This window comes from Bubalus kerabau, chromosome 17 (assembly GCF_029407905.1).
Source record: "Bubalus kerabau isolate K-KA32 ecotype Philippines breed swamp buffalo chromosome 17, PCC_UOA_SB_1v2, whole genome shotgun sequence".
In the NCBI taxonomy this organism is placed as follows: domain Eukaryota; kingdom Metazoa; phylum Chordata; class Mammalia; order Artiodactyla; family Bovidae; genus Bubalus; species Bubalus kerabau.
Genome location: NC_073640.1, coordinates 48,980,327 through 49,112,764, shown reverse-complemented (window position 1 = coordinate 49,112,764; position 132,438 = coordinate 48,980,327). Strand labels below are relative to the sequence as shown.

The 132,438-nt window shown below is 49.7% G+C and overlaps 5 protein-coding genes and 2 long non-coding RNA genes across 24 annotated transcripts; 2 read left to right on the top strand and 5 right to left on the bottom strand.

Moving 5' to 3' along the window:
• The first annotated feature begins 17,556 nt into the window (after nucleotides 1-17,556).
• LOC129631233 (uncharacterized) lies at nucleotides 17,557-21,437 on the top strand. The gene is made up of 3 exons (XR_008703940.1): nucleotides 17,557-17,729; nucleotides 17,879-17,967; nucleotides 21,207-21,437. It is a non-coding gene; the product is annotated as an uncharacterized LOC129631233 (long non-coding RNA).
• A 2,708-nt stretch (nucleotides 21,438-24,145) lies between these two features.
• Nucleotides 24,146-27,436, bottom strand: LOC129631232 (uncharacterized). 2 transcript variants are annotated; one of them, XR_008703939.1, is made up of 4 exons: nucleotides 27,342-27,436; nucleotides 26,721-26,839; nucleotides 25,459-25,652; nucleotides 24,146-24,439 (listed from the first exon to the last, which is right to left on the bottom strand). It is a non-coding gene; the product is annotated as an uncharacterized LOC129631232 (long non-coding RNA). The 2 variants fall into 2 exon arrangements; XR_008703938.1 differs by lacking the exon at nucleotides 24,146-24,439 and having other exon boundaries at nucleotides 25,383-25,652.
• An 18,288-nt stretch (nucleotides 27,437-45,724) lies between these two features.
• Nucleotides 45,725-57,496, bottom strand: FXYD5 (FXYD domain containing ion transport regulator 5). Of its 6 annotated transcripts, XM_055552848.1 has the most exons (9): nucleotides 57,359-57,445; nucleotides 56,763-56,813; nucleotides 56,613-56,673; nucleotides 54,546-54,638; nucleotides 53,874-53,954; nucleotides 50,353-50,466; nucleotides 49,232-49,261; nucleotides 49,078-49,152; nucleotides 45,725-46,013 (listed from the first exon to the last, which is right to left on the bottom strand). In XM_055552848.1, the coding sequence occupies exons 3-9, from the start codon at nucleotides 56,671-56,673 to the stop codon at nucleotides 45,964-45,966; spliced, it is 504 nt and encodes a 167-aa protein (XP_055408823.1). In that variant the 5' UTR covers nucleotides 56,763-56,813; nucleotides 57,359-57,445; the 3' UTR covers nucleotides 45,725-45,963. The 6 variants fall into 6 exon arrangements, with proteins under 6 accessions (XP_055408823.1, XP_055408822.1, XP_055408824.1 ...); XM_055552847.1 differs by lacking the exon at nucleotides 56,763-56,813 and having other exon boundaries at nucleotides 57,359-57,496; XM_055552849.1 differs by lacking the exon at nucleotides 56,763-56,813 and having other exon boundaries at nucleotides 57,418-57,486.
• A 478-nt stretch (nucleotides 57,497-57,974) lies between these two features.
• Nucleotides 57,975-66,967, bottom strand: FXYD7 (FXYD domain containing ion transport regulator 7). 4 transcript variants are annotated; one of them, XM_055552047.1, is made up of 7 exons: nucleotides 66,807-66,967; nucleotides 62,260-62,289; nucleotides 60,252-60,326; nucleotides 60,068-60,110; nucleotides 59,865-59,905; nucleotides 59,533-59,623; nucleotides 57,975-58,351 (listed from the first exon to the last, which is right to left on the bottom strand). In XM_055552047.1, the coding sequence occupies exons 1-6, from the start codon at nucleotides 66,829-66,831 to the stop codon at nucleotides 59,538-59,540; spliced, it is 300 nt and encodes a 99-aa protein (XP_055408022.1). In that variant the 5' UTR covers nucleotides 66,832-66,967; the 3' UTR covers nucleotides 57,975-58,351; nucleotides 59,533-59,537. The 4 variants fall into 4 exon arrangements, with proteins under 4 accessions (XP_055408022.1, XP_055408023.1, XP_055408024.1 ...); XM_055552048.1 differs by having other exon boundaries at nucleotides 60,077-60,110; XM_055552049.1 differs by lacking the exon at nucleotides 59,533-59,623.
• A 145-nt stretch (nucleotides 66,968-67,112) lies between these two features.
• FXYD1 (FXYD domain containing ion transport regulator 1) lies at nucleotides 67,113-71,568 on the bottom strand. 4 transcript variants are annotated; one of them, XM_055552439.1, is made up of 7 exons: nucleotides 71,439-71,536; nucleotides 70,202-70,321; nucleotides 69,710-69,742; nucleotides 69,081-69,155; nucleotides 68,560-68,596; nucleotides 67,607-67,656; nucleotides 67,113-67,426 (listed from the first exon to the last, which is right to left on the bottom strand). In XM_055552439.1, the coding sequence occupies exons 2-7, from the start codon at nucleotides 70,260-70,262 to the stop codon at nucleotides 67,404-67,406; spliced, it is 279 nt and encodes a 92-aa protein (XP_055408414.1). In that variant the 5' UTR covers nucleotides 70,263-70,321; nucleotides 71,439-71,536; the 3' UTR covers nucleotides 67,113-67,403. The 4 variants fall into 4 exon arrangements, with proteins under 4 accessions (XP_055408414.1, XP_055408413.1, XP_055408412.1 ...); XM_055552438.1 differs by having other exon boundaries at nucleotides 70,202-70,266; nucleotides 71,354-71,495; XM_055552437.1 differs by having other exon boundaries at nucleotides 67,114-67,426; nucleotides 70,202-70,266; nucleotides 71,439-71,568.
• On the top strand, nucleotides 70,812-87,075 carry LGI4 (leucine rich repeat LGI family member 4). Of its 3 annotated transcripts, XM_055552429.1 has the most exons (11): nucleotides 70,885-70,985; nucleotides 73,832-73,861; nucleotides 75,909-75,968; nucleotides 76,255-76,447; nucleotides 76,703-76,774; nucleotides 78,142-78,213; nucleotides 78,320-78,391; nucleotides 78,615-78,784; nucleotides 80,846-81,010; nucleotides 81,094-81,599; nucleotides 83,281-87,074. In XM_055552429.1, coding segments are annotated over exons 2-11 (1,626 nt in total). In that variant the 5' UTR covers nucleotides 70,885-70,985; nucleotides 73,832-73,860; the 3' UTR covers nucleotides 83,596-87,074. The 3 variants fall into 3 exon arrangements, with proteins under 3 accessions (XP_055408403.1, XP_055408404.1, XP_055408405.1); XM_055552428.1 differs by lacking the exon at nucleotides 73,832-73,861 and having other exon boundaries at nucleotides 70,812-70,985; nucleotides 83,281-87,075; XM_055552430.1 differs by lacking the exons at nucleotides 70,885-70,985; nucleotides 73,832-73,861 and having other exon boundaries at nucleotides 75,796-75,968; nucleotides 76,376-76,447.
• FXYD3 (FXYD domain containing ion transport regulator 3) lies at nucleotides 85,265-88,446 on the bottom strand. Of its 4 annotated transcripts, XM_055552434.1 has the most exons (7): nucleotides 88,255-88,446; nucleotides 86,858-86,890; nucleotides 86,727-86,750; nucleotides 86,090-86,164; nucleotides 85,967-86,003; nucleotides 85,609-85,646; nucleotides 85,289-85,456 (listed from the first exon to the last, which is right to left on the bottom strand). In XM_055552434.1, the coding sequence occupies exons 1-7, from the start codon at nucleotides 88,292-88,294 to the stop codon at nucleotides 85,437-85,439; spliced, it is 267 nt and encodes an 88-aa protein (XP_055408409.1). In that variant the 5' UTR covers nucleotides 88,295-88,446; the 3' UTR covers nucleotides 85,289-85,436. The 4 variants fall into 4 exon arrangements, with proteins under 4 accessions (XP_055408407.1, XP_055408408.1, XP_055408409.1 ...); XM_055552432.1 differs by lacking the exon at nucleotides 85,967-86,003 and having other exon boundaries at nucleotides 85,265-85,456; XM_055552435.1 differs by lacking the exon at nucleotides 86,727-86,750.
• Nucleotides 88,447-132,438: the final 43,992 nt, after the last annotated feature.

The window sequence follows — 132,438 nt, the reverse complement described above, 5'->3', positions numbered from 1 at the left end:
GTCTCCGAGAGAGGGCAGTGCTCACCCCTCACACCCCAGACACTGTTGGTGAAACACCTAAGGCTTCACATGGTACCCAGGGAGGCAAAGATACCTCCAGAAAGGGAGAGTGTTTGTGGAGAGCTAAAGTGGGGGTCCACTGGGAAGCAGAGGCAGAGAACAACAAAAATAATTATTTTTGTTGTTATTTTGGGGGACCGCCTGGCACGGTCAGAACTCACATCCTTCACAAACGTTATGGTCCTCACAGCCAACTATGAGCCACACTGTGAACCTCTCTTTTGTAGCTGAGAACGCTAAAGCACAGATCTCTCAAGCAAGCTGCCTGAAGTCACACAGTGAACTTGGGAAGGGGCTGGCAATGGGAGAGAGAAAGAAGACTTCTGGATGCCCCCCAGATCTGCTCCTAGGAAACCCGCAGTGCCCTGTGTCCACAGCAGCTCACTGCATAGCGGCTGAAAGTGAAACAGCCAAAGCCAAGCGTGGGTCTGATGCCCAGGCCTATCTGCACAGCACTGAACTGAAGTTCATACAACCCACACAAGGCTGTTAGTGCCCTACTGTGGTGGGTAGACCTTAAGGTGACCCCAGGGAGTCCCAACTCCCAGTGTCCATGCCTTTGTGTGACTACCCACCCTTCATTGTGACTTGCTTCCAACCAATAGAATATTATGAAGGTGTTGGGTGTTGCTTCTTTGATTAGGTTATATCACAGAAGACTGTGTCAGCCATGTAGAGCAGGAGAGGCTTCTCTGGCTCGATGAAGCAGGCAGCTGTGTTGAGGAAGCCCACCTGGCAGGGAGCTGTGGGCAGCCTCTGGGAGCTCCAAGTGTCACCCTTTGAGGGTGAAGCCCTCTGAAAGCCAGAGTCTCTAGCACACAGCTGCAAGGGAATGATTTCTGCCAAAAACTTGAATGAGTTTGGAAGTAGATTCTTCTCCAGTTGAGCCACCAGATAAGAACACATCCTGACCAACACCTTGACTGGGTAGAGGACTCAGCCAAGCCATGTCTGGACTCCTGACCCACAGAAACTAGGGGATCATAAATGGTGCTGTTTAAGTTACAAAGTGTATTGCAATTTTTTAAGCAGCGATAGGCAACTGATAACACCCAGCCATGCAACCCACTCCAGTATTCTTACTTGGAGAATTCCATGGACAGAGGAGCCTGGCAGGCTACAGTCTACATGCCCACAAAAACGTTGGGCATGATTGAAGCAACTTAGCACAGCACACCCAGCCGTATCCCCCAGCCCACCATAAAGTCCTAGCATCAGCTGTCGCATGGATGGCTCCTGGATGCAGCAGTGGCTTCCTAACTTTGCTCAGAGGCCTGCTGGGCCAGGCATGGGGCAGGCTGGCAGCCTGGCTGTCAGTGCTCCCAGGAGCAATCCTTACTCATGAAGAGTGGGAATGGGAGGGTAGACATCCAGCTTCCCCAGTCCTATATGGTACAACTCAGAGGCACATTCCACACTTTCTCTCAGAGGGTCCCCAGTGACCCCAGGGGGCACAGCTGCAGCCAGCTTTTTTGTTGCTGTTCAGTTACTGAGTCATGTCTGACTCTTTGTGACCCCAAGGCCTGCAGTACGCCAGGCCTCCTTGTCCCTCATCATCTCCCAAAGTTTGCCCAAGTTCATGTCCACTGCGTGGGAGATGCCATCCAGCCACCTCATGCTCTGATGCCCTCTTCTCCTTCTGCCTTCAATCTTTCCCAGCATCAAGGACTTTTCTATTGAGTTGGCTGTTTGCATCAGACAATCAAAATCTGGAGTTTAAGCTTCAGCATCAGTCCTTCCAATGAGTATTCAGGGTTGATTACCCTTAAGATTGGTTTGATCTCCTTGTTGTCCAAGGAACTCTCAGGAGTCTTTTCCAGTACCACAGTTCAAAGGCATCAGTTCCACAGTTCGAAGGCATCAGCTCCTTAGGGCACCTTTTATCAGCTTACCCTGTACCCCACCTCATTTGTCCCTCCACTCTGCTTCCCAAGAAAATATCCTTCAGTTTTTCAGCTCCCCATTTTCTCTCCTGGGTCCGAAGACATGAATTTAGACCTATTGTTGTCTCACAGGTCCCTGAGACTTGGTTATTTTTCCTCCAGTATTCTCTACTGTTTAGGTTGAAGAATGTCTACTGATCTGTCTTCAAGTTCACTTTCTTCCTCTGTCGTCTCCATTCTGCTGTTTAGTCCATCAAGTGAGCCTTTTACTTTGGTTTTTGTATTTTTCAGTCCTAACATTTCCATCTGGTTGTTCTTTATAGTATCTTCTGTCTCCTTGTTGATGTACTCTATTGGATTAGGCAAAAAGTTTGTTCGGGTTTTTCTTTAAGAATGTATAGAAAAACAACATCAACAAAAAAACAAACCTCGAACAAACTTTTTGGCCAACCCAGTATTTTCATATTTGCTTTTAGGGAATCCTTAACAGAGACGCCAACATTGCCAAGTCAGTGACTCCCTGAGCCAAGCAGGGGAAAGGCCTTGAAGGCTGCTGTGATGTGGGAGTTCTAACACGGAGTGATGGGCCTGGTTCTTCTGAAAGTCCCATGTGATTCTGGAAATTGAGATGTTTGAGTGAAACTGTCCAGCTGATGAATGTTTGTCTCAAACGAGTTTTCAAACACAGTGTCAGTCAAATAAGACACATGTGCAGGCTGAATTTAGCCCATGGTGGCTAATTTGAGAGCTCTTGTTTCAACCTTGATTAGGGTCAAGTGAATCATTTTCAATGATTCATTCAAAAAATATTTACTAAGTTCAAGTAGCCAGGGACAGTTTCTCTGAAGAGATGACATTTCAGATTGAGCCTGAATAACAAAAAACTGAGCAAGTAGGGATTTGGAGGAAGGACATATTAGTTTCCTATAGCTGCCGTGACAAATTACCACAAGCTTAATGCCTTAAATCACTGCAGATGGTGATTGCAGCCATGAAATTAAAAGACGCTTGCTTCTTGGAAGGAAAGTTATGACCAACCTAGATAGCATATTAAAAAGCAGATACATTACTTTGCCAACAAAGGTTTGTCTAGTCAAGGCTATGGTTTTTCCTGTGGTCATGTATGGATGTGAGAGCTGGACTGTGAAGAAGGCTGAGCACCGAAGAATTGATGCTTTTGAACTGTGGTGTTGGAGAAGACTCTTGAGAGTCCCTTGGACTGCAGGGAGATCCAACCAGTCCATTCTGAAGGAGATCAGCCCTGGGATTTCTTTGGAAGGAATGATGCTGAAGCTGAAACTCCAATACTTTGGCCACCTCATGAGAAGAGTTGACTCATTGGAAAAGACTCTGATGCTGGGAGGGATTGGGGGCAAGAGGAGAAGGGGATGACAGAGGATGAGATGGCTGGATGGCATCACTGACTCGATGGACGTGAGTCTGAGTGAACTCCGGGAGTTAGTGATGGACAGGGAGGCCTAGCGTGCTGCGGTTCATGGGGCTGCAAAGAGTCGGACACAACTGAGCGACTGAACTGAACTGAATGCCTTAAAGCAATACACATTTTTAATCCTGTAGTTCTGAAGGTCAGAAGTCCAAAATGGGACTTACTTGGCTAAAATCAAGGTGTCAGCAACTGAGTTCTTCTGGAGTCTTGAGAGGGAGAATTCATTTCCTTGCATCCTCCATCTTGCCTATGCCTCCAACTTCAAAGCCAGCAACATTGTATTTTTTTTAATATTTATTTTTATTTATTTATTTGACTGCACCACCAGGTCTTACCTGAAGCATATAGGATCTAGTTTCCTGAGCAGAGATTGAGCCTGGGCTCCCTGCATTGGAAGGGCAGAGTCTTAGCCACTGGACCACAAGGGAAGACCCACCACATTATATTTTCACTGACTCTCTGACTGACTCTCTCTTGCTCTCTGATTCTCCTCCTTCCCTCTTTTTTTTTTTTTGGCTGGTCTTTGTTGCTGCTAGCAGGCTTTCTCTAGTTGCGGTGAGCACAGTCGACTCTCTAGCCGCAGTACACAGGCTTCTCATTGCAGTGGCTTCTTTTGTTGCAAAGCACAGGCTCCAGGGTGCGCAGGTTCAGTGGCTGCAGGGTGCAGACTGAGTTGCCCCGAGGCATGTGGAGTCTTCCCAGAGCAGGGATCAAAACTGTGTCCCCTGCATTGGAAGGTGGATTCTTAACCACTGGACCTCCAAGGAAGTCCTCCTGCTTCCCTCTTAGAAGAACTCCATGATTACATTAGGCCCACCCAATAATCCAAAATTATCTCCCCATCTCAATATCCTTAACTTGGTCACACCTGCAAAGTCCCTTCCAGTGTGTCAACAACGTATTCCTAGGTTCTGGGGGTTGGCAGCAACCCTCCTTGGGGCAACACTATTTAGCCTACTACCATAAGCAGTTCCAAGCAGAGGACTCGTTCATAAGGGCTCTGGGTGGATGTCCGTGGTGGATGGAGCTGATGAGAGCAGGATGGACACCAAGGAGGTAGCCAGGGGCCAGATCACGTAGGGCTTGTGGCCCAGGATTTAGACTTTATTTGTAGTGAGGTGTCCATAGGGTCACAAAGAGTCGGACATGACTGAGCAACTTTCACTCACTGTAGTGAGATGGGAGCCATGGGAGGCTGTTGAGTAGTTGTAGGGACATGATCTGATGTCCACTGAAGAAGATAATACTGGCAGGAGCTCCTTACAGGTAGGGGAGGGGCAACCCATAGGGTGGAGCACAGAGTAGCGGCCACTCTCCACGTAGCCCACTGGACGATGAGAAACTTTCATCACCTAGCAGGAAAAATACCACTCCTTCCCACACCTCCAAGTGCAGTGCAAGACTCAACATGCCCCATATTCCACTTTTAGCTATCCTCTTTCTACCTTTTCCTTTTCCTATTGCTATTTTTTAAAGACAAGGTTTAGAGCAGTTTTAGGTTCACAGCAAAGCAGCTGAAAGTACAGAGATGTCCCATAGATACCCCTGCCCCGCACATGCATGGCCTCCCCCATTTCCAGCATCTCCCACCATTGTGGTTCATCTGTTGCAACTGATGAACCTGTACTGACACATCATAATCATCCCAAGTCCATAGTTTATATAACGATGATTCAGTGTTCTCGACTTTGGCCGTTTTGATAGGCATGTAGTGGTTTCTATTTTTCACGGGAGGAAACTGAGGGCCAGAGAGGTGAATTCACTTGCCCATGGAAAGTTAGTGGATCAGTTACAGCGGCAAAACAAGATACTCCCAAATCAGAGATTTAAAATAGTAAGCATTCATTATTGCTTACAAGTCTGCAAACCAATTGTGTAGTTCTGGTCTCTGCTGGGATCGATTGTTCATGACTCAATGATCAGCAGTACCTAGGGTTGTTGGCTCTACTGATTTTGGCTGAGCTCTCTCATGTTTAGGAGTCGGCTGCCTGTAGGCTGGACCAGGTGCCATCAGCTGGAGCAGCTGGGCTGTCCTCCATGTGATCTCTCATTCTCTAGAAGACCAACCCAGGCTTGTCCACAAGGTGGAGGTAGGGGTCCAAGAAAGTGACTAGAAGCTGCAAGGCCTCTCGAGGTCCAGGCTCAGAACTAGCACGTGATCAGGACTGGGACAGGGTGGACTTGGTTTGCCATGCAACCTGAAGGTCAGATTTGCGGAAGACCCCTGGACAAGGTATCAGTTATCTACCGCCCAAGAGACTTCTCTGGTGGTCCAGTGGTTAAGAATCCTCCTTCCAATGCAGGGAACACAGGTTTAATCCCTAGTCAGGGAACTGCTATCCCACATGCTGGGGGCAAATAAGCTCAAACACTGCAATGAAAATCCCACACGCTGCAACTAGGATCCAATGCAGTCAAAAATAAATAAATGAAAAAACATTTTTTTAAAGGACAGAAACCACCCAAAACAAGTAGCTTAATACAACAATTGCTTCCTTCTCTCTCCAGTCTGTAGGTTGCCAGTGTAGGCTGGGCTCACATGGGTGCTTCTTCAGGTCTTAGCTGGACTCATTCATGCATCTGTGATCTGTGGTCAGCTCTTGGAGGCTAGATGGCTCTGCTTCTGGGGGACAAAAGATACTCGGCTGGGGAACCTCTAATCTCTTATCCACTCACAGGTGAGCCCAGATTGTTCACAAGGTCATGGCAAGAGTCCAGAGAGCAAATAGGAGCTGGAAGCCTACCCTTAGAACTAGTTCAGCATAACTCTAACCACGTTCTGTTGGCCAAAACAAGTTACAAGGTCAGCCCAGATTCAAGGGGTAGGGAAATAGACTGCATTTCCTGATGAGAAGACTAACAAAGTCACATACAGAATGTGTACATAAAGGAGTGACTATTACAATCATTATGTAATCACTCTACCAAGGGCAGTAAGTAACACAGCTGGGATTCTAATCCGGAATGCAGACTGCTTCCACATAGCCTTCTCTTCTCAAGATGTATCACTTCTGTCCTCTCTTCAGCTTCCGCACTTCCTCTAATATCTTCCCAATCTGTTATTTGAGCCCTCCAATAACTTTCTGTCTTAGAACAGATTTAGCTGTAATAAAAATCCAAGCAAAGTTATTTAAGCTAAGAAGGAATTTATTGGTTCTATGTGAAGTCAAGTAGGCCTTAGGAAGTATCACTACGAACAAAGCTAGTGGAGGTGATGGAATTCCAGTTGAGCTATTTCAGTCCTAAAAGATGATGCTTTGAAAGTGCTGCACTCAATATGTCAGCAAATTTGGAAAACTCAGCAGTGGCCACAGGACTGAAAAAGGTCAGTTTTCATTCCAATCCCCAAAAAAGGCAATGCCAAAGAATGCTCAAACTACGGCACAATTGCACTCATCTCACATGCTAGTAAAGTAATGCTCAAAATTCTCCAAGCTGGGCTTCAGCAGTAAGTGAACCGTGAACTTCCAGATGTGCAAGCTGGTTTTACAAAAGGCAGAGGAACCAGATATCAAATTGCCAACATCTGCTGGATCATGGAAAAAGCAAGAGAGTTCCAGAAAAACATCTATTTCTGCTTTATTGACTATGCCAAAGCCTTTGACTGTGTGGATCACAATAAACTGTGGAAAATTCTGAAAGAGATGGGAATACTAGACCACCTGAGTCGCCTCTTGAGAAACCTGTATGCATGTCAGGAAGCAACAGTTAGAACTGGACATGGAACAACAGACTGTTTCCAAATAGGAAAAGGAGTATGTCAGGGTTGTATATTGTCACCCTGCTTATTTAACTTGTATGCAGCGTACATCATGAGAAACTCTGGGCTGGAGGAAGCACAAGCTGGAATCGAGATTGCTGGGAGAAATATCAATAACCTCAGATATGCAGATGACACCACCCTTATGGCAGAAAGTGAAGAAGAACTAAAGAGCCTCTTGATGAAAGTGAAAGAGGAGAGGCAAAAAGTTGGTTTAAAGCTCAACATTCAGAAAACTAAGATCATGGCATCCGGTCCCATCATGGGAAATAGATGGGGAAACAGTGGAAACAGTGGCTGACTTTATTTTGGGGGGCTCCAAAATCACTGCAGATGGTGATTGCAGCCATGAAATTAAAAGATGCTTACTCCTTGGAAGGAAAGTTATGACCAACCTAGACAGCATATTAAAAAGCAGAGACATTACTTTGTCAACAAAGATCTGTCTAGTCAGGGCTATGGTTTTTCCAGCAGTCATGTATGGATGTGAGAGTTGGACTATAAAGAAAGCTGAGCGCCGAAGAATTGATGCTTTTGAACTGTGGTGTTGGAGAAGACTCTTGAGAGTCCCTTGGACTGCAAGGAGATCCAACCAGTCCCTCCTAAAAGAGATCAGTCCTGGGTGTTCATTTGGAAGGACTGATGTTGAAGCTGAAACTCCAATATTTTGGCCACCTGATGTGAAGAGCTGACTCATATGAAAAGCCCCTGATGCTGGGAAAGATTGAAGGCAAGAGGAGAAGGGGACGACAGAGGATGAGATGGTTGGATGGCATCACCAACTCAATGGACATGAGTTTGGGTAAACTCCGGGAGTTGGTGATGGACAGGGAGGCCTGGCATGCTGTGATTCATGGGGTCGCAAAGAGTCGGACATGAGTGAGTGACTGAACTCAACTGAACTGAACTGGAACCAAGAAGTCCAGGGGCAGGTCTTGCTTCAGGCACAGTTAGATCCAGGTGCTCCAAAATGTTCTCCAGTATCATCTTCCTTCATATCTCTACTCCACCCTTTTTCTGTGTTGCCTTAATCCTCAAGCAATGCTTCCTTAGAAGAGATGAGGGCTGCTGCAGGATCACATCACAGCAGCTTAGCAACCTTGATGGAAAGAGAGCAGACCTCCAGTAACAACAGCAACAGTGGAGCACTCACTGTGTGCCAGACATCGTTCTAAGAACCTGGCAAGTTTAATTTATCACTCCTCACCATACTCTACAAGGCATAATCATCATCCCCATTTTACAGAAGAGGGAACTGAGGCACAGAGAGGTTAAGATCCATATCTAAGGGTACATAGGGGAGCTTCCGTGGTGGCTCAGCGGTAAAGAATCTGCCCACCAATGCAGGAGACAGGGGTTCGATCCCTGATCTGGGAAGATTCCACATGTGGTGGAGCAGCTAAACTTGTGCACCACAACTATTGAGCCTGTGCTCTAGAACCCTGGAGCCACAACTACTGAGCCTGTGTAGGGCTCTGCAATAAAAGAAGCCACTGCAATGAGAAGCCCACATACTGCAACTAGAGTGGGCCCCATTTGCTACAAATAGAGAAAAGCCAAGCAGCAACAAAGACCCAGCACTGCCTGAAATAAATAAATAGTGCTAAAGGCAATAGGTAATACACAGGTAATAAATGCTGGGGCTGGGAGTTGAACCCAACCAGGTTGGCGCCAGAGGTTTTGCTCTTAATTACTTACCTAGTCTGGTGAAAAAAAAAAGGAGAAAGTGTTAGTCACTCAGTCGTGTCTGGCTCTTGGGACCCCATGGACTATAACCCACCAGGCTCTTCTTCCATGGGATTTTCCAGGCAAGAACAGTGGACTGGGTTGCCATTTCCTTCTCCAGGGGAATCTTCTCGACCCAGGAATTGAACCCAAGTCTCCTGCATTGCAGGCAGATTCTTTACCGATTGAGTTAGTCCGGTGGGAAAGTAGTAATAATAGCCAATCCTGTTCACAGCAGATACTCTGACACTAGGGCTTCCCAGGTGGCACTAGCGGTAAAGAACCTGCCTGCTAATGGAGGTAGACATAAGAGACGTGGGTTCGATCCCTGGTTGGGAAGATTCCCTGGAGGAGGGCACAGCAACCCACTCCAGTATTCTTGCCTGGAGAATGCCTTGGACCAGAGGAGCCTGATGGGCTACTGTCCATAGGGTTGCATAGAGTTGGACATGTCTGAAGTGACTTAGTACACATGCACTCTGACACTGTCTGAAACATCAGAATATGATAGTAATAATAATAATATCCATTTAATCCTTCCAGCAACCATATGGAGTAGGCACTGTTATTATCTCCATTTTACAGATGGGGAAACTGAGGCAATGAGAAGATAGGCAATGAGTGTTAGGTCACATGCGGGGCAAAATGAGACTTGAACCCAGAGACTGGGGTTCAGAATCTGTATCTGCTGCTTTTAGGGTCCCAGTCCAGAGCCAGGGGAGAGCTCAGCCTTTGAGAAGTCGATGCAGTGAAATGGAGGGAGGCCCCAGGACAGCCCAGCTCTCACCAGCCGCGTCCGCCCCTCCCTCCCCTCCCCTCCACCCGCCGCCTGGCACAGCCTTCCCAGAACCCACTTGTGAACAGACTGACCTAATGCAGGCTGGGGCTGGACGGATGAGGCCAGACAAACAGGCAGTGGCCTGGAGAGGCCGTGTGAGCTGGTGCCAAGGCGGGCATGGGGTGGGAGGGATAACACCTGGTGTGTCACAGGGCAGCTGGGGGTTGGACACCAGCTAGACCTCTGCAAAACAGCCCTTGCCCACCAACTGCCCCAAGAGGGAGGCTGGGCAGGATGCCAAGTCACATTTAATGCATTGATGAGAAACCGAGAGGTGGCTATTTATAACCTTTCCATTTGCCTGCCAACTGAGAACTGAGTAAGCATAGTAACATCCCACAAGCAGATTGCAGATGAGCCCACCCACCTGTTAACACAGACAGCTAGCATGCCTTGCCACATGGGCTCATCCGTTCTCATAACCGGGGAAACCAAGGCACTCTTATTCCCCATAGCTGGGACAAGGGTGGGAATAGAACCCAGGAGGACTCAGCCCACCCAACAAATCACCTGGGCTGCCCGGTCAGGACCCTGCCAACATTTCCTTCGAGGACAAAAGTCTTCTCAGTTTTTTTGTGGGAATCTTTGAAACATTTTACCACCTCCTACTGATGCTTTTGAACTGTGGCGTTGGAGAAGACTCTTGAGAGTCCCTTGGACTGCAAGGAGATCCAACCAGTCCATTCTAAAGGAGATCAGTCCTGGGTGTTCTTTGGAAGGAATGATGCTAAAGCCGAAACTCCAGTACTTTGGCCACCTCATGAGAAGAGTTGACTCATTGGAAAAGACTCTGATGCTGGGAGGGATTGGGGGCAGGAGGAGAAGGGGACGACAGAGGATGAGATGGCTGGATGGCATCACCGACTCAATGGACATGAGTCTGAGTGAACTCCGGGAGTTGGTGATGGACAGGGAGGCCTGGTGTGCTGCGATTCATGGGGTGGCATAGAGTCGGACACGACTGAGCGACTGAACTGAACTGAACTGAACTGTCATCTTTCCTCACCCACCCCTTCCTCCCCACACTCTTCCTTTCTCTTTGATATTAAAATATTTTCCTCTTTCTTGTTTATGTCTTTTTATTAAGGCAATCATCATAACACAATAGGGAACATAGAGAGGGATGGGGTGCCCTCAGCCCTCCACAGATGGAGACTCACCCAGCCTCAGCCAACTCTCTAATAAATGCTATTGGTAGACCCAAGGCTCATATCAGAGTAATCCATCCACATCGATTATAATGTCAAGGTGGCTCCCCCGGGCTGTGGCTCCCCCAGGCTATATCTCCTGATGCATTTAGAATTTGCCACCCTCCTCGGGCTTCCCAGGTGGTGCTAGTAGTAAAGAATCTGCCTGCGATGCAGGAGACACGAGAGCTGTGAGTTCAGTCTCCAAGTCAAGGAAGATCCCCTGGGGAAGGAAATGACAATCAACTCCAGTATTCTCTCCTGGGAAATCCCATGGATACAGGAGCCTGGCGGGCTACAGTCCATGGGGTCACAAAAAGTCAGACAAGACTGAGCAACTAACACAACACACAGACACCTTCCTGCCACTGGTGCTCTCAGCACCCTGCCCAGACGAGGATCTGGTCACCGTGGTTGTAAAGCAAGCGCTCCAGAAATGAATCAAGAAAGTGTCCACCTTTGGAGAAATCTGATGTTTGGTTTATTCTTACTCTGTAGTGATCTTTTGTGGCAAGAGGTTCACAGAGGCGTCCCCAGTGTGATGACTTTTTGAGGGACAGGTGTTGCTGCTCTGTGCCTCAGTTTCCTCCTTGTTGTTGGAAGGATCAAATGAAAGATACATGTGTAGTGCCTAGAACAGTGTCTGGCCCAACACACCTTTCAACAGTGTTTGTTGTGGTAGCTGCTGCTGCTGCTGCTGCTAAGTCGCTTCAGTCATGTCCGACTCTGTGCAACCCCATAGACGGCAGCCCACCAGGCTCCCCCGTCCCTGGGATTCTCCAGGCAAGAACACTGGAGTGAGTTGCCATTTCCTTCTCCAATGCATGAAAGTGAAAAGTGAAAGTGAAGTCGCTCAGTCGTGTCCGACTCTTTGCAACCCCATGGACTGCAGCCTACCAGGCTCCTCCGTCCATGGGATTTTCCAGGCAAGAGTACTGGAGTGGGGTGCCATTGCTGATGCTGGTGTCATTCAATTCTGGCTTTGGAGACCTTTAGGCAGGACACCAGTCAAAGCCCTATGGGCTTGCTCATGTGGACTGCCCTTAGCCTCACGCTTCCAGGCTGAGTCTTCTCTACTGGCAGACTGTCCAGCTTCCAGTGGGGGCCTCCAAAGCTCCATCATCAGCTCTCATGTTGTTGCCCCCTTTTACCAGATACCATCGGTGGGGTGTGGCCACTAACATGAATGAGAGGTACAATCACTTGGGATCACAGAAGTGGAGGCTGCCAGGTTCAGAGATTCACGACTTCCGGTCTCATTTCCTGCCGGCCCATAGTGATGTTGCCACGGTCCCCACCCCCACCCCCACCCCTGTCTCCTCCTCACACCTCTTCCTCCCTCCAGAGGCAGTAGTCCCAGATTCTGTGGTTCCTCCTCTGTCACAGTTTCCACATCTCTTAACAAGATGTCTCTGCCTCTGGTTTTTGACTCAGTGTTACCCACAAAGCCATTGTCTGTCGACTTCCTGCCCTGGAAGATGCGGATTCGATTTCCACCATCCTCTTCTGATATGAAGATACCACTCAGCCTCCCGGGGCCTCAGTTTCCGAATCCATAGCTGAGAATAATAACAGAACTTACCTCATGAGGGGCTTTCCTGGTGGCTCAGATGATAAAGAATCTGCCTGCCAATGCAGGAGACACAGGTTCAATCCTTGGGTTGGGAAGATCCCCTGGAGAAGGGCATGGCAGCCCACTCTAGTATTTTTAATTGGGAAATCCCCTGGGCAGAGGAGCCTTCTGGGTTACAGTCCATGGGGTCACAAAAGAGTCGGTCGGGAGTTATCGACTAAACAACAACAACAACAAATGTCATAAGGTTGTTTGAGGAGTAAATGAACTCACTCATGTGATGTCCTTAGAACAGGATCTTGGCTGCTGTTGTTGTTATAATCACCATCATCATTTTTGGTTTCTCTGTTAGTTCTTTTCATAACTCTCAACAAGAAAGATTTTCAGTTCTTACTTTTTCTCTTCCTCGGTCTGGAGACTGAGGGCCTGGCAGTCAAGGGGCATGGACAGTCATCAGCTGCTGAAAACAGTATCCTTGGGTGGCACTGCAGCAGGAGAAAAGGGCCAACTGGACTGCCACCGAGAAAGATCCAGAATTCTGCCTGGTCTGAGCCATGATTACTTTAGGTATCTGCCACAGTAGTGGAACCAGTTGCCTAGGCTTTTACTTTTCCCTCAATATTTAGTTATGAAAACTTTCATACCGACAGAAAAGTTAAGCGTGGTTTACCATAATATGCATGTATCCATCATCTAGATTTTGCAATTGTTGACATTTTTCCATGTTTGCCTCATCATATACCTGTCTTTGGGCTTCCCTGGTGGCTCAGACAGTAAAGAATCTGCCTGCAATGCAGAAGACTGGGATTCAACCCCTGGGTTGGGAAGATCTGCTGAGGAAGGTATTCTTGCCTGGAGAATTCCATGGACAAAGGAGCCTGGCAGGCTACAGTCCATGGGGTTGCAAAGAGTCAGACGAGTGACTGAGCACACACACATACCTGTCTTTCCCTTCATTCGTTCATTGATCCGTATGGTTTATCTGACGAATTTTGAAAATATGTGTTTATTTGGCTGTGCCAGGTCTTGGTTGTGGCACACAGGATCTTCCATCTTTGCTGCGGCGTGTGGGATCTTTAGTTGAAGCATGTGAACTCTTAGTTTCAGCATGTGGGATCTAGTTCCCTGACCAGAGATGGAACTGGAGCCCCTGGAGTTGGGAGCACAGAGTCTTAGCCACCGGACCACCAGGGAAGTCCCCTCTGATGGATAATAAGTTAAAATAAAGTATTTAAAAGCAGTACTCTTAAACCCTTAAACATTTTAGCATTCGAGTCACTAGAGTTCAATGTTCAGAGTTCAAAATGAGCTAAACTTTGCATAAGTGAAAAGCACACATTTTAAATACATGTGCAGAGTTCTGACTAGTGCATATACTATAGTGATATATAGTGGTAGTGGACTAGCGGTAGTGGTTTAGTCGCTAAGTCGTGTCCAACTCTTGTGACCCCATGGACTGTAGCCTGCCAGGCTCATCTGTCCATGGGACTATCCAGGCAAAAATACTGGGGTGGGTTTCCATTTCCTGCTCCAGAGGATCTTCCCGACCTAGGGGTTGGATCCAGGTCTTCTGCATTGCAGGCGCATGCTTTACCAACTGAGCTACCAGGGAAGCCCCGCAAACCCCTATTCAGATAAAGAACATTTCCATCATCCCATAAAGTTTATTTTTACCTCCCCCCCAACTCCAGCCCCTAAAGCAATCATGGTTCTGATATTTTTATACATTAACTGTTAAATTATTAAAGTTGATACATGTATGCTCTAGGAGTGACCTTAATTAAAAATTTTGTTGGTTGGTGGCTAGAAATTCACTGTTCCCGTCTACATAATATGGAGACCATAGTCAACACCATGATACCGGCAGTGCCTGGGACTGGAGATGCAGTGCTGACAGCCAGGCCCGTTCTGGTCAGGGCTGTGGTCTGAGCCCTGAATGAGCCATAGTGTTTAAGTTCCTGTGCCGTCTTGTATGTATCACTCCTCCTGGATGTATCACATAAGATGCTACTGGCCAAAATAAGGGAAGAACAAGTTCCAAACATCTTAAAAATAAAAGCCTTTATTATTTGACAAAACACTAGTTCCATAAGGTAGGGAGGCTCTACAGAGGTCAATGCATGAGTTGACTGGTATCCTCATGGACTAGGATTTCCTGGCACGTTGGCAATGTCATCCCTTGGGGTGGCAATATGGCTGCCATGATTCCAGCCATTATTTCTGATAGATGCAAAACATTATAATTTCGCACTTCATTTTGCTAAAATCCTACTCTGCCTGCTTTCTTCACATACTTGAAGTGTCTAGCCTCTCTGGTTTGGCTCTTTGCTTTGCTCAGTGGAATTCTTGACTTTGGTTTTGAGGATCTTAGCTCTTCTAAGTGGAAAAGGTACTTTCTTTGAAGTGAGAAAATCAGACCCTCCTCAGCATCATTAAACTCCTCATGAAAATATTCTTTGTAGGCCCTATGAACTTCAGAGACAATTAATAGATCTCATGAAAGAAAACTTGAACCTTCCAAAATCTGTAATTCTGATTTGTTGTCTTACTTAATAATTTATTTCCCTGAGAATAATACTTAACTTGGCATGTAGATTCTGAAAAGGATAAATATTTGTGAGTTTTTTCTTTGTTAAACCAGAAGAATGTTATTACCACCCCCCTCTTATCTCACATGGTTGGAGGGGAAAAGAAACACAGACTCTCTTATGATTTTGCTTTAGACTAAGTGTTTAGAAGAATCAAATCCCATGGCAATTAATGCCTCCTCACATTGCCCTATTTTCTGTGGGAGGCTGAAAAAGGAAGTTTCCCCTGTGTTATTTTTTTAAGAGCAGCACAGTTTATCCCAGAAATCTTCCACTAACCACTCCCCAACCGACTTCCCCTCATATTATCTTGGGCAGTAGGGGTCACACAGAGTTGGACACGACTGAAGTGACTTAGCAGCAGCAGCAGCTGTGTGTCATAGCCCCTTTTAGAACCAATCTCTAACAAAAAGACAAGCACCATGACAAGCTGAGACTGATTTTTCTGAATACATGGACAGAGCTAATAGACAAGCTAATAAAATCAGGGCTCTGCCTACAAAGAAGAAGAAAGGAAAATGGATTTGCATATTAATAATGCAGATTCCCAGTTCCTGCTGCTGGTTTCTCCTAGGGTTGTCCCACTTCTGGCCTGACACTTTGATTCTTCTCTTCTCTCTCTGGTTGAGTGAACGTCTAACACTCAGGCCTCAAAAAATAGGAGCCTCTAAAGAAGGAGTGGCTTAGGAGTAAAGGAAGTACCTGCCCACATCTCTCAAGGGGAAAGTACCTAAACTTGACTGTCTGCATATCTTTGAGGCTTTATTATCAATCAGACTTTCTGTTGCAAGTAACTAGATTAAGCACAAAGAGAACTTACTGATTCTTAGAATGGAGAAGTCCAAGGGCAATTGGATTTCAGGCATGGCTGAATCCAGGTGCCTGTAGATTCAGGACTGTGCCTCTCTCCTTCTCTCACCTCTGTTTCCCCCAATAGTGATTTCATTTTCAGGCAGGTCCTTTCCTCCCCCAGCAGTTGCAACCTTACAGCTTACCAGATAAGTCACCAAGTCAGAACAAAAACTCAGCTTTCTGAGCAGCTCTGACGAAAGTCCTACAGCTCTCTCTCAGTGGCTTTATTTGGATGATGTGCTCATTTCTGAAGCTGCGGGGTGAGGTTGGCCCCATCCAGATCACACAAAGAGAACAGAAGGATGATTCCCAAAAGGATATGAGATGTGGGAATTAATGCCCATGAGGCTAACTTATCTCTTATATATAGAGAGTCAGCCATTGGAGGCACCAAACAATCCTGTTTTATCATGAAGAGCAGTTTAGTTGCTAACCAGGTGATAAGGGGCTAAATTAGCTGGAGGTGGTCAGGGAAGGCATTGTGGAAAAGCCGATGTTGGAAGCAGAACCCTGAGGGATAAAAGAAAGTGTTTCAGAGGAAGGGACCTACAAGGGCAGACGACCAGAGGGAAATCAACATTTGATGGATGAGTGGATAAATACATGAATGAATGGATGTATGGATGGAAGCCTATAGGTGGGTGCCAGGAGCCGGCATATTGCATATTGAGTGCATATTGCATATTGAGTGCAGCACTTTCCACAGCATCATCTTTCAGGATCTGGAATAGCTCAACTGGAATTCTATCACTGCCGGGAGCCAGCCTGAGGAACTCCGCCCATGGCAAAGGTCATGAGGAAGGAGGCTCGGCATACGCAAAGGCGGGATCGAGCCTCAGGAGTCCCCCTGGAAATTCTCAAGCATCTACCCCCAAAACCAGAGTCTGCCTACTTTCTGCTTTGTGCTTTCACCTACACCTCTGACTTTACGGGGGGCTGTCCCCCACTACCTCTCTCTGAAAAAAGAGTTAGCTTACAGCTCCAGTTAATAATTCCTGGGTGTGACAGTGTTTCAACCTACAAACTCATTTGGAAGTCCTCTAGCCTGCCTGAATAGGTTTTTCCGGCCACATGTGATTGTTCAGAGCCTCCCAACTGTGAGAGGCAGGAGATGTTCTAAACTGTCTAAACACAGATTCTTTTGAGTAGTTAAAAGATTGATTAGAAATTGTATTGGTGAAGGGTTTTTCACTTATTGAGCCAATGTTTGCTGCTAAGTCTCCATACTCCTTACCTACTGTGTCCTTGGCAGTGTATTGATTGATATAATGGGTGTATAGAAATGTAAGTAGCAGCCTCAATGTTTGTAATCCTGGACCCTTGAGTTAATTCTTTTCTTGATTGAGCCCACCTCACCTTTGCCCTATAGGAATGCGGCTTTGCCCAATGCTTTTTTGGAGGCTGGTGCCTGACTTTAGAATAATCACCTTTAGGGAAAAATAAGTTTCTTAAAATGTTAACAGGCCTCCTGGCCAGAAGATGATGTAATTCACCTGAACTTTTGCATATGATAAGTTTGAAAGCCTGGCTTCGATTAGGACCAGGAACTGCTGTCCTTGCATGACTCCACCCCTTCCCCCATTATCCTCTATGCACAACTTAAGGTATAAAAACTACTTTGGAAAATAAAGTGCGGGCCTTGTTCACCGAAACTTGGTCTCCCCATGTCGCTCTCTCTCTCAAATTCTGGCTGAGTCTCCATCTGGAGCGCGGAACCCGCCATGCTTGCTAATTATGCCTGGGCTTCTAAGATCCGACCGGGGAGGCCTCAGTGTCTCCTCTCCTTCGGGAGAACGGAAGGACGCCTGCGGCCTACGTAAGTGGCGCAAACTTCTTGTTTTGAAGTTTTATTGGTCTCCCGCGTAAACCAAGCTACTCAGCCTCTTTTCTCCACTGAATTTTCCTACTGAGCTATCCTCATTCTATTACTCTTTATATCTTTGATAAATATTTATAAATAAATAGGTCACCGACGCCGTCCCCGCTTCGAATACCCTGGATCAGCCCTAACCCATCTCTCTGCTCAGAAGGAACCCATGAGCCCTCATAGTCAGGTAGGAGATACATGGGCTTCAGGTTGGAAATTTATAATCAGCCACCCTTCTGCTTGCATTTCTTGAGATAAGAGATAGGTAGGCTCCAGTTGAGGAATTTACAGCCAACAAAAACAGGGTAAATAGCCAGTCTTTGTCTCTTACCTCAAGGGAATAATCACGGCAAGGACAAAGAAAGGAAAAAACCCTGTATGATAATGGAGACACATGCGCAGAAAGGCTCCTAGGAGTCAAAAATCAGAGGATAATTCCAGGCTATAATGAGTCTTACTTCTCCCAGAAGCCTTCACTTTGAGTTCCATTTTGGCTAAAGTATGCATGTGCACCCCAGGGGAGGGTTCTGAGACAAATTAACCAGGAGGGGGACAAAGGGAGGTGATTGGCCTGAGGGAAGATGAAGACCCGGAAAACTGCCCCTTTATAAAAGATTCAAAGTTCCCAAAGGCATGACTCTGCGCCTTTTTGCATATATTTTTCTTTTCAATAAACTTTTTGCTTTACTCTTTGCCTTCTGCCTCCTCATCTAAATTTGTTCTTGACTAGGCAGGCAAGACTAGAGACTCTAGCCCTAACTGCTGGCTCCTGTGGTCCAGTGGTTAGGACTCCCAGTCAGGGAAACAAAGACCTTGCTTCCAGCTGCAGCTGGCTGCTGCTTGCTGCAAGCTGCAGCTTACTGCCCCACGCAGCCAAAATTAGTAGTGATGAGGGAGCTTGAGTTGGACTGTAGACCTTGAGGGGAGGTGGGGCATGCAGATGTTGCCTGCAATGAGGAGGCGAAGGGGTGTTTGGATTCCCCAAGAGCCAAGAGGAGGGGTAGAGAGTGGACCCCACCTTGGAGACCACGTCTCACTCTCCTCCCTCCACTCCTGAGGCTCCTGCAGCTGCCCCGAGCCTGTCTCCCTGTGCAAAGCTTCCCCTCGCCTCCCTCTCTCTCTCTCCCACAGCGTCCTCACTTCCTCTTTTCTGTTCCTCAAACAGACCAAGCTTGTTCTCACCTCTGGTCCTTTGTGCCTGCTATTACCACTGCCTGGAATACTCTTCCACAAGCACTTTGTGAGGCTAGCTCCTTCTTAGCTCTCAGGTCTCAGCCATGTGTGCCCATCTCAAAGCCGCCCACCTGGACCACCCCAAGTGAATTACAGCCCCTTCCCAATCCCACTGACCTACTTTATTTTCTTTCTTGGAAACTGTCCTGTTTGTGAGCCTGTCAAAGTCCTAGCTGTCACTCCAGTGCCCTGGACCACAGTAGGTGCTCCAAGCGCTCAGGATCCAGCAGCTCAGAGCACCCCCCACCCACCCTTGCCAGGGATTAACACCTCTGTGCTCCCTGTCTGTTTTCCTTAGTGTGCTAGTGCCCTCTCTGCACCTCAGCTTCCTCCTCTGTGAAATGGGCACAGCAATAGACATGACCTCTGACAACGTATGTAAAGCGCACAGAGCATGTGCAGCCTGGCTCACAGTAGGCCCCTCATAAGTGAGCCTCTGTATTGTTATTATTGGCAGTTCAGGTTTGTTATGATGTCTTTGGGAGGGAGTCGGGCAGATTCTAGCCACAGCTGGGGCTTCCTGACTTTGTGACCCTCTTGAAGTAACCACCTCACACCAGGATCGTTTTCTCATTGTAAACGTGAGGCTCACTGAAGCATCACCATGCTACTTCACTCCCCACCCTCCCCTATACACACACACACACACACACACACACACACGGCTCTTCAGGTTAATGAGTTCATGCAGACAAGTTAGTGCAGCGCTCTAGGCAGCAAAAGGAAAGTGATGGAGGATGTAATTTGTTCTACCAACTATAATCTTCCCTAGTGGCTCAGTAGTAAAGAATCCGCCTGCACTGCAGGAGATGCAGGAGACACGGTAAGATCCCCTGGAGGAGGACAAGGCAATCCACTGCCATATTCTTGCCTGGAGAATCCCATGGACAGAGGAGCCTGGCAGGCTACAGTCCGTGGGGTTGCAAAGCGCCAGACACGACTGAAGCGTTTCAGCATACACGCACACAGCTACAATCTGGAGAAGAGTTTCTTGATGTGACTTTAGCAATGACCTCCACCTCCGATCTTTCTCCTCCCCTTACTTCAGCTTTCAAGAATCAACTAGGGGCTGTCCCCTGAATGTAGGGAAGATAGGGGCATCAAGTATCTATCCCAGCTGTCTTGTTTGCCCAGGTTGTCACCGGGTGAGGGCAGCTGGATTGAAAAGGTACTCCCAAGGGGATTGGGAGTAGGGGTGGGGAGGGGGACTGGAAGTTCCCCAGCCTCCAAGACCTCTCTTTCTCTATCACTCAGAGCTAAGTGGGCTTAACCCTTAGGTCCCTGGGGGATTGGAGACAAGAACTTGGGAAGACCAGGTGTTTTTTGTTTTTTAAAGACATTGATGGGTTCCTCCCCGCCCACCACAAACTTTTAAAAATATGTAACAAAAATGTGAGGTCCGACAAGTCAGACATAGTGTTCTTACTTTTGAAAAAAAAAATTTGCAAGTAAGGACATGGAAAACAAAATTACTAAATGAAAAAACATTGCTTTCTGATTTTGAAATGGGCAAAAGACCTGAAAAGACACTTCGACAAAGAAAACATATAGATAAACATGTGAAAAGACGCTCCGCATCACATGTCATTAGGGAAATGCAAGTTTAAATGAAAGTGAGGCGCTCCTAATGGGCTTCCCTGATGACTCAGCAGTAAAGAATTTTCCTGCAATGCAAGAGACACAGGAGACTTGGGTTCGATCCCTGGGTCAGGAAGATCCCCTGGAGGAGGAAATGGCAAACCGCTGCAGTATTCTTGCCTGGAAAATCTCATAGAGGATCCTGGCGGGATACAATCCACAGGGTCTCAAAGAGTCGGACACGACTGAGCACACAGGAGCACTCATTCGTTGCTGGTGGGAATGCATTTTGGAAGACAGCTTGTCAATATCTTATAAAATTAAACATACCATTACCATATAATCCAGTAACTGTACCCCTTAGTATTTACCCAAAAAAGTTGAAAACTTATGTCCACACAAAATCCTATACATGGATGTTTGCATGCTGTGTGTGCTAAGTCACTTCATTCGTGTCCAACTCTTTGCGACTCTATGGACTGTAGCCCACCAAGCTACTCTGTCCATGGGATTCTCCAGGCAAGAATACTGGAGTGGGTTGCCATGCCCTCCTCCAGGAGATCTTCCCGACATGGGGGATTGAACTTATATCTACCTGCATCTTCTGCATTGCAGGCAGATTCTTTATCTACTGAGTCACCTGGGAAGCCACGTGGATGTTTATTGCAGCTTTATTCATAATTGCCAAAACTTGGAAGCAACCAAGATGTCCTTCGGTAGATGACTGGATTAGCAAGCTGTGGTACATGCCAACAATGAATATTATGTAGCAGTAAAAAGATATCAAACCATGAAAAGGCAAGGAAGGAACTTAAATGCATATTTCTAAGTGAAAGATGCCAATCTGAAAGGCTACATACTGTATGATTCTGACTATGACATTTGGAAAAGGCACACTATGGAGATAGTAAAAAGAGCAGTGATTGCCAGTGATGAGGGGTAAGGGAGGGATGAATATAGAGGATTTTTTGGGTAATGAGACTGGCCAAGATTAGGGTATTAGATTGGCCAAGAAAACCCAAATGAATTTTTTTGGCCAACCCAATATTCTGTATGATAGTACAACAATGGATACATGTCATTATGTGTGCGTGCTAAGTCACTTCTGTTATGTCTGACTCTTTGTGACCCTATGAACTGTAGCCCGTCAGGCTCCTCTGTCCATGGGATTCTCCAGGCAAGAATACAGGAGTGGGTGCCATGCCTCCCTCCAGGGGTCTTCCCAACCCAGGAATCAAACCCGCATCTCTTACGTCTCCTGCATTGGTAGATGGGTTCTTTACCACTAGCGCCAGCTGGGAAGCGCACATGTCATTATACATTTGCTCAACAGAACATGCAACACAAAGAGTGAACTATAATGTAAACCATGGACTTGGGTGATTATGATGTATCAGTGTACGTTCATCAGTTGTAACAAATGGACCTCTGTGGTGGGAGATGCTGATAATGAGGAAGTTGTGCCTGTGTGGGGAGATGGAGTAAATGAGAACTTGCTCTACTTTCTGTTCAGTTTTGCTGTGAACCTAAAATTGCTCTAAAAAGGTTATTAATTTTAAAAATTGCTATCAACCACAGTGATTTCCAAACTTCCTTGACTCTAAGAAAGTCACTTTACATCATAACTCAGAATGAACACAGGCTCACAGCAAAAGTCTCCCAAAATAACACTTCCTGACAAACACTGATACTTTGAAATTCCTCTTCCCTTTTACTCGGTTTCTTTTTTTTTTTTTTTTTAATGTTTCTTATGACCTTCTAAACGGATCTTGTGAGCCACTAATGAGTCACTATCCACAGTTTGCAAAGGTCTCATTACATGCAAGAAAGGATGGCTTAACACCGGCAAAAGTGGAGGAGTTGGACACAAACAATATTCTTTTATACCAAATACATCTTTTTGTATTTTATTTTTTTAATTGAAACATACTTGATTTACAATGTTGTGTTAGTTTCAGGTATACAGCAAAGTGACTCAGTTATACATACATAAATATCTAATTTTTTCAGATTTTGTTCCCTTATAAGGAAACATTGAGTATAGTTCCCCATGCTAGAGTAGGTCCTTGTGGGTTATCTATTTTATATATCAGTTCAGTTCAGTCGCTAGGTCGTGTCCATCTCTTTGTGACCCCATGAAATGCAGCATGCTTGGCTTCCCTGTCCATCACCAACTCCCAGAGTTTACTCAAACTCATGTCCATTGAGTCAGTGATGCCATCCAAACATCTCATCCTCTGACATCTCCTTCTTCTCCTGCCTTCAATCATTACCAGCATCAGGGTCTTTTCTAGAGTCAGTTCTTCGCATCAGGTGGCCAAAGTATTGGAGTTTCAGCTTCAGCATCAGTCCTTCCAATGAATATTCAGGACTGATTTCCTTGCAGTCCAAGGGACTCTCAAGAGTCTTCTCCAACACCCTGGTTCAAAAGCATCAATTCTTCAGCACTCAGCTTTTTTTATAGTCCAACTCTCACATCCATACATGACTACTGAAAAAACCGTAACTTTAACTAGAAGGATCTTTGTTGACAAAGTAATGTCTCTGCTTTTTAATATGCTGTCTAGGTTGGTCATAACTTTTCTTCCAAGGAGCAAGTGTCTTTTAATTTCATGGCTGCAGTCACCATCTGCAGTGAGTTTGGAGCCCCAGAAAATTAGTCTCTCACTGTTTCCATTGTTTCCCCATCTATTTGCCATGAAGTGATTCAACCGGACGTCATGATCTTAGTTTTCTGAATGTTGAGTTTTAAGCCAACTTCCTTACTCTTCTCTTTCACTTTCATCAAGAGGCTTTTTAGTTCTTCTTTGCTTTCTGCCATAAGGGTGGTGTCATCTGCATATCTGAAGCTATTGATATTTCTCCTGGCAATCTTGATCCCAGCTTGTGCTTCATCCAGCCCACCATTTCACATGATGTACTCTGCACATAAGTTAAATAAGTAGGGTGACAATATGCAGCCTTGATGTACTCCTTTCTCTATTTGGAACCAGTCTGTTGTTCCATGACCAGTTCTAACTGTTGCTTCCTGACCTGCATACAGATTTCTCAGGAGGCTGGTCAGGTGGTCTGGTATTTCCATCTCTTTAAGAATTTTCCACAGTTTGTTGTGATCCACACAGTCAAAGGCTTTGGCATAGTCAATAAAACAGAAATAGATGTTTTTCTGGAACTCTCTTACTTTTTTGATTATTCAGTGGATGTTGATAGTTGGATCTCTGGTTCCTTTATATATAGTAGTGTATATATATATGTTAATCCCAAACTCCTAATTTATCCCTCCCCACTTTCCCTCTTTGGTAGCCGTAAGTTTGTTTTCTATGTTTGTGGATCTGTTTCTATTCTGTATACAAGTTTATTTTATACTGAATACATTGTGCTTAATGAAAACATCCCAGTCTGCTTTTTTTTTTTAAACTGTTTTTATTTTTTATTTTATTTTTTTAATTTAATTTTATTTTATTTTTAAACTTTACATAATTGTATTAGTTTTGCCAAATATCAAAATGAATCCACCACAGGTATACATGTGTTCCCCATCCTGAACCCTCCTCCCTCCTCCCTCCCCATTCCATCCCTCTGGGTCTGCTTTTTTAAAAAAAAAAAAATCTGACAGATGGAGAGTGTGCCATGGATAGGCACAGAGAGGGAAAACTAATTCTGTGGGACTAATTTCATTAATTCTTTCACTCATTCAACAAATCTGTGCTGGGATCTGGGGTGTCGGCTACAGTGGTGTGCTGGAGCTCTCTCCTAGCAGCTGGCAAGAACTGATCGGTGAATTTTTCAGGAATTTTGGTTGAAATCACATTGGTGGCTTGAAATTGCCCATGGTGGGAGATTTGACACTGTGGAAATCAGCAAATGCTATCAGTCAGTACTCACACCCCTCAATTTTGCCCCAGATCCCATTGTTAAACATTCATGAGCACACTGGGGGTCAGCAGTGATCAAGACCTGGTCCCCACACAGACAGAGCTTATGTTCTAAAGAAGGTAGCGTGAGGAGTGTGGTTTACAGAAATAACGACAGAAACGTGATAAATGCTATGAAAGAAAAAGTTTAGGAGTTCATGAGAGCATATACAAGGGGACTCCAAAAAGTCTTCCCTGGAGACATGAAATTTGATCAGACTTGAAGGATGGTAGGATTTAACTAGACAAAGAACACAAGGAAAAGCATTTCAGGGAGCCAGTGGTGTGGTAGAGCACCTGGTGTGGTGGACGTGGAACCAGCTTGCCCGTGACCATAGCCGGCAGACTGAGGACTGTCAGATGGCAATATAAGGAAGCTGCTTTAGACCAGAATTAAGATGGTCTTCCTTTTTTTTTTTTTTTAAAAGACGGTCTTCCTTGACTAGCCAGAGGCAGGACTCCTTCCATTCTGCCTCATAAGACATTGCTCTTGGTTAACCTGTACCAGGGGAATCAGGGGACTTTTGCCACACGTGAGGAGTCCTCTCAGCCACTGTTGTCAAGATGTTATGGGCATTCCTTTCCAACTGATGCTTCTTACTTAGGGTATAAGCTTGAGGTTAGCCTAAGCTCTCCACACCACAGCTATTAATAAAACATGGGGGCCATCTCGGTACCCACCTCATAGGGTTGTTCTGAGGATTATAAGAGATAATACATGTAGTATATTAACTGGCACATAATAAGTGCTCAATAAAGTTAGCTAGCACCGTTAGTGGAATCTCCAACTTCCCTACTATCCCCTCAAATCAAACATCTTAGATATGAGGCAGGCTTAAACAAGTTCTTTTACCGAGAGATCAGTTTATTAGTTTTGACCCTGTTGCCAGTATCAGAACCCTACTTTCAAATAGACTTAAACAAAACAAAAACACAAAGGAGATGGAACTTACTGGTACACTAAAAGTCCAGATGTGTTTGACTTCAGATGTAGTTGGATCCAGGTGCTCGGAGGACCACACTAGAAGTGTGTCTCTCTTCCTTTTTCCTGCTCAATGTGACTCTGTGTTGACCTCCTTCTCAAGCTGATTCCTCCCAGCTGGGATAAACAGTGGCCCTTGGCAATTTCAGGATCAGCTCCTATCAGCTGAGGAACCCAGACAAAACAATAGCAATGGCCCCAGAATTGCCTCATTTGTCCAGCATAAACACACACCCATCTCAGAAACAACGACGATGGCCGGAGGTACAACTGGCTGGGCACAGTGCATATGCCCATTACTGGAGGTGGGAAAGAGGGTCATACACAAAACCGTAGGAGCTGAACATGTGGGTAAGGATTCCCTGAAGGAAAATATGGGTGCTGTTACCCAAAGAGGAGAGAATGGTTGTTGGGCAGGCAGGGGGAATGCAAAATTTATCCCCTACAGTTGAATAGATATCTGCTTGGAGGACTCAGGGCTTCCCAGGCGGCGCTAGTGTTAAAGAACCCTATTACGGATGCAGGGGCTTCCCTCATAGCTCAGTTGGTAAAGAATCTGCTTGCAATGAAGGAGACCGGGGATCGATTCCTAGGTTGGGAAGATCCCCTGGAGAAGGAAATGGCAACCCACTCCAGGATCCTTGCCTGGAGAATCCCATAGATTGTAGCCTGGGGTCACAAGAGTCAGGTACGACTTAGCGACTAAATCACCAATGCAGGATGCTTAAGATGTGCGGATTCAATCCCTGGGTCTGGAAGATCCCCTGGAGTAGGAAATGCAACCCACTGCAGTATTCTTGTCTGGAGAATCCCATGGACAGAGGGGCCTGGCAGGCTACAGTCCATGGGGTCACAAAGAGTCGGACACGACTGAAGCAACTTAGCATGCATGGAGGACTCAAGGGCATGAATTTATCCACCTTTCTTGCCTCCTTGAACCACATAAGGGAAGTGAGCCACCCAAGCTTTGCTCTTGGGAAGGAAGGTGTCAGGAGTGAAAGATTCTCTTTCTTGCTCATTCTTTTCTCAATCTTCCTCCTACAATCCCCTCTTTTTAGACTTTGAATCTGGTATTCCTCCTCTCTTTCCTGTGAAATTCTATCCTATTTATTTTTTGGATTGAGGCTTCAGTCAGATACTACTAGAAGCTCTCCTCTGACAGTTCTCCTACTTCCAGTGGGTGAGGTCCATGTTTCAGGTTCTGATTGTGAAATAATGAGAATTTGGACTCACCAGAGAAGCAGGTGATAGGTGAATATCTATGAAGGAACTTGTATCTGGATTTGATCTTATGTACTCTGGGGAGATGAAACAGTCTCCATCAGGATGTTGTCTTTGAATGACGCTCAAACCTGAGGTCCACAGGGCAGGTAGTCAGGAAGGAAAGATAGATGTCAAGTTGATGAGAGTGAGAATAAGCTGGAATACAGAGCCCAGGCTGGACTCCATGAGGATGGGCTGAACCCCTTGCCTGTTCTTGTAACCTCTGATGACCTTGGTGTTGTGGGTGTCCTGCTGGAGTCGGGGCCCTTTGTGCCCGTGTGCTCTGTCCTGTCCACCTCTTTGTGATCCCCATGGACTGTAGCCCCAGGGCCTTCACCATGGGGTTAAACACACATCTGGAGGGATTTCCCTGGTGGTTCTGTGATTAAGAATTCACCTTCCAATGCAAGAGACCCTGTTCAGGGAACTAAGATCCCACATGCCATGCGGTGACTAAGCTGCAACTATGGGCCCTCTCACTCTAGAGTCCTCGCCACAACTAGAGAGAAGCCATGCACCACAGCTAAGACCCGACGCAGCCAAATAAGTAAATAAATATTTTTAAAACAAAGAAAAACAAAAAAAACACACCTGGCCCAGGAGGAAGGAGGATTCAGAGGAAGGTGGAGCAGTGGCAGGACTAACGAAGTGAGCCAGCAGAAAAGAGATAGCATTAGGAGCTGCTAAATGGCGGCTACGTCCCCTCTCCCCACCCCATCCTTAAATCTCCCATAAGAATCTCTCCTGTGGCTGAAAAAGGAATTCTGGGAAGTGTAGTTCTAATCTAAGTGAGTTAAATCATTACAAAGCTGCCACAGTCTATGTCAATTTACGCTTATGCATCTTTTTAAACCATATTTAATCTCCAAATAGAGTAATAAGAAAGTCACGCTTTTAGCTAAAATTAACTACAGTTTACCATCCAAGCTTTCCCCTGGATGAGACTTCAATAGACTCCAGAGTTCCAAAATAGCTGTGTCAGACAGAGCCTGCCTGTACAATGTTGTCCAGATGGGAGACAGACAGATTGCCGCTGTTTTGTACTCCACTGTCTTCCAAGAATCCTCCCAAGGTTTCTTTTTTGGGGTGAAGAAAACGTCTAAAATTGATGGTGGTGGTGGTTGTACATATCTGTGAATATACTAAAAATTACTATTTTTGTTGTTTTTATTTTTTTGAAGTATATTTGATTTACCATGTGTTAGTTTCAGGTGTATAGCACAATGATTCAGATATATCTATATGTGTATATGTATATAGATACATATTTTCAGATTATTCTCCCTGATAGGTTATTGCAAAATACTGAGTATATTTCCCTGTGTTATCCAATAGGTCCTTGTTGATTATCTCTTGCCTGGAAAATCCCATGGACGGAGGAGCCTGGTGGGCTGCAGTCCATGGGGTTGCTAGAGTCGGACATGACTGAGCGACTTCCCTTTCACTTTTCACCTTCATGCATTGGAGAAGGAAATGGCAACCCACTCCAGTGTTCTTGCCTGGAGAATCCCGGGGACGGGGGAGCCTGGTGGGCTGCTGTCTATGGGGTTGCACAGAGTCAGACACGACTGAAGCGACATAGCAGCAGCAGCAGCAGTTTGATACTAAAAATTATTGATTTGTACACTTTAAAGATGTGAATTGTCTGACATGTGAATTGTATCACAATAAAGCTGTTACAAAAAAAGAACAAAATGTTGCTCTTTCCTTGAAGGAAGCAATTCAATGAAATCAACCACCTCCACCTGGTTTATCCTCTCGAGGAATAAAAGTAAAGTGAAAGTGTTAATTGCTCAGTGGTGTCTGACTTTTTGCAACCCTATGGACTGTAGCCTGCCAGGCTCCTCTGTCCATGGAATTCTCCAGGCAAGAATACTGGAGTGGGTTGCTGTGCCCTTCTCCAGGGGATCTTCCCAACTCAGGTATTGAACCTAGGTCTCCTGTACTGCAGGCAGATAGATTCCTTACCCTCTGAGCCACCAGGGAATGAATGGTACCATATAAGGGTTCATTGTTGGTCTCTGCTGCTGGCAGATGGAGCATTGTCAGTGGCAGCAGGCAGGCCAGCCTTGGTAAGAGGAAGTTCTTGTTGCTGAGCCTGTGTACAACCTCCATTGGTGCCATATTGGCCTCCCATGAACTGATGTAGATCCAAACTTCTGGACATCTCTCCTTCCAGTCAAATGGACCACCAGATGCAATGCTCAAATTTCTGTCCTCTGGGAAAATTTCCCTTTAACCCTGTTCTTCAGGGGTGTCCAGAATGGGGCTATATAGCTGCCCATTTTGGGGTGGTCCCTGCATGCCCAGCAGCACTGTATGTAAATCAAGTCTGAGTTTTTTCTTCCTCAGTCAGCTGATCACAGGGAACGCCCCATGAGCCATCAACGTCTTTTGAGAAACAGAAGACAATGAATCAGACATCTGAGCAACTTCCTCATGCAAATTACTTGTGCCTTCAGGACCTGCTAGAGCCCAGCCTTGTATAAACCACTTCCGCAAAGTGTTGCTCTGCACACCCAGCATTATGGCTTGTTGGATCAGACAACGCACAGATAATGACGAATAGCTCAGGTTACAGGGTATCTTGGCACCTGTGATCAAGCATGCAGTCTCTACTAAAGCCCAGTAGAAAGCGTAAAACTCTTTCTCAAAAGTAGAGTTGTTAGGACTTCCCTGGTGATACAGTGGCTAGCAATCCACCTGCCAATGCAGGGAAAGTGACAGTGTTAGTTGCTCAGTTGTGTCAGACTCTATGAGACCCCCTGGGCTGTAGCCCACATGGTTCCTCTGTCCATGGATTTCTCCAGGCAAGAATCATGGAGCAGGCAGCCATTTCCTTCTCCAGGGGACATGGGTTCCATTCCTTGTCCAGGAAGATCCCACATGCCTCGGAGCAGCTAAGCTCTCTTGGTGCAACCACTGAAACCCGTGTGCCTAGAGCCCCTGCTCCCACAACAAGAGAAACCACACTTGAAAAGCCTGTGTACCACAAGGAAGAGTACCCCTGCTTGACACAACTAGACAAAGCCTGTGTGCAGCAATGAAGACCCAGTGCAAGCAAAAATAAATAATTTTTTTAAGTAGAGTGATTATTTTCAGTGAATGACATGACTTCCTTCCAAATCTTCAAGGTCTACACTGTGATTCTGCAGGTGGAGGCTGCCAAATTCTCCATCAGCATCCCTATTTTCCACCAATACATCAAACACCATCATATCAGCCTGAATCTGTGGCTGAGCTTTCTCCTGTTCTGCATGCATGCATGCTCAGTTGCTCAGTCATGTCCAACTCTTTGCGACCTTATGGACTGTAGCCTGCAAGCCTCCTCTGTCCATGTGACTTTCCAGGTGAGAATACTGGAGTGGGTTGCCATTCCCTTCTATAGGGGAACTTCCTGACTCAGGGATCGAACCTGCATCTTCTGTGGTTCCTGCACTGGAGCAGATTATTTACCACTGAGCCACCAGGGATGCCCTCTCTTGTTCAGGATCCCACTAAAAACTGACAGCTTTTCAGGTCGCTCAGTAAATCACACAAGGGAGATATCTGTTGACTCCAAAATCCGAAGGGGCTCCCAGGGTCTTTACCTCTTTCTGAGTGTGAGGAAGGGCCAGGAGCAGCAACTCTTCCTTCTGCTCCAACATGCCTCAAATCACTGGATCCTAAGAACTTTCACTCAAGTGACAGACCCCTGAATTTTTGTGGATGGGATTGGTTTCCCACCTCTAGCATGTGGATGTCTTTCAAAAGTGTCTAAAGGGGTTGCTACTTCTTGTTAGTCAGATCCAATCATCATAATATCATTGATGTAATAGATCAGCATGAAGTCTTATGGAAAAGGAAGAGAAAATCAGTTCAGAGCATATTATGACACAGAACTGGAGCATCCTTGAGGGGGGACAGTGAAGGTGGATTGCTGCCTTTGCCAACTGAAAACAAGTTTCTTCTTCCTTTACTTCCTTTACTAACAGGTGTAAATTAAAAAGCATTTTCCATATTGATAACTGCATACTAGATCCCAGGAGATGTGCTGATGGTTCCAGCAACAAAACCCCCTTTAGAACAGCAGCTGCAACTGGTTGTTGTTGTTGTTCAGTCACCCAGTCATGTCCGACTCTTTGAGGCCCCATGGACTGTGGCATGCCAGGCCTCCCTCTCCCTCACCACCTCCCGGAGTTTGCCCAAGTTCATGTCCATTGCATCGGTGATACCGTCCAGGCGTCTCATCTTCTGATCCCCTCTTCTTCTGCCCTCAATCTTTCCCAGCATCAGAGACTTTTCCAATGAGTTGTCTATTCACATCAGATGACCAAAATACTGGAGCTTCAGCTTCAGCATCAGCCCTCCCAGAGAATATTCAGGGTTGATCTCCCTTAAGATTGACTGGTTTGATCTCCTTGCTGTCCAATGGGCTTTCAGGAGTCTTCTTCAGCACCATAGTTCAAAGGCATTAAATCTTTGGCATTCTGCCTTCTTTATGGTCCAGCTCTCACAACCATACACGACCACTGGGAAGACCATAGCCTTGACTATACGGACCTTTGCCAGCAGAGTAATGTCTCTGCTTTTCACCACACTGACTAGGTTTGTCATCACTTTCCTGCCAAGAAGCAGTCATCTTCTGATTTCATGGCTGCAGTCATGGTCCACAGTGATTTTGGAGTCCAAGAAGAGGAAATCCGTCACTACTTCCACCTTTTCCCCTTTTATTTGCCATGTAGTAATGGGGCTGGATGCCATGATCTTAGTTTTCTTAATATTTAGTCTTAAGCCAGCCCTTTCACTCTCCTTTACCCTCAACAAGAGGCTCTTTAGTTCCTGGATGGCTCTAGCAACAAAACTCCCTCTGCAACAGAAGCTGCAATTGGTTAAGTGTCTGATAATTCACTGCCATTCTTTAATGACCCATTTGCCTTCTTCACTGGCCAAATAGGCACGTTGAATGGGGATGTGATAGGAATCACTACCCTTGCATCCTTAAGGTCTTTAATGGTGGTGCCATTCTCTGCAATCCCTCCAACAATGTGGTATTGCCTTTGGTTTAGTGTTTTTATAGGTACAGAGAGTTCCAGTGGCTCCTACCTGGCTTTTCCTATGATAAAATCCCTCATCCATGGGTCAGGGAATCAGTATTGGGATTCTTCTAGTTGCTCGAGATGTCTATTTCAATGATGCATTTCAGCATTGAAGAAATATCTAGAAGGTGGATTCAGGGACCAATTAGGCCTTCTGTGAGAAGTCTGTGCCCCTAGACTGCACTAATCATCTGACCACAGCAATGCTTTGGTATCCTGGGAGTTAGAGTCAGTAATTATTGTGTCCAGTAATCCTTAGAAAGTTTGATTATTTCCTTTTGTACATGGCTCCACTGGTAGCTCAGATGGTAAAGAATCTGCCTGCAATGCAGGAGAATCTGGGTTCAATCCTTGGGTTGGGAAGACCCCTGGAGAAGGGAAAGGCTACCTAACTCCAATATTCTTGCCCGGAGAATCCCATGGACAGAGGAACCTGGTGGGCTACAGTCCATGGAGTCGTGAGGAGTTGGACATGATTGCACAAACTCCTGGTGAATAGACACAGGTCTCTCTGGAGAAGTCTGGAAGGAAGGTTAACAGCATACATTTTTGGCAGTGTAACAGGGCTCTTCTTCAAGGAGTGGCCTCTCCTTTGATCAAGGGCTCAAGTTGGGGGTGATTGAGGGTTTGTGACTCTCTGTTTTGACCATTCAGGTTAGGCTTCTCTTCACCAAACCCAGAACTCCTCCACTTAGTCAGATCAAGCAAGACTTTATTTAGTAGGTTCCCCACTTATTTCATTTCTACAGGTACTGCTGTGATAAACTAGTGAATGCTGAAGATCTCTTCCAGTCACACTGTGCTCTTTACTGTTTTGGCTTCACTATTCACTATGGTAACCATGCCCATCTTATCTTTGGCATATAATTGCCACCAGGATCCATGCTACCTCTGGGTTCTAGCATGTCTATTGCTTTGATAGATCCCACTTAATCATAGCCATTTCCACTAGAATTTCTTTCTGACCTATAAAGAAGCACCACCCCAGAGGTCCTCAAGGATGCTCAGACTCTCCATCATGAATTTATTTCTGACAGCTATGGTGAAAGTTGTATCCCCCTGACCCTCCAGGTGTGTGTGGGTATCAAGTCTTAAATGACAAAGCCACTTAACATTTCAATCTGCCTAAGCCTGTGTGGTTTTCCTCCCAGTTTTATTGAGGTGAGTGCCTGTGTGCTAAGTTACTTCAATCATGTCAGACTATTTCTGATTCTATGGACCTATGTAGACCACTAGGCTCCTCTGTCCATGGAATTTTCCAGGTAAGAATACTGGAGTGGTTGCCACTTCCTACTTCAAGGGATATTTGTGATCCAGGGATCACACTCACCTTATGTCTCTTGCATCTCTGGCATTGGCAGGCAGATTCTTTACCACTACTGCCACCTGGGAAGCCCTTTTATTGAGGTACGAAAGTGAAAGTGAAGCCGCTTAGTTGTGTCTGACTCTTTGTGACCCCAGGGACTGTAGCCTACCAGGCTCCTCTATCCATGGAGTTTTCCAGGCAAGAGTACTGAAATGGTTTGCCATTTCCTTCTCCAGGGAATCTTCCCGACCCAGGGATCAAACCCAGGTCTCCCGCATTGCAGGCAGATGCTTTACCATCTGAGCCACCAGGGAAGCCCTTATTGAGGTATAACTAACAAAAAGAGTCTACAATTAAAGTGTACAATATGATGTTCTAATAGATACATATACAAAATGTGAAATAATTGACAAAATCAAGCTAATTAGCATTTCCATCATCTTACAGCAGTCAATTCAGTTCAGTCATTCAGTCATGCCCGACTCTTTGTGACCCCATGGACTGCAGCACACTAGGCTTCCCTGTCTATCACCAACTCCCAGAGCTTGCTCAGATTCATGTCCTTTGAGTCAGTGATGCCATCCAACCATTTCATCCTCTGTTGTCTCCTTCTCCTCCTGCCTTCAATCTTGCCCAGCATCACCTCCCATAGTCACCCTTTCTTTTCTCTGTGGATGAGAACACTAAAGATATATTCTGCTAGCAAATTTCAGTATTACTCTAATAAACACAGTATCATTAACTATAATCACCACACTGTATACTAGATTTCCAGAATTTTTCCCTCTTTTATAACTAAAATTTTATGCCCTTTGACCAACATCTCCCTGTTTCTCTCACTCTTCAATTCCTGGCAACCATCACCCCACTCTCTGCTTGACATTTTTAGATTCCACTTAGAAGTCATATCATGCAGTATTTGTCTCTTTGTGTCTGGCTTCTTTTATTAACATAGTGTCCTCCAGGTCCTAAGCCTTGGGATATCATCCCCCACAGCAGGGGTCAGCAAACTGCCGTCCAGGGGCCAACTCTAGCCCACAGTCTTTGTGTGGCCCACAGGCTAAAAGGGGTTATTACATTTTTAATTGAAATTAAAATCAAATAATATTTTGTGCCATTTCAAAAAATGATATGAACCGCAAATTGCAGTGTTCATAAATCATATTGGAACACAGCCGTGCTTATCCATTTACAGGTCATCTTTGGCTGCTTTCCGGCTATGACAGGAGAATTTGAATAGTCACAACTGACACTGGCCTGGGAAACCTAAAACATGTACTATCTGGCCTTTGACAGAAGAAGTCTGCCAACTCATGCTCTGCGGGGTACCGAGGAACTTCTGACATTTCCACCCAGGACAGGCCATCTTTGGGAACATACACTAGTCAAACAACCAAGCCAACTGTCCGAGCACTTCCCAGCCCCTCAACCTCAACCTCTGAATGCAGAGTCTCTGCTTAGTGGACCAATGTCAATACATTTGGCCTGAGCCACTTTGTAATCCTTCCACCTGACGCACCTCTCTTAAGACCCGTTTCCATACGTATGTTCCAGTTTTCTCTTGATATAGATTGGCAAACGGAAATTGGAGATTGTTTTGGTATTTTATCACACCTCCTCATGGGTCATATTTTGATCTCATCCTTTGGGTTCTGTGGAGAAGGCAATGGCACCCCACTCCAGTACTCTTGCCTGGAAAATCCCATGGATGGAGGAGCCTGGTAGGCTGCAGTCCATGGGGTCGCTAGGAGTCGGACACGACTGAGCGACTTCACTTTCACTTTTCACTTTCATACATTGGAGAAGGAAATGGCAACCCACTCCAGTGTTCTTGCCTGGAGAATCCCAGGGACGGGGGAGCCTGGTGGGCTGCTGTCTCTGGGGTCACACAGAGTCGGACATGACTGAAGTGACTTAGCAGCAGTAGCAGTTTGGGTTCTGTTGAGACTCATCTAGTTATCGGTGTTAGGAGCAAGAAAAGGGAGTAGGTTCTAAGTAGGATTATCAGGGTCTTACCGTGAAATTGCCTTGGGGAGACCAGTACAGTAGGGTGTAAGCTGCTGCTTTGGGCAAAGAAGATGGCAGCATTAAGGGGTTGGAGGTACCCAGCCTTATTAGAATCTTCTCATACATCCTAATCCCAATTTTCAGGATCCTAGCGCTTCCCAGGTGGCTCGGTGGTAAAGAATCTGCCTGCAGTGTGGGAGACCCAGGTTTGATCCCTAGGTCAGGAAGATCCCCTGGAGAAGGGAATGGCAACTCACTCCAGTATTCTTGCCTGGAGAATTCCATGGACAGAGGAGCCTGCAGGCTACAGTCCAAAGAGTCTCGAAGAATCAGACACAACTGAGTGATGAGCACTTTCACTTTTCAGTCTTTCCCAAGCAGTGTCCTAACTTTAGCAAAAAAGACCCCATGAGGTTGGAAGTTCAATTTGTGTTATAATTTGGTCATCCACAGTATCAGACTTGAAACTTGGTCTTCAGAACTCTTGGTCCTGTGACAACGAGAAATAATTTTCTTTTGGTGCAAACTGTGGAAGCTTCCAAGTCCCTTATACAGGTCTTGACTAGGAATTTAAAGCTCTGAGCTCATCATTTCTTTTCCCCCATGTTTTCCAGCACAGTTAGAAGCAATTAACCAATCCAGCACGCTCCCTCATTTTACTGAAATGTTCTATGGAAGCAAATGTGGAGTCACCCAGGACCTTATCTCCTATAGAAACTGATACAGGAAACTACAAGTATTGATCTGAGTAATTGCTCTGCCACTTCATGCCACGGACTTCAGTGGCCCATTTACCGCTGGAATCAGGGTCATTAACAACTTCAAATCTGATTAGATCAGAGATCCAATTTTGGAAAAACCCAAAACTCATCCTTAAGGGTCTGTTCTTCTGGAACCACTTGTAGATCCACTTCTATATCAGCCAAGCAAAACCACTGATACATACACATGTGCATGCACTCGCGCGCGCGCACACACACACACACACACACACACACACGATTTGTTATAGGGATTTCACCTTTCCCCCTTACGGGAACTGAGTAAGCTGTCTCTGCAAGGCTGCTGTGTCTGGTGCTGGAACTTGAAATTCTTGGTATAGGATGGGCAGATAGATATAAAGTCAGGGAGTGCGAGAACAATCTGAAATCCACAAGGGTGGACTGAACCCCATCATTCTTGATTTTTTAAATTTATTTTATCAAAGTATAGTTGATTTACAAAGTTGTGTTAATTTCTGCTATACAACAAAGTGACTCAGTAAAAAATATATATATTTACACACACATATATATTCTTTTTCATATTCTTTTCCATTATAGTTTATCACAGGTTATTGAATATAGTTTCCTGTGCTACACAGTAGGACTTTATTGTTTATCCAGTCTATATATAATAGCTTGTACCTGTGGATCCCAAACTCTCAGTCTCCTTATCCTACCTCCCTCCCCTTGGCAACCATGAGTCTGTTCTCCACGTCTGTGAGTCTATTTCTGTTTTGTAGATAAATTCATTTGTGTCCTATTTTAGATTTCACATAGAAGTGATATCTTATGGTGTCTTTGTCTTTCTGACTCACTTCAGTCAGTGTGATAATCTCTAGTCCATCCATGTTGCTGCAAATGACACTATTTCATTCTTTGTTTATGGCTGAGTAGCATTCCATTTATATATATGTACAAACACATACACACACACACACACACACACATCCTCTTTATCCATTCTTTTGCTGATGGGCATGTAGGTTGCTTCCATGTCCTGGCTATAGGAAATAGTGCTGCTATGAACATAGGAGTTCGTGTATCTTCTTGAATAACAGTTTTATCCAGATATACACCCAGGAGTGGGATTGCTAGATCATATGGCAGCTCTATTTTTAGTTTTTTGAGAAACCTCGATACTGTTCTCCATAGTGGTTGCACCAATTTACATTCCCACCAACAGGGTAGGAGGTTAATCACATCATTCTTGTCACCTCTGACCTGGGTGGTGCACATGCGCAGCAGAGCCAGGGCCCCTGATCACAGGGCTAAACACACACCAGGCCCAGGAGTTGGATATGGGAGGAACAGGAGCACTCACAGGCTCTTTTGCTGCCTGACATCAAATAAATGAATGGGCAGGTCAGTGACAGCCAGTTTGAGCTACAAAACAGCTGTTGCCTTCATCTCCACCCAGCAGCCCTCCCAGGACGTCTCTCGTGGCCCACCCTCACCAGAAGCACACAGGGAAGGGGAGGACTCTGGAATATGTAGGTTAACCTTGCCAAGTGGACACGTCACAAAGCCACTCAGAGAGTTTTTGAAATCCTGCTTAATGTCCCACCAGCAGGAGCCAGAGTTCACTCACTCACCAGCCTCTTCAGAGGCAGCACCCCTGCCTGAAGCAAGCATTTGGAGGATGCTCCCGGTGCCCAAGAAAAGCACAGTTTAGTCTCACATGAGCAAAGTAGATCTCTTCCAGTTACTGTGACTTGGCCTTAATTCTCCCAGAACCCGAAGCTCATCAGTATTGTACTCAGGAGCCTGGCTGTGTGACAAGAAAGACTGCATTAGCTCTTGGCAAGAAACCTCGCCCCTGATGTCAGAGTAGAGGGTGAGGCTTCAGCTCAGATACTACACAGTGGAAAGAGGCGTCAGGCCAGAAGGGGTGCAGGCAGCAGATAACAGCCTTTGGGGGAGCCCTGGGGCACTAGTGGAGAGGTTTCTGGGTGTCTTTTCCGTGTCTGAGACCCAATGCTGCTGTGTCCCAGAGGTTTCAGCAGACGCCAGTCTTAAGAATTACCCTCTCTCTTTTTGCTTTGCTTTGTTTGATGTGGACCATCTTTAAAGTCTTTATTGAACTTGTTACAATGTTGCTTTTGTTGTTTATGTTCTGGTTTTTGTTTGTGGGTTGGTTTTGTGGGGCTGTGAGGCATGCAGGATCCTAGCTCCCTGACAGGGAATCAAACTTGCACCTCCCAAACTGGAAGCTGAAGTCTTAATCACTGGATGGCCAGCAAAGTCCCCCTCTCTTTTTGTATTTGAATTAAAATTGCTTGAGCTCCCTTCCCTCAACTTGTTGAGAATGAGAAGCTCAACCTCCTTCTCACCATCTCCACAGATTCCTCCGGGCTATCATTTTCCTTGATGGTAGTCAGGGTGTTGTAGGCTCAGCTGAAAGACCACATTTCCCAGTTTCTTTCTGCAGATAGAAGTGTCCAATCAGAAGTAAGTATTAATGGAAGTCTCTGGGTGGGGATCCTGAAAAGACTCTTTTAAAGGAGCTGATTCATCTAGTGGTGAGTGGGCAGATCAGTGACAACCAGTGTGAGCCACGAAACAGCTTTTGCTCTAATCTCCACCCCACAATTCTCCCACTAGAATATCTCTCATGGCCCACCCTAAGCAGAAGCACATGGGGAAGGGGAGGATTCTGGGAAATATGGGTTAACCTGTCCAAGTGGTTAACCCCAATTATTTCTTTTCCTCTTGCTTTTTTTTCCTGGAATGTGGTGTGATGGCTGAGGCTCCTGCAGTCATTTTGTGATCTTGAGGATTAGAGCCACATTCTAAGGATGACAGAGCAGTAAGTCAATAGGAGCCTGGTTCCTCAAGACATCAAGGAACCCCTTCCCCAGTCTTGGACTACATGCTTCAGAGTTCTGTTATGTAAGACAGAAATAAATTACCTTGTTTACATCACTGATGTTTCTGGCTTATGTCTCTTGCAACTGAACACAGTTTCTGTTTTCAGAATTCTTGCCATGTGAGATAAGAAACTTCCTGTGCAGCAAGCTATATTACTGTTCAACACCCAGTTCCCTCCCTATAAGAAGGTTGTAGTTTCCTGCTCTCTCGACCACATCTATAGTCTTATGATTTGTTTTGGCCAATGAAATCTGAGCAAAAACGATGAGTATCTCTTCCTGGCAGAAGCTACAAGAGCCAGTATGTATTTCATCTTGTCCTCTTTTCTTTCTGCAATGATAAGTAGGAATATTTCTATAATAGCTTTTCCATCAGTTTAGGTCACATTATAGCTATTGGCTGACCCATGATGGACATGCAATGTAAGTGAGAAAAAAAAAATCTTCATTGTTGAAAGTCACTGAGATTTTGAGATTGTTTATTACTGTCAAATTTAAGGGAAAAATAAGCTGGCTTGATACAAGGGATTAGGAGCTGACAAGTTCTTTGGAAAGGCTAGTGGGAAAAGAAAAGAAAAGGCTAGTGGAGTGGGTTCTAGGCTGCTGCTGCTACTGCTGCTAAGTCGCTTCAGTCGTGTCCAACTCTGTGGGACCCCATAGGCGGCAGCCCACCAGACTTCCCTGCCCCTGGGATTCTCCACTGGAGAATGTATGACTGGTGTATGTTCCCCCACTGGAGTGGGTTGCCATTTCCTTCTCCAATGCATGAAAGTGAAAAGTGAAAGTGAAGTCGCTCAGTTGTGTCTGACTCTTAGCGACTCCATGGACTGCAGCCTACCAGGCTCCTCTGTCCATGGATTTTCCAGGCAAGAGTACTGGAGTGGGGTGCCTTTAGGCTAAGACTTTGCAAATGATTCTCAGAACATAACTGTAATGAGAAACTCATTCCTCCTTCTTGCATTTTCCTTTATCCTCACGCTACTGCCACACTTCTGATACCAAATATGGGGTTTTTTCCCCCCTCCCCAAGCAATTGTGTCATCAGCTAGATGTCCTACAATTCAATTCAACTCTGACATTAACCAGAATTAATGCTGACACCACAGGTTAAGGGCTCAGTCCTATGAGACTGAGCCCCACTTCAGATGCCAGTCCCTAGCAGGTCCCCAGGTTACCCACAACTTGTGTCCAACTTGGTTACTAACTGGAGGCTCCCATGACTCCCCCAGATCTTGGATTCAATTGTTTCCAGAATAGTTTATAGAACTCAGGGAAACATTTACATTGACCGGTTTATTATATAATAAAGGATGCAATAAAGGGTACAGATGAAGAAGTTCATAAGGGAAGATCTGGAAGGGTCCTGAGCACACAGAAGCCTCTGTCCCCTTGGAATTTGGGTGCATCACCCTCCTGCTATGTTTTAATGAATTGAAAGTTCTCTAAACCCTGTACTTTGGGGATATTTATAGAGGCTTCTTCATCATGTAGGCATAATCAACCATTAACTCAATTTCTAAGCCTCTCTCTCCTGCCCACAAGATAGGGAGTGGGACTGAAAGTTCTAAGCTTCTAACCATGGCTTGATCTTTCTGGTGACCAGCCCCCCACCCAAGAGCGCACCAGGCACAGCTTCATTAGAACAAAAGACACCACTATCACTTAGGAAATTCCAAAGGCTTGAGGAGCTCCATGTCAGGAACTGAGATCAAAGACCAAATGTTAGAATAAAGGATACTCTTAATGTAATTTCCTATCACTTAGGAAATTAGAAGGCTTTTAGGAGCTGTGCCAGGAACTGGGAGCAAAATCAAATGTGTGTGTGTATATATACACACACACACACACACACAGCTCCTAAAATATATATATATATATATATATATTCTTTGAACTGATCCACCTGGAGAGCTTCTCCCTCCACCCCAGGAGAGAGGATCCATTGTATATGCCATCTTCAGAATCTTACAGCTCCATCTCTGATCTCTGATCTAGGACCCAGAAGTCATCACAGCCCAGGATATAGCCCTTTTGTTTCCAAGTTTGTTGTGTTTTGTATTCAGTAAAGTGTGATAGTAACTCAGTTGTGTATGACTCTTCAAGACCTTATGGATGGTAGCCCACCGGGCTCCTCCATTCATGGAATTCTCCAGGCAAGAATACTAGAGTGGGTTGCCATTCCCTTCTCCAGGGGATCTTCTCAACCCAGGGATTGAAACCATATCTCCTATACTGCAGGCAGATTCCTTTTGTCTGAGCCACCTTACACTATCTGAAGTATACAGTTCAGCCAATTCTGATCAATAGGTACATTCAGTTTATCTGTATCGCTGTCAGGGTATAGAACACTTTAATCCTTCAAGAAAGTCCCCCCATATCCCTTCTCCATTAGCCTCCTGCTTTCATAGTAAAGGCAACGTGGCAGTAGTGGAGGCCACTATTATTCTGACTTCTGTTACCATCAGTTCAGTTTGCTTACACTAGAACTTCACATAAATGGAATTATACAGTGTGGGTTCCTCTCTATCTGGCGTCGTTCACTCGTGACAATGCTTTTGAGATTCCTTCACGTTGTCATGCGTACCAGGAATTCTTTTCATTGCTGAATAGTGTTCCATCACTAAGTTTGCCACAGTTTGTATCCACTCACCTATGCTGATGGACATTTAGACCATTTCCAGTTCTTCGTCATTATAAATACTGCTGCTATAAACACTTGTATAGTACAACTCATTTCTGGACACCTGGTTTCTTTTCTCTTGGACAGATGTTTAAGAATTGAATTGTTAGATCATATGTTCAACATACATTCACTTTTTTAAAGAACTGATAGGGACTTCCCTGGTACTTCAGGGATCCAGACTAACAAAGCAGAGGCTCCAGATTCTATCACTGGTCAGAGAGCTAGACCCCACATGCTGCAACTAAGAACTGGCACAGCGCAAATAAATAAGTATTAAAGAACTGATAGTTTTCTGAAGTGACTGTACTGATTTACACTCCAATTTACAGCAATGTATGAAAATTCTACTTGCTCCACATCTTCTGCAGCACTTGATATTGTTAGTCTTTCTAATTTTAGCCATTCTTCATGTGGTACTGTCTCATTCTTATCTTCAGTTACTTTTTTGCTCATGACTAGTGATATTGAACATCTTTTCATGTGTTTATTGGCCATTTAGAAATCCCCTGTGTGTGTGCACATGCATGTATAACTGCCTCTTAATGTCCACAAAGCTAGTGACTAGATACTGGAATGATGTGGTCCCAAACTCATCACCTTGGCAACCTCCTTACCAGCAGAAAGTAGCCAATTGAGCAAAAAGATGATCTCTTTGGCCTTCCAAATTTCATACGCATGCATGAGTGCTAAGTCATTTCTGTCATGTCTGACTCTTGGTGACCCCTTGGAGCCCACAAGGCTATTCTGTCCATTGGATTTTCCAGGCAAGAATACTGGAGTGGGTTACCATGTCCTCCTGCAGGGGATCTTCCTGACCCAGGGATCCAACATGTGTCTTCTGCATCGGCAGGCTGATTCTTTACCACTGAGCCACCTGGGAAACCTCCAAATTTCATATAAGAGCCTCTAATTGGCAGAGCTGAATCTGGATCCAAAACTCCATATCATGGGCATCTTCAAAACACAGTATCAGTGTTTTCATCTCTACCCCATGGGAATATGGCATGAGGCGGGGAATGGACACCTAACACCTAACATAATTCCCCTAGTTATGAATGAAGTAGGTCAGCTCTGCCCTACTTCTTCCTGAGAGGCAATCAGCTGTGCCCCTGAGCTGGTGATTCCTCAAGTCCAGGCTATGCACCAGTGTTGGCACAGGAAATGGTTTTAGGCCCCCAACAATATTAACTCACATTGAATTGCATCACAAGAATAAATTGCCTCTTGAATGTCTTTTAAAAATAGTTTAATTTACTATTTATTTTTGGCTGTGCTGGGTCTTTGTTGCTGCACAGGCGTTCCTCTAGTTGTGGTAAGCAGGGGCTACTCTCCAGTTGTGGTGTGCGGGCTTCTCACTGCGGTGGCTTCTCATTGCAGCAGCTTCTCTTGGTTTCAGAGCACAGGCCGCAGGGCCCTCAGAGCACATGGGCTCAGTAGTTGCTGCTCCTGGACTCTAGAGCACAGGCTCAATAGCTGTGGCCCATGGATCAGGGATTTTCCCAAATCAGTGATTGAACCCGAATCTCCTGCATTAGCAGGTGGATTCTTAACCACTGAGCCACCAGGGAAGCCCTTGAATATCTTTTAATGATATAAGAGAAAACTCTGTTTAGTAGAGACAGCTAGCTTTTGTGCTCAGCTCCTGGAAGGTAATCTCTAAACCCCTGGAATGTCCTGCCTACAAAGAGTGTCTTTCTTTACCTGGGGGCCTTGGGCCAGCTTAGTTCCTAACAATGGGATTGATGGCAGCAGCTTTGAGTCACAGGTATCAGCCAGAGGGACCGGAAAGTAAGGTGACCACACACGTGGTCAGTCATGTCTTTGTGACTGAGCTCCAATAAAAACTTTGACACCAAATCTTGTGGGAGCTTCCCCGACTGGCAGCATTGTCACACACTGCTGCCAGAACTTAGCACTGTCCACTGCTCCACTGGGAGAGAACACCCGGGAGTTTCACGGCTGGAGCTCTTCTGGGGTGTGTGTGTGTGTGTTAGTCACTTTGTTATGTCCAACTCTGCGACCGCAGAGACTGTAGCCCACCAGGCTCCTCTGTCTATGGAATTCTCCAGGCAAGACTACTGGAGTGGGTAGCCATTCCCTTCTCCAGGGGATCCTCCCAACCCTGGGATCGAAACCAGGTCTACTTTACTGCAGGCAGATTCTTTACTGCCTGTGCTGCCAGGGAAGCCCAATAAACCATAACTGTGAGTATAATGGCTTTCAGTGAGTTCTGTGAGTCCTTCTAGTGAATTATTGAATCTGAAGGTGGTCTTGGGCACACCCAGCCGTGTAGTTGGCATCAGAAGTGAGGGTGGTCTTGGGCCTCCCAAGTTCTGCAGTATCTTTGGGCAGTAAGGTAACGACCACATCCCTGACACCTGATGGTGTCCTCCAATGGATCAGACTCTGGCCTCCAACTCAGAGCCCTCAGTCAGCAACTCAGTATCCAGCTCAAACACAATATATCTTTTTTCTTGTTTGTCTTCATTGGATTTATCTTTATGGCTATTTTCTATTCATATCAAGCAGTACTAGGTCTCCACTCCAATACTTTGGCCACATGATGCGAAGAACTGACTCATTGGAAAAGATCCTGATACTGGGAAAGATTGAGGGGACGAAAAGAAGTGGGTGACAGAGGATGAGATAGTCGGATGGCATCATCGACTCAATGGACATAAGTTTAAGCGAACTCTGAGAGATAGTCAAGGACAGAGAAGCCTGGCGTGCTGCAGTCCTTGGAGCTGCAAAAAGTTGGACACAACTAAGTGACCGACAGTACTACTACCATATATCATGTACATATTATGTACATATCACACATATAATATGCATATGTTATACATATGTATACACATATGTCACATATAGACATATATACAAAATATAGCATATGCAATATATGCATTTTAATTGAATGTATCTTTAGGGCTACCTGTTATTTATATGAAACAATACAGATTTTCCATATATTAGTGTGCTTTTAAAAATATTTTTAAGTTAAAATGAGAGTTCCTCTATAAATAAATGAATAATAATACAGGTGTGACGAAAATGTGGCAAAAATTGAGAAGAGAATATATATACATAGTCATATTGTTTTCTTTTTTTTTAATTTAATTTATTTATTTTTGGCTGTGCTGGGTCTTTGTTGCTGTGCGGGGGGTTTTCTCTAGCTGTGGCGAGCGGAGGCTACTATTTGTTGCAGTACAAAGGCTCCTCATGGCAGTGGCTTCTCTTGTTGCAAAGCACAGGCTCTAGGGTACACAGGCTTCAGTAGCTGCCCAGTGGGGCTCAATAGTTGTGGCACTTAGTCGCTCCACAGCATGTGGGATCTTCCTGGATCAGGGATCAAACTCTTGTCTCCTACATTGGTAGGCAGATTCTTTACCACTGAACCACCAGGGAAGCCCCAAATCATATTCTTTTCTTTTCTGATACTTTTGTTTCTATTTTATTACTCATTTTCCTTCTTTTTTTTTTTTTTTAAATGCTATTCACAGCCCACTAAACTGATTTTGTAACCTGTGAACAGGCTGTGACTAGAAGTTTGTGAAACATTGTTATGCAACCACTTTGAACTGGACCCTGTCTATTTGCTTTGGCACAATGACCCTTGACCCTGGGCAGAGGTCTCCACCCCCAGCCCTGTGATTCCAAGGGTCTATTTTTGACTAACCTGGTTGAGTTCCTCCCCACAGGCAACAGAACCCAAGGGTCTTCAGGAAGTGCCCACTGGGGCCTATACCCCTTCTCGACCATGCTATGGGACCCCAGGACCCTGGAATTCCCCACCCAAACTACTCTGAGCCCACTCTAGTGGCCTTCTTGTGGACACACCCTAAACCAAGAGGGAACCAGGAGTATGGCTGGAGCTTGGATGTGCAGGGTGGGGTATCCACACTCACGTGCTGGAGGTACCCAGAGTGGGGAAAAAGCCAGTTGCCGTGGGCCTGGTGCCTCCATTTGTAATTGCCCAGTTACCAGCACCACCTCCCAACATCAGGGGCCAAGCTGGCTTTGGCTCTGCACACACACCTGCAGAGGGTCTCCATCTGCCATGGTCAGAATCCAGCGCTGACTCTCTATTGGTCAAATCTTCCAGAGGCCCACCCCTCATCCCTCCCACCTCACCCCTGCTGGCTTGGTTTACCGTATCCCTCACCTAGGCTCTGGAGTCTGTGACCCTCCCATCTTTCTCCTGGGGGCCCTGCCCCAGCCCCCGCCACTTTGTTCCACTCCCTGGTCAAGAATGATCAGAGACCAAGGGACAGAGAACACAGGGCTTTACTTCCTGTCTGAACACAATGGATAAACAGGGGCAGGCAGTCCTCAGGCAGGCAGGGCTGGGAGAGCAGGGGGCTCAGGCCATCAGTCCTGGATCTGGCTCCATCCACCTCTTCTCTCTCAGGCTGGGCTCTGTTGTAGGTCCTGCAAGGTCACAGCGAGCCAGTGGGGGCTCAGTCTCGGGGTGCCCATTAGATCGTCAGCCCCTGCTTCCTACGGACTCATCTGTCACGATTCCAGCACAATCGGGGCAACTGTCTGCACTTGCCACCTGGGGTGAAAGAAACAGTTCAGTCATGAGTCAGAACAATACTGATTATTACGTGTGATCTGGATGCTGGAGGATGAGGCCCATCCGCCCTGTCCCTCAGAAGGCTCCAAGGCAACTCTGAGCAAGTGACAAGAAGCTGATGGGGAAGAGCTGGCTCAAGGGTCCCCAGGGGTCATTCTCGTGTTCAGCAAATATTTACTGTGCACCTACTCTGGGCCAGGCAGTGACCTAGGCACTGGGGACACGGCGACACGGCCAGGAGCACGAATGGAGGAAATCCCTGCTCTGGGAGCACTGACTTACCAGTGGGGGAGATGGACAATGAGAAAAGACCTAAGTCAAGTGTACGGACGGTGATGAGTCAGTGATGAGTGCTATGAGGAAAAATAAAACAAGGAAGGAGGCAGGAAGGCCCAGGAGTTGGGGGAATCCTCATGGTGATGACTAGACGTGCCTCACTGGGAAGGTGATATTTGAGCAGAGACCTGAAAGGGATGAGAGGGAAGCCACGTGGACATCTGGAGGAAGGGTGTTCCAGACATAGGGAACAGTCAGTTCTAAGGTCCTGAGTGAGGGAGGAGTAGACAGGAGGGATTAAAGGAGAGCCGGAAGGCCAGGGGGTTGGGCCAAAGCAAATGAGGGGGATCTTAGAAAACAAAGGAGGGGGACTTCCATGGAGGTGCAGCAGTTAAGACTCTGCTCCCAGAGCAGGGGGCCCAGGTTCAATCCCCGGTCAGGGAACTAGATCCTACGTGCCTCAACTAAGAACCTGCATGTTGTAGCCAACTAAGACACAAAATGTGTGAAAGTGTGTGTTAGTCGCTCAGCCGTGTCTGACTCTTTATGACCCCATGGACTGTAGCCCACCAGGCTCCTCTGTTCATGGGATTCTCCAGGCAAGAATACTGGAGTGGGTTGCCATTCCCTTCTCCAGGGAATCTTCCTGACCCAGGGATCTGCATTGCAGACAGATTCTTTACCATCTGAGCCACCAAAGCAGCCAACTAAATAATTTTTTTTTAAAGAAAGAAAACAAAGGGAACTTCAGAAAACAGCCCTTTTCTATCTCCCAGCTGCCACCCTTACCTACCCCTCCCTCCCTCTGGACTCATCTCCTACTCCTCTTCTCTCACACCTTCCCAGCCACTCCGCCTCTTCCCTTGGTTATTTTAACAAGCTCAGCTCATTCCTGCCTCCAGGGCTTTCCACTTGCTGCTCCCTCTGCCTGGTTTTTAAAATCATCTTTCTCATCATCAGAATCCATTCTGCTTTGACCTCTTAAGAGGAAGTGCCTCTTCTCATCCTTCTCAATCTCATCTTTATTTTCCTCTTGGCAAGTCTCTTTTTCTGTATTCACACTGCTCATGAAAGCATTGACCTATTTATTGTGATCTCCTACCAGCTGTGAGTTCCCTAATGGTGGGGATCAAGGTCCCCAGCATCACAGCACAGGAGGGCACAGGGAGTGTGTGTGTGTGTGCTCAGTCATGTCTGACTCTTTGCCACCCCATGAGCTGTAACCTGCCAAGCTCCTCTGTCCATGGGATTTTTCCAGGCAAAAATACTGGAGTGGGTTGCCATTTCCTACTCAGGGGGATCTTCCAGACCCAGGGATTGAACCTGCATCTCTTGTGTCTCCTGCATTGGCAGGTGAATTCTTTACAACTAGTGCCACCTGGGAAGCCCGGGCACAGAGTAGGTGCTCACAAATGTCACTGAACAATTTAGAGTCCTAGAGGTAACATTCAGGCTCTGCCCTCACACAGACATAGGTCCAGCCCTTCCCTGATTTTTATGTGCTCTGTGACCTTGAGCAAACTTTGCAACTCTCTGAGCCTCACTTTTCCCACAGGGGAGAGCACAGTGCCTGGCACAAAGTCAGGATCTATAAACACAAGTTGAAAAACTGAGGCAACAGTGCTTGACTCCCTTATTCAACACCAATCAGGCACGTGTCAGTGATCTCTTTTTAATTCTATCCATGTTCTGCCTCCCACCTTAAGGCAAAAAGATATGGCTGTGCCCCCTTTCCTGATGAGGAAGCTGGACAAGAAAGGTCATAAAACTTGGCGTAGGTTATACAGTTTATCTGAGAGCTTGCTAACTGGTGGCCCTTGTATTTTATTTAATCTGTAGCATTATTTAAAAAATTAGTTTCTCTGCTTGAAATCCTCCCTTTGTCCCCCTTTCCTGCCTGACACTGGGCCCTGGGAGGCTGAGCACAGCCTGGTGGGACAGACGAGGGCACAAAAGAGAACAAGGCTGAGGTGTCTGATCCTCTTGACCCCTGCCCTGCTCCTTCCTGGGGAGCCAGGAAGCAGTGGCTGGAAACCTCTCTCTGGAGCCACAGCTCCTGTTTGGGGCCCCCTCCTCCAGCTCCATCTCTCACCAGGCCCTGGTGCAGCTGCTCCTTCCCCTCACTGCCTCAGGCTGTGCATCACAGCTCCCAGGTGTTGTTACTCCTGGAGAGTTGCACCATTGCATTCCCCTGCCATGTGAACAAGCCCAGGCTGGTCTGCTAGAGAAGACCACCAGGCGAAGACATGAGGTTCCCATTCAAACAGATCCCTGCTGACCCGCAAATGCCCTCAGAGGCATGAATAAATCCAGCGGCAACCAGAAGAAACACCCAGCTGAGCCCAGACTATGTTTCCAAAGTGCAAAAATGAGAGCTCAGTAAATGGTTATCATCTTAAACCACTGAATTCTGGGGTGGTTTACATGGATGTGCTCAGTCACTCAGTCATGTCTGACTCTTTGCAACCCCACAGACTGTAGCCCACCAGGCTCTTCTGTCTGGATTGGATTTCCCAGGCAAGAATACTGGAGTGGGTTGCCATTTCCTTCTCCAGGGGCTCTTTCCAATCCAGGGATTGAACCTGCGGCTCCTGCATTGGTAGGTGGATTCTTTGCCACTGAACCACCTGTGAAGCCAGGTTTATATGGATATGTCTCCTTTAAAATGACCTTGTTAGGGGCCTTCAAATCCCATCTGGTCAGACTGTAAGCCAAGGTCTCCTCCCTCCCAGTCCTGATGCCTCTCCCACCCAGCCCCCATTCTCACTGGTGAGGATGACGATGCCTGTGATGAACAGCACTGCTGCTACCATCAGCCCCCGTTTCCGGAGAGTGTCCTCGTCTGCAGAGAGAGAAATGGAGGAGTGTGATGAGAGGGGCCTTCAGCCTCCTTCCCCCACAGCCTCCCAAGAGTAACTTACCATAGAAGAAGGGGTCATCCTCCTTTGAACCTGGAGGGAAAGAAGGGAGCAAAGGTTTATGGACCGAATTGGAGAGTGAGAGAGTCAGAGAGGAGACACCTGGATCTCAGCCTTGGTGCACTTAGGGCAAAACCTGAAGTCCTCACAAGGACCCAATCGGGTTCCCATCACCTCTAAACTCTTCTCCTCGCTTATCCCCTTACTCACTGTGCTTTACTCCCACCCCCATTCCCCATGGGTGAACTGTGCGAAACCCTACTCACCCCAGGGCCTTTGCACTGGCTGCTTCTACTGCCAGAGGCTCCCTTCCTCGGGCATCCACATGGTTCCCCTTAGCTTCTTCTCAGTGAGGTCTCCCTGGCCTTTTACAGAAAATGCTCTCTGACCACTCTCTCACCCTAACTCTGTTGCATCGTTTTTTTTTCCCCTTCATTTTTCTTGAGAGCAACTTAATATATGGCTATTATTAACTTGTTATATACAGTTATTATGATCCTTATTTACTGTCTCTCTCTCACGAGAACATCTGCTCCAAGGGAGAAATTTTCATCTGTCTCATTCACTTCTGTACTCCTGGCACCTAGAGGAGAGCCTGGCCCACAATAAGTGCTCAGTGAATATTGTTTGAATGAATGAGTGAATGAACTCTCTATGTGATCCATGGCTGTTTCATTTCCATCTGTTCACTGAGGCTGGCTGCACAGGAAGTGGAAGATAAGGCCAGGAGGGGAAGAATCAAGGTGCCCCTATACACAGAGCTCTCTGCTGACTCCAAACTGATCTCCAATGCACAGGTAAATCCATCTGAGACCAGAGAAGCACCCAGCCAAGCTCAGACTAGACTTCCAAATTGCAGACCTGAGTGCTAAATAAATGATTGTCATTTTAAGCCACTGGGTTTTGGAGTCATCTCTATGCAACACTCACACATTCATTCATCTATTCAGACATTTACTGTGTGCCCACCCTTTACTCACTCACAAGAATACCAGCCCTGAAGTCAGGTGTTCACCCGACACCTGGTTACTGAGCATTCTTCTGTGCTGCGCAGTATTGAGGTACTAAGAACACACAGTGAACAAGAAATAGCCTGTGTCCAGTCTGAGAAGGGAGTTACTGACCAGGCTGTCTGAGGATGGAGTTCTTCCTCTCGTGCCTGCTGGGGGATCGTGTCTTGGAGGGCGTGGAGCCTTGAGTGGAATCGGCAGGGGATTTCGTCTTGGAGGGCGTGGAGCCTTGAGTGGGATCGGCAGAGAGAGCAGCCAGAGGATGGTGGAGGGCAGGAGTGACCCGGGGGAGGAACGAGAGACACCACTGCTCTTTGGGAGTAGCCCCTCTCCCACACCTACATTCAGTGAGGTGGCACAGGTCCCCCCGCCAACCCACGGAGGCAGCCAGGAGTGGCAGGTGCTCACCCTGACTAAGACCACCAGCCCAGGCTAGCTTGCTAACCCCCGAGGAGCCCCTGGCCCCTCTCTGACCTTCTGGATGGCCCCATGATCAGGAATAAACGGTAACATCTGTCAGACCCAGACAAGGGCCTCCAGGATCTTGACCCAATCCCAGAACTTGAAGATACTGGTTCGAAAACATGTTGAATATCACCTCTGCTCCCAGACTCTTTGTAAAAACATGACTATCCCCAAGGAAAGTCCTGCCCCTCTGGCACTGAGAAGCATCCCCAGTAAGGTGGTCACCCCTGACGGATGCCCAGATGTGAAGTCAGCAAGCACAGAAACTGCCTCGTGACTGGCTCCCCAGGCCAGCCTCAGTGCCTCGCTTCCTAAACATGAACCGACAGCCAAAGGTCACAAGATGTTCAGGAAAGCTTTTTCCAAGAAAAGGGAGCAGCAAAGTCATGGGCAAAGATGGAAGGATCACAGGAAATGTAAAAGGACAGCCTCAGCGGTATGTAGGGCTTATTGCCCCCTCCCCCAGTGTGAGGAAGCCTGGGCTCAAATTTTGGTTCTGCCATTTTGCACTGTGTGGCCTAAGGCCTGCCGAGTAACCTCTCTGGGCTTCAGTTTTCTTCCCTGTAAAATCGGGTACCAACAGCTCCTACCATGTAGGATAGTGATCGGTACTAAATGACTGATCACGTAAAAGCTTAGCACAGTGCATGCAGCACATTGTTGTATCGTCTACTTGGCTCTGACTCCCCTCTTCTGTGATCAGTCCGTCCACCTTGCTCTCAGGGGAAATGCTGCTTCCCCAGACCATCTCGGTCTCCTATGGTAACCCAGCCACAAGGGGGAGCATGCGACCCAGTCTCATCCGTTCCTGGAGCGCTCAGTGGCTTCAGTTGTGTCCAACTCTGTGCTACCCTATGGACTGTAACTTGCCAGGCTCCCCTGTCCGGGGGATTCTCCAGGCAAGAATACTGGAGTGGGTTGCCGTGCCCTTCTCCAGGGAATCTTCCGACCCAGGGATCAAACTCGCATCTCTTATATCTCCTGCATTGGCAGGCGGGTTCTTTACCACTGAGCCACCTGGGAAGCCCCATCCTTCGCTGGGACCTTTCAAATTCCAAGTTAAAATTTTCAGCAGATGCTGGGTGAAACTCAGAAGTTCTGAGCCTGCAGGTGATGGAGCCACTTCCTTGCCAGGTGAAAGACAAGCTCCAGCATGAGAGAACAAAGACGCAGGAGAGAGAGAAGCTCTGTGGGGGCTGGGCAAGCTTGAGATTCAGCAGTGCTTTTTCCTCTTGGCTCCTTGACCCCCTCGGCCCAGCTGAATTTTCATCATGTATAACCAGAGATATAGAAGAACACATAGAGTAACCCAGGTCAGCAAGGACTCAGAGTAAGAGAATCCAGAAATATGAAGATGTTTTCTCAACTGGAAAATGTGGAAACAGCTGCTATACCCCCACCCCCATGGTTGTACAAAATTTAAAAAAAAACTCCCTTCCCCCAAGACACCGTATTTCCATCTGTTGTAAAATTGTTTTAATAGACAGGCTCTGTCAGCAAGAGATGCTTTACTGTCATCACTGGGAAGTTATAACAATGATAACAATAAAAAAAAATCTACAGGGGGAGGACTTTCCCCACAGTGCCCTTGTGCAGTGCCCAACCTGAGCAACCATGCATGCATTCCAGCTTGTGAGTGGCCTAAGCTATAGGACTTCCAGTAGGGGCTGCTTCTCAAATATGGGCCATCACACAGGCATTAGAAACCACCTATTACCTTTATTTCTGCTCATCTCCCTTTCCCAAATGTTACCTCTGGTAACATTGACTCACTTGTCCTGTGGTCGGTCACCTCTTCCCTTACTCTTGGTCTAATTGGTTCACACAGAGTTGACTGGGTTTTCCAGCCCCATGATGGGGCACAAGACTCAGCCCTGACCAATAGGAGCTGTTCATTTCCCAGGCTCCCATTGGTCAGTCATGGGCACGTGACCCCATCTGGGCCAATGAGAGCCAGCTCTACGCCTTGTAGCTAGAGAGGCATTCTAGTTGCTGAGTTTGTAATTGCAACTTAGAACTAGTAGACCACTTTTGCCACTAAAGAAGGGAAAGCCCTCTTCAGAATGAAGATAGCAGAGCTGAGAGAGGAAGAAAGTCGTGATGACAGTGCTTGAGCTCTTTGACCCAGCTGTGCCTGACTTTAGTGCCTCTGTACTTAACAAAGCATATATTGCTAATAATTTTTTTTTGCAGTTGGGTTTTCTGAATTTTGTAACTGAAAAGCTCCTGCTCTAACATTAAGAAGATCTACACCAAGGATAGGAGAAGGCAATGGCACCCCACTCCAGTACTCTTGCCTGGAAAATCCCATGGACGGAGGAGCCTGGTGCACTGCAGTCCATGGGGTCGCAAAGAGTCGGACACGACTGAGCGACTTCACTTTCACTTTTCCCTTTCATGCATTGGAGAGGGAAATGGCAGCCCACTCCAGTGTTCTTGCCTGGAAAATCCCAGGGACGGGGGAGCCTGGTGGGCTGCCGTCTATGGGGTCGCACAGAGTCGGACACGACTGAAGTGACTTAGCACACCAAGGATAAACCCACAGGCACATTTCCCGCACCAGCCCTATGAAGGGACCTGAATCTTTATTCAGGGTCTTGGAGGGACTTCCCTGGTTGTTCAGTGGTTAAGAATTCGCCTTCTAATGTAGGGGACACAGGTTTGACCCCTGGTCCAGGAAGATCCCACATGCCTCAGAGCAACTAAGCCCAAGGGCCACGATTATGGGGCCCAAGCACTCTAGAGCCCATGTTCCATAATAAAAAGAGAAGCCCGAGTACTGCAACGAAGACTCAGTGCAACCAAGACCCAGTGCAACCAAAATAAAAATTAATTAATTAATTAAATCAAGTTACATTAAAAAAAAAAAGAGGGTCTCTGAGTCTATCAAATTTGGAAATGCTGCAAACCAGATAGATGGTCCCTCTTGGGATGCCTGCTGCAAATAAGCTTTATTATGACTCTGAGAAGTCCCAGCAGATAGAAGCGTGTTTAACTCAAGAGTTTCCCAAATATCTTTAACCACAAACCAAAAAAAAAAAAAAAAAAAAAATGGAAAAAATGTATTAATTCCCCAAACGGATGCTCTGAGAAACGTACTCAGGGAAATGCTGCCCTAGATGGAGAATTAAACACAACTCAAGTAGTTGCTGTTTTAGTCCCAGGTCTACCTTGCGTCGTGCTCTTGTCCGTCCCCTGACCTGTTGTTAGCAGCACCTCCGCTTCCATCGTCATCTGGTTTGGTGTTGCTTCTACTCAGGGCAGAAGAGAAAGGGAGGGAGGGTGAGAAAGGAGTGAATCATGGACCTGCAGAAAACAGCCAGGGTCCTTCTCCCTGAACCAGGCTGGCTAAAATCAAAGATGTCCACGGATAAATGTCGCTGTGGGGGTGAGAAAGGGGGACCCTCTCACGTGCCGCTGGTGGCAGGGCAAGTCGGTGTTCCTGGGCCCCACAGGGTCATGAGTAAACTTCAGAGCCAGGTTCCTGGACCCTCATCCCTGGCGTGTCACTGACTTTTGGTGACTCCTTGGGCGAGTGACTCTGAGCCTCCTGTAAAATGAGGGTAGTGCTCATTTCTTTCTCAGAGGGCCTGCGTGAGGACTGAGTGAGTGAATGCAGGGTAAGTATTTAGAGCCATGACTGTCCCTTCATTTGTGCTCTAAGTGCTTGAGGAGGAAGGGACAAGGTTTCTCATTGTGGCGCTGTGAGCAGCAGGATGAACTGAGCCTAGATGGAGCCATGCCTGAAGGTTTATCCCTGGACTTTTCAGTTACACAAACCCAAAAACTCTCATTTGGTTCAAGCTTGAGATTTTTGTTGCTGTGACAGGATGTTGACAGACCCATTCCTTGTTCGTCATCTGGGGCTGAAGTAGGGACATGAATGATTTCAGTCGCTGGATCTGTTGGAGTTATGACCTCCTTTATTATCTGTCCTGGAAAATCAAGGATGAGAAGTCAGGGGGGAGCCTTTGGTCCCCCTTCTCTCACCAACACTCCTACCCTCCCCTCCCTTCTGAAAACTTGGTGGTCTGCTGGTTGAGCAGCAGTTGATCGATCAGCTTTGGTGGAAATGTTTTAAGAAATGCTAACACCGCAGCACCCTACCTCCAGCCGCCTCTCCTGTCCATCCTTGTGGGATGAGAGAGGCAGTTAAGGCAAGTATGCCCAGGTGCTAGAGTCAGCCAGGGGCCTGATCTCAAATTCTGTTCCCAATAACTTCCTTGCTGTGTGACCTGGAGCAAGTGAAACCCCTCCCTCTGAGCCCTGATTGCCTCCTCTGCAAAGTGGAGATAATTCTTGAATCTACTTCTCAAGACTGTAGAGAGGGTGAAATGAGATGGAGGTGGGAAGAATCTCGCCTACTGCTTAACATGCAGTCTGTGCTGGATATCAGATATCGGATATCGTATCTATCAATCTCCACTGCCCCCAGCCTGGCCCCGCCTCCATCCTCTCCCTCAGGGACCATCGCACAGCCTCCTCCCTGGTCTCCCTGCTCCCCACACACAGCCAGAGGGAGCCTGTGAACCTGATTCAGATCAGGCTGCTGGCTGAGTGCCTCCTCGGCTCCACCTTGCTCTGAGTAAGAGCCAAAGCCCTCACGTGGCCCATAAGTGTCCCCCCCCTACCAACCCAATCTCCTGTCACCTCTCTGACCTCTCCTCTTTCCACCCCACCCTTTGTTCATCCCAACCCAGGCCCGGCCTGTCTGCTGTCACTCACACTGTCCAGATAGAACTCATATTCCTCACATACCTGCTTGGCTCATCCCCTCCTCTCCTTGTATCTGCCCAAATGTCACTTTCTGGTGAATGTCACTTTCTGGTGAGGTCTTCCCTGATCACTCTATTTAAGCAAGCCTCATTTGTCTCCTCTATTTTCTTTCCATAGCATTTTTCACCTTCTAGCATATAATATTGGGTTGGCCCAAAAGTTCGTTTGGTTTTTTCCATAAGATGTTATGGGCCAACCCAATATAAGTTACTGAATGCATTTGGTGTCTGCCTTTCCAATTATAATGTAAGCTCCTGTTTTATGCCTTGCTGTTTCCCCAGTGCCTAGAATAAGATCTGCTCAGTGAACGCTTGTTGAACGACTGAATGAACACATGAAAACCATTTTATCCCAGAGAAATGGGGCAACTTCAGTGCAGAGTTTGCTCTGGGTTGCGGGGTTAGAGCCCAGCCCCTCCACACACTAGCCTCTGGCCCAGGGCACTTTCCTTCACTGAGCCTCAGTTTCCTTATCTGTAAAATGGGCATAATAGCATCATAGATTAGAGCAGAAGCTGAAACAAGCACCTGCAATGCAGAAAGCACCTGCAAGGATCCCCCGTAGATACTGTTTTCAGAAGACACTTCACAGGCAAGGGTGCTGCTGCTGCTGCTGCTAAGTCGCTTCAGTCGTGTCCGACTCTGTGCGACCCCAGAGACGGCAGCCCACCAGGCGCCCCCTTCCCTGGGATTCTCCAGGCAAGAACACTGGAGTGGGTTGCCATTTCCTGGACTGGCCTCAGCTCACCCCCTTTCCCTAATCATATATCACCAGAGGAACCAGGAAGCTCCTGTGCTGTGAGTCGAGGGTTCCTGGCTGCCAAGTAGAAAACCTACACCCATCTCCCCGCCAAATCAAACTCTGTGAGTTCTTCTTGGAAGTCAAATGGAGGATGCTCAGCAGGACAGGCCCTGGCCAGACTCACTGGAAGCAGCCACCCAGGTCTGAGGTATCTAACAGGGTGTAACCTTGGCCCCCTTACTGGGGCGCCCGCTTCCTGGTGCCAGCTCAGTAGAAGACTGAGGACACAGGAGAGAGAACCCAGATTCACCAGGCAGCCACCCAGCAACACAGGCACTTGAAGTGGGGCTGGGGGCTCTGCAGCAGGGTGGAAAGAAAGGGCTGGGCCTTACCTCTGGTGGGGAGAATCAGGCCAACGGTGATGAAGAGACACAGGCGACCAGAGGGCGACATCTATAGAGCAAGTCAGAGCTGGGGTCAGCCAAGATGTCAGTGAGGCAGGGACAGGGCAACCCCCGGGATCCTGCAGCTCCCTTCCTTACCCTGAGCAGGCCCCTCCGGCTTCAGAGACCCCTGCTAGGGCTGATGGTTGGCTGTGGGGAAGGGGGCCAAGGGGAGGGTCTCAGAAGTGGAGGTTTCCAGCAGTCAATCCCTCATTCCCTCTGCAGGTCCCCAAAGATAACAAAAAGCATCAGTCTATACCAGGCTCCAAGAGGCCGCCACTGCCCAGGGCAGTCCCCCTGCCCCACGAAGTGGAGAAGCACTCATGGGCCGGCTGGGACTGACCCTGCTGGGCAAGGGGAAGGCTCTGGGGCACAGAAGAGGAGATAGGAGGGCCTCGGCCCTCCCTCTGGGGCTGTCCTCAGAGCGAGGAGCCAGCAAGGAGGGGGAAAGAGGAAGAGTGAGTAATGTGCTTCTGATCTCAGAGGAAAAAGTGAGTTGGTGTGAGGGCCTCCCAGCAGGGACAATAGAGCAGGATGCTGGGCAGATCTGGGCGAGTGAGAGGGAGGTAGGCGAACTGGGGAGACTGAGGCAGGAGGAGCCGAGCGGTGCCCACATGGCGGTGCCGAAGGCAGCGGGACCGAGAGTGAGCATGAATGGGGGGCGGAGAGGCGCCGAGAGGATGGTCTCTACCCACCTGAGCCCGGCGCCTGGGCAGAGGGGAGCGGATGGAGGAGAGTCGGAGGAGACACTCACGTCAGCGCCGGGGGGTCCCGAGCCGGCAGCCTCGTAGGGAGAGGGCAGCGGCGGCGGCTGCGTCCAGGCGGAGGGTGTGGCCAGGGGAGCGCGCTGGCGGGCGGGGACCGAGACGGGCTCAGTCATTTCCTCCCGGGTTTCCTGGCTTCAGAGCCCGGGGTGGGAGCAGGAGGGGGAGACGTTGAGGGCGATGCGGGGGCCTGGGGTGAGAGTAGGGCGGAGGCCTCCACCCACCCCGCCTAGGGGAGGCTGGGGGTGGGAACCGCGGGGCGGGCAGGTCTAGGCGGGGTGGGGTTTGGGGAGGCAAGGGGAGCAGGGGAAGGGGTCTACTCTGGGGTCTCGGGGATGGGCAGCTGGGTTGGGGGGGTGGTGGCATGGAGGGAAGGGAGGGGAAGTTTGAGGGGTTCCGAGAGAGGAGGAGGCCACTAGGGAGCTGGCGGAGGGAAAGGAGAGGAAGGGGATAAGTCTGGGCATGGGGGAATAGCTCTCCAGGTTCGATTTTGCCCCCTCCCCCGTTTCCTCCCCACAGACGAGAACACACAGACAGAAGAGGGGGAAAAACCAAACGCAGATTTATTAAGCTCAAGACATAGACACCGAGGGTGCAGGGGACCGGATCTTCTAAGAGGAGACAGGGTAGTCACGGGGAGCAGCACCCCGGGACGGTGGGGGGCTGAGCGTGGACTCGAGGACCCCAGGAGATGGAGGCCTGAGTCTCCGGATCTGGGATGCAGGGGGTCGTCATTGCCAAGGCCTAGGGAGGTGCAGCGGCTCCAGCCTTGGAGTGGGTGGGGCGGCTCATTCAGGGGAGCGCTGCCAGGGGGGCCAGGCTGGGGTCCCCACCGCCTCCACCCGATCCTCAGGCTCCTGCTCTCAGGCAGGGACTGCAGTGGAGGTGACCACGACTGGTTCTACACGCCGCCACCTCCGGGTGCTGGGGAGAGACAGAAAGAGAGAGAGAGACAGAGCCGGGGAGCTTCAGTCGGTGACAAAAAGGGTGGCAGTGGGCTCTTCATCCCGAGCATTGAGGTCAGGCCTGCAGATTGTCACCCCTGAGCTAGCCCTGGGATGTTGTCTTGCCTCCCTGCACCCCAATGTCTGGTCCATATAGAGACACCTTGGTAGCTTTTGTCCTATCCCACAGGACACCTGTGATGAAGCTGGGGACCCCTGGCCCACCCTGGACTCTTCTGGGGTGTCCCCCTGCCAGAAGAAGAGTCTCCATCCCTCTGCCAAGCCCCCAACCTCTTCCTACACTCCAACACCCCATCTCTGGAACTTGTGTATACAACAGGAATTCTCCTGTCTCCCACCCACTTGGGACCATCATTCAACTGTCATGGGTCAAAATCTCATATATACTCTTAGACTGTGGTCAGGTGTCTGGGCCAACCCCTTCATCATTCACAAAGTGACCCCTTAATGTTCTTAAATCTCACAAAATAAACATGAAACAAAACACATGAAATTCAACATCAAATCCTCCAAATGTTGATTACCCCAAGGCCCATTTTTTTTTTTTTTTTTAGTTCTAAAAACAAAAGAGCCAAAGAGATTCCCATCTCTGGTTTTTTAAAAGTCCCTGGAAAGGACACAGTTCCACCAAAAACAGGTCGAGATATTTTTACATAATTAAAATGAACACCCCCAAGGAGTCACAATCTTTCATCTACATGCTTATCCCTGCTCCTACATCCTACATCTCTCTCCACCTTCCAATATAGCCTCTATGCACCTGCCCTGACTTTCCCCCTCCTCCACCCACCACCCCCTCCACTCTCTACTCCCCATCCTCCATCCCTCTTCCACCCTCCACCCCCACCCCCATCCTCCACCACCCTCCACCCCACTCCCTCCTATATTCTCTCTTTTCTTCCCCAATATCAATTTTTAAAATCTGCATTCTATATGTCTCTCCTTCTGTTTTTTTGATACAATTATTCTTAAGCCCTTCCTTCCTTCCTTTCTGCCTGCCTGCCTGCCTGCCTGCCTTCTTCCCTCCCTCCATCCCTTTTTCCCCTTGCTTCCTTCCTCTTCCCTTCCTTTTTCTCAGTCATTTCATCCCTGATTGTCCTAACTGAACAGGAAAGTCAAGAAATCATTCTATCTTCCTACCTTCTCTAGTGCTCAACTCTGCCTTCATTCTGATTGCCAACGTTCTTTTCCCACGTGGGACCCCTCTCTTCACAGGCTGTGGCTCTCTCCTCTGGAGAATGAGTTCATCCTTGCTTTTATAAGATTAGGTACTTGTTTCTGGGCAGCTTCAAGGACTCTTTAGGAGTCCATGTCACATCCCACTAACTTTATGCTTTAACAGGTTTGATGTGTGGAATCTCGGCCGCACTGTTGGCGGCCCCATTCTTAGGGAGCTCCAGCACAACGTCCCCTTGGACTCCCCTCCCCACTCCCACTCACCCTCGCAGAACCACACTCTCTCACACCCTCACCTGAGGAGGGAAGCTCCGACTTACAGGATTTGCATGTTGGGCTGTGGAAGCAAAGATGAGAGAGAAAGGCATCAAGAGACTCAACTGAGCAGGCTTTCTGGGAAACACCTGGCTGGCTCTGGGATCCCTTTGGTTATGGCAGCACCCCTGGGGGCTCCCAGGCTGTTCCCACCCCTCCCCTTCTCTCCCCTCTGCTGCCAGACCTCTCAGACCTGGAGTCCGCCTTTCTGCACTTCACCTTCTTGCCTGTTAGGAGAGACAGAGAATAGAACAAGGAGACAGGACATAAGGGTCTGGACAAAAGCCAGTAGGGGAATTGTAGGTGCCTGGGGACCCCCAGGGACCCTCTTGGAGGGGCTTTGGAGCTCAGGAAAGGGTCACACTTACTGAGGATAATAAGGATGCCCAGCAGGAACAATATGGTAGCCAGAGTCATGCCCACCGTCTGCACAGTGTCATAGTCTGGGGAAGACATTGGAGGTCATCAAAGTGGGGTGGCTTTTCAGCCACTCCCCCCCCACCCTGGAGCCTTAGCCTCAGTTCAAGGCTGCAGGCTCCTCCCATGGGTTCATATGAGGATCAAAGACATGGCCCTTGGACACCAAGTGCTCCCCTTAGACCTCTCCCCACTACCCTTCTCTGGATTCTTTGGCCATAGATATAGATAAGACCTTCTTCTATTGCAATGGTCCCCAGCATTTTGGGCACCAGGGATTGATTTTGTGGAAGACCCACAGACAGGGGTTAAGGGATGGTTTCAGGATTATTCTCATAAGGGGAGGGCAACTTAGATCCCCCGTGTGCACAGTTCACAATAGGGTTCCTGAATCTATTAGAATCTAAGGAGGCGGAACTCAGGCAGTAATGCCAGTGATGGGGAGCAGCTGTAAATAGAAATGAAGCTTCACTCGCTTGCTCACTGGCCACTCACCTCCTGCTGTGCGACCCAGTTCCTAACAGGTCACTGACTGGTACCAGTCCTTGGCCCAACCACTGGGGACCCTTGTTCTACTGCATATATTTACTTTTTTCAGCAAACAGCCTTCTCTGTGGTCTCTCCGTCATCCATCCCCCCACTCAGCACCTCAGCCAGAGATCCTGTTAACACTTGAGTCCAATCAGAGTCCTCCTGAGCTCAGAGCACACCACTCCACTCCCTCTAACCTCCACCTCATAGCAAAGAAAAGCCAAAGTCCTTCCCACACCCCATGAGGCCCTGTACCATCTTGTCCTGATCCCTTCTCAGACCTCATTCCACTTCACTCTCCTCCTCAATTCCCTTGTCCAAGCACACGGGTCTCCCTGCAGTTCCTGGAGGCTATCAGGCATGGTCCTACCTCAGGGTCTTTGCACTTGCTGGGCCCTCTTCCTGAAAGCTCCTCTCTCAAATATCCCTCCCTTACCAACTCCTGGACTTTATTCAAATGTTAGTGACCCCTTCTCTGGCTGTCCTATTTAGAATTTCCCATCCTCTCCTCAACATTTCTTAACCTCAGTCTTTCTTTTATTTTCCTTCATAAGAATTATTCTTATCTAATATGCCACAGTACATATCTATAGAAATATTCACTCTGGACCAGCAGTGGTCCAGGCCTCTGCCCTCAGGGAGTTGTCTTTCATTTGTGATAAACAAAATAAAACCACAAAACTCAGTCATGGGACCATGCCTAGATCTATGTGTGGCTTCTCTTGTTGGGGACTCAAGAAGGCCTCTCCTGACAGTCATTATTTGATCTGAGGCCTGAAGAAGAAAAGGGAGCCTTAGCTAGCTGTGTGGAGGGCTAGAGGAAGCATATTCCAGCAGAGGGAACAGTAAGTGCAAAGGTCCTGAGGCAGGAGACAACTTAGAACATGGAGAAGAGTATGAGTGAACAAAGGGAGAGAGAAGGAGGGTATATAGAGAGGGAATTGGGGTCAGGTCTGCTAGACCTGGAGTCACTTTTTGAGCTTCAGTGCTATGGACAGATTTAATGATATCTGAGTAAATCTTTCCCACAGTCCTTATGGGTGAAAACTTAGTGTTCTTATTTGCAGAAGGGCCCAGAGAGACAGAGTTGCTTGCTCAAGGCCACACAGCTAGTGAGTGGATCAGCCAGGATTCTAATTCAGCCAGCCTGGTGTCAGAGTGGTTGGCTTCTCTGATGACCCCAGCAAACTAGCCCAGAGTGCTGGTGAAGCCTGAGGAGGGTCCATAGAGGGTACCCCCTCCCCAAGTCTGATTCAACCCTCCATAGGCCACGCTGATGTCAGTTATATCCACATGGTCATGTGGCCAGTGACCCAGCACATAACATGTAAGCCATAGCTGAAGCCACTTCAGCAGTGGCCTGTGGGGATCTACAGTCACCCCTCCATCCAGCCCCTGGGTACCTTCCTCGCAGAATCTGCCACTCACCATAGTAAAATGGGTCAGGATCCTGAGGAACTGTGGGAAGAAGGCAGAGAGAGAGGGAAAAACATTTCAACACTTGGCTTCTTAATTATTTGAGGATCCTAATGGGGCCACTGGCCTAGTGGTTTCTGTGTAGAAATCAGATCATTGAGACCCCTTGCTCTGGACAATGTAGCCTCACGGCAGGACACAAAACTTAAAGACTGGAGCATAAGCTGGATTCCAGCCCCAACTCACTCCATTGGTCGGTACCTGCCCTTATATAATGCCCAACATACCTAATTGTACATGGCAGTCCTGATCCTAGACCTAGGAAATCTAATGCAAGCATGGACTCATTTCTTGAGAAACACATATACACTCTCTTTTGCATATGATGCTGGGAGTATGAATCCCACTGGAGAACTAACTGCTCAATGTATCAGCTTCCCCTGAATACTCCCTACAACTTCTCAGTCTTCTGAGAGCTCTCATCCACTTGTTCCTGCCACCAAATCCAGCAGAGAGGAACTGTCCAAAAACTTATATTATTCCTATATTACTTATTTCTCAGACACCATCAAATTAAAGATTCAAAATTGATTTTGTAGTAACTTTCCCAGTGTGTACATGTATGCGTGTATATGTATGTAACTGTACCACATAAAAACATACTCATCTGCTAGAAGACTCACCCTGATTTCTGAATGCTAACATGTGGATAATGCTTCCTTGGTGGCTCAGGTAGTAAGGAGTCCACCTTCAATGCAGGAGACCTGGGTTCAATCCCTGGGTCAGGAAGATCCCCTGGAGAAGGGAATGGCATCCCACTCCAGTATTCTTGTCTGGAGAATTCCATGGACAGAAGAGCCTGGCAGGCTGCAGTCCATGGGGTCGCAAAGAGTTGGACAAGACTGAGCAACTCACACTTTCACCAATGTGTGTATGTGTGTGTGTGTGTGTGTGTGTGTATGTGTGTTTACTTTTCCCTATCTCCCACCTCCCTGTCTCAAATGGTAGTCTCCTCCAGGAAAACTCAGAACATCCTTCCCATTCACAAAACCCATCCTGATGCTTCCCCAATACACTGACAGCTTTTAGTACACCCTGTCTTGTTTAGAGTGGAATTCTGCAAAACATGCCCCACTAGGGGAGGAGGGTGTACTGGGAGTGCCAGGGTGATGCCAGATGTTGTCATTAGTGTCCTTCCCCCATCCAGGCTCAGCAAGGATGGCTACCTTGAGATTGGGAAGGAGAACATGTGACTAATTCTGGCCAATGAACCATGAGTGTGGTCTGCAGCATTAACTGCCCATGCAAGAGCTCTCTTTTGCCTTTGGCTTGGTGACATGAATGTTCAAGATTGTGGCTGCTCCAGTTTTCTTTGGGAAGTAGAGACCCTAGTCAACCCATTGTGGGCACATAATCTAAGTAAGAGATCTACTTTGGTTGTCAGAAATCACTGAGATTTTTGGTACTTCATTTGTTGTTGTTTAGTAGCTCAGTAGGGTCTGACACTATTGTGACTCCGTCCCCGCCAGGCTCCTCTGTCCATGGGATTTCTTCAGGCAAGAATACTAGAGTGGGTTGCCATTTCCTTCTCCAGAGGATTTTCCTGACCCAGGGATCAAACCTGTGTCTCCTGCATCTGCAGGCAGATTCTTTACTGCTAAACCAGCAGGGAAGCCCTTGGTACTGCATACTGTAGCTTAAACTGACTGATGCAAGACCCTGAATAGCACTGATTCACTGTAAGTTCACCCTCTTCAGTTCCCTGTCCAGTCTTCAAAGAGACATTCTTAAAAAGGAGCTGATATATCTCTACACCTTCCAACCCTTGTTAATCTCTCAAGAGAAAACAGGCCTTGGGCTCAGTGTCTTCAGCAGGTAATAATATCTAAGTAGACTATTATGACATTATTTGATTTTCTCCTTTATTTATGTATCTAAGCAGCATTTGATAGCACTGATTCCATGCCAGGCTCTCTTCTGAGCACTTTACAGATATTACCACATTTAATTTTCACAGCCGTTCTGTGATATAGGCATTATCTTCATTCTCTTTCCACTAAAGAGGAACACTGAGGCCCAGAAAAGTGAAATTGGTTGTTTAAGATAATTTTAATACTTGCTTTCAATGTAAGACAAAAAAAAAAAATTCCTGATTTTCCATTTGTGGAGCTGATATAAAATAAAGCTAACAAAGTTTTTTAAAAGTTAATCCTTTGAAGGAAAAAATGTTAAATATCAGTGTGGGGAACATTTGGACAGGGCAAAAATCATGAAGGTGGTACTCATAAGCATCAAGATGGGAAAATATTATTTTAGAGTCATCTCTGCTCTGTCTTAGCTCCCCTACCAGATGCAGAGTAAATTTATTTGACTCATCTCTGCGTTAATCCTGGCATTTGTAAAGTTGTTCAAAAAACTTTTCTAGAATGAATGGATGAATGAATGAATGAACCCCTGCTAGGCAGCATCAGAGATGGAACGGTTGCATTATCCTGCATTTCCACACATCCTGCCTCCCCAAACCATCTGAGAAGCCCTGCCCCAGAAGGTGAGCGCCTGCCCCAGAATCCTCTCTGGTTCCTCTCTGGTTCCACCCTCCCGGGGTGCTCCTTGCTCCATGCAGAAGTTCCTCTCTAGTTCCTGCTGTCCCAGCAATCTGGGTCCTCAAGGCGAGGCTGAGCTAAGGGTGGAGCCAGGAGGCAGGAGAAGGAATGTGAACCACTCCTGGCCAGTTGCCAAGGAGAATCAGGAAGGAGGTGGTTACTATGGCAACTGGAGCATCTTGAGAGGTGAGGAGAGGTGATGGATCTGGGTACCCCAGGCTGAATGGGATCCTGTGTGGGACTTGAGGGTCGAGTTTCTAACTCTGGGGCCAACCCTAATTCCCTCTGCTCCCTTTGTACCTCCTATTGTTGCCCCTGAACAACTGGCTTGTGGCCAAGCCGAGGGTCCTTTTTAAGGATAGGGACCAAGGCCCAGTTGTGCCTTTCCATCTCCTTTCTATTTGCCCCCAACACACCCTCCTGCTCTCTGACAGGGTGGGGGTGGAGGCTAGGGGTGCAAAGAAGCCATCCCCCTCCCTAATGATCTGTTAATTAATTTCATTAAGCGGTTTATGACAGGCAGCATGCGTTTCCTGCCCCTGGGTTTCCCAAGACCTGCGGTCCCCTCTCCTGCTGTGACTGGGGAAAGGGTGTATGGGGGGGAAGGGAGGCAGGGCATCTTCCTCCCACTTCTGCCCGTCTGCTGTCATCGATCCTGCTAACCACCATCTCTGCGAAAAGAAGTGCTGGGCTCCCGCCAGGGCTGCTGGCTCAACCCTGCCCCCTCTCCCTAGGGTGGCTTCCAGCCTCTGCAGCCGCCCCCCCACTGCCCCCCCTCCCCGCCCTGCTTCAAATTCTGCAGATATGGTTCAGTGCAGCAGCCCCCGCCTGCCGGGAAAGGGGGCAGGGAAGGAGAGATCAGAGTGGAATTGGGGTTCCCTTCAGTGCCAGAGGCTCCTCAGCAATGATGGCCTCTTGCCTGACCCTGCTCTCAGGGCTGGAAACTCCCTCCCTGCCCTCCTCTCCTCCACCATGAAAGCATTCTTCCCCCTTGTTCCTCTGCAGAAGTAAGCTCAAGAAAGGGGGACTGTTGTGGGGAGCGAGTATTTCAGGGGTGCCTAGTCGGGCTAATGGTGTGAAATGTCCATCTCTGTGTGACTGGAGGGAGGTGGGAAGGCATCTGTTTGCACACCCAAATGCACCTTTTGGACAACACCCTTGAATGAGGGCTGGGAAGGAGGGTCCTGCCACCCATCCCCGCAAATGGGGGTTCACTGCAGTGGTGCAGGCCCCACCCTGTGCCACCCCTCCTTCTCTTTCCCATTTCCGTCTCACGCTGTCGGTTCTTCTCTCTCTCTCCCCCTCTGTGTCTTTACGCCTCCTTCGGTCTCTCGGTCCTTATCTCTTCCAGGCTGTCTCAGTCAGTCTCTTTCTATATTCCTTACTGTCTCCCTCTCACTTGCTCTCTCCATCTCTCATTTCCTACAGCTCCAGTCTTTCCCTCTTTCTCCTCGCTTCCCTCTGAACCTGCCTGTCAGAGATTTCAGGAAACACCCACCACAGGTGCCAGCACTAGAGAGAGAGAGGGAGGGGAAAAAAAAAAAGAGGGACATGGACCCCGTCCCCTTACCCCATGGTGCCGCAGGGACCGTGAAATCTGGGCGAACCTCTGTGGCTACAAACCCAGCGGCTCCCACCCTCGAAGCCCATTTCTCCGAGTCCACTACCACCGCTGCGCTGGACCAGCTGCATGGTTGCTATAGCTACCGGTCCGAGCATCCTTTCTCCCGGGACCGCCGCTCTCCAACCACAGGTCCCGCACAGGAACCGAGACCACCGGGAGAGGGTGCCCAATGGAGTACCGAGGGGTGCAATGCAGGGGCCTCCGCCCATGTGAGGAGGGGACATCCCCTTCCCCATTCCCCTCCCCTTTCAGTACTGGGCTGTCCCCCAGACCCTCTGTCAAGCTCTAAGATCCCGGAGCCCCGCTGCGCCCTCTCCCCAGGCGACGCTCACCCTTTGTGGGGACCTGGGTCGCCATGCCGGACTGGAGCAAGGGGCGGCTGGATGTAGAGGCGGTGAAGGAGCGCTGGCTGCAGCAGCTGGAAGCCGGACCGACTGTTGTCAGGGGTAGATGGGGGGGAGCCCTGGTGTTCGGGGGGCCGTAGCCAATGGGGACCCGGAGAGCCCGCCCCCGTCCCGGCCACCCCCACCCCCGCCCCCGCCCACTGCCGACGTCCCCGCCCCTTCCCCAAGGGTGGGGGCGCCCTCTGCCGGGGCCAAGGGGGCGCCCAGGCTTTCCACCGCGAAGGGACTGACAGATTCGCACAGCGTTGTCAAGAGAGAAAAGCACGTTTTATTGGAAATCTGAGCGTCAGAGTCTGTGGGGGCAGGGCTAGGGAAGAGGGCAGTCCAGGTGGTGGTGGGCGTGCAGAAGGTGGGTGGGAAGCGTCAAGTGCCAGGGGAATCCTGTGGGGGTGAAAAGGGTGAGGGGCAGGAGAGCCCTCCAGGCCTGCTATCCCAGCCCTTTGCCCCCTCCTCCTCCTCTCTCCTCCCTCCCCCAGCCTAGTTAGAGCTGCGGGACCTGGCTGGGGCCCATCGCGCCAGGTGTCTCTACCGCCGGCGGGTGGACAGACCTGAGGGGGAAGACAGAGAATCCGGAAGTCAAGAGGGGCACCCCAGCTCCTCTGAAAGATGGGAGCACGGCAGGGCAGATCAAGCCCCGATCCCCGACCCCCCGCGCCCAGGGAGGGCCAACAAAGGGCTTCTTGGAACCAACTCGCATTCCCAAACACCCGAAGTCTCCCCAAACTCACGGCGGATTGAACTGCGGAAAGTTCCCTCCTCTTCATCAGGTTCCCCAGTCCTGGGAAAGGAGATGCATCAAGAATTGGGGGGTGGAAAAGGAGAGAGACAGCTACACTCGGAAGACCCCAATGCCGGCCCCATTTCACAGACCAATCCACTGAGACCCACAGATGGGCAAGGAGCAGGTTGGAGCCGCCAGAAAATCCAGTGCAACCCAGGAGCAGTTTAAGTGTTTGGCAGGAGATGCTCCAAGCCGATAACAGCGAGTACCTCCCAGAGTGTTGAGGAAGGAACTAGAATTTGGAAGAGGAGGTATATAGCCAAAGCGACTTGAGGGCAGATTGCCTGGAGACAGCCTAGGTTAGAAACCCAGAGCCCTCATCTTCCAGTTGAATGATCTGGGGCATGTGAACACCTTCCCATGTCTCGGTTTCCTCATCTGTAAAATGAGGTTAATAACAGCGCCTACTTTATAGAGATGGTGTGAGGGGTAAATAACACATAATGAAATAGCATCTTGTACATGGGACACAATAAAATACTACCTTTATAATAACATCTACAAGTATCTTAATAGGAAGAAGATATTCATACGTTGCTTGGGTTTTAAAATTTTATTTAACGATAAATCAAAGAGCTAGGGACTCTGAGCTAAACTGGGCCGCCAAGTGAGGTGATCTCATTTCGCCGCAACTCTTTCACAGCACTTATCACGCTTTGTGGTTTTATATTTGTGGGTCTGTTGGAACCCATGGCCACCGCCCCCACTTGGCTGGAAGCTCAGACAGAGAGGGCAGTTAACTCGTGGCTTGGTGCCAAGGCCTGGCTTGGGGCTGGGCACGTAGTAGGTGTTTAATACATATTTGCCAAAGGGTCTGGCTGTGGATTGAGTGGACTTCTCTTCTCACCCCCAACGTTCCTTTAGAGCGGGAGGAGATGAGGGTCCAGAGAGGCTTCTTACCTCTGCTGCTGGTTGAATTTGCACCGGCATCTTCTGCCTGTGGATGGGGGCGTGGAGAGGAGTGCACTGAGATTCTCCTCTAAGCCGCACAGCGCACAGCGAGCCACAGATCTCGCTTGCCCGGGCTGGCGTGGCTAAGGATAAGGGTGGGGCAGGGGCGGGGCCGAGGGCGGGGATAGAAGTGGGGGGCGTGTCCAGGGCGGGGATAGGAACGGGGAGGGGCCGGGAGCGGGGCTAGAAGTGGGGGCGGGGCCGGGGCGGGGATAGAGGCGGGGCGGGCCCGAGGGCAGGCAGGATAAGGACGGGGCGGGGCCGGAGGCGGGAATGGGGGAAGGGCAGAAACTGGGACGTGGCTGAGGGCAGGGGCAGAACAGGTGCAAGGCCCAGGGAGGAAAGTGGGGTGGACAGAAACAAAGGCGGGGCCAAGAGCACAGATGGGGCGGGGTTGAAGGCGGAGCGGGAGGTTGGGCGGGGCTGGGGCAGACACCGGAAGCGACTGAAGGCAAGGTAGGGGGACTCACTCAAGACGATGAGTATGCCCAGGATGAAGAGAATCCCGGCGATTATAAGGCCTCCGATCCGCAGGGATTGGTAGTCTGTGGGCAGCAGGGAGGCGGGTGAATGCAGGGAGGAGGGTGAATGCAGGGAGGGGAGGAGGAAGGATAGGAAAGGGGCAGAATGGGGAGGAAGGGGCAAAGAGGAAGGATGGGGAAGAGGAGAGAAAGGACATCAGTGGGAGGAGGAAGGAGCTATGTGGGAGAAGGGGGATCAGGGAGAAAAGGTAGGAGGTGGACAGGGCAAGGAGGAGGGAGGAAGCAATCGAGTAAGGAAGGATGATGGAGAGGGAAAGGGGGGCAGGGAGGGGAGAAAGGCAGGTGGCAACAGAGGAGGAGCCGTGGGATACTAAGAGGTAAAAGGAGAAAGAATCAGAGAGACAGAGAGGGACCAAATAGAGAGACAGAGACCCACAGAGAGACAGGGACAAAGGGAGATCGAGACCGAAAGAGTCAGAGAGCCAAATCAAGAGATAAAGAATGAGAATGCCAAAGATGTAAACACCGAGAGTCTAGAGAATGATGGAGACAGAAACAGAGAGAGGTAGGGCAGGCTAACCAAGCCCAGCACCCAGAGAAAGATGCCCCTCCCTCACCGTAGGTGAATGGGTCGTGTTCCTGTGGTGCTTCTGGAAAGAGAAGAAGAAATCAGGGTTGGATGCTTCCTGGGACCCTGGACAGAGAGCAGCATCACGAGACCCTGTGGGAGTTTTACATTCTGGGGGCAGGAGTCTGGGGACTGTTGGACTCTGAGTAGGCTGCCCACCCTCTCTGGGTCTTGGCTGCCTCTCTGCACTGTCCGGAATGGGGCAGGAGGCACCTGACTGCCTCAGCTCTCCATCTCATTCCAGGTTGTCTATGATTCCATCATTCACGGGAAGCCGGCCTCCATCCCACCCTCCCCCTTTGCCCAACCTGGGGCATCCTCTCCCCTCCCCCAGATACCAGCCTGTGACTGGACCCCACGTGAGACCCCACTGAGACTCAGTTCAGACTGGAGGCTCCAGCTTGTTTCTCTTGCAGAATTTTCCTCTACCCTTACCACCCCTGGGGCTGAGGTGGTAGTGGGCTGCCTCCCCCAGACTCACCTGCGTTGACCATGGCAAGGAGACCCACACAAAGAACCAAGATGTGGCTGAGAGATGCCATTGTCCTGGGGAATACCAAAGGTCAGGAAATGCGTGCCCTCATTCTCCCACCACTGGGGCCTGAACCCAAGCGGTTAAGTCAGAGACAGTCCAGGGACTTAATTCCAAAAGCATCTATCATCCGGCTTGGTCACCCTGAGAAACAGAGGCGCCCCCTGCTTCATCAGGAAACAGTGTCACCAAAACAACCCACACAAAGGGGGTCATCCAGCAGCAAGGACGGGGTGAGGCACACACAGTCCACAAGGATCTCCCGCAGGCCGGGGCCTCCCCCACTGTAGGCCCCAGGTTCCCCGCACCTACCCTGGCAGGGGAGAGCAGATGCCTCACCCCACCCAGGTGGAGAGACAGACACTGCCAGGGACGAGACAGCCAGGAAACGCCCAAGGGCCACCTGCCCGCACACCACGGCCTCGCTGTGTCCGTAACAGCCCGGCTCTCCTGCCCTCGGCCGCTGGCCTGCTCTCTGCCTGACCCTGGGTATAAATATCTCCCACTTCACCCTGGAGGAATTTGCCTCGCACAGGCCACCATGGCAACAGCCTTCCTCCCCCCACTTGGGGGTCATGCACAACCCTGCCCGGGTGAGGCCGGGCTGCCACACTGCCACCAGCTGCCCCCGTGGGAAAGGCCACCACTTCTCCTCTTCTGGAAGCAATGAGAACAGGGAAAACATCCCCTGGCCTGCCTCTGGGTGACATCTTTCACCAGCGGACAGCACCAGGCGAGTGACATGAGGCTCAGGCCGGTGGGGCTGAGATAGAAGACAGATGCCAGGGGTGGGGACGATGCACGCATGCGCACATGCATACAGACGCACAGTGGGGCTGCAATGGGGACGACGCCTGCTCCCCAAACTTCTGGTTGGAGCAAGGCATGGGGTGGAGACACAGGCACACATTAGTCCCCATCTGGGCCTCTGGTGCCCTCAATCAGTGAGGCAACCGACCTACACACATGAGTGTGCGAAACCCACACCCAGCCAGTGTGCACGCGCCACAGCAGGGGCAGGGTAGAGCTGCACCCACACTTCCACCCCTGAGGGAACCCCAACGTCCCAACCACACTCCCTTCCTCTTGGGTCTGGCTTGCCTGGGAAGCGGCTCCTGCTCCCAAAATAGGCGGCCCAGCCAGGCCAGGGGTGAGGCCCTGGAGGGGAGGGGTGGGGGACGCTCACCCCAGTCAGACTGTCCCCTGCCGAAAGAAGGCCCCCAAACGTCCGGCTGTGCCCCGGGGCCGAGCACTTTGTACCCCCTGGCCCAGAGCTGGCTGCGCTGCCCTCAGCGGTCTCCCCTCCCAGCCCCACCCCACCCCTACCCTCCCCAACCCGAGGCTGTAACTGGAGCCGGGCTGGAGGGGGGCCAGGGGGCGGCCCCCAGCCCAGACCGCCCTGGCCCGCTAGGTTAACTCTCTCAGCTCGGAGGGAGGAACAGTAGGCAGTCAGCGGTGGAGAAAGCTGGGGAGAGGAGGTGCTGGCAGGCAGGCTGGATTTCAGGCAGGCATGCACACACACACACACACACACACACACACACACACACACACACACCAGCCTCACAAACTGCTCAGAGAGCTTCTGAGCTAGGATGAGAGGGTGGGTGTCAATGATTTTCTGTGCTGCTCCCTAGGAACTGGGCCCCGGCCTGGGCTTAAGGTCACCTGGCCTAAGAGCTTAGGAATCCACTGACCCTTGACCCCCGTGCTCTGCAGGGCCCTCATCAGCACCACAGGGCTGTCTGGGGGGCATTTCAGTGTGCGAGTAAGTTGTCTGCTGCTGACTATGAGGCCTCCCATGGGTACACACACACACAGAAACCCAAAGACCCAGATAAACAGGCACAAAACAAGACAAATACATGCATGTACATAAATACAAATTCAGAATTACACACCCAGGGAGAAGCCCAAAGACACACACACACACACCAGCACTTCTTACACCAGTCACAAAATATCAGGACAGACACATCTGTATACACACACAACACATACATATTCACTAAGGCGGTGCCCATACGGAGACACAATCAAAGACCCAGCTGGCCACACAGCTTTAAGCACACTTACAAATGGTCACAAAGATACACACTCTCTGTACAGAAATAAACCAATGCGCACACACTACACTTGAATATATTCAAAGCCATATTACAGCTTCTGAACTAGGGTGAGAGGGTGGGTGTCAATGATTTTCTGCGCTGCTTCCTAGGAACTGGGTCCAGCCTGGGCTTAAGGTCACCGGGCTTAAGGTCAGCACTCCTACACAATCTCAGGCATGTGAAGGCAACACAAACTGCGTCCATTTGTACACACACACACACACACACACATATTTATGTGGGTTCACAGAGAAGCAGAAACACTGTCAAGGACACAGCCATATAAGCAGCCACGCTGTGGTTTCATAACCATAAAAACAGACACACACACAGATGCTTGTGTTCACATCCTCACACATGGGCAAACAGGCACGCCGCTGGCCACACGGTGACACATGTACAGGCTGACACACTGTGTTCACACACTCGGAGACACCACCAAACCTGCATTGATCTGTTTAGCCCCAAACCACCCTGTCCCTGAGATCCTGTGGCCCCCCCAGACCCCCGTGGAGGACAACGCACCTGGCATCCTCACGGGCGGGCTGGGCTCACAGGCTCTGGTGACCAAGAAATCGGGGATCAGCTCTGGACTCTGCCATTCCCTGTGGAGTGAGAGAGCTTGAGCAGCCCAAGAGACTACTCCGTGCCTCGGTTTCCCATCCTACAAAAAGGAGATGTCACTAAGGCCACACATATCACTCTGGGCCGGGCTCAGAGGTCTCTGAACCCAATCTTGTCTTATTATTAACCCCATTTTAGAGATCTGCAAACCAAGGATTAGCAAAGTGGAGATCCTTCTCCCAAGGTCCCTCTGGTGGTTAAGGGTAGAAATTGCCCCTGTCTGAAAGAGACCTGGGCTCAGGTACCTGGCTCTGTAGGAGACAGATCAGCAGCAGGTAGATGTACTCACACTCAGGCACAAGCGGCCCTCACACACACACAAATACACACATGCATGCATGAGCGCATGCGCACGTGGCCTCACAGGACCCTGGCAGCTTCAAAAAGCTCCCTCATCCCCATCTGCCTGAGCCTCTGCCCTCGATGGCCCTGTACCCCAGGGTCACCAGCAGTCCCGGTTAATGATAACCCTAATGTTTACGTAGCCTTGGGGAGGGGTGGTAAGGAGTCAGGGGGACAGGAGGGAGGGGACACCTGGCCAGCTTTAGCCAGCACCTGGTTTCCTCCCCTTCAGAACCAGCTGCTCCAGAGAGGAGAGGCCCTGCCGCCTTCTAGCTGGTGATGTACCAATGACTTAATTTCTCTGTGGCTCAGTTTCTTCTTCTGTAAAATGAAAATAACAAGTGTATTCGACTCAGAGGGAGGTCCGGATGATTATCTGAAATGACCCATGGAAAACATTTAGAACACAGTTAAGTCTGGCAGACAGTAAGTGATCCAAAAAAGAAAAAAAAAAAAAAAAAGCTCTCACCATCATCATCCTTGTGATTCTTCTTATCGTAAACAGGAGTAAGAACCCAGCTGTGCTGAGAACTCAGTGAGTATGGATTTAAGCCTGTCTGTCTTTACTCTGTGTCCCTGGCCCTAAGTTCTTTATTTAGCTTTTCATAGACCCTGTAAAGAAGTTTCTCATCCTTGCCTTACATCTGAAGTTCCAGAGACTTTAAGGGCCTTGCTCAAATCACAGAGCTCCTCAGGTGCTGGATAAGCGCTTGGTCCAAAATTCACCCCAACCTGTTGGGTACCCACTTTGCTCTAAACCCTCTCTATCCTCTCCCTGAATTATCTACACATCTGAGAAGTGGGTGCCACAATTGCCCCATTTGACAGATGGGCAAACTAAGGATTAGGGACCCAGATCTGAGTGGCCCCGCCAGAGCAGATGCTGCTAAGCCCCTTGTCCTCCAAGGGTTCTAGGTGTGTGCAGCAGTGCCAACAGAGGCTGTGTTCTCCTCATGCCTTAGTTTTCCCATCTGTAAAGTGGGAGTTAGTAATACTACCCACCTCACAGGCTGTTGGGGGGACAGGGGAGAGCCGAGTAAATTTGTGTCAAGACTGATGCACAGCAAGCTCTCAATGAGCATTATTACTGCTATTTCACATTGATGGTTGAGTAACAAGGGTCATTTATTTCCTTTTGTTATTTAATGGATAGAATCTATCCAGACTGCTAAAAAGCTTGGTCCAAAATGAAAACAGCCAATATCCATAGGTTCTGACCTCCAAAGGAAGAGAAGCCACAGAGCCAGCTGCCTGGGCTTGCTCCCTGGCTTTGCCCCAGTTAGATAACCTAGATCGCAAATGACTGGACCCTCTCCTCAGTATTTCCATCTGTAGAATAGCCGTATGATCGTCCCAGCCTCGGAGGGTTGTAGTGAGGCAGCATGAGCTAACAGATGAACTGGTAGGACAGGGCGTGGTACAGAGTCAATATTAAAGAAAGGGGTGGCATCCTCATCCTTTTTTCCCTCGGTTTGACTCCCTACCCCTAGTGGGTGGTGGGCACTCAAGGGGTTAACTTCGGGAGGGGCAAGAAAGGTTGCAGGTTTGGAGCAGGGTGGCTGTCCTGCCGAGCATTGCCACCAGAGGGAGCAGCTGGACCTGAGCTGGTCCCTTGAAGCCTCAGGGCAGTACCCACCACACCCTCCTGGAGCCAGGGGAGGGGGCTGACTGGGAGTGGCCTGGACGGCTCTAGCCCCTAGTGGTCTCTCCTTCCACTCCCCCTCCTGCCGACAGAGCCATCCGGTCCCCACCCTGGTGACATCCTTCTCACCCTCCGTGAGTGGAGTGGAGTGGGGTGTCTGGGGAGGGGGCTGGCTGGGAGGAGCCAGGGCAGCTCAGCCCCCAGTGGCCCCTCCCCTCCCATGGGGCCCTCTGGCCCCTTCCCCAGGGGCTGCTCTTCCTATGGCCTCTGACCCCCGCCTCCTTTCCCTGCTTTGCCTTGAGTGCCCAGTGCCCAGAGAGTCCCTTTCCCAAACCTCCCGGACAAGGGACGTGGGAGGAGGGGAAGAAACTTCCAGGGAGCTGGAAGGGTGGCGGGGCGGGGGGGGGGGGGGAGAGGGACAGAAATAAAGACACCAGACAGACAGACACACACACACACACACACACACACACACACAGAAGGAGAGGCCAACAGACAGACAGAGACAGAGAAAAAGAGAAAGAGAAAGACAACTCAGATAAAGAGACAGAGATAGGGAGTGGGAAACAGACTAACAGAGTCAGAAATACAGAAAAGGAGAGAGACACAAAAACAGGGGAAAAAACATAAATGGAAATTTAGACACCGAAGACATAGAGGAAGAAAGACAGACTGAAGAGAGACTGAGAAAGAGGAGAGAGAAGCTGGGGCAGAGCGTGCCAGCTGGCGGCATGGAGGGTCGCCTGGCATGGGAGATGTAGTGGCCAAGACCTGGGCCGAACTGGGAGGGCAGAGAGAAGCCGCTGCCTCGGCGGGGGTCAGGGGGCATGGGAGGGGTGGGAATTCTGCTACTGCTGCTGCTGGCTGGGCTGGGGGTGGGGGAGGCCTGGAGACCCCCAAAGGGAAAGTGTCCTCTGAGTTGCTCCTGCTCCAAAGACAGTGCTCTGTGTGAGGGCTCCGTGGACCTGCCCGAGATCCTCTCCCCGACCCTTCTGTCGCTGTGAGTGTCAGCCCTCTGGGGGCCTGAGGCTGGGGATGGGAGTCCTGGGACCCCGGGGGGCTGGAGGGCCCGTCAGGATCTTGGGAGGGGGCAGCAAAGGATGTTGGGAGTCCTGGGAGGGGGCTACTGGGATCTGAAAGGGAGCAGGGGTGGGGATGGGAATTCCAGAGGACAGGGGCATCTTGGGGGGAGAACCTGGGGGGAGGGAGAACCATGGGGTGTGCGGAGTGCTGCCAGGATCCTTGCCAAGCGAGGAGGACAAATGCCCGCCTCCCCTGGAATGCAGGGGAAATACACACACCCAGGATCAGGTTCCCTCCTGCCCCCCTCGGACAGGAGCCGGCTCTGGGATGGGAGTGGCGCACTGGAGCGGTTTTCTCCTCACCCACCATTGCCCACGTCCCCAGCTCATTCGTTAGGACCCGAATCACCCAGCTGAAGGCCGGCAGTTTCCTGAGGGTACCGTCACTGCACCTGCTGTGAGTGGGGTCCGGCTGAGTGAAGACCACCGGAGGGAGGGGTTGTCCATGCACATGCACGTGGCGGGTGGGGCGAGTGTGCACACTTACGTGTTTGTGCGTGTCTGTGAAAGTATCTTTATGATCCACATCCTCATACTGCATGCCTGTGTGTGTGATCATGCCCACGTGGGCTGGGGTTGGGGGGAGCCAAGGTTAACATGTCAGGTGGGGAGCAGTGACTCTGGAAAAATTTCTCTCTTACCTCCTTGCCAGCCTCTTCACATCCAACTCCTTCTCTGTGATTGAGGATGATGCGTTTGCAGGCCTATCCCACCTGCAGTACCTGTAAGTGAGGCCAGGAGATGGGGGGCAGGAATGGGGGCCTGGGAGAGGAAGGAGGCGACCCTCCATGGCTCCTAGAGTGGAGGGAAGGGAGGAGCTTGTTGCCCTGGGGAGGAAGTGTCTGGACAAGGGATCGCCTCGGAGGGGCAAGACGGCCGGCCTCTTGAGTGGGGTTGGGGCTCCTGCTCAGCTGTGTAATCTCAGCCTGCCTCCACGGCCCTCTCTGTTTCAAGATGCACCAAGTCCTGGGTAACCCATGATTGGTTCTGGTCCTACCCGACTTTCAGGAGACCAGGGAGGGTACAAAGAGGCCAGAGATGAGGAAATGTTTCAAATTAAGGGGCAGCGACGCTGAGTTGGTTGGTGATGGTGGTACGATGGTGGTGGTGGTGTTGACGGCATGACAACGCCAGCAGTAATGTTGGTGGTGATGGTAATGGGTATGGTGCTCACAGGGAAGTGGTGGCATTCTTGCGGATGATGGAGTGGGGATGATTTAGATAAAAATGGTGGACCCAAGGGTGATGGTGCTCTTGGACCATCAGATGGACACTGATGATGAAGTCTGAAGGGTTGGTGTTAGCAATAATTATCAGTGCTGTGGACATTGGTGATTATGATACTGGTGATGGTGGTGGCGGTGGTTTGGGGTAGGATGTTGGTGTAATGCAATGCTGTTGGCATTGGGTTTGGTGGTGACGGTAAAGGTAGATACGTGCAGAAACTGCGGCAGTAGTGGCGCTGATGGCAGGTGATGATGTGAGCGTGAGGGTGATGCTGTTGGGACTGGCGGTGCTGGTGCTCGTGATAATGGTGGCAGTGTTGGTGACGATGGAGGCAGTGGTTTTGGTGTTGATTATGAAAGACATGTTCTTGGTGATGCTTATCAGTGTTGCTGCTGTGAGGTTGGATGATTATGCTATTGATGTTGGTATTGATGATGGGAATAGCGGGTGGTGTTGGTGTTGGTGATGGTGGTGGCGTGGTATGGGGTTGGTGATGACGGCAGTTTTGGGTACTGGGGTTGATGATGGTGGTAGAGGCATTGGACATAACGGATGATGGTGCAGGTATGAGTGGTCATATTGGTGTTAGTACTGGTGTTGGTCATGGTGGCTGTGGTGGTGATGGTTCCTGGTGAAGCTGGCAAGGACCATAGGGTCAGGTTCTTGGCTCCTGGGATTGCAGGCTGAGACCTTGGTGAAGAGCGAGGCTCCTGGGAGGTGTTTCCCTGGGATGATGCAAGGTGTTGGGAGAGAATTTCACATGTTGCCATGGCCTGTGGCTACCATGGGGCGAGTTCCCCAACCACTGTGCGGCTACAGCAGGGAACCAGGGGACCTCCCCCTGACCGCATCTTCCCTCCACAGCTTTATTGAGGACAATGAGATTGGTTCCATCTCTAAGAACGCCCTCAGAGGACTTCGCTCACTCACACATCTGTGCGTGTTTCTACTGCCCCAGCCCACCCTGGGAGGCACCCCACACCCATCACCCTGGCATCATCCTAGGAGCTGCTGATGGCTTCTCCTTCTCTCCCTCCACCAGGAGCCTGGCCAATAACCATCTCGAGACCCTCCCCAGGTTCCTGTTCCGGGGCCTGGAGACACTGACTCATGTGTGAGGCCCAAGGGGAATGGGAGGGTTGGGGTGATTGGGGAACGTGTGGGTGGGGGAAGGGGGCATCTGTGCCCATTCCTGGTTGGCACAAGTGAGTATGACTGCGATGGTTTTTACATAGTTTCCACACCACGGTGGGGCCCTAGCCTGGGAAGGGGTGGGGAGTGTGGCCCCCAGCGGGTTGGAAGCCGGGTCGCAGCCCCTCCCCGGCCTCTTGCCCCAGGGACCTCCGCGGGAACCCGTTCCAGTGTGACTGCCGCGTGCTCTGGCTGCTGCAGTGGATCCCCACCGTGAACGCCAGCGTGGGGACCGGGGCCTGCGCCGGCCCCGCCGCCCTGGCCCACATGCAGCTCCGCCACGTGGACCCCAAGACGTTCAAGTGCAGAGCCATAGGTGGGGGCTTTCCTGGAGGGGTGGGAGGGACAGCAGGGGCGGCCAGGGCTGAGGGGCTCACCTCCCTGCCCTGCCAGTTCCTGGCTGAGAGTCTGCTGAGCAAGCATCTCCCCGAGCCTCAGTTTTCTTACCTGTGAATAGGGGTAATACACCATGACACAGGACTTGTGCAAGAGAGTTCAGTGATGTACTTGGCACAAGGCCTGGGAGGGGAGGCCCTCATAAATGTTCATTCTCATTGTTGTTGTTATTAATACGAAATTGACCACATAAAAAATATTTCCTCCGATCACTTTGCTTTTCCGCAAATATATTCTGGTACCTTTATGGGTACTGGGCAAAGCAGAGAACACAGGAGTGATGAAGCCAGCCCTGGGTCTGTCCTCACAGGGCCCACAGCCAGAGGCAAGCAGAGAGGGCTGGCCTAGAATGACCAGGGCTAGATGGGGGTAGTACAGAAGGGTCAGGGCCAGGATTGGGGGAGAGAACCCATGGAGATATGGGAGCCCTGAGTCAGAGTGGGGGCCCAGGCATAGCTGGAGGGTCTGGAAGGAGTGAAACTTTGAGTTCAGACCTGAAGATCATTACTAACATCATCCTCCTCAAAATGTAAGACAAGTTTTTGGTCTTCAGAATTCATAGAACAAGGCAATTTAACTTAGTCACTCTTGGTTCAGTTATTCAACAAACACCTACTGAGGTCCACTTGGTGACCAGCTCTGTAAGAGGCAGTGGGCACACTGTGGTGACCAAGATAACCTGGGGCCTTTGCCTCACGGGGTCACAGTCCTGGAGGTGGGGAGTCAGGCATTAAATAAAACATTGCACAGTAAATCCATGGTACCCATTGTGATAAACACAGAAGATGACGAGGGAGTTTAGGGGGTGGTCCTACCTTTCCTGGGGCATTGGAGAAGGCTTCTCCAAAGAGGTAGCGCCAGCTGTGGCTGTAGTGAAGTGGAGGACAGAGGACGGGGTCAGCATGTGCAGTGACCCCCCCAAGGCAGCACAGAGCTTGTCCTGACTGAGGATGGAAGGAGGAAGGTCTGGCCTGGAGGAGTGAGGAAGAGAAGGGCACAGATGAGGTGTCTCACCTGCAATGGCCTCACTCTGCAGAACTTCGAAAGTCACAGAGAAGGTGGACTTTATCCAGAGGACTGTGGGAAGCCACAGAGGGAGGGTTTTGAGCACAGAGTGACATGATTTGATGGCCATTTTTTAAAAGATCCCCTTTGGATGGGCATCCTTAGCTGTTTGGTTCGTTCATTCAACCCGGGCCCCTAGAAGCAGGGCCTGGCATGTAGAATGACGTATTGTCACCTGGAGTCCACCGCCACCACACTGGACAAACTGGGTGCATTGTTACCATCAATGCTAAGTTGCTGTAACAGAGAGGGTCTAAATACCATGAAACAAAGAAAACAGAAGGGTCTGAGGTGAGAGCAGTTCAGGCCGGTGGGGTAGCCCCTGGGTGTTCTCCTGCTTTCCATGGTTGAAATCAAGTCGTGACCGTATCCACCTGCCAGTTCACAGGAGGAGGGAAAAGGGACCTAGTCCAGGACAAGCCGTCCTCCTAGACACAAGGCGAGCACTAGCACCATCACTCTGCTCTGGTTCATGGCCACATGTCAGGAGGTGGCGTGGGGGCAGTGCTGGGCTCACGGCCTCTGATTGGGTGGCTTTGGGGCCAGATGCAACCCTGTGTGATGGAAAACAGGAAGGATGGATTTGGCTGGACAGCTGGCTCCCTGTGCCTCAGTTTCCTCCTCTGCAAAGTGGATATAATAACAGAATATACCCCACAGGGATCTTATGAAGTTAAATGAATGATGAAAGTGCTGTTTCTAATTATTTGATGATGCCACGCAGTTTAGAAAATAGACTATCACCGTGTGGTTGTGAGTTAATACGTCCATAGATAAAAAGATTCCACTGTGTATCCCCATGAGGTCAGCACCATGGCGGTCCTCACTGCAAAGATGCGCAAGCTGAGGCTAGGTGATGAGGACCCTTGGGGGTCCCCCTGGCCTGTCTGACTCTCTCCCCTCCCCCCACCTCCAGAGCTGTCCTGGTTCCAGACGGTGGGAGAGTCAGCGCTGGGCGTAGAGGCTTTCTCCTACCAGGAGGAGCCCTACATTGTCCTGGCACAGCCCTTTGCCGGCCGCTGCCTGATCCTGGCCTGGGACTACAGCCTGCAGCGCTTCCGTCAGGAGGAGGAGCTGTCTGGTAAGCCCCCTCCCATCCTCCCACCTGCCGGGTGGCCTGCCCAGCTGGTCTAACAGGGCCCCCTGCTCCCCTGCTCCCCACAGCGCCCTCGGTGGTGTCCTGCAAGCCGCTGGTGCTGGGCCCCCGCCTCTTCATGCTGGCCGCCCGCCTGTGGGGAGGCTCGCAGCTGTGGGCCCGGCCCGGCCCCGACCTGCGCCTAGCCCCACTGCAGGCCCTGGCCCCAAGGCGGCTGCTGCGGCCCAATGACGCCGAGCTCCTGTGGCTGGACGGGCAGCCCTGCTTCGTGGTGGCCGACGCCTCCAAGGCGGGCAGCACAACACTGCTGTGCCGGGACGGGCCCGGTTTCTACCCGCGCCAGAGCCTGCATGCCTGGCACCGGGACACGGACGTCGAGGCCCTCGAACTGGACGGCCGGCCCCATCTGCTGCTGGCCTCCGCCTCGCAGCGGCCCGTGCTCTTCCACTGGTTCGGGGGCCGCTTCGAGCGGCGGACGGATATCCCCGAGGCTGAGGACGTCTATGCCACGCGCCACTTCCAGGCCGGCGGGGACGTATTCCTGTGCCTGACACGCTACATCGGGGACTCCATGGTGAGGCTGGGCGCAGTCCTGCGGGGTGGGCACAAGCCCCACCTGACTGGCAGCAGCTCACTCCCACTCCAGGCTGGCCTCTTAAGCACTGACCCAACCTCACACGCTGGCCTCTGAAGGCTGACTGCCTGACAGCTGACCTTCCTAATATGCTGATCTTTGAGCTCTGACCCTATCCCAACGCAAACTCCAAGACTGTGACCCCTTAAGACTGTTGTTCGGTTATTCAGCCTTATCTGACTCTTTGTGACCCCATGGGCTGCAGCACACCAGGCTTCCCTGTCCTTCACTATCTCCTGGAGTTCGCTCGAACTCACGTCCATTGATTTGGTGATGCCATCCAACCATCTCATCCTCTGTCATCCCCTTCTCCTCCTGCCCCCAATCTTTCCCAGCATCAGGGTCTTTTCCAATGAGTCAGCTCTTCAAATCAGGTGGCCAGAGTTTTGGAGCTTCAGCTTCAGCATCAGTCCTTCCAATGAGTATTTAGGGTTGATTTCCTTTAGGATGGACCGGTTTGATCTTGCTGCGCAGGGGACTCTCAAGAGTCTTCTCCAGTGCCACAATTCGAAAGCATCAATTATTTGGTGCCTCACACAACTGAAGCGACTTAGCAGCAGCAGCAGCAGCAGCAGCCTTCTTTATGGTCCAACTCTCAAATCCATACGTGACTACTGGAAAAACCATAGCTTTGACTAGATGGACCTTTGACCCTAAACCACTCTCCATCTCCCTACACTGACACCGGCCCCAAGATTCTGATTCTACTCCCAAAATGACACACTCCAGTACCTACATTTGTTAAAAAAATTTTTATTTATGGCTGTTCTGGGTCTTCGTTGCTTTTTGCTCAGGCTTTCTCTAGTTGTGGCGAACAGGGGCTGGTCTTCGTTGCAGTGCACAGGCTTCTTACTGCAGAGGCTCCTCCTGTTGCAGAGCACAGGCTCTAGGCGCGTGGGCTTCAGTAGTGGGGCACACACGCTTAATATTTGTGGCTTGTGGGCTCAGTAGTTGTGGCTTGCAGGCTTAATTGCTCCACAGTGTGTGGAATCTTCCCGGACCAGGTGTCAAACCCATGTCCCTTGCCTTGGCAGTTGGATTCTTATCCACTCTGCCACCAGGGAAGCCCCCAGTACTTACATTTAACCACAGCCACCACACCCTGAACCCCCAGGGCTGATGGCCCACTCCCTCCAGCACTCTCTGGAGCGAGATATAGCCACGGGCAGGGCTTTTAGCCTGAGAGGCACTGATATGACTCAGGGGTTCACAGGGTGTCTGTGTGGGGAGCAGACTGTAGGCACAGGGACAAGAGCAAGGAGACCAAGAAGACCAGGGAGGAGGTTATGTAATGGTCCAGGAGGCAGGTGACTGTGGTTGGGCCAGAGTGCGGCCAGAGGAGATGGGAGAAGTGCATACCATCATAGGTGAAACTAACTGACTCCAGGGCTGACTGATTCTATGTGGGGCTGAAGGACAGAGAAGGGTCCAGAGTGACTCCAAGTCTGTGGGCTGAGCAGCTGGTTGGTGACATTTAGGAAGATGAGAAAGCTGTGGGAGTTTGTGGACCTACAGGCCTCTGTTCCTGAGCTATTTCAAGTCCTCTGGAACCTAGGGGACCACTGACCGGAAGGCCTGGCCCTGGGGACCCCAGCCCTAATGAGCGGCCCCCTTCCCACAGGTCATGCGCTGGGATGGCTCCATGTTTCGCCTGCTGCAGAAACTTCCCTCTCGAGGGGCCCACGTCTTCCAGCCACTGCTCATTGCCAAGGACCAGCTGGCCATCCTGGGCAGTGACTTTGCCTTCAGCCAGGTTTTCCGCCTTGAGCCTGACAAGGGGCTCCTGGAACCACTGCAGGAGCTGGGGCCCCCGGCAATAGTGGCCCCTCGGGCCTTTGCTCACATCACCATGGCCGGCAGACGCTTCCTCTTCGCTGCTTGCTTCAAGGGCCCCACACAGATCTACCAGCATCATGAGTTAGACCTCAGTGCCTGAGGCTGGAAGGGACGCTGGACATGGCCGGCAGGGGGCTGGCATGGGGATTCCTGGGCCTCAGGATGTCCCCTTTTACTGGCCTCCTGGCGCTACTCAGAAGTGACAGCTGGTCCTGTGAGATGCTGACCACAAGCCAAGTTCAAGGCAAGAGCTGCCCTTTCAGTCTTAAGCGACATCTTGGCTGGGAGATGACACCCAGATGACACCCATCAAAGATGACTTGGGGGCTCAGGCTGGGGGACGGCTGCATGGAGCCGGTAGACAAATCATGGTGGGAGAGTAATGTGAAGAGCTCCATGAGGTCTGGAGAAGTCCTCCTCAACCCACTCCCACCCCTTCTGTTCTCTGTAAAAGTACTGAGAAGGCGATAGCTTGCCTTTTCCTTCTAAACTCAATCCGGCCAATCGCTTTTAGTGCACGCCTTCATGACATCATCAGTCGCTGGGCAGTTTTCCCTGCCGGGCCTGCTAACTTCCTCTACTGCTTGTGCGCACGCCTGCTGCCGAGGCGGAAGCCCAGCGTGTTGTTCCTCTTGCGCGTGCGCGAGGAATAGGTGGGAAAGAGCGGGTTTTAACCGGGAGCCAGGGTTGCCTCTCCCGGGTCGGTGACAGGATCGCGGACGGAAAGTGCATGGGCTCAATAAACGCGCTGTGCACCCGCCCCACCGGTTGTTGTGGGGTTATTGGGAGAACGTGTCTCCTGTGGCATGGCGTTGGGGTAGGGAGGAGGAGGAGTGTTACAGGAGCTGTATTAAGGAGAGGGGAGGTGTGCCAGGGTGCATGCTGGCTGCCCTTGGTGAGCTTTCACGAGGTCTCTAAGGAGTGTGGGCTCATATGGGGGGCCTTGTGGGGTGTGCAGGAGATATAAAGGCATTGTTAGAGGGTTAGATCATGGGGTTATTGTTGGTCTGTGTATTCCAGGAGATATTTGGAGGTGTCTTGAAGGGTTTAAGGCATTTTTGTGGCTCTTGGGGACTTTTTGAAAGTCTCATTGGGTATTGGAGACTGTGTAAGGGAGTTCAAGCCTGGTTAGAGGTTCTCACACCATGTAGCCATTATATTGTGGGGAATAATTTAAAGGTCTCATAGGAACATTTGGGTGTTAGGAAGCATCTTTTATAATGAAGTGGGATCTGAGGTGAGTGGGAGGGCCATGCATGCATGCAGGCTAAGTTGCTTCAGTTGTGTCCCACTCTGTGTAACCCTATGGACAGCAGCCCACCAGGCTCCTCTGTCCATGGGATTCTCTAGGTGAGAGTACTGGAGTGGGGTGCCATTTCCTTCTCTAGGAGGGTCATAGGGCCTCACTATTATAATCAAGCTATCTGGGTACTCCTGGGTACTAGGATCATTCCACATCCTAGCTTTCCTGGGATGGTCCCAGGGTCCACTTGAGGGTTCAGTATTTCATCTGGCTGGAGCTCCTTTCACTCACAAAAATATACCCCAAGTAGAGCATTTTAAATTGCACGTGTGGTTCCCATGGCCACAGAGGCAGAGGTCGGGCCCCATGCCATCCACCAGGTCATGCAGAAGCAGGCCTGTGGTCTCATCCCAGTGAAGCGATTCAGCTGCCACCTTCCGCGCCAGCCCCCATGCACATCAACCTTCTGCCCTTCCCACCACAAACCCCAATGCAAATATAGGGAGTCTCAAGGCTGCTTGGGTATGAGACAAAAATCATTTTAGAGTAAAAATTGAACAGAGACCCCTCCAGGGAGAGGTGAGATGGAGCCCTGGCCAGGCAGTCTGAGGAGAGAGTGGAGAATTCCATCCTGGAGTTCAGGCTCCCTTGCAGAGCCAGGACTTGGGGAAAGAGTAGCTCTTTCTGCTGATCCATTCTCAACAGTTTTGGGCAGAACCTGGGAGAGGTGACAGGGTCAGCTTGTGAAAGTGGATCAAGTTATTTCCCCCCAGGGTGCCTCCATACACACACACACACCCCATCTCCACCCACCCCCCCACCGCCCAGCCCTACCGTGTTCCTCTCAGCGCTACTCTGTCCCTGTCTTACCTGGGGTGATGAGAGGTGGGGCATCTCCTGAACGGTGGCTAGGGAAAGAAAAGTGGTGAGATCTCTGATCCTTCCTGTTTCTCCTCTCCTTCATGGCTAGAGGAGTCTCAGCTTGCCCTGACATAGCTCCTTAGCTATTTTTTCACAGGGTTATACCATCCAGGGGACCAAAAGCATTTCAGGATTTGAGGCCCTCTGAAGATTCATGGCTCTGAAGAATGAACCTGGAAAAATCTTAGGAGCAGGAATTTTCCAGGGCAGGGCCCAGAGGCCTGGCTTTTTCCTGTGAGATTTAGCTCTTTGCCCTGGAAAAGCATCTCCAGCATGAGGCAGGCACGCTACTGGGAACCCATCTTACCTGGGCTTCTGTCGGAACTTGCATTTGCATTTCCCACCTGTTAGGGGGAGAGGAGGATGTCAGGGAAGGACACCCCCAGCCCTGCCCTGCCCTGCCAGCCACCCCGCCAGCCCCTGCACTCACTCATGAGGACAATGATGCCCATGGCACACAGAATCCCTGCGAAGATGAGCCCGCCGATCCGGAGGCCGTACCAGTCTAGGAGAAACCCAGAGAGTTTGCATGGGCATGGCATGCCAGCCCATGCCCTCCCCATCCGAGCCCCCAGCTACTTGACAATGTCCCTTGGGCACCTCTGATGTGGGTTATAGCAGTGGAGAGAACAGACGGCTCCCCCATCCCCCTGTGCTAACTTTCCAGTTTGCACACAGCAAGCAACAGAGATTTAATGTGGTATTAGGTAGAGAGAAGGTCTGAAGACAAATAAGCAGGTCCAGGAGACAGAAAGTCAGAGGAGAGCTCTTTGAGGGAGAGTGGCCAGGGAAGACTCCTCCGAAAGGGCACATTTGAATAGAGACCTGAGAAGCAGAGGGAGGGCTATGTGGAAGAAAATGTGGGCAGTCCCAAGGACCAGACTGGCACATCTTATTCCCTTAATCCATTGTTTTTACTGTTCAACTGGGGCACTGAACAGTATACCATTAGTCTCACCCCCGAGGTCACCCCCATCAGACCCTCATCCAACCTGTGTGGGACCCTTGGCACAAAATAGGTATGAGGGGTGGGTGGGGGATGCAAAGGGAGGGGCAGAGGCTCTCACCATAGTAGAAAGGACTGTTTTTATCTGCAAGGAAAAAAAATAAAGAACATGAATCCAGGACAAGAGCTGGGATGCAGGGCTCGTCAGGGAGACTTTAGAGGTGGACTGGTGGAGGAGTCAGTCTGGCTCACCTTCTGGGTCGTTGGCATCCAAGGCAGGCAGGCCTGGTGGGGAGAAGCAGGGAAGGAGAGAGATGGAGGTGCTGGCCTCGGCAAAGCTGGGAGCAAGGCCATGGAACCCTTGGCCTCAGCAAAGGGTCCCCTGATGGACAGTTCCCCTCCTCTTGAGGGCACAGGGGTTCAACCCCAAACTAGTTATTTCTGTACATTCCACCTTGAAAGTGAGGGTTTCCCCCACTCAGCCCCACCCCGAAGTAGGTTTCCATTTGGGTGGCTTTCGATCGCCTAGTCAGCCTTTGGCCTGATGTTGCAGACATCTGACTGACCCACACCCCCTGTAGAAATGAGCGAGAGTCTTGTGGGGATGGCAGATGGCTTCCACTCCCAGGTGTTCTCAGCCGTCATCTCCTGGGTCTGCCACATCCACATCCCAACCCCCATTTCCCTGAAAGTGACTTACTAATTATGAACTTAATCTGTTGTTCAGTTGCTACCTCATGTCCGACTCTTTGCGACCCCATGGACTGCAGCACGCCAGACTTCCCTGTCCTTCACCATCTCCCTGAATTTGCTCAAACTCATGCCCATCAAGTCAGTGATGCCATCCCACCATCTCATCCTCTGTCACCCTCTTCTCTTGACCTCAATCTTTCCCAGCCTCAGGATTTTTCTTTGCATCAGGTAGCCAAGAGTACTGGAGCTTAATAAACTCCGTACACCTTAAACTTAATAAAATTAATACACTTTATTTAAAAAAGAACTTACATCACTATCCTATTGGAATACCAGTCTTGCTTGATATAATGGATAAAAACAAAGACAATGAAAGCAAAAGACTAGGACTGAATTCTGGCTAGAAGCAGTCGGCTGTTTAGCTTTGGGCCTAAGCTCTATTCACCCTTTGTTAAAGGGATATTCATATTTTTAAAATTATATTTAAAGCATAGACACATGGTGCTTATTCTGTCCCAGGCACTACCCTTAGTGGTCTGCAAATTGTAACTCGTTTAATGCTCATAGTGACTCTCTGAGTAGGTGCTGCTATTGTCCAGATGAGGAAACTGAGGCCCAGGGGGTTTTGGTAATTGCCACATAACCATGAAGCTCTTCCCACTCGTAATAAAGTGTTTAAGAGAGTTAAAGATACGGTAGCCCAGGGCCGAGCCTTCTCCAAGATGTCATCAAGGAGACATCAAGACGATGATGAGCTGTGTGAGCCTTGGCTGTAAGAGGTCCTCCTTTATGTGTTCCTTGAAATCACCAGTGTGACACTCCCTACCCTCTAGGAGATACTGTCCTGAAGCTCCCCACCCCATGGGGGAGGCAGATAGCATGAGAGTAACATGCACACATGGTCACCACCCAGCTGAGCGGATGTGGGGAGAGGCAGTCCAGGAGTGGACACTCACCTGCCAGGAGGACGAGCAGACTCAGGGCCACCTTTTGCATGTCGGTTGCTGGCCTGGTGGGGTCTGGGGGGAGCGACCAGCTTCAGCAGGGCCCCCCGGAGGCCTCCGGTTCCCAATCTCCTGCTACTCTGCTCCCCACCCAGGGTACACAGCTTACCCCAGGGCAGAAAGCCTGGCCTTGAAACTCACTGGGCTGAGAGATAAGGAGTGGGAAAGTGCAGTGGGGGCTGGGTGAGAACTCAGACCGGAAGAGGGAGGAGCAATAATAACTCACTGGATGTGGACTGGAGGCTTTAAGTGAATCACCCTGGAAACCAAATGAGGAAGGTGCTGCCCACTGTTATCCCCATGTTACAGATGGGGACATCGAGGTTCCAGAGGTGAAAGTGGGTGTTTGAGGTCACCTTGCCAGAAGGCAGGATTTAGACCAGACCTGGCTGACTCTCTCAGGGCCTTGGGGTGTTGTGGGAAATGGAGCGTTGGGAGCCAGGTGGCAGGAGGCCTGGTCCCCAGGAGTGTCTCCCATAGACAGTTTGGAGCCTGCCCGCCCTGCCCAGACTTTGCCGGGCCAGGGCTGGAGCCTGGGCTGGGGCCTGGGCTGCTCAGGGCAGGATGTGGGGTGGAGAGAACTCAGGGAGGGGCGGGGCGCAGGCCTGGAAAAGAATTGCCTGGCTGCAGCCCCAGCCTTATCTTCTGTCCCACACTGCCAGCACCCCACCATCCTGCTTCTGCCCCACCCCCGCCCATCCCACCCTGGTCCTCGGGTCCTGTCTCTACCCCAGTCCCAGCCCCAACCCCTGTCCCTGCCTCTGCTCCCACCAAGCTCCTGGGGCAGCAAACACTTCCTCTTTCCCCAGGTCGGTCTGCCCAGCACGAAGAACACTCCACTGTTCCCTTCCTCGTCACGTTCAGTTCCCCGTGCATCCCCCTGTCCCCTCCCCTACCCCTGCCCCACTGCCAAAGCACAGCATAGATTGTCCCAATCTTGATAGCAAGAGCTAACACTTAGATCCACCCGCTGCTGGGCTCCGCCAAATGACCTTGCTGGGTTTTTACTCATGGAACCTCCCAAGAACCCTGGAGACCCCATTTCACAGATGGCAAAGCATACCCCCCACCTCCCCTGAGCCTGGCAGGAAGCCCATTGCATCCCCCGCTCTGCTGCTGTGCACACCTGGAGACAGCGCCCTGTTTATCTCTCTCTGTGTGTTCAGTCGTGTCCGACTCTCTGCTACTCCATGGACTGTAGCTCGCCAGGCTCCTAAGTCCATGGAATTTTCCAGGCAAGAATACTGGAGTGAGTTGCCATTTCCTTCTCCAGGTTATCTTTGCAACCCAAGGATTGAAACTGTATCTCTTGCTTGGCAGGCAGATTTTTTACCGATGAGCCATCTGGGAAGCCCCCTCACCCACTACTTCCTCTAGCCTCCATAGAACCCCTACCCTGAGTTTCTTTTTCTGTTTCCAAAATGTTCTACAGATGCCTTTATCTCTCTGTGCCCACCCCAGATCCTGGGAACCTGCTTAGCGCCCTTGTGTCTGTGCCCAGTCTCTCAGTCGTCTCTGACTCTGCAACCTCATGACAGTAGCCCACCAGGCTCCTCTCTCCATGGGATTTCCCAGGCAAGAACACCGGAGAGAGCTGCCATTTCCTCCTCCAGGGGATCTCCCCTGCCCAGGGATTGAATCCATGTGACCTGCTTTGGCAGGCGGGTTCTTTACCACTGAACCACCTGGGAAGCCCTCTTAGCTTCCTCGTTCATCCTGTATACCAGACCCACAATGTCAGTCTGTAAATCCATTTCTTGCAAGGAAAGGGCCTGTTGCTTTGGGAAACATTATTAAGGGGTTTAGGACCTGCCCCCTCCCCCCCCCCCCCCCCGCCAAATAGGGGGCAGGGGCAGAGCTGGAGTGGATGTATGGGCAGGACGGCTTAGGGGGTCCCAGCTCAGGTCTGTGGAAGGACACTTGTCTAAAGTGAACACACTAGGCTTTGTCCCCCCATGGTAACACTAATGCTGGTGATAAGAGCTGGTCTGATTGAGTGTTTACCCCACGCCGGGCACACTTTTCAGCTCTTTGCACTTATTCATGCGTATAATCTTCGCAGCTTGATGAAATTGGCACTATGATTAGCCCACGTTGCTGTCACAACCTAGAACCCCTGTGAATTGAATTTAATGCTCTATACTGTCTTGCAGGACTCAGAGTCTCGGGGCTTAAGCTTCTTTCCATGGGAGCCTTCAAACCCCCCTAGCTGGTGGGGGTCTCCATAGGCCCCATCTCCAGGGATCTCCCAGCATGCCCAGCTCAGGGGGCAATAATGGGTGGTCTCAGCCACACCCTAGCCCCTGCATGTTGCCAGCTGACTGTCCCACACTGCTGGCCGCTGGGAGCTGGCATTTGGGCATGTGCCCTCCCTTGCCCTGTTCAGGCTGTTGTGGAAAGAGGTCTCCCCGGCTGTTCCAGAACTGACTGCGGTTGGGGTGAAGACTTGGAAAGGAAGGCAGCCTGCAGTGGAGGCTGAACCCACCCCTCTCTGCTCTCTCCCAACCCGAGATCCCAGTGGTGGTGGGAGGACCGTTTCCGCCATCCACCCCCTACTGTCTGTCTCTCTATTTCTCCATGATGGTGGCCAGGCCCTTCAGGCATGAACAAAATGACTCCCTCATGTCCCTGAAATCTCCTCCCCACCCCCCTGTTTTAGAGCTTCCCCAGGAAGCCTCTAGCCCCTTTCCCTAGATGTCTTCAGGACCCGCATATTCCCAACATGAGGACATCCTGAGTCCATCGTCATCCACCCATCTCCTCTGATCCCCCAATCCAGTCTGGGGTCTATGCAGACACCCCGATCTACCCAGATCCACCAGTCTTCCGGACACTCTGTCCCATCTGTGGGCCTTACCCTCACCCCAGCTGGCTCACTCAGCCCCCTGTACAGAGATTGATGGGGAGGAAAGGCGTTCTCTAACCTGCTCCCCCATAGAAGGACCTTGATGTGGGAAGGTCCTAGGTGTCTTTAACAGAAAGCAGTAGAGAGAGGGGCAGAGCCAAGAAGGAGTTGGAGGGAGAGGGCCCCAGCCCCTCACCTGCGTGCTTCCCAGGCTGCGAGGAGGATCAGGTTCCGGGAGAGTGGGCTGCTAAGCCTGAGTCCTGCCTTTATCCACAGCCACCACGCCCTAAGCAAACCTGGGCAGGTAGAGAACTAGTCTGACTCCCTAAAGCTCAGGGGTTCTCTCACCTCATGCCTGCTCTTAAAGAGACAGTTCCCACTCATCCCCCCCTGCCACCACTTCCAGTGGCAGGGAACTCCCCTGGGGTCTCCAAGATTATAGCAACCTTAGGCAGGGCAGAAGGAGAACAGGATGAGGGCTGGAACTCGGCCTCTCACATGCAGGGAAGGTGCGTTCTCCAATCTCCTGCCCCTCAGAAAAGAACAGGGAAGAGGGAGATATTCCTGTCTTTAATAGCAGAGCTGCTGCCTGGCGGGGTGATGGGAGAAGGCCATGCTTTGGTTGTAATAATGTAATCTTTCTTACTTAGACTGGGTGTTGTCCTTGGAGGAGGGATTGGTGGCCATTGTGGGAGATCTAAGGTCCTCCTCCAGGCTACTTGTTGCTGTTGACACAGTTGGAGGGTCAGCAAAATGGGCCAATAGGCCCAAGGTCATGAGGTGGGGGTGGGATGCCCAAGGGGTAAGGGTGGGGGTGGGGTGGGGGTTGTTGGGCCTTAGACCATGACCTCTCCCCTATCCTGCCCATCACGGCCTAGGGAGCTGGACACTAGGTTCCCAGCTCAAGGCAGACCTTCGCAGCCGGGGCTCTTCCCTAGGGTGCTGGGAGCCACATGTCTCTGCAGTGGGCGTTGGGGTGGGGGCTGCCTGTTACCCTGGATAAGACCATTGCACTGTGCTGGCCTCCTTCCCCGCCCCCCCACCCCCCGCCCTCCTCATGGCATTCCTTCCGGCTGGGGTCTGTGCAGGCCCCCACTTGGTTCCCGTTGGGGTGCCCCCTCCCCCCAATTCCTCCTTTTTAGACAGAGGGACTTTTGTCTGGGGGCTGGATGGAGAACAAGGCGCCTTTGAGTGGCTGGCAGAGGATTGGGGTCACAGGGAGGGGCAGGGCCAGGAAAGGGGTGGCTCTGCACTGGCCACCAGCTGGACTCCAGGCGACCCCCAACACCATTGCGGGGGTGGGAAGAAGGCCGCCGGAGCCAGGCCAGAGAAAGGGTGCCATGGCGAGTGTTGGAGGGCAGGACAGGGACAGGAGGTTTCGAGGTCAAGGCTCTGCTGGAGGCTGTCTGCTGGGGGCAGGGAGAAAGGACCCCCCCCCCCACCGGCCCCCACTCCTCAGCAGGGAAGGACGAGGTTGGGGCAAGGAATACCCGCCTAGATATATACATTCTTTATGTGGGTCCCTCGGGCAAATTCTCAATCCCAGGCCCTAGACTAAGACAGGGTTTCCCCTCAATTCCCATCAAGGAGAGGCCAGTCTCAACAAAGAGTGGGGCTCAGTCAGGATGTGGCTCAGTCAAAGCAGGAGGTTCAGAGGGAGTTAGAAACAGAGAAAGGGAGGCCTGATTTGGGGAGGATCCCAGCCCAGCTAAGGGGGTCTTTGTGTCTGGGCAGACAGCATCTCTTTCCCAGACATTTCAAGATAGCCATGTCCCTTTTAAGACCCCTTTGGTGGTCTTGGGAATGAAGTGGTGTCTCCCTCTGCCGGGAAGTCAGGGAACTGCATGCATCCAAACTTGAATGGGGACCAGTGCAGGGTGGCTAGGAAGGATGTGCCATCCTTTACCTGTGCCAGAGTCTGCATACTCAGTTGCCAAAAGGGCCAGACAAGAATCATGAACAAGTAAAGCAAGACAAGTGTGAGACTACAAGTCACGATGGCAACTTGGCGAACAGAACTGAAGTATCTCCTAGACATCTTGTTACGGGGGAAAAACAGCAAGGTGTTGAGGAGTATGCTACCATTTGTAAGGGGGAGAAAGAATGTATATCCATGTACTTATGAATGAATGAAGTATCTTTGGAGATTGGCACCCATGGTTGCTTCTAAAAAGGAGGACCCAGAAGCTGGGAGATGCCTGGGAAGGGAGACTCCCTTATCCTCATACACCCTCTTGTACCTTCTGAATTTTATATCCTGCAAATGTACTACATTGAGGAAAAGAGTTTAGTAAAAAGAATTTCAGGATAATCTGTATACAATTCTAGCTAATTGCTTCTATGCTTTCAAAAGATGTCAGCAACCTGGATCTTTATGCAGCACTCTCTATATTAAAAGTTAGCTCCCATTAAAAAAAAATATGCAGGTTAGACAAAACATATTTAAGGGCTGGTTGCAGCCTGAGGAGACCACCAGTGAGAGTCTTCTGCCAGCTTTGTTCCCTGAAGCTTTAATCACGTGATCTTGCATTTGGATAGACAGATGTTTATAAGGCTATACCCAAAGCAGGCTGGACTAGAATGTGCCCCATCCAAGTGGGTGTTGGGCTGGGGCTGGGGCTTAGGGCGGGGAGAGGCAGGACTTGAGACCCCTGTGTGGTTGGAACAAATGTGAACACTGAGAACCTGGGGAAAGTCTGCAGGGAGTGGAGTGCATGTAAGCGCTTGCATCCTTTGGGGTTTGAATTTTTTGGGGATTAGTCTTCCAGGTTGATTTGACTTCAGTCATATTTAAAGTGTGTCTGCTTATTTATATATGTGTATGCATTAAGCATGTATGATTATATACAAATACGTTTATGTGTGTGTGTTTGTGACCCTATGGGCTGTAGCCCAGCAGGCTTCCCTGTCTATGGGATTTCCCAGACAAGAATACTTGAGTGGGTTGCCATTCCCTTCTCCAGTGGATCTTCCCAACTCAGGGATCGAACCTGAGTCTACTGCATTGGCAGGCGGACTTTTTCACCGCGGAGTCACGGGGGAAGTCTGGGATCAGAGATACCCATGGACAGATGAATGTCACCTCCTGGGGCTTATGTGGAGCTGCTCCCTGTGACATGAGAATTAAGCACCTGTGGGAGAAAAGTGGGAACTGTCAGGTCCTGTCCTGCCACTTTGGGGGTGTGGCTGTGGGCATGTTGCTGTCTACCTGGCCTCCAGGAGTCACGTGAGGTGCCAGACAGGGTGACTCATGGGCTTCCTGGTGGCTCAGTGGTAAAGAATCTGCCTGAGATGCAGGAGACATAAGAGAGATGTATTCGATCCCTGGGTCGGGAAGATCTCCTGGAGAAGAGCATGGCAACCCACTCCAGTATTCTTGCCTGGAGAATCCCCATGGACAGAGGAGCCTGGCGGGCTACAGTCCACGGGGTTGCAAAGAATCAGATATGACTGAACAACTGAGCACACACACACATATTGTTACCTGGAGGTTTGTGCTCTTGTGTGTGTGTGTGTGTGTGTGTGTGAGAGAGAGAGTTTCTCTGAGTTTCTCGGATGTCATCTCACACTAAAAGAAGCCGGAAACACTGATTTTTAGGATGAAACCTCTTGAGTTTTAAATGTTGGTAACTGACTTTTAATTTCCCTAACACTTTGTGGAGTAAGTAAAATGTGTCCGAGGTTGGATCAGGCCCTACGGTCACTAGAGTGAGTCCCCATCTTAGGGACTAGGCAAGCTGGGGAAGGGTCAGGGACCACCACCTGCCACCCCGTCTCCCTCCCCAAGCATGTTTCTGCCTCAGGGCCTTTGCAACAACTGCTCCCTCTGCCTGGGATTCTTCTCCTGTCTGTCACTAGGTACGAGCTCATTCTGATACCTTCTTCAAATCCTGGCTGAAGACGTGGACTTCCCTGACCCTCTCGCCACCTTTCTTTAAGGTTTTTTTTTTTTAATGTGGACTATTTTTAAAGTCTTTGTTGAATTTGTTACAATATTGCTTCTGTTTTACCTTTTCAGTTTTTTGGCCTCCAGGCATGTGGGATCTTAGCTTCCTGACTAGGGATTGAACTTGCACCCCCTGCGTTGGAAGATGAAGTTCCAACCACTGGAACACCAGGAAAGTCTCCACCTTTGCACTTTCTATTTCCTTCTTTATTTATTTATTCATTTATTTATTTTTGGCTGTGTTGGGTCTTCATTGCTTTGTGCGGGCTTTGTATAGTCGTGGCAAACGAGGACTACTCTTCGTTGTGGTGTGTGAGCTTTTCATTGTAGTGGCTTCTCTAGTTGTGGAGCACAATCTCCAGGCCCTTGGGCTTCAGTAGTTCAGCTCATGGGCTCTAGAGCACAGGCTCAGTAATTGGGACTCACGGGCTTAGTTGTTGCATGGTATGTGGAATCTTCCTCGGACCAGGGATCAAACCCATGTCCCCTGTACTGGCAAGCAGACTCTATCCACTGTGCTACCAGGGAAGTCCTTCTATTCCCTCTTGACTTATCTATCTTCAAAGCATATTCTAGGAACCTTCTCTTTGCTTTTTTGATTATCTGCCTCCCCTGCTGGCACATCAGCTCCTCCCCCCACATTTTCATCTGAATTATACATAGGGCATATAGTGGTGCTCATGAAGTATTTCTTAAATAATAAGAAAAAGGAACTCTTATGACTCCCCTCACAATCTCAGAGGTCTTTCTGGTGTGAGGCGGGGGTGGTGAGGGCACAGCTGCTTAATGGAGGCAGGTGAGCAGACGGACCACATTTGCTGATGGGCCTGGATCAGTTTCCTCATCTCTGGGGGTGAGGGCGTGGGCCGATGGCTAGAGGTCCTGAGTGTGAGTAGGAGTTATCGTGTGAGAGGGGACTAGGTGTTCATGGGGGGCACGCCACAGCCTCCTCCCAGCCTGTCTCAGTCGCTGAAATGAGGATCTCAAATTGGTGGCCCCTGGGCCAACCCAACTATTGCTGTGTGTGCTTTAGTTCCAAAAGTATTGCACCTATTTATAGCTGCGAACATTTAAACAGGATATTTCAACGTAAAGCTACGCATTAGGCTTCTCGTGGAAGATCTGGCTTCACTGAACCGCATCCCTCCTTGGCACTAGATGTTGGAGGGACAGGTCTGTCTTCTCGGGGTGACCCTGGCCCCATTTTCCCCTGATAGGAGGTTCCATGGGAGGAAGAGAGGCAGTGGGTGACCCACGTGTGCTCCAGCCCCAGGCCTGCTCCTAGCACCTTCCATCTGAGACCCGCCTTCTGCCTACGTGACCACTATTACAGCAGTGACCGTGGTCACTCACGGCCAGGTGGTGGATCCCTGGGGAATGTAACGGGAGCCGTCACGCCGGAAAGATCCCCAGGGCTGCTTGCCTGCTGTCAGGGGAAAAGGCATGATTAGCAAAAAGCCTGGTCTTGTTTTGTAACTTCCTCCTGAAAAGCCTTTGACAGGCAACTAATATCGGAAGAAACCGAGCCTTGTGAAATGCCTGCACGTGGAAGGGGCCAGAGAGGACTTCTGAGATGCAGAAATCATAAACATAGGCAGAGACAGCGAGAGCTAAGGGCAATGAGGCAAACTACTAACAATTAGTGAATCTCTCTGAAGGGTTTTTGGGTTCATTGTACTGGTTTATGTTAAAAATAATTCAAAAGAAAAGTTGGGGGAAGTCAGCAAAAAAACTTTTTAAAATAAACATTTACACAAAATAATAAAACACAAGGTCAAAAACAACAGCAAAAGAATGGAGGAAAAAATAAATTCAGAATTGGGTCACCTAAGTGTCAAACAGAATTTAATTGAACTTTGGATGCCATGTATTTATGTATATTTGTTCATTGTTTGTTTGGTTGCTAAGTCGTGTCCGAGTCTTTTGCGACCCCATGGACTGTAGCCTGCCAGGCTCCTCTGTCCATGGGATTTCCCAGGCAAAAATGCTGAACTGGGTTGCCATTTCCTTCTCCAGGGGATCTTCCCAACCCAGGGATTGCTTCTCCTGCATTCGTAGGTGGGTTCTTTATCACTGAGCCACCAGGGAAGTCCATTTATATATGTATAATAAAAATACATACATTATATATATATATACACACACACATTTTTCCCCTTTTAGATAAAAGCCTGTGTTCATTTTTTGCCCTCCCCAAATAGCTGCCTTTTCCTTCTTTTGGATCAGTTCCCTGACTCGTGGGTACCCTGCTCTGCCTCTCCCCAGCTGTGGGTGCCCCACCCTGCAGTGGCTGCCCAGCCCAGCCTGGTGGGACCCCTGAGGCTCTGAGGCAGATTCTACGGCTGGTAGGCTCCTGCTTGGCTGCAGATGCAGAGAAATGAGTCTGCACTTCTAAGAGCTTGGCCGGTGCCTGCGGCCCTGGGAAGGCATTGACCAGGCAGCCCGCTGGCAACCAGGGGCCCTGACATCTCAGCCTTCCCATCCCCCTTCCCCCTGCACCTTGGCATCCAAGAAGGCAGTGCGGAGAGCCAAGGGCACGCCCCTGTACATCCCTGAGTCATCACCTACTATTGCTAACCGCCTCTCTATTGTCAACTAACAACGCTGCGGTGTGTGTGGTTGCAGGACTCACCACTTGCTGGGCAAGCCTTGTTCTACTGGTGGAGAAAACTAGTGCAGAGGGGTTCAGTCACCTCCCGAGTCATTTAAGGTCAAAGTTAGGATTCCAAGGCAGGTTGGCTCCACACCCTGTGCGTGTGGGGCAGGGGAATGGTGACAAAAGGGCCACGGGCCCCACGTAACTTTGAGGGTCCCAAGAACAGACAGCAGGTTAGAAGAGGGAATTAGACACCAGAAAATATTGCCAGAACCAAACCCCACTCCCCACCCCAGCCCCGCCTCTATCCTCTCCCTCCTGGACCATCATACAGCCTCCTCCCTGGTCTCCCTGCTCCCTCCCAACCCCTACAGCCTGCTCCCCACACTCAGAGAAGGGCACCTGTGAACCCCTGAGTCAGATCCTCGCCAGGACCCACAACTTACAAGTCACTCCCCTACCTGGCCCCCCATCACCTCTCCTCCCCCTCAACCCCTTACTCACTCACTCACTCACTCCTCAGCTCCAGTCCCACTGGCTGCCCTATTGCAGGAAGGGGGGCTGCTTCCAGGGCCCGAGAGTGGACTTTTGTCTAATGCTTGGAAATGAATTGTCTGAGGAGACATACGTGCTCATAAAGCAAGTGACTTTATTGGGAAGGGATGCCTGGCAGGGAGAGCAGGAGGGTAAGGGAACCCAGGAGAACTGCTCTGCCACCTGACTTGCAGTCTCAGGTTTTAAGGTGATAGGATGAGTTTCCTGGTTGCCTCTGGCCAATCACTCTGACTCAGGGTCCTTCCTGGTGGTGCACACATTGCTCAGCCAAGAGGATGCCAACGAGAAGGATTCTGGGAGGTGGAAGGACACATGGGGTCTTCTTTTGACCTTTCCTAAACTCTTCCAGTTGGTCGTGGCTTATTAGTTCCGAGTTCCTTACCAGGACTTCCTGTTTTAAAATAACTCTTGCTGAGTAGTTACTATGGTGCCCGGCCAGGGTGGGCGGTTTCAGTCTAACTCCTGCTAACAGCTCTGCTGCTCCTGCAACCCACTAGGCGCCTTTCCAGCCCCAGGACCTTTGCACTTGCCGTTCTCACTACCAAACTCATTCTTCTCACGGATATCACATGGGTTGCTCCCCTCACCTCCTTCCTTCAGAGCTTTGCTCAAATGTCACCATCTTCATGAAGCTTTCCGTGGCTACTTGATTTAAAACCACTTACTTTTTCCATCTGGAAACCACCACACCCCACCCTATTCTCTTTTTTTTTTCTGTAGCACTAGCATATGTCACCTCCTGCCATACTGAATAATTACACACTTATTGGTTATATTTATTCTCCCTCCCACTTCTGTAATGCTAGCTCTGGGAAGAAGGGACCTTCTTAGGCTGTTCCATTCCCTGCAAGTCCCCAGCATGGAACACAAAGTCTGGTACATAATAGGTGCTCAATAAATATGTGCTGAGTGAATGAATGAAAACTAATTTTTTTTAAGCTTGATACTTTATTTATGTATCTATTTGGCTGTATGGGGTCTTAGTTGCAGCAAGCAGAATCTTCCCTGTGGCATAAGAACTCTGTAGTTGTGGGCTCAGTAGTTACCCCACATGGGTTTAGTTGCCCCAAGGCTTGTGGGATCTTAGTTCCCCAACCAGGGATTGAACCCATGTCCCCTGCATTGCAAGGCGAATCCTTAACCACTGCACCACCAGGGAAGTCCTGAAGATTAATTGAGGCTGATTTTTTTCCCCCTTTTCTTTTGTTGTTGTTGTTTTGGCCACGTGGCTTGTGGGATCTTAGTTGCCCAACCAGGGATCAAATCCAGGCCCTTGGCCATGAAATCACTGAGTCCTAACCACTGGACTACCTGAAAATCATCCTTGAGAGTTACTGCATCCTAGGCCCCATAACAGATGAATCAGGTACCTCCTTTTCCTGAAGCAGGTCACATTTAGGGGGCACACAAGCCCACAAGTGGAGAGGGAAAGAACTCAGAGCAGAGGTTCAAAGCCTAGGTTCAAATCATAGCTCCACCTCTTTCTCCCTGTGTGACCTTGGGTAAGAAATTCTTCCTCCCTGGGCCTCAGTTTCCCCATCTATACAATGGGGTTAAAAATAGAATTCACCCTGTAGGCTGCCCTTTGGATTCAATGGGGTTGTTGTGTGGGATGCTGACAGCATGACTAATTCTGAAAGCGGGTTCCTTTCCTGGAAGTGGGGGGGGGGGGGCGGCTAGTGGGAGGGGCACAGCTGTGTGTTTTCCAACAGGCAACAATGGAACTCTTGTAGGCAGGGGCCCTCAGGCATGGAAAACACATCCACCCCTGAGGGTTTCAGACAAAAGTCTCAGGTCTCAAATGGGAGGTTTTCCAGGGCATTTACATTTTTTGAAGATTGTTGTAACAAGAAATACTGGTTTGGAAATATGAGCCCGCTGGAGTGGGCTTCCATATCACCCTCCTGTCTGCAATGAGCAGCTGTGAGGGTTGGAGGGACTTCTCCTACCTACAGCTCCTGAGGCTAGGACCAGATAGGCTTAAGACAATCCTTGGGCCACAATGATTGGCTCAGTGGGATCCAATTAGACTGAAGCACTGGAATTTTGTTTCATAGTTGAGGGTAGGAAAGACTTAGGTTTTGCTGTGGGCAGTGGAGGAAGCACATTTGAGACCTGGAAGTTGCAGTCATTTTGCCACCCCCACAAAAGCCAGCCTGAAGACAAAGCTAACACTATGGAGGACCACAAGCCAAGAGAAATGCTGATAAACAGAGTCTGCACCCTGATCAAGCCATGCCTGCTCTCCCTCTGGAATTTTATACAATCTAAAATCTTGACCTGTTTGCGTTAGTTTTAATAATATTTCCTGTCAATTGTAAATAAAACCAACAAAACTGTTATACAGAAAAATTCTGTGGACCCAGAATCACTGCAGTTTCACTAGCATATGTCACACGATTTTTACTTAGTTTGAACCAAAGTATTTCTTTTAGCTTAATCCGTTCGAGTGTCTCTGGGGGCCAACGGTGCTTACCTCAACCAGGCCAATGCCCTCTCTCTGTGAACAAATCTGCATCCCATTCACTTATGATAGACATCTTTGAAATGGACCTGTTCTCCTTCCCAACTTCCACTTTGAAAAAGGGCAATGAGCTGAAGGAGCCACAGGACTTGGCAAAGACAGAAACACAAATTCCTGGGAACTCGGCAGTCCTCCCATTGAAGGTGGTGATGTTCAAGCGCTCGAAGGCCTGGCACGTGCATGGGGAGAGCAGGTGGCACCCCAAGATGCCCAGACCCTCAGGAGGAGGGAGAGCAGTGCAAGTGGAAAGCTTACAGCGGCAGACTGCTCACAGTGCTCCCCAGCCGGGTGGTACCTGCCCCCTCCCCGCCATGGAGCAGCTGCACTGCGCTGCATGAGGAAGCAGGGGCATGCCATCAGTGCTGCTGAGCACAAAGCCTGTGTCTCAGCTGTCAGGCAGGGCAGGCTCAGCACAGGAACTGGGCCATGAGGACCCACAGAGCTCAAGTGGCTGCGGGGAGGACAGGCCAGCTCTGGAGGAAGACAGATGGGGGTTAATAACTAGCCCAGCATTATTATTCTGGACTACATCCAACCAGAAGAGGACCAAGGGAGCAGAGAGAGAGTTGAGAGGGACAAGGGCAGGCCATAGGGCAGGGAAGAAGGTGGAGGCATAATCAGGAGGTAATGTAATGGTGATGATGATGTTGCTGATGATGGTGATGATGGTAGTGTGATGGTGAGGATTATAGTGACGGTACCAATCATGGTGACGTTGATGATGCTGACAGTAGTGGTGGTGATAGTGATGATGATGGTACCTCTGGTGGTGATGATGGTAGTGGTGGTGATAGTGATGAGGGTACCATAGTGATGATAATGGTACGAATGATGGTGATGATGGTGGTGGTGGTGATAATGATGGTGATGATACCCATGATGATGACGGTGGTAGTGGTGGTGATAGTGATGATGGTACCTCTGGTGGTGATGATGGTAGTGGTGGTGATAGTGATGAGGGCACCATAGTGATGATAATGGTACGAATGACGGTGATGATGGTAGTGGTGGTGATGATGGTGGTGGTGGTGATAATGACGGTGATGATACCCATGATGATGACGGTGGTAGTGGCGGTGATAGTGATGATGGTGGTACCAGTGATGGTGATGATGGTAGTGGTGGTGATAGTGATGAGGGCACCATAGTGATGATAATGGTACGAATGATGGTGATGATGGTAGTGGTGGTGATAGTGATGAGGGCACCAATGACGGTGACAGTGATGGTGTACATCATGGTGCTGGAGAGGAGGACGGTGGTGGTAATGATCATAATGGAGGTGATGTTGGAGATGATCATGTATATAATGATAGGGTCATTACCTCCTGAAGATGGTCTGAAATAGCATTTCCTGAACACTTAGTGTACACCAGGCTCTGCTCTGCGTTTCCTCATGAAAAATTCATATTTTTTCCTGAACTCACTGAAGAAAACTGAGTTAGCCAGAAATTATGCAAGGTCATTATCATCTCACTGGTCAAAAGAACTACCTATAATTGAGCAGACAGCAGGAGCTTGCTTTTCATATGGCATGCTGCCCACACCTCACAACAATCCCAGGAGACAGGACTTTCATCACCCCCTTTCACAGATAAGGAAACTGAAACCAAGAGAGGTTAAGTGACTTGCCCAAGGTCCATACTGAGCATTGGAGCTGGAATTTGAGGGCGATTGGGTTCCCCTGAGCCTGGACTCCCACTTAGCAACAATTGTCTGGCGAGTGCAGCACCAACCCCGTAGGAAGGACACCCCTCCCTCTTTTGCCTGGTCTTCCCTCATCATTACATCTGCTTCAGCCATTTGCCTGCCTGGCTCCACGGGCATTTGGGTTTCTGAGCCCCACGGAAGCAGCAAGAAACTGCCTGGCAGATGTAGACACACATCAGGATCCTGAAGTGTAGAGAGCGGTAATGGGCAGCTGTCAGGGGTCAGAAGCATCAGTCCATGTGAGGGCTCAGGTGCTTGGTCAAGGGCTGGCACTTCATCCTAAGGAGAGCAGGAATCAAAGCAGCACTCATCTTGCTGACTCAGTGACCTCGCCCAAGTTACGGAAACCCTTCCTTGTGCCTCGGTTTCCTTAGCCATAAAACAGAGGTAATTCTAGCCCTCCCCTCGGCAGGTTGCTATGGAGACTGAACGAGCTAATGCACATTGTAGAGTCACTAATGGTCACTGAACGCCCACGTGCTGCCCCATCCCAGCCCCACTCTTGTAGGGGAGTGGGGCGGGGGTAGGGAATCACGACGAGATCTAGCCAGAGTACTGTGACTTCCAAGGTGAGGGTTGAAGAGTTGAGGGTGGGGGCGCACATGTGACCAGGGTGGTATCACAGGATGGAAATGGACTTGAATGGTGCCCTGGATTATTCTGTGGAATTTGTAGGAGAGAGACTAACCCTTGGTCATGTTCAGGAATGGAGATGTCAGGTGGCTTGGTTACTGCAGCGTGACCTAGACTATCCTGGCTGATTCGATGTCACTTGATGTCTGCCATTGTTTTTAATGAAGCAGTTTTCCTCAAGGGGACAGTTACCAGCAGGGTGCACAGTGACTTTATTTGAGCGGCATTGACCTAGGAGGACTTCCTGGAGGTGGTATTGGGCCAGCTGGTGAGAGCAGGCTGAGAAGGACCCTCTCCTGGCAAGCCCCACTCACTGCAGGCCACCAGGTGTGCCCAGGGCTGCACCGGGAGGCCTGGTCTCTGGCATTCCTGGGTATGGCTCCTCAGCACAGCACACAAGCCTGCCCTGACCACCGTGTGACACAGAGCTCGTGTACACAGCTCTCCACGTGGACCCAAGGCTCCGTGTCCTCACTATCGGGTCCGTTGTGGGTACTCAGCAATCTGCGGAAGGCCTGGGACAGGGCTGCCTTGTCAGGTCTGTGTCTTGTGGATACAGAGGGGTATAGGCCCATGGCTGAGCTGTGGGTATCAGAGAGCCACGTAGCCACGTGCTATTGGAGCCACGGGAGCCGCACGGAGTACCCGTGTGAAAGTCCCCGGCCAGGCCATAGAAGGTGCCGGCGGAGATCTCAGGTACTGTCACCGAGAGGATGTGGGATTCATGGAAGGCCACAGAGAGGCCAGGGGCTGCCTGGACTGTGATGGCTGAGGATGGGGAGAAGGCTCAAAGTGTGCCCCCTGCCAGGGTCAGGGGTAGGCTGGTTGTGTTAGGTAGTCCTGCCCAGACACCAGCCCCCGGGGCCCCCTGCTTCTGTCCCCACGATCCGCTCTCCACGTAGCATCCACTGAATCCTTTAAAAATCACAAATCAGATCCTGAAAAATGTTATTCAAAAAATTACTCAAAACTTATTTTTTGGGAACCTGCTTTCAAAAGCATTAATTGTTATGCCCAAAGTTTTCAGTTTGTACTTTGTCACAATTCTAATTTAGACTCTTCACTAAAAATACTAAAAGGTACAAAAGCCAATTTCACCTCCCTCCCTACGTGTTCAGAAAATCTTTTCATATATAATCAAATTAAGGGAATTTAATCTTAATAAGGATAAAAGGAAACTGAAATGGACATATATAACTGCAGTAAATTGAGAATATTTCTTTGTTTGTTCATTCACCAAATAAATTGTTGCTTCAGGCAAAAAAAAATCAGATCCTGTCCTTCCCTTATTCCAAACCCTTCCATGGCACCCTAGTACACTCAGATAAAGTCTAACTCCTCCCCATGGCCTGTGCAACCCTATGAAACCAACCTCTGTCACCCCTTTCATCATCGCTTGCACACCCTTGCACACCCTGCCCCAGCTGCACATCAGGCAGCATTCCAACCTCTGGACCTTTACTCTGGCTGTTCCCTCTGCCTGGTTCCCTTCCCTGCTGTGTCTACCTGACTCCCTCCCTCATCTCCTGCAGGTCTCTGCCCCAGTGCCTCCCTGCCCTCTGTCTTAAAGTGTAAAATCCCACTGCATGTTCTTGTCTCCTTTCCTGCTTAATTTGTCTACAGGACAAACTGTATCACCTTCTGACGTACTAGAGGTTTACTTTTGTGCTCGAATTTTTGTCTATTTATTCAACAAAATGAACAAAGTCCCTGCCCTTGGAGATGTCTTATCCAGTCAAGAGGAACACAGACAGGAAACAAAGAAGTGATTAATAGAAAGGATGATTTAAGATGCTGACAAATTACTTTGAAGGAAAGAAAAATGGGGGATTATAATAGAGAGAGACTTGGGAGAGGTGGTTCCTTTCATGGGGGTAGTGAGGAAGGGCTTCTCAGAGAAGGTGACATTTGAGCTGAAACCTGAAGAATAAGAAAGCGTCAGCTATGTGAGGCTTTCAAGGAAGAGTGTTTCAGGCAGATGGAACAGCCAGTGCAAAGGCCCTGAGGCAGGAGGCTACCTAGGTGTTGGATGGGCAATAGAGAGGTTGGTGTGGCTGGAGCAGAGTGAGTAAGGGGGCAAGTGTGCAAAGATAAAGTCAGAGAGGTCACAGAGGCCAGTTTTATGGGGTCACATGGATCACAGTTATCTGGGAGGGCTTTGCAATAGGACCTCTGTGACCTGACTTGGGAGTTTTAAAGATTGCATTTTACTCTGCCTGCCGTGGGGGGGCAGGGCACCACAAGGAAGCTGGTTTTCCCTTGTAGTTATGTTTTATTTATTTATCAAACATTTTATCCCCTTACTAAATACCTTGTCCTAGGCAATTTACACCTTTTAATGCTCACATACAAGTAGGCACTCGTGACATATTCAGAAATACATACGGTAAGTCCCTTACACACAAATGTGTGCTATTCCAAGAGCGCATTCTTAAGGCCAATTTGTTCGTAGGTCCAACAAAGTTAGCCTCGGTACCCAATAGCATAGTGGGCTATATAGTACCATACTGTAATAGGTTTATAATACTTCTCGCCCAAATAATACATAAAAGGAAATCAAGAAAATATATTTACTCTTACAGTGCAGTACCTTGAATAGTACAGTCGTACAGTACAACAGCTGGCACACAGGGGCTGGCACTGAGTGCACAGGCAAGAAGAGTTCCTGACTGGAGGAGGGAGATGAAGTGGGAGATGGTAGAGCTGAAGGATCTTCAGAAAAGGAGATTGGGGGAAGCTGCAACTTCACTCACTCCTGATGTTGATGGCCCAGGTTCTGGTTCCTTGCTGGATTCAATTCTATCTACCCTGTTGAAAAAAATGAACTGGTGATGTGTGGGTAGTAGCTCTTTTGTTTGAGTCATAGATGACATGGTGGCACTTGATTGCATTGAATGGCAGCTGCAAACTTTGAGTCCCGTTCTACATTCGGGTCCTATGCCTCAAAAGCTAACAGTGTCTTCTCAGATAGAACTAACTTACGTGACTGGACGTGCGAACACACGTTCACATCTTTCAGAGTTCGCAGCTTGAAGGTTCATATGTAGGGGACTTGCTGTATGTTATCTCTGCTCCAAGTTTCTGGCACACGGCTCCTAAAACACTTGTATTTCCTGAGTGATTGGGCTGCCAGGAGCGTCTTTCGTCCTGCTATTTTGTCCTTGACCCTTGTTCCTGGTACGCAGAGCTCCTAAATCCTCTGGAATTCCCAGGGCACTGGGGGTGTCTTTTGTTCTAACAAGGCAATGCTTGGTGGGCTCCTGGATGAGTTCTGGTCACTTGAAAAATCAAACCAAGATCAGGAGCTTCTGTTGTTATAGTTAGAAGCTTGGAACTTTCAGTCCCATCCCCACTGCCTTCCTCTGGGGAGAGGAGAGGGGCTAGGGATGGAGTTAATGATTGATCACGCCTACGTGGTGAAGCAGCCATAAAAATTCCTCAACTATGGGCCTTGGGAGGGGGGCCCTTCTGGGTTGCTGAACACATCCACACACTGGAAGGACGACACAGCCCAACTCCACAAGGGCAGAAGCACCCACAGTTGGGATCCTTCCACAGACCTCGCCCTGTGTACCACTCTGCCTCTCCATCTGGCTGTTCAGCTGTATTTTTTGTAAGAGCTTTTATAATAAACCAGTAAATGTAAGTGTTTCCCTGAGTTCTGTGAACCAATATAACAAATTATTGAAAATGAGGAGAGGGTGGTGGGAATCCCTGATTTGTAGCCAAATCAGACAGAAGTGTGGGTAACATGGGAACCGCATTAATTTGGCATCTAAAGTGGGGATAGTCTTCAGGGGTTGAGCCTTTACCCTGTGGAGTTTGCTGACCCAGGTAGACAACGTCAGAATTGAATTAAATCGAAGACACCCAGCTGGTGTCCACAGAGAATTGTCTGGTGTGGAAAACCCCACATCTGGCCACCAAAGTGTGCACAGCACCATTATCACTCCTTGTACAGATGAGGAGACCAAACCACAGACTGTAAAGTCACCACGCCAAGCTCAATAGCTAGCGAATGGCACAGTGGGATTCGAACTCAGCCCTCCAGGTCCAGCAGCACACACTTTACCACTTCACTTCATTGCCTGCTAGAGCATCAACAAGTTCCCGGTGGGCCCAAAAGGTGGACCCAGAGTGTTAGTCATTCAGTCGTGTCCAACACTTTGTGACCTCATGGACTGTAGCCCACCAGGCTCCTCTGTCCATGAGATTCTCCAGGCAGGAACACTGGAGTGGGTTGCCATTCCCTTCTCCAGAGGATCTTCCCAACCCAGGGACTGAACCAGGTCTCCTGCATTGCAGGCAGATCCTTTACCTTCTGAGCCACCAGGGAAGCCTGTGGACCCAGAACAGCCATATAAATGGAGGCTCACAACTCCTATGTGTTCAGGCTTCCAAACTGCCAAATGGAATATGTTCTAGCCTCTTGCCTTAACACCAGGACCTTCCTAATGGCCAAAGGCCAGGTGACTCCTAAGGATTCCTGGATAGGAAATGATGCCCGAGCACAGGCTGCCCCGGCCCACCTCCTGTTTTCCAGCCCTGGTTTCACCCAGCTGCAAGGGGTCCTGCATGTTCATATGATCCAGCCTGCCCCTGTCTCAGTCCAATCTGGTCTCACCCTTCCTGCAGGGGCCTTTGGCTGTGCTCCTTGATGCTGCATGGTCCATTCTCGGGAGCAAGGTCTAGAAGGCTGTCAGGGAGGGGGTTGGGTAGCAGGCTCCAGGGGGCATGTCCCAAAGGGCCTGGGACTCCACCACCTGTGGGGAGAGGGTGCAGTCAGAGGAGGCCAGAGTGGGATCTCTGAAGTTCAGGGCTGGGGCGGGGACTCTCTGCCCTGGTCTAAGGGCATCAGAACCCCAGTATTTCCATCTCCAAAGGGGACACCCTTGGGCTACCCTTTTGTCAGCCTTCTGTCACCCACGTTTGTTACAAGTTGGCTGATGCCTACCTGGACTGCCCCCAACTGTCCTTCCAACAGTGACAGCACCATCCCGCCAGGTCCACACCCACCTGCTGAGCCCACGTGGCGCCCCAGGGCTCCTGATGCCTGACCTACACCCAGATGCTGCAGGGGTGTGGTGTGGCAGCAAGCTGTGGTCAGTGCCTCCTGGCCAGGCCCTCGACCCTGGTGGTGGGTTCCACTGAAGGTGCATGGGTGAGGGTCTCCCTAGAGCCACAGCACCCCATAGTACATAGGGTGGCAACCCCCAACTCCTCAGACTGGTGGCACAGTTTGGGGACCCGCAGGAACAGGAGTGGCTCTCAAAGGGGTGTCTACACCTGTAGCACCTGGTCACAGGTGGCTCTGGGTAGACCTCAGTGCCCAGAGGGCTGCAGCTGGCCTGCAGGGGGCAGCCACAGTGAGGGTCCAGCACACGGATGCCCACTTCCAGGCCAAGGCCCTCATGGCAGAAACAGTCCACTGTTCACTGGCAGGCTCAGGGCAAGGAGGAGTTAAGGCTGGCACAGGGGGCTGGGCACGGGGGCCCACAGAAGTCATAGAGGCTGTGGGCTAGACACATCCAGCCAGGGGAGGGGTGCCACCCTGAAACCCCTGAATCAGAGGGGAAAACCTAGGATGGTTGCAGGACAGGGCAAGGGCAGGGCTGGACCTCAGGACACTTCCCAAGTCACCACTGTTTGGGCTCAGCGCTTTTCCTTCATGTGGTTTATTACCATCACATCCATGGGCTGCTTAAAAATCATGGCAGGTGATGAGCAACGTGAATGACTCAGGATGAAGTGCGGAGAGGAAGGAGGAGGGATTAGAACAAGGGCTGAGAGGAGCCCTGACTCTGGTATTTTAATATCTTACCTTTTTAAGTATATTATTTTCTATTTTTGGCTGCACTGGGTCTTCATAGCTGTGCATGGGCTTTCTCTAGTAGAGACAAGTGAGGGCTCCTCTTGAGTTTCAGGTGCTCGGGAGTCGCATTGCGGTGGCTTCTCTTGTTGTGGAGCACAGGCTCTAGAGTGCAGGCTCAGTAGTTGTAGAGCACGAGCTCAGTTGCCCCATGCAATGTGGGATCTTCCCAAACCAGGGACTAAACCCATCTCCCCTGCATTGGCAGGTGGATTCTTAACCACTGGACCACTGGGGAGGTCCATGAGTCTGGTTTGAGGTTTGGGTGGCCATCCCAGGGAGCAGGGCTTGGGGTCTCCCTGGGGGAGACCATGGAAGGGGACATCGAAGCTGCCCAAGGGGTGAGGACTTTATCAGCAGTGAAGAGGCACCTACTGCATCCCAGGGTGGCTTGCCACTCAGGCAGGCGGATGCCGCACTGGGTGCAGAGCTCAGCGTAGGTCTCCAGCAAGGCACACAGCATGCAGTGCCAGGGCCGTACTGGCAGAGGGCAAAGGCGCAGGCCTGCATGCACGACAGGGGGTTCTCATGCCATGGCACTTGGTGAAGGGCCCAGAGCAGTTTGCCAGAATTCTGCAGAGCTGCCTGGCAGCCTTGGCAGATTTCCAGGCCCCCTGTGTCTTGCTGACAGCTGGTGGGAGGGTAGGGGTCACAGGGACTCAGCACAACCACCTCCAAACCTCACATCCTGCCCCCTGGCTGACTGGCTCTGCCAGCCCTCCTCCTCCAGTCCCTGTCTGCTCATGGCACAGTTTTATAAACTTAAAAAAACAAATCAACCCAACCCAGACTTCCCCGGTGGTCCAGTTGTTAAAACTCTGTGCTTCCACTACGTAGGCATGGGATCGATCCCTGGTCAGGGAAGTCCCACATGCAGCTCAGTGCGGCCAAAAAACAGTCCCAACCTATTCATCTCAGAGTGGCTGTAATTCTGTAGTCTTGTTGGTTTCAAGCCTGTGGCTACTGAGCACTTGAGATGTGGCTGGTGTGACTGGAACGAGAGGTTTAATGTGGATCTAAATTAATTCACTTTTTTTTTTTTCCGGCCACACGTTGCAGCTTGTGTGATCTCAGTTCCCTGACCAGGGATCGAACCCGTGCCCCCGGCAGTGGAGTCACAGAATCTTATCCACTGGTTTGCCGGGAAAGTCCCTAAGTGAATTCACATTTAAATTTAAATGGCACATGAGGTTAGCGGCTGCAGCATGGGGCATCTCAGGACTAAAGGTTTGGTGAGGGGGAGGATTTTCTTTCTCCTTTTGGTGAGGTGGTCGCATGGAGTGTTTAAGATCAAGGCCTCTGGAGCCAGGCTCCTTGTTCCATCGTTTACTACTGTGAGAACTTGGGCAAATACCTTCTGTGCCTCAGCCTCCTCATCTGTAAATGGGTACAACAGTTGTTCCTGGTACTAAGGAGCACCACGTGTTTGCTATCTGTGGCCTCTGTTTCAGCCGTCTGTCCTTGAGGCACCCCCTGCTTGCCTGCTGTTTGCCCCCAGCCCAGCATTTCCCCCAACCCAGGCCTCCCTGGCCCTGTGTGGGCACTCATCCAGGCCGGCTATCCTGGGTCTGCCAGGCGCTGTCAAAGTCAGCATTGCCAGGGGTGGGCACCTCGCTAGGGAGTGCTTTGGCATCACCCGGATCACCTCTGAAGCCACGGAGACTACAGAGACGGCCCCAGTGCCTGTCCTCAGTATTCAGGCTGCACCATCAGGAATAGCCTGTTGAGGCTGTTGAAATGCAGTGGGAGCTAGGTGCCCACCTGCAGCACCATGATGCCCTGGTCCCACCACACGTGAGCCCTGGGGCCCAGCTGCACTAGGAGGCTCACTCCCTCGCTGTCCACCTGGGCATGGGGGGCGCTCAGGGTCTGACTCCTCCTGCCACCTCCCGCCCCCGCCCCGTGTTGCAGGTGTTGGGGAAGGGAGGAAGCAGTAAGAAACAGACATCTCCAGCTCTACGTATCCAAATCTGAGCCCCGCCCCGCCCCCCCGCCCCCCCACACCTACCCCCCCACCTTCTGCATCTTTCAGGATACGGAGGCCCCAAACCAAGTCATCTTGGACCTCGCCCTCTCTCTCACCCCACATCTGATCCTTTCAAAATATTTCAAAATCCCACCACTTCTCTGCACCCCCTCCTATCCTTGCCCTGATTCCAACCCCTGTCACATCCCGCCAGGCCTTTCACATCAGCCTCCCACTCCCAATAATAGTCTCTTCCCCATAGGAAGCCAGAGGGAACTTCACCCCATTTAAAATTGTAATCCCCTCCTCACACACATGGACTCCCAATCTTCCCTTCATGTTTTATTTTTCTAGGACTTATTACCATCTGATGTGTATTTATTTTTACTATCTGTCTCCCACTGTTATAATGTGAGCTCCAGGGGGGCAGGGACCTGTCTGTTTTGATCTCTGCTGTGTCCCCAGAGTCTAGAACAGGGTCTGACACAAAGTCGCTGTAAAGTTTTGTTGAATAGATGAGTGATGATTGATGGATGGATTTTAAGATGGGTGGATGGATGGAGGGAGGGAAGGATGGGTGTATAGAGGGAGGAAAGAACTGAAGGATGGAGGGATGGATGAATCAATGGTGTGCTATACCCTAGAGATGATTTGATGCAGGGGGGTTTCAATAAAGTTTGATAGAGGGGTAGGTAATTGAGGAGTGGAAGGATGGAGGAGTAGGGGATGGGTGGATCAATGAATGGATAAAAAGGTGGATGGATGGATGGATGGATTGAGGAGGACTGTATGGAAGAATGGTTATATGGATTGATGGATGGATGACCGCATGGAGTTAAAGGCATGAAGGTGAGATGAGAGATCAGCCTGGACAGGACAGAGAGTGGGGCTCACCAGTCGACCCTCTCATCTGAACTTGCTGCCCCCATTTCAGGGTCACACAGGTCTTCAGTTTCCAGCTGCTGAGCTCCTCCTCCTTGCTGCACAGGAAGGACACGTGAGGGCTGCAGAGGTTTCTGTTGGAAGTCACACTGAAGGAGAACCCCCACAGGAATGGGCCAGGTGGTGGGTGCAGGTATCTTGCAAGTGAGCCATGGCCCCATTGAAGGGGAAGTAGTGAGGGTCTCTGGTGTCCATACAGGTGCCTAGGGGGCTCTGACAGCCCAACCGGCCACCCCAAAAACCACAGACCTCCCCAACAGGGCATGGAGCCGGGCTGCAGCAAAGATGCCCTGATCTGTCGCAGTTGCAGTGGTGGGGGCATCAGATCAGCCAGACCACGTCTCCTACCTGGGGAGGGAGGCCAGGTGAGCATCCCCACCCCAGCCTGGCCGATCAGAACAGTGCACAGCGGAGGCCTGGGGCAGGCAGAAATTTAGGTCTGGCTGCTGGATCGGGAGGAGCAGAGGCTGAGGGGCTGGCTCAGCGAGGATGGGTATGAAGGAGATGCTTGGAGTCAGCGATAGGCATGTCTGATGCTCATGATGAGCCCAGAGAGCAAAAAACTGTGAAACCAGTGTCCTCTGGCAGAGAGCACAGCCCAGCAGTGAAGAGTACAGTTGAGGGTCAGAGAGACCTGGATTGCAGACCTGGCTCTGCCCCTTGATCGCTCGGTGCACCTGGAAGTCTTGGCTTCCTCCTCTGAACAATACAGATGATAAACTCGAGTTGTTTATCATCAGTGTGGGTCAGTGCGATCGTGTGCAGGAGGCATGTGGCACTCAACTGGCCTACAGTAAGCTGTCCACACACACTGACTAATATTACTATTAATAACATGCTGACTCAGTGCTTGGTGTAGAATGAGGTCTTAGAAAATATTACCTGCTATTATGAGGACAGGATTACACATGTAGTAAATGACGAGACATGCTGGTAAATGACCAATGTGTAGTAAATGACCATTTACATGTAGTCAATGTATTACATGTCGTGTAAATGACAACAACCACTGTTGTTATATATTATTAAACACTTAGCACAGGGACACAGCAAATGCCCAGTACATATTGGCCAATATTATTGTTATGATCACCATAATTTTAATATGCTTACATACAGATAGGCATATGGGAAATATCCCAAATATATTAGCCATTGTTGTTGTTGTTAAAATGCTTAGCCTAGGCATGAACACAAAGTAAATACCCAATATACTTTCATTACCATGAGCCTTAATAGTAAGGGACCTGACATATGGTCAGGACTCAAATGTCAGTCAAAAAAATAACAGCACCAGCAGGGCTTCCCTGATAGCTCAGACAGTAAAGAATCTGCCTATAATGAAGGAGACCTGGGTTCAGTTCCTGGGTTGGGAAGATCCCCTGGAGGAGTGCATGGCAACCCACTCCAGTATTCTAGCCTGGAGAACCCCCATGGGCAGAGGACCCTGGCAGGCTACAATCCATAGGGTTGAAAAGAGTCGGACACAACTGAAGTGACTCATCATCATCAATGCTAAATAGCTTAAGACTAGGCATGTTCACTGCGGTGGCCCAGATTCAATCCTTGGTTGGGAAACTAAGATCCTGAAAGCCATGTAGGGAGTAATGCCCCCCAGAGAATATGCCTTGTCCCCATTGTATCCCTAATGTTCGAGCCTCTGATATCCAAACATTAGGGAGCCAGGAAAAATTGTGGTGTAGGGGAGGAGGGCAGGATATTTGGGGGACAGTCAGATCTGAATATGCACTCAGTTTTTCATATCAGGGAATTCTTGCTAATTTTGTTAAGTGTGAGTAAATAGTGCCTTTTTTAAAAAAGCCGTATCTCTTATTAGAGCATCATGCTGAAATATTTACAGGCTTCCATGATATCTGGGACTTGCTTTACAAAAAATGAATAATGAGTTCAGGAGTGGGATGGATAAAACAAAGTTGACCACAACTTCAGTTCAGTCGCTCAGGCATGTCTGACTCTTTGTGACCCCATGGACTGCAGCACGCCAGGCCTTTCTGTCCATCACCAACTCCTGGAGTTTACCCAAACTCATGTCCATTGACTCAGTGATGCCATCCAACCATCTCATCCTCTGTCATCCCCTTCTCCTCCCACCTTCAATCTTTGCCAGCATCAGGGTCTTTTCAAATGAGTCAGTTCTTCACATCAGATGGCCAAAGTATTGGAGTTTCAGCTTCAGCATCAGTCCTTCCAATGAATATTCAGGACTGATTTCCTTTAGGATGGACTGGTTGGATCTCCTCGCTGTCCAAGGGACTCTCAAGAGTCTTCTCTAACACCACAGTTCAAAAGTATCAATTCTTCAGAGCTCAGCTTTCTTTATAGTCCAACTCTCACATCCATACATGACTACTGGAAAAACCAAAGCTTTGACTAGATGGACCTTTGTTGGCAAAGTGATGTCTCTGCTTTTTAATATGCTGTCTAGGTTGGTCATAACTTTTCTTCCAAGGGGCAAGTTTTGTCTTTTAATTTCATGGCTGAAGTCATCATCTGTAGTGATTTTGGAGTCCAAAAAATAAAATACGCCACTGTTTCCATTGTTTCCCCATCTATTTGCCATGAAGTGGTGGGACCAGATGCCATGATCTTAGTTTTCTGAATGTTGAGCTTTAAGCCAACTTTTCCACTCTCCTCTTTCACTTTCATCAAGAGGCTCTTTAGTTCTTCTTTGCTTTCTGCCATAAGTGTGGGGTCATCTGCATAACTGAGGTTATTGATATTTCTCCCAGCAATCTTGATTCCAGCTTGTGCTTCATCCAGTCCAGCATTTCTCATGATGTACTCTGCATATAGGAGAAGGCAATGGCACCCCACTCCAGTACTCTTGTCTGGAAAATCCCATGGACAGAGGAGCCTTGGTGGGCTGCAGTCCATGGGGTCCCAAAGAGTCAGACACGACTGAGCGACTTCACTTTCACTTTTCACTTTCATGCGTTGGAGAAGGAAATGGCAACCCACTCCAGTGTTCTTGCCTGGAGAATCCCAGGGATGGGGGAGCCTGGTGGGCTGCTGTCTCTGGGGTTGCACAGAGTCGGACACGACAGACGCGACTTAGCAGCAGCAGCAGCAGCACTGTGCATATAAGTTAAATAAGCAGGGTGAACCTGGACCTGTGCACTGGGAGCACCGAGTGAGCCACTGGACCACAGGTGAAGCTCCCAACACATTCTTGAATCTGTGTATTTACCTGTATTCTTTCTGTCTTCTTCACTGGAATGTCACACCCTTTAGAGCAGGATTTTGCCTGTTTTGCTCACTATGTTAGTCGCTCAGTTGTGTCTGACTCTTTGCAACCCCATGGACTGTAACCTGCCAAGCTCCTCTGTCCATGGGATTTCCCAGGCAAGAAAACTGAAGTAGTTTGTCATTTCCTTCTCCAAGGAATCTTCCAGACCCAAGGATCAAACTTGCACCTCTAGCGCCTCCTGCATTGGCAGGCAGATTCTTTACACTAGTGCCACTTGGAGGGTCCCTAGTCAAAAATACTGCTTGGCACTTAGTAGCTGTTCAATTAACATTAGTTATTGTTAATGTAAAGTGAGTAATGATCTCAGGGCTTGTCTCTGGCTTTAAGAGGAGGGGCAGGCCAAGGAGGGTAGAATACCCAGCCATCCTCCCCAACACCCCCTCCACCCCACCTAATTCCACCAGTCCCTTCTGCTGGCCTTTGGAACATGCAATGGGCTGCTTCCTTTAGAAAAAGAGGGGTTTTGTTTGAGGGACACTAAACTCAAACAAAATGGGAAAGACTAGAGATCTTTTCAAGAAAATTGGAGACACCAAGGGAACATTTCATGCAAAGATGGGCACAATAAAGGACAGAGACAGCAAGGACCTAACAGAAGCAGAAGAAATTAAGAAGTGGCAAGAATATGCAGAACTGTACAAAAAAGGTCTTAATGACCCAAATAACCATGATGGTGTGGTCACTCACCTAGAGTCAGACATCCTGGAATGTGAAGTCACGTGCGCCTTAGGAAACATTACTACAAACAAACTAGCGGAGGTGATGGAATTCCAGTTGAGTTATTTCATATCCTAAAAGATGATGCTGTTAAAGTGCTGCACTCCATATGCCAGCAAATTTAGAAAACAGCAGTGGCCACAGGACTGGAAAAGGTCAGTTTTCATTCTAATCCTGAAGAAAGGCAATGCCAAAGAATATTCAAACAACTGTATAAGTGTGCTCATTTCACATCCTAGCAAGGTAATGATCAAAATCTTTCAAGTGAGGCTTCAACAGTTCGTGAACTGAGAACTTCCAAATGTACAAGCTGGATTTAGAAAAGGCAAAGGAACCAGAGATCAAATTGCCAACATCTGTTGGATCACAGAAAAATCAAGAGAATTTCAGAAAAACATCTGCTTCATTGACTATGCTAAAGCCTTTGACTGTGTGGATCACAACATACTGTGGAAAATTCTTAAAGAGATGGGAGTACCAGACCACCTTACCTGCCTTCTGAGAAACCTGTATGCAGGTCAAGAAGCAATAGTTAGAACCCAATATGGACCAATGGACTAGTTCAAAATTGGGAAAGGAGTATATCAAAGCTGTATATTGTCACCCTGCTTACTTAACTTGTATGCAGAGTACATCATGCTAAATGCTGGGCTGGATGAATTCCAACCTGGAATCAAGATTGTTGGGAGAAAGAGTAACATGGAAACTTACATTACCATATGTAAAATAGATAGCCAATGGGAATTTGCTGTTTGGCCCAGGAAACCCAAACAGGGACTTGGTATCAATCTAGAGGGGTGGGATGGGGGGTGGGGGAGATGGGAGGGAGATTCAAAAGGAAGGGGATATATGTATACCTATGGCTGATTCATGTTGAGGTGAGACAGAAAACAACAAAATTTTATAAGGCAATTATCCTTCAATAAACAATTAATTAATTTAAAAAAAGATTGCTGGGAGAAATATCAACAACCTCAGATATGTAGATGATACCACCCTAATAGCAGAAAGTGAAGAGAAACTAAAGAGCCTCTTGTTGAAAATGAAAGCAAGTGAAAAGCTAGCTTAAAACTCAACATTCAAGAAACTAAGATTATGGCATCCAGTCCCATCACTTCATAGCAAATGGATGGGGGGAAAATGGAAACAGTGGCATATTTTATTTTCTTGGGCTCCAAAAGCACGGCAGGTGGTGATTGGAGCCATGAAATTAAAAGACGCTTGCTCCTTGGAAAAAAAAGACAGAGATGGCAAACCTATCACAAACCTAGACAGCATATTTAAAAGCAGAGATATCACTTTGCCAACAAAGGTCTGTATGGTCAAAGCTATGTTTTTTTCAGTAGTCATGTATGGATGTGGGATTTAGACCATAAAGAAGGCTGAGTGTGGAAGAATTGATGCTTTTGAACTGTGGTGTTGAAGACTCTTGAGAGTCCCTTGGACTGCAAGGAGATCCAACCAGCCCATTCTAAAGGAAGTCAACCCTGAATATTCATTGGAAGGACTGATGCTGAGGCTGAAACTCCAATATTTTGGCCACCTGATGTGAAGAGCTGACTCATTGGAAAAGACCCTGATGCTGGGAAAGATTGAGGGCAGGAAGAGAAAGGGACGACAGAGGATGAGATGGTTGGATAGCATCACCGACTCAATGGACATGAGTTTGAACAAGCTCCGGGGGATGGTGAAAGACAGGGAGGCCTGGCGTGCTGCAGTCCATGGGGTTGCAAAGAGTCAGACACGACTGAGCGACTGAATAACAAGCTCACTCCCTGTCCTGAGAAGTGCATAGGACTGGGCTGGGGAAGGGGAGTCACTGGACACCATGAGGTGGTAGAGTCCCAAGCCGTCAGGACAAGCCCTCACTCCATGCCTGTCATTTCAGGCCCACAGGCCTGCCCCTTGCATCTTCATCCTTTTGCAGGCTCTCTGGCTCCACTGCATACAGTCCTCTGTGCTTTAACTTTTTGCCTCTAGGTTGAAAACACTGTTCCTTCTTCCTGGAACATTTGCCTTCTTGTTTACCTGTTTGACTTTATCTTGTCATTCAGGCCTCAATTCAGTTGTCCCTTCCTCTGGAAATTGTCCCAGACTTCCCTGGCTGGCCCAGATCCCTCCTAAGGTTTCCCAGAGACTCTTAAGTGTCCCTCACTGAGCCCCAATCACTCTGCCTGCCCTTTACCCATCACAGGTCACCTCCGCCCCACTGGGTTCTTGCTGTCTGAGCACAGCTGTCTATCCCAGTGGAGTGCGGGTTCCATGGGACAGAGGCAGGGACCTTATCAGTCACTACTGTGTCCCCAGCATCACCTAGGACAAGGTCTGGTCCGGAGTACCTCAACCCACTCTGTAGCTGTGTGTCCTCAAGCCAGACCCCTCACTTCGGTGCCTCAGTTTCTCATCTGCAAAATGGGTAAGAACATGGGTCAGGCCACCCCTCAGCTGCCTGCTGAACTAAGGAGGGTTTGGGTAAGGCTGACTCCAACTTTTCCCCAGGACGAGGTGACTCAGGGCTCTGGGACAGCATCTATCACCAAAAGGGCCCTGGAATGCAGAGCCCTGTGGGTCTGATCTGGGGGCAGAATGACATCAGTGCAGTGTCCTTCCCTAAAGTAAAGAGTATAAATAAAATTATGACATCTAATCCTTAACAGCAGTCACTGTATTATGTGGAACTGTTACAACACTTGATTCTCACAGCAACGCCACAAGTTAGGTACTATTAGCATCATTTGTTTTCATGAAAAGGAAAACTGAAGCACAGAGAAAGGTTAAGTAATTTTCCCAAGAGCATCCAGTTAGGAAGTGGTGCTGCCTGAATTCTAACCAGGGGAGGCTGACTTTGGGATCTGCGTTTTCAACCTAAAGGCTGTACAGATAAATTGGACAATCTCTACTTTTATATATATATACATATATATATTTGTTTATTTATTTGGCTGCCTTGGGTCTTAGTTGAGACACATGGGATCTTCATTGTGTCAATCGGGATCCTTCAATGAAGTGCACAGACTCAGGAGTGTGTGAGGTGTGAGCTTAGTTTCTCTGGGGGCTGCATGTGGGATCTTAATTCCCCAACCGGGGATCAAGCCCATATCCCCTGCATTGCAAGGTGGATTCTTAACCACTGGACCACTTGGGAAGTCTCAGAAATCCCTGTTTAAAAAAAAAAAAGGCAGAAAAAAGGGAATGGGAAGTATTTGAGTGTCACCTATTTGGTGATACTTTGTATTATGTGTATGCATATATTGGTGTGGCCAAATAATGGCCGAATCCCTGGCTCCTGAGAACCTGTTACATCACATGGCAAAATGCCTATGCAGATATGATTAAGTTATGGACCTTGAGGTAAGGGAGGTTATCCTGGATTATTCACATGGGCCCAAATGTAATCACATGAGCTCTTGACAGTGGGAGTTGAAAGCAGAAGGGTTAGAAAGAGACAAGAGAGATTTGAAGTATGAGAGGGATTGAGCCTGCTGTTAGTGGTTTTGATGATGGAAGAAGGGGCCATAAGCCAAGGAATGTGGGAGGTCTCTGGAAGCTAAGAACAGACCTCAGTTTACAGCCAGCAAAGAAATGGAAGCCTCAGTCCTACAACCACCAGGAATTAAATTCAGCAACAATCCGAATGAACAAGAAGATGGGTCTCCCCTAGAGCCTCCAGGAATGCCTGCAGCCCTGCAGCCATGTTGATTTTTAGCCTGATGAGAACTGTGTTCAATTTCTGACCTAAAGAGTTGAGTGTCATAAATTTGTGTTGTTTTAAGCTATGGAGTTTATGGCACTTTGTTATAGCAGCAATAGAAAATGAATATAATTGGGTCCTCAAACTAATAGTATTTTGTACTGTGGGTCTTTCATCAAAAGTATTTGAAAGACTCCTTAATACTCCTGATGAAGGTGGCATGGCAGCAGGGCAAGGATGGGGAGAAGAGTGTATGTTTGTCCTTGGGGCACCGGCCAGCATCCATTGCGCACTGCTAACCTCACCCCAGCTTCTGCCCATGCAAACACCCAGAGCCAAAGCCTGGAGTCAGGGAGAAGCCAACTGGAGAATTATCCACCCTGCATCCCCAAGAATGAAATAGAAAAACATCTCCTGAGAGAGACATTTAAGGTCTCCAGTCTGATACCTAAAGAGATTCTCTGACAAGCAAAAGAAGTCTTCAGTGATGGAATAGCCTCAGTTAAGAATCGATGGTTTAGGGACTTCCCTGCTGGCACAGCGGACAAGAATGCCAATGCAGGGGACACGGTTCAGTCCCTGGTCTGGGAGGATCCCACATGCTGCAGAGCAATTAGCCGTGTGCCACAGCTACTGAAGCCTGGGCACCTGAAGCCTGTGGTCCACAGGAGGAGCCACCACCACGAGAAGCCCTTCACCACAATGAAGAGCAGCCTCCCCTTGCCACAACTAGAGAAAGCCCACATAGCAACAGACACCCAGCTCAGCCAAAAATAATAAATAACTAAATTATATTTTTAAAAGAATGCATAGTTTAGGATTTTACAGGACTACATTGAACATCTGGTTGATGATAAAATGACGGCAAACGCAGTCCAAAATCTCCCATCAATACTCCCAAAATGAAAGAAGGCTGTAACTACCATCAGCTCTTTGAACTCCAACACCAGAGACACGCCAACAGGCTGCCCCAAAACTCAGGTGGACCAGCGCCACTGACCCTTCCCGCCGCACTCTGACCAAGCTTAGGCACTCCAGTAGCAGTGGGGTGAAAGTAAACATTTTTCCTTCCTGTGAAAAGCAGGGAGCTTAAGGACAGAAAAGGTCAACTGCCCAGATTTGCTTGAGTGTGAAAAAGTAAGTCTTACTTTTGAAAAGAAAAAAAAAATCAGACACAGTGATTGGTTCAAGAAGGAGAGAATCACGGCCATGGAGACACAGTGTAACTCTGCTGGGACTTCCACACCAAGGATTTCTCTTTCCTGCTGGGCACCTGAGTGTCTGAAGGTCCTGAGCTACTCTGCTCAGGGTGAGCCTGGCTGGACAAGGGCCAGCGTGGCAGGAAGCAGCAAACCAGGGCTGATGATCCTGAACTCCAGGTTGATCCAGGCCTGGAGTAGCTACTCTTAGATCCTTAATCACGTAAGCCAACAAAATGAGCTGCTCTCAGTTGGTGAAGAATCTGCCTACAATGCAGGAGACACAGGTTCTATTCCTGGGTCAGGAAGATCCACTGGAGAAGGGATAGGCTACCCACTCCAGTATTCTTGGGCTTCCCTTGTGGCTCAGCTGGTAAAGAATCCACCTGCAATGTGGAAGACTAGGCTTTGATCCCTGGGTTGGGAAGATCCCCTGGAGAAGGGAAAGGCTACCCCCTCCAGTATTCTGGCCTGGGGAATTCCATGGACTACAGTGGTCCTTGGAAGAAAAGTTATAACCAACCTAGACAGCATATTAAAAAGCAGACATTACTTTGCCAACAAAGGTCCATCTAGTCAAGGCTATGGTTTTTCCAGTAGTCATGTATGGATTTGAGAGTTGGACCATAAAGAAAGCTGAGCACCAAAGAATTGATGCTTTTGAACTGTGGTGTTGGAGAAGACTTTTTAGAGTCCCTTGACTGCAAGGAGATCCAACCCGTCCATCCTAAAGGAAATCAGTCCTGAATATTCATTGAAAGGACTGATGCTGAAGCTGAAACTCCAATACTTTGGCCACCTGATGTGAAGAACTGACTTATTGGAAAAGACCCTGATGCTGGGAAAGATTGCAGGCAGGAGAAGGGGACGACAGAGGATGAGATGGTTGGATGACCGACTCAATGGACATGAGTTTGGGTGAACTCTGGGAGTTGGTGATGGACAGGGAGGCCTGGAGTGCTGCAGTCCATGGGGTCGCAAAGAGTCAGACATGACAGAGCGACTGAACTGAACTGACTGACAGTCCATGGAGTCACAAAGAGTGGGACGTGACTGAACAAGTTTCACTTTCACTTTTCTGTTTTCTGCAGCTATCGAGCAGAAGACTCCTGACGGACCTGGATAGGAAGGTAGAGCCCAGTGCCTGAGAACTGGTGGAGTGGCCCCTCACCACAGTCTACCCGGTGTCTTCACAGCTGCAGGTGGAGGCCATGTGGCTGCCATCGCTGGGTGTAGCTCCCCAGCCGGGCACACAGGATCTCCCTGAGCCCCCAGGGGCACGGAGGTTGTGGACACGGTGGATTTGGGCCTCGGCTGGCTCATCGCAGGCGTGGAAGGGCCAGTTGTGGGCTGTCAGCCCACAGAAGGCCAGGGACTGGTACCAGGAAACCCTGTTGTGAGGGTACAGAGGCACGGGGCCTGTGATGGAGCTGCTGACTTGGGGAGGCCAGGTCCTTCCAACTGAGTGTAAAGTCTCTGTGTCAGGCAGCAGGGAGCCATCAGGGCCATGGAAGTCATCCTGGGGATCCCCATTGAAGTCCCCCACCTAGGCTTCAGAGGGCAGCAATGTAGATCTCAGGCACATGGCAGATAGGTGGTGGGCACCAGTCATAGGCCAGCCTCGGTCTGCACTGCTGCCCAGAACCACTGATGCACACATGGCTGGGGCTGCTAGCCAGGGGCAGGGACAGGTGGGCTGGAAACATAAACGGGGCTGTGTCTACATCAGGCAAGCCCCGGTGGGCTCTCATTCCCTCAGGACCCTTGGCATGGGCCATGTCCCTTCAGCCCCCCCAACCCGGGGTGGGGGGCCCCTTGGACTCTGGTCCTAGCCCTGGCTGAGCTTATCTGGATCTTCCCAGTAGTCTGAGCCTCCATCATAACCTTTACCTCCTGGGCACCCACCTCGATCTGCCATGCCCCAGTCAGGCTGGCTGTGGGGCTTAGGTAGTCATTATCCACCCACACGGTGAATGCCGGTGCCCCTTGGCCAACTTGACAGGCACAGCTTGGCACATAGTGGTGGGCCCCCTGGCTTGTGAAGATGACCCCATTGAAGGTGTGGTGATGGGGGTCACCTGACACTTGGTTACTGCCACTCAGGACTCCATAGCCAGACCCCCGCACACAGCAGACACATGGTCCCATCTCCACAAGCCTGGAGGATGCAGCGAGGTGGTCGCCCAGCCTCCTTATCCTCGCACAGCTCACGCAGCGGGAGCTCAGCTCTCGAGCCCCTAGGGGCAGGACATGTCTCTGCCAGGGCAGCCACAGAGGTCTGGGTGCATGCAAGCCCCACCACTGAACACATAACCAGCATGGCATACACATCCCTCACGACACAGGCTGTGGCAGGTCAGAGGCACCTTCTTGTGTGGGCAGATGGTCTGGCAGTTACTGGCACGTGTCTCCCAGTGGCCGTTTTCAGGGCAGGATAGTTCTGGAGCGAGGAGAGAGACAGGGAGAGACATCAGTATTAAGTTTGGTGTTCAAGACAATCCCTGTCCCGACACACACATAGGGTAGGTCTGTATCCTCTCAGACCCCAGAGCAGGGCCAGATGTTTTTGTGCAGTCCACAGCCTATGCAACTGCACACAGCGTTCCCAGTCCCAACTTCCACACTTCTCTTTAATATCTCCCTCCAGCTTACCACAAAAGTCAGGACCATGCCAGGTGCCCACAGGGATGTCAGTAGCTTGACAGACCCGGGTGAAGGCAGCCAGTGCCTGACAGATGACAGCACACTGCCACACACCGTTCCTCCACACAGCTTGTCCACACACTGGGAGGGTCCAGGCACAAGCTGGAAAGGGCCTCATCAGTTCTGAAAGCTGCCCACAGCTCTTGGGGCCTGCATACCTGGCCCTCAAGTAGGCTGCAGGGCTCCATCTCCTGCCAACTGGGCTGGAACGGCCCAGGTTTCAGCTAGGCCATTCCCGGAGAGGTCAGGGTCTTGGGCCTACACAGGCCCTTGGTGATGGTGACCTCAGTGTGTGGTGCCACAAGTTCCAGATACCCGTCCTGGATCCACAGTTTGAGGCCTGTCTCCATGGCCAGGCAAGTGACTAAGTCCCATGTGTGGACAGTGAGCCCAGCTTTGGCGATGGAGAAGGACAGGGGAAGTGGGTGCCCATTCACTGTGGGGACAGGACACAACACTGGGATTGGGCATCCCCAGCACAGATTCCACTCTGGGGGAGGCTACTGATGGGAGGAATCTGAGACAGAAATGCATGTGTCCAGTGAGGCTCAGGTTACAGTGACACTCTTGAGGGGGAAAGGGGACACAGATGCGGGTATTTACAATAGAAAACATGGAAGGGACACCCAAGGGAGTGGGCCAAGATGGGGGTGAGCAAAGGGTGGGGTGAGTCCACAGGCACTCAGTCTTTAGAGTGACGGCTGAGAAGGTGGCCTAGCTGGAGAGATAAGAGGAAAACTAGATGCTTGGGGTCCTACAAGTGGGGAAAAATGAGCTTCAGGGAGAAGACAGGTGTTGGGCATTATCTAAAGCTGCTGATGGTCAAGCAGGACCTGGTCGGAGGATTAAGTGCTAGACAGGGGTCGGGGAAAGCGAAAGTGAAAGTCGCTCAGTCGTATCTGACTCTTGAGACTCCATGGACAATTCTCCAGGCCAGAATACTGGAGTGGGTAGCCGTTCCCTTCTCCAGAGGACCTCATCAAGAATGGTTGGGTGTAAAAAAAAAAAAAAAAGAATGGTTGGGAAAAGGAGTTCCTCCTTGATGGTCCAGTGGTTAAGACTCGGTGCTTTCACAACAGGGACCCAGGTTTAATCCCCAACTGGGGAACTAGGATCCTGCAATCCCACAAACTCAGCCAAAAGGGGAAAAAAAGGTGATTTTGGAGGCTTGAAGTTGAAGGATGACAAAAGCCTGATCAGAGAGAGTTCAAGAGACTGGAAAGAGAGGGTTGGAGGCAACAGGCTTTGGGGGTATTTGCTGTAAAGGGTGTCTAAGAAAGGGGGCAGGAGCTGGGTATGGGGGAGGGGTGCAGAGGGACCGAGGGATGTTTCTTGTTGTTCAGTTGCTAAGCTGTTTCTGACTCTTTGTGACCCCATGGACTGCAGCACACCTGGCTTCCCTGTCCTTCACCATCTCCTGGAGTTTGCTCAAACTCATGTCCGTTGAAGCCGTGATGCCATCCAACCATCTATCCTCTGTTGCCCCCTTCTCCTCCTACCTTCAATCTTTCCCAGCATCAGGGTCTTTTCCAATGAGTTGGTTTTTTGCATCAGATGTCCAAAGTATTGGAGCTTCAGTCTCAGCATCAGTCCTTCTAACAAATATTCAGGGTTGATTTCCTTTATGATTGATTTGATCTTGCAGTTCAAGGGACTCTCAAGAGTCTTCTCTAGCACCACAGTTTGAAAGCATCAATTCTTTGGCATTCAGCCTTCTTTATGGTCCAACTCACACACCCGTTCATGACTACTGGGAAAGAGGCTTCTTAAGATGGACAGATCAGAGCCTGTTGGAATGTAGTGAGAAGGATCCTATAAGAAGAGGCAAATTGATATTGCAGCATTAAATCAGTGTTGCCCAAGCTTGAGCGTGCATCAGAGTCCCCGAGGGGCTGGTTAAAACAGACCACTGGCCCCACCCAGAGTGGTAGTCTGGGGTGCTACCCAAGGATATCCACCCAAGAATATTCAAACAAGTTTCCAGATGCTGCTGCTGCTGGTTTGGGCCCCCTTTGAGAAGCACTGATGTAGAAGAGAGAGCACAGAAGAATCTCCAGGTGAGATTCAGGAGCGATCACGGAGCAGTGCTTAGCCAGGAGCACAGACCATATTCCATCCCCATGGCCTGGAAGGTACAGGGGCCTGGGCAGAGGGGCAGGGAGGGTTGGGGCTCACAAAGGGTTTCTGCCCCCATTTCCCAGTGAAATAGGAAGCAAGACCATCACAGCCGAGAGTGAGGTGACTTGGTCTGAGGGGAGAGGGGGACAGTGAGGGAGGCTGGTGAGACAGCCCTTCAAGTTCATGATCCTAGGTATGAGGTTGGCTGTGCTGCCTAGGGGCGAGAGTAAGAGGAGAGGGGCGTCTTCTGATGAGGGGCTGCCTAGGTGCGAGGGAAGGAGGGCACAGGTGGGCACAGGTGGTGAGGGTACAGGCCAGGAGGGAGCTTGAAATCCTAGAAGGAAAGGGATGAGGAAGAAGCAGCATGGCCAGTGAGGTCAACCAGCGGCTAGAGTCAGGGAACCAGGGAGTGGGAGTCAGAGCCTGGGTTGTGTAACAAAGAAAGGGGAGGGGGTGGGGACAGAGGGGTATCAGCCTTCTTGCTTTCCCTCAGTCTCTATTTTATTTTTTTTTAATATTTGTTTTTTATTAAAAATACTTGTTATTTATTTATTTGACTGTGCTGGGTTTTAGTTGTGACACTTGGGATCTTTAGTTGTGGCATGCAAACTCTTAGTTGGGGCATGTGGGGTCTAGTTCCCTGACCAGGGATGGAACCCGGACCCCCTACATTGGGAGCACAGTCTTGGCCACTAGACCACCAAGGAAGTCCCTTTAGTCTCTGTTTTTTATTTCTCTTTTTCTGCCTCCACTCTCCCAGTCCCCACTCCCCAGCCCTCAGTCTACCTATCCCTTTCTCTCTCTCGCTCGTCTCTCCATCTATGGTCTCACTCCCTCTGCCATCTCTCTTTCTGTCTCTCTCTCTCTCTCTCCCAGTCCATGTCTGTCTCCCTCTCTCCATCACCCATTTTCTCTCTCTCACTGCACTTTCCTCTTTGTCTCTCCGTATCTGCCATCACCCTCCTGTTTTTAATCTTTTGCTCTTTCCCTCTGTCTCTGACTCTCCCCCCTGGTGTTTCCCACTTGTCAAGGAACCAGATCCTTCTTCCCTGGGCCTGGGCCAGAGAACCCCAGCCTTGGCCCTTCTCCCTTCACCCCTTTCCTCACCTGGAGACCAAGGGCCCCAAGAGTGGGAACTCGGTCCCAGGTGGCCACAAGCAGGGCACACCGGGAGGAGGCATGGGCCAGATCTTGGGCCTTCCACTGCAGCAGCTCAGGCTGGCAGCTCTCCACCTGCTCCAAGGGGATCCCACTCAGTGTGGACCCATCTGCCCAGAACGGGGCCGCAAAGGCCTGGCCCATCTCCAGGGGAAATAACCTCAGGCGTGAACAGGGCCACAGGCTTCCCAAAGGACTCCAGCCTGTTGGTGCTGACCTGGGGGAGGCAGAAAAGGAAGAGGTGGGCAGAAGGGGCTCAGGTCAGCGATTGGAGAGGGTGCTGGGCCCAAGACCCAGAAGGAGGAGGGAGCAGATATAGACTAGATGAGGCAGGAGTGGGGTCGGGGGAAGTGGGGCCCCTGAACAGTTAGGGGTTTGGGGCACTCACACAGGCCATCCTGTGCATGACCTCAAAGAGTGTAAAGGGCTTCTGCAGCTGTAGCTCCTCGAGAAGCCATTGCCCTCTGAGGGGGGCCTCATCCCCACGTTCCAGCCCCATGGGAGTGAGGCTGGGTACACCTAGACCACTGAGGCTCCACCAGCCCCCCCAGGGTGGGTCCATTTCCCCTCAGACATCCACCTGGGTAGGGCCATGTCTCCTCAAACATGCCCCGGTGGGGGGGCCTGTCCCCTCAGACAGCCCCCAGGGTGGGGCCCTGTCCCCCCAGACATCCCACCAAGGTGGGGCCATGTCCCTTCAGACATCCTCCCAAGGTGGGGCCATGTCCCATCAGATACCCCCCTGGGGGGATTATGTCCCCTCAGACACCAACTAGAGTGGGGCCATGTCCCCTCAGATACCCCCTGGGGTGATTATGTCCCCTCAGACACCCCCCAGGGTGGGGCCATGTCCCTTCAGACATCCCCCCAGGGTGGGGCCATGTCCCCTCAGATACCCCCGGGGGGATTATGTCCCCTCAGACACCCACCAGGGTGGGGCCCTGTCCCCTCAGACACCCACTAGGGTGGGGCCATGTCCCTTCAGACATCCCCCCTAGGTGGGGCCACGTCCCCTCAGATACCCCCTGGGGCGATTATGTCCCCTCAGACACCCCCCAGGGTGGGGCCATGTCCCTTCAGACATCCTCCCAGGGTGGGGCCATGTCCCTTCAGACATCCCCCCAGGGTGGGGCCATGTCCCCTCAGATCCCTAGGCCCCTCTCTGCCTGCCCCCCAGTCCTGTTCCCTGACCAAGTTGGGGAGCATGTCTAGCTTCACCTCCTCACTCCTTGCTCCAGGTCACTTGGTTCTGCAGGACTGAGGGAAAAGGAAAAGTTGTCAGCTAAGGGCTGGGGTGCCTGCATTACATCTGACCGTTTTCCAGAGTCTTCTATCCCACTCATCCACCAGCAATGGCCAGAGAAGCCCCCAAAGTAGCCCCATGGGCTGGGTGGTCACTCTGGCTTGTACCTGGAGGAGAAGGGACTGGATTGCCAGGGAAGTCCCATAATAGGTTTGATTTATATTGAAATAAAAGTATGCCACTGCCATATGAAGCCCATGGTTTCAAAAATATTACTATTAATGTCAAGGTTAAGTTGAAAAAGGGGGAAAGACAAAAAGAAAGATAATTATTATATTTTATTTTATTAAATAATTATATTTTATTTTATTAAATAAAATATAAATACAAATGGTACCAGAGTATTTGTTCCTGGTCTGTCTTTCCTAAAGGCAGCTCCATAGGGCAAGGAATTTTGTCTGTTTATTTTTTTGTCTCCATTTCTAAGCCCCTGGTGCTTAGAACAGTGCTTGACACATAATAGCTGCTCAATAAATATTAGTTGAATGAATAAATAGTAAAAGTTAAGAAAATCACACTCAGACATGTGAATTTGTGAAAATGATTAATTAACATACATAAAACTCTCAGCAGTGCCCAACACATAAGAAGTGCTCAAAAAATCTTCATGAATATTCTTATTATTATAAAAATGATTATTATTTAAAGATGCAACACATAGGCATTCTGGCCAAATGCTTATGTGCCCAAAGCTGAATATCATCATCTTAGAATGAACTTCTGAGATATAAAAAAAAATCTGAAAATGTATTTAAAATGTATTACTGTTATAATGTTATTATCCACAAAGGTCAAGGGCAACTCTTCTGAGTGGACACTTCAGATAATTTCTCCACTTTGTCAGCAGCCAGTGTTCAATTGCAGTCAATAAGTGCCTATGGCAGTTCTAAAGCATAGCCCTAAATTTTCTGACTAGCCTCCCATCATGAGGTGGGGGTCTGTCTCTGTCTCCCCTCCTTGAATCTGCGCAGTTTGTGATTACTTCAACCAACAGAGTAGAAAAGTAGTGAGGCTGAGCTATGAAAGGCAGCATTTGCGAGCACGTTTGCTATGGAGCCCTGAGCTACATGAGCAGTCCACACGTCCTGAGGCAGCCATGCTGGGAGGAAGCCCAAGCCGCTTGGACAGACCAATGCATTGATGGTTCCAGCTGAGCCCTGCCGCTGAGCCGTTCCAGCCCAGGCACCAGACTTGTGAGTAAAGCAGCCCCTTTTCACCAAGTCAGTCCACCCTTTAGGACAGTGGTCCCCAAACTTTTTGGCCCAGGGACTAGGGTCAGAGGGAAGCAGTTTGGGGATAATTCAAGCTCATTACACTTATTGTGCACTTTATTTCTATTATTACTACATTGTGATATTTAATGAAATAATTACACAGCTCACCATAACGTAGAATCAGTGGGAGCCCTGAGCTTGTTTTCCTGAAACTAGATGGTCCCATCTGAGGGCGATGGGAGACAGTGACACCCAAAGTATGTTGCTTATGTCCAGTCTACTACTCTGTGATCTTGTTTGGTTGCTGTCACTGCAGAAAACCCTGCTTCACAAATATAGGATGTTGGAAACGGAAGCAGGCTTTACAGTGTTTGGTGGCAATCCTGAGATACTCTGCTTTGACTTTAATCCAGACTGTATGGAAATTTGAAGTCTTCAGCATACTTTTAAGGCCACTGTCATTTGCCATCTCAAGTGGTAATGCAAGCTATAGGGAGCTGTTGTAAACACAGATGACACTTCACTCTCTTACCCACTGCTCACCTCCTGCTGTGCAGCCCAGTTCCTAACAGGCCATGGACTGGTACTGGCACATGGCTGAGGGGTTGGGGACCCCTGCTTTAGGACTTCTAGCTGAAGACCTGGACATCATGAAGTAGAGGTGTCCCTGCTGTTACCCCTCTGACTTTCTGAACCACAGAATCTGCATAATAAAATGGTTGCTATTTTACACCACAAAGTTTGGGATGGTTTGTTATGCAGCCTAGAACTGGGGCAGCTGCTCACTAAGTAACTGTAGGATTTAAATAGTATTATTTTTTCTGCAGAAATGAAAATCCATTCTCTCCTTACAGCCCTATTTGAACATTCAACAATAATTATTTCTGAATACAGAATTCATGGCCATCATAATCATTGTTAATTATGGTGCCAATTTACTTGCAGAAAAACCATGGTAGAAAAAAAATAACTGTATACTTCCCCTTGGATTTGACTGGGAGAATGCCAACTTACAAACCACATATGGAGCTTTCCATTCCAAGTTACATCCAGAAGGCTTTCTATATTTGAAAGTGAATACTCAGATATAAACACTCACCATAAGTGCAAAGCCTTGCGTGTATCCCTGAGGTGGTTACATAAATTGGGCCAAAGATAAGATGGGCCAAATATTTCTGGCTTGGAGATACACAGCAATGACATGGAAGAAAGAGTTTTGATATTTGATCTTTCTGAAGACCAAGATCCTGGCAGAGCTTCAAAGCAACCCTGTGATTGTTATTAATATTTTTCTAATATCTGCATGACTCCTTGAGTGGGTGGCAAGGTTTAGGGAGAGCGGAAGGAGAAACTGAGGCTTACCTACCGCTGGCCAACATAGGAGACTGCTGATTGGCTATTGAGTAAATCAATCTCCCCAACCTCTTCTCCCCTCCAAGAGCAATGATGCAGGCAAAACCCAGAATGACCTCCTGGTTAACAACTTCCCAGAGGAGATCTATAGGTTTTTAATGTCTAGACTTCCAACCAGATCCCCTAGAATCAGATTGCATCCCTTCGAGCTTCCCAGGGTGGGAGTCCTACCCTGGGACTTCAGTCCCACCCAGAGCAAGATCGTGTCTTCTCAGACTGGCCCCCTCCCAGCCAGAGTGAGCTGTGTCCCCTTGAACCCCCCAGGACACAGCCATATCTGCTCAGAATCCCCAAGGTAGACCATGTTCTCTCAGAGCTCCCAAACTTAACAAAACACATGTACAGTACATTTTTCAACTGACAATGATAAAGGAAAATTTATAGTCCCATCCCTGTAGTTCAAAACATTTTTAACAAGCAATGTGTGAGTCAAGTCTTGAATTATATCTCCAATATGGTGGGTAGAACAGCGAGCACAGCCGCACACAGATGTTTGGAAAACTGTGTGGAGATGTGGAGTCAGGGCATTCCTGATGAACAAAGCCATGGTGAGGATCACCAGATCCTAAGGGTCTGATCCAGGGAGAAATGCCTGGGGCATTTTCCAAGTAAATAGTCTGTATTCATTGGAAAAGACCCTGATGCTGGGAAAGATTGAGGGCAGAAGGAGAAGGGGGTGACATGATGAGGTGGTTGGGCAGCATCACTGACTCAATGGACAGGAGTTTGAGCAAATTCTGGGAGATGGTAAAGAACAGTCCCTGGGGTCGCAGAGTTGGATATGACCGAGCGACTGAACAACAATGTTATTTGCAGGGACTTTTCTGTGTCTATTTGTGTTTTAGGAAATTGCTTGGGGACTTGTAGTTGATGGGCAACACATTGAATTTTTATCATGGGAAATAGGCATCTGGTGGGTGTTTTCCTGCAGAGCATCTGGTGTCCAGCAGCACCTGGTCAAGCCTAACCAGGAAGCCCCATAGTTTAGGAGCAGTGGTGCCCCCTGGTGACCATCTGGGTTCCCCCCGCCCAAGATCTGCCAATACTTTTGTTCTGCTGCTGCTGCTGCTGCTAAGTCACTTCAGTCGTGTCCAACTCTGTGCGATGTGCAGTGGTACCCAATCTTTCTGGCACCAGAGACCGGTTTTGTGGAAAATAATTTTTTCACACCTGGGATGGGGAAGCTGGTTTCAGGATAATTCCAGCGCATTGTGTACTTTAAGGAAATGGTGGGCTTCCCTAGTGGCTCAGACGGTAAAGCGTCTGCCTGCAGTGCGGGAGACCCGGGTTCGATCCCTGGGTTGGGAAGATCCCCTGGAGAAGAAAATGGCAACCCACTCCAGTACTCTTGCCTGGAAAATTCCGTGGACTGAGGAGCCTGGTAGGCTACAGTCCACAGGGTCTAAAAGAGTCGGACACAACTGAGCGACTTCACTTCACTTATTACTATTATTATTACATTGTGATATAATCATAATGCAGAATCAGTGGGAGCCCAGGGTTTGTTTTTCTGAACTCCGGCGGTGATGCAAGCAATGGGGAGCAGCTGTAAACACAGATGAAGCTTCACTCCGCCCAATGTCCACCTCCTGCTACAAGGCCTGGTTCCTAACAGGCCACGGACTGGTAATGGTCTGTGGCCTGGGGTGTTGGGACCCCTGCTCTAGGGAGCAAAGTGGGTCTAAGGGGAAGCTGAAACCAACCTCCAGCCCAGATGAAGAGATGAGGGGGATGTCTCAGGCTGTGCTCACCAGGCCTGGCACACC

Coding starts and splice junctions, on each gene's coding strand:
- FXYD3 (XM_055552432.1), bottom strand. CDS start 88,294: ATGCAAAAGGTGGCCCTGAGTCTGCTCGTCCTCCTGGCAG. Junction 85,647..86,089: donor GGGCATCATTGTCCTCATGA/GTGAGTGCAGGG, acceptor TTCTTTCCCTAG/CCACCGTTCAGGAGATGCCC. Junction 85,457..85,608: donor CCCACCTCTCATCACCCCAG/GTAAGACAGGGA, acceptor CACCTCTCCCAG/GTTCTGCCCAAAACTGTTGA.
- LGI4 (XM_055552428.1), top strand. CDS start 70,919: ATGAGAACAGGGAAAACATCCCCTGGCCTGCCTCTGGGTGACATCTTT. Junction 78,214..78,319: donor CTTCGCTCACTCACACATCT/GTGCGTGTTTCT, acceptor TCCCTCCACCAG/GAGCCTGGCCAATAACCATC. Junction 78,392..78,614: donor CTGGAGACACTGACTCATGT/GTGAGGCCCAAG, acceptor CTCTTGCCCCAG/GGACCTCCGCGGGAACCCGT.
- FXYD7 (XM_055552047.1), bottom strand. CDS start 66,831: ATGGCGACCCAGGTCCCCACAAAGG. Junction 62,290..66,806: donor GACCCAGGTCCCCACAAAGG/GTGAGCGTCGCC, acceptor TTCTTCCCACAG/TTCCTCAGGATCCTGACCCA. Junction 60,327..62,259: donor TCCTGACCCATTTTACTATG/GTGAGTGGCAGA, acceptor TGTCTTCCCCAG/ACTATGACACTGTGCAGACG.
- FXYD5 (XM_055552847.1), bottom strand. CDS start 56,673: ATGTCGCCCTCTGGTCGCCTGTGTCTCTTCATCACCGTTGGCCTGATT. Junction 53,955..54,545: donor AGATGACGAACAAGGAATGG/GTCTGTCAACAT, acceptor TGCCCTGAGTAG/AAGCAACACCAAACCAGATG. Junction 49,153..49,231: donor GGATGACCCCTTCTTCTATG/GTAAGTTACTCT, acceptor CTCTCTCTGCAG/ACGAGGACACTCTCCGGAAA.
- FXYD1 (XM_055552437.1), bottom strand. CDS start 70,262: ATGGCATCTCTCAGCCACATCTTGGTTCTTTGTGTGGGTCTCCTTGCC. Junction 69,156..69,709: donor ACACGACCCATTCACCTACG/GTGAGGGAGGGG, acceptor TGCTGCCCACAG/ACTACCAATCCCTGCGGATC. Junction 67,657..68,559: donor AAATTCAACCAGCAGCAGAG/GTAAGAAGCCTC, acceptor CTCCTTTCCCAG/GACTGGGGAACCTGATGAAG.